At 37.8% G+C, this 111,410-nt stretch overlaps 6 protein-coding genes across 6 annotated transcripts; 2 read left to right on the plus strand and 4 right to left on the minus strand.

The window, feature by feature from the left end:
- Positions 1–26,415: 26,415 nt before the first annotated feature.
- Positions 26,416–71,490, minus strand: LOC114355604 (uncharacterized). The gene is made up of 8 exons (XM_028308543.1): positions 71,424–71,490; positions 70,867–70,952; positions 68,209–68,304; positions 59,976–60,038; positions 52,945–53,028; positions 45,054–45,198; positions 37,124–37,246; positions 26,416–26,495 (listed from the first exon to the last, which is right to left on the minus strand). The coding sequence occupies exons 1-8, from the start codon at positions 71,488–71,490 to the stop codon at positions 26,431–26,433; spliced, it is 729 nt and encodes a 242-aa protein (XP_028164344.1). The 3' UTR covers positions 26,416–26,430.
- Positions 71,491–84,453: 12,963 nt separating this feature from the next.
- On the minus strand, positions 84,454–85,471 carry LOC114355605 (UBX domain-containing protein 1-A-like). The gene is made up of 3 exons (XM_028308545.1): positions 85,258–85,471; positions 84,765–85,170; positions 84,454–84,678 (listed from the first exon to the last, which is right to left on the minus strand). Exons 1-3 carry the CDS (start codon positions 85,305–85,307, stop codon positions 84,454–84,456), a joined length of 681 nt encoding a protein of 226 aa, XP_028164346.1. The 5' UTR covers positions 85,308–85,471.
- Positions 85,472–85,832: 361 nt separating this feature from the next.
- Positions 85,833–91,560, plus strand: LOC114355606 (cGMP-dependent 3',5'-cyclic phosphodiesterase-like). The gene is made up of 10 exons (XM_028308546.1): positions 85,833–85,958; positions 86,347–86,463; positions 86,940–87,035; positions 87,398–87,534; positions 87,926–88,031; positions 88,256–88,387; positions 89,163–89,317; positions 89,645–89,870; positions 90,371–90,525; positions 91,398–91,560. The coding sequence occupies exons 1-10, from the start codon at positions 85,833–85,835 to the stop codon at positions 91,558–91,560; spliced, it is 1,413 nt and encodes a 470-aa protein (XP_028164347.1).
- Positions 91,561–92,405: 845 nt separating this feature from the next.
- On the minus strand, positions 92,406–93,372 carry LOC114355607 (UBX domain-containing protein 1-A-like). The gene is made up of 3 exons (XM_028308547.1): positions 93,213–93,372; positions 92,717–93,122; positions 92,406–92,630 (listed from the first exon to the last, which is right to left on the minus strand). The coding sequence occupies exons 1-3, from the start codon at positions 93,260–93,262 to the stop codon at positions 92,406–92,408; spliced, it is 681 nt and encodes a 226-aa protein (XP_028164348.1). The 5' UTR covers positions 93,263–93,372.
- A 206-nt stretch (positions 93,373–93,578) lies between these two features.
- On the plus strand, positions 93,579–104,738 carry LOC114355618 (cGMP-dependent 3',5'-cyclic phosphodiesterase). The gene is made up of 16 exons (XM_028308562.1): positions 93,579–93,897; positions 94,304–94,420; positions 94,921–95,016; positions 95,369–95,505; positions 95,942–96,047; positions 96,277–96,408; positions 97,096–97,250; positions 97,686–97,911; positions 98,660–98,814; positions 99,266–99,424; positions 99,704–99,792; positions 100,150–100,339; positions 100,795–100,936; positions 103,307–103,452; positions 104,101–104,197; positions 104,470–104,738. Exons 1-16 carry the CDS (start codon positions 93,772–93,774, stop codon positions 104,593–104,595), a joined length of 2,199 nt encoding a protein of 732 aa, XP_028164363.1. The 5' UTR covers positions 93,579–93,771; the 3' UTR covers positions 104,596–104,738.
- A 2,960-nt stretch (positions 104,739–107,698) lies between these two features.
- On the minus strand, positions 107,699–110,688 carry LOC114355608 (glucose 1,6-bisphosphate synthase). The gene is made up of 6 exons (XM_028308548.1): positions 110,661–110,688; positions 110,373–110,526; positions 109,931–109,941; positions 109,247–109,368; positions 108,268–108,444; positions 107,699–107,825 (listed from the first exon to the last, which is right to left on the minus strand). The coding sequence occupies exons 1-6, from the start codon at positions 110,686–110,688 to the stop codon at positions 107,718–107,720; spliced, it is 600 nt and encodes a 199-aa protein (XP_028164349.1). The 3' UTR covers positions 107,699–107,717.
- Positions 110,689–111,410: the final 722 nt, after the last annotated feature.

Below are 111,410 nucleotides of genomic sequence, written 5' to 3' on the forward strand. Positions count from 1 at the left end.
ATATCAGAGATCACATTAAATTTAGCTATTGGCCCCAAAATCACAGTAATTGGCTCCTAGAAGTACAGTTAGCCACCGAAAAAAAAAACCATAAAAATCAATGAAACTTCACGCTTTGTAATCCTAACTCATTTTGTCTTTCCGTAAGATTAGCTAAGAATTCGTCATCAGTATCACTCTTATCGATTTCTTCATCTATCTCATCATCGTCAGTACATTCAGTAACATTGTAACAATTGTGACAAAGATAACTGTCTCCTTCTTCTAACAAAGTAACTTAATCTATCTACATAAGCTACCATTTATCTCTTTACAAAAAAACAGTAAAATTACTATAACAAGCAAAAACAATTAAATTACGAACAATATTCATAAATATTTACCTTAAAATTTTGACAAGCATGCGGCTACTCGGACGACTCGTTGTCGAAAGAAAGCTTCTGCTGTTTAGAGTGCCATCTGTTCTTACTCTGACATACTACATTGGACAGCGTATTGCTCAGATAAAGTATTTGTGTCTCTTTTCCACTCTTAATAACGTACATATGCTTGTTTATTTTTATTTAAGCCAAGGTGGCCAATAACTATGTACAGGCCAATTACTATAGCAATCACCCTATTACTTTTATTTACCTCCGCTGGGGCGCCGCAGCTCGACGTCATCAACGCCGGGCTGGGCGTGCGGACAGGTCACACGGGTTCGTGCGGGATTCTGAGAGCAGCCGGCAGGAGGGTTGGGTCGAGGGGCGCGGCAACCATATAGGCGGAACGGCCGGGATGCGCAGGGGTAGTCGGCACTTCTTCGGTAGCAGCTTCGGGTTGCGCTAAAATAGGCACGTTAACAACAAGGGCAGATTTACCTTGTCACGCAAAGATAGGCGCGCCCGGAGAGCCCTGCGCGGAGTTACTACAATCAACGTAAATACGTAATAAAATAAATAACTAGAAATATAAAATGGATCGGCAAAATTGTTGAACTGGAAATAAATGGATCTAAAAGCTGTTAAATAATTGCAATTGTAATTATTACCAATGATATTTATTTATATACTCGCATGTCATTAGTTAATATAATATATAACTCGCGATCCCTTAACGATCCTTTCATAGGAAGATTGTGGGCAATTTTATAGACTAAAGCCCTCCATGAGAGCAAGATGGTGGTTGCTCCTCATGGTTGTTGTCATATGCCTTTTAATTTTTCAAATAAGTCCTTTACAAAGGCCGTAACATGTATTATTCCTGTTTCTACGCTCTCTCTTTCGTCTATTTGTTTAGCTAATTCTACCTCACTGTCACAGCAGTCCTCTATGTTTCCCTGCAAAGCCGAAAATTCAGCCGTTAATTCTTCACATTTAGCTAAATGCGCTGTTTAATTTCCCTTATTTTGACGGTAGTGAAGGTTTGAAATTCTACTTTCTCTAAAATATTTTTATATTGATTCAATTTGTTAACCTTCCCTTAATAGAACTCCGTTTTCTAACTAATTTATCAAATTCCCCCTACACCATTTAAAAGCTACGAATTTCTGAGGAATTTCCAAATTGTAAGAAAGGATGCTGTGATAATAATTAATAAATTAATATTTTTTGCAAATCAAAATCTAAAACAAAATATGGTTACGATGGTAACGTGACAAAATGGCGAAATGGAAACGAGCACTTCCCTCGCAGACGATGCGCTTCTCAGCGCGTGCCTCCATGCAATCCCTCAGACCAAGCCCTGGTGCCCCGCTTGGAATACTTCTACTTCGAAGTTGCAGTCTTCTTTTTTAGTCACGGTCGCCAACTGTTCGGGAGCCGGCTAACAATGAAATCGCTCTTGAAATAAATATAATAATGGAGTTTACTCCAGTTTGCAGAAATATTACAATTATAATTAATATGCTAAAATGGCTCCGCCTTGCGCGGAGTTACTTTGATGAGTGCGCCCTAAGCTGCGCGCGCACCCAGCACATTATGTCATGAGCCTGCGCGCGCACCCGGCGCTAGTGATGTCGGCGTGAACAGCTTCTATATTCCGAGTTCCGCTTGCAGCTCAAGCTCACGCTCTGTGGCTTCGGTAGATTTTAAATGCGCTTTTTCGCGCGCCGAACTGTAAACTGTAGCCGATGAACAAGATGATCCTGTAACAAAAGTCGCGTCGTCGGCCGCCGTGGAGGCGGTCGCGACTGGTGCGGGGTCGCGTGCGGCATCGTGAGGGGAGCTCCGTGTGGGCTATGCGTAGCCAAAATGTTGAGAATCGGGATAGAAAGGAATAAAACGATAACCCAGGCTCAGGGAAAGGAAAGCAATATAATAGGGAATAAAGGAATATAATTACAGGAAGATAGAAAGTGACATACTATCAACAAGAGGTCGTTCGTAACACCCGTTTTATCCCATTAGGGGTTGAATTTCGCAAATCTTTCCGTAAAAACTATCCTTGGTCTTCAACGAACATTTTAAAACAAGTATTGGTAAAATTGGTCCAGGCGTTGTTGAGGAGTTGTGCGCTTACCAACACATCTTGCGATTCATTTTTATATTATAGAAGAGTGAGTGAGAAATAGTTTAAGGAACGTGTGCATTATTTATATTGTATGAGATGTTAAAAGCTAGGTCATGTTTCCTTTTTCTATTTTTTTTGCGGTAGGTGCTGAAGCTGAATCTCGACCTGCCTGTATTCTGTTTTGGTTCCTTTGGCTTTTATCGTTCGGTTGCAGATGTCGGCTGTACACGTGCCGGGGATCTGCTCAGCACCATGGCTATTACACGTCAGGGAGAGTCGCAGTAAACGAACCCTCGAGAATTGGGCGCCGACTAGCTCGGCGATAAGTACGTGAATCGGGCAAAGAGAAATAACTAAAACCTAACTATGGACTATGGACAATGTACAAAAACTACTGGGTCGCGTGCGCCCGGCCTAACTTATCTTAATATACATGAAAACACAAGGCAATAAACATCGAAAACTAAAACATATGACACAAATAATATTTCGTGTGCGCCCGGCCTATTTTAACTGGCAACACAGGTTTGCACAAAATTGTGGAAAAATTAAGATGAACCTGCTACTGACTTCCAGCTTCAGGGCGGCCTTCAGGGGTTCTTCCAGGGGTCCAGTGGTCAGCTCTCCAGGACTCGGCTCCCCGGCTGCAGCGATCACCAGGTCAAGTTTGTATGGGGAACTTTGGGTGACGATTACTCCGTCGTCTGCAGCCGGAAAAATCCGAAACTCGGTATGAAGCAGGGTACTGATGCCAGGCACAGCTTGGCGGTTCAAAAACTGTAGGTCACCGCGACAAAACGCGCGGCGTTCACTCGCGAAGTTCACGGCTCGGAAGTGGAAACTGTTTTTGCTTATAACTTCGCTATAACTTGACCAATTTTCTCGCGGTTTTCACTGACAGTATTGGGGTGAATTTGCACAACTTTTAGTATGTCACTCACGTACCTTGGTGGTGGAAAAATCCGCACTTGGTTTGTATGAAAATCCTTAAAGTGTCCATATCTCGGCCGTTTACTGGCGGAAAAATCCGAAACTTGGTAGGAAGCAGGACACTGATGCTGGGCACAACTTAGCAGTTCCAAAACTGCAGGTCACCGCGACAAAACGCGCGGCGTTCACTCGCGAAGTTCAAAATCGGGAGAAAAGAATAGTTTTTCGCTCATAACTTCGCGAAAAATGCACTATTTCACACGCGGTTTTCTTTAACGGGTCCGTGGTAAAATCGCCGAACTTTTGGTACTGCACTCGGGTATTTTTGCGTCAAAAAACCCACCACTTTGAATTTTTGAAGCGGAGCGACGCGAAAACGTGGCCGGTCGGCTCGGGGGGCCATGCGCGAGGGTTGGTTAGGTTAGGTAAGGTTAGGTTGTTTTTCTTTTTTTTTTATTCGGCTCATTTCCCCTGATATTTTTTCAAGGATTTTTGTTCAAGGGGTATTCTTTTTTTATCTTTTTTACATGCATTTCTTATGCCTTATGGCTGAAAATAATTGTACGCCGATTTTTCTTTTATTTCTTCAATTTACAATATTTTCTTATTACTATTTTTATCATGTGACAGTTTTTTTTTTAATTTTTGTAAATTGAATGCTGGTCATGTTGGTCTGTAGTAACTTGTTTTATGGAATTATTAAAAATCTGAATAGCTTTTTTTGATAAAGATGTGCTTCTAAAATAGATGCGAATTTGTTGAAACTTTCTTTCATTTCAATCAGTGCTTTATTATAAGTGATAGGGAAAACGGTATCATTATCATGGGTGCATAATAATTTGATTGGGGACTTCTGATGTTCTCATATCTATGGAAGCATCGGAAACTTGAATGATGTTAGCGTTTGTTTTAACGATAGTGTCGTTATTCGACGAATAGGTACTGTATTTTGTGAGCTATTTTAGATATTGTGCTCTGCCTAAAAACCCAGGCCCTTAACATTTCGTTTAATATGTTAATTATTAGGCCTGAAATTATTACTGCAATTTCTTCACGCTATTGACGTAAGTTCCATCCTTGAATGTAGCCGGTCGATTATCGCGTTTAATTACTTTACTGTTTCCAGTAAATGCTCTTTTTTATATATATAGGTGCCTACACGATTCTCCTGTTTTAATTTTGGTATTTTTTGTTTTCCTTTCCCAATACGGTTTGCTCTTAGTGTACCTACAGTCAGCGTCAAATAAAAATATGTTGTGGGTATTAATTTCACTAAGTAAAAACCTAAGTGTGCCCCTCGTGTGTATGGGAATAGCTAATTTTAAAGAGAAAACACGAAACTTTACGAAACAACTGTGTATTCACTTTTTTATCTTATAAAAACTCAACAAGACGTATCAAAAAAAAAAAGAAACAGAAAAAAACTATAAAAAGTAAAAAATACAATATAAAAAAGGTTTGATGTCGCCAACATCGTTCGTGACACCAGTGACCAAAAAGTTGACAAAACGACCTTATTCCAATTGAAACAAAGACATGTAGTGAACTTTTTGGCTAATTGGGTGTCACGAACAATTTGACGCTGACTGTACCAGTAACGTATGTGTTTTTACACAATGTCCTTTTTCAACATTTTGAACAATACTATTTATTATTTATCAATATTATTTAATGTATAATTATTTAGTGGTTTCAAAGAAGTTGGTTACCTACCCCTATTTTTGTAGAAATCATACAATTACCAGAAACGAAAGGCTACAAGCTTGATTTACGTAAAAAATGGAGCAAGTTTTGTTCTGGGTAATCTGGGTGGATCTCTCTAAAACTTAATTTGAAAGAGTTATCATCGATTTAAAAATTCCATTGGTCCCGTGTCTTACGCTACACGCAAAAAAGTCATGGCATGGCAGCTCTGCCATCCGTAACAAATCGGTTAATATATTTAGCAACAGAAGACAATACAAGGTTCTATAGACATATTGTGATGATTTCGCAAGCAGTCGTCAAATCTTTTGGTCTAGTTGATTTTAAATCTTCAGGTGCAGATGTAGCCTACTTTGAATTTGAAATGTAATAGTCAGATGCATACGCTCTGTTCCTTAGTTTGCTTAGCTGCTCACCTGAAGATACGTAGTGCTCTGATTAGCCGTCGTTTTGCGGCTTAGAGTCGACAGACTGACACAATAAAGCCCCTCAGTTTCTGCCGGCTTACTGCTGCTTATAACTTGACACATCCTATTGTAGTCGGTATCGTATTTCGTCTTCTTGGATTCGTATTACAAAATATTGCCTACTCAAAGCTAGATTTAAAGTCAGGGCCTGTCTTGTAAATGTTCTAAACATTTAAATTCAGCCAATGAGAAATTGAATCCATATTTCATGACTAAAATGGTAAATTCAGCCCGATATACTCGTTGTAGTGATTGTCGGTAATAACAAGTAATAGTTTCTCTTCAAGGAAATGTATTGATATTTTCTGAAAGTTTTGATTGTAATTCAATCCTGAATCAGGATTTCGGATTGTGGAAAAAATTGGTTCACTTAGTGAAGTTAAATCATGTTCAAGTTTGAAATAGTTTTTAAGCGAAAACTTCTTTTTGTTCTTACGGGTATAATTTAACAAACTGTCCTAATACGGTTTGTCTTCATTTAAAATAAAAAATAAATAAACATATTGACACCTACCATTTTATTATTATTTATTTTTATTATAATTTTAGCGGACTTTTTCAAGAAAATGTCTAGTAATTATTTCAGAATTAATCAGTTACATTTGGCACTCTTTAATAAATTCGTCGACTTCGATAGAATACTGTGTGCGGAGTTTTGGTGATTGCTTTGTTTTGACTGTAAATACCTACATTGGCCTCTTGATAATTAAAAAACTCTAAGTAGTTTTAATAGGGTAGGTTTTTTCTGCCAACATCGTTATTTAATTTGCAATGCCACCCTTCCACAAAGTTGTTAGTACGGTGCCGTTTGCCAAAACAGCACCATACTTTTAAAAATTCCGGGCGAATCCATTGCGCCAAAATGCATTTTCTAATTTCAGTAGCAGTGTCGGCTTTGATCTGCAATGTAAAACCACCCTTTAATAATAAGGTTTTCGGGTAGCTACGGAAAAACTGCAGACATCGCAACGTGTCGCAACCGTGCGACGTAGAATTTTACATTTTGACATTTGGGTACTGTGCCCAACTATCTATAGCTATAGCTCTTTATCTAGTTTAAGTTAGTATTTATGGTTTTGTATTGATATGTTTTTCTATTTTTTGTCAATACTGTTGTCACGGAATTCTTACTCTGACAGTTTTTATTATCCATAAAATCCCAAGTTTCCCGTCCAAATCATAAGCTATCCTGCACAGATACATTAAATTCCATTCCATTCTCCAGGCTCCAATTGTAAACGGCGTTAACATCGACCTGGAGAGAAGTACAATCGTCCATTGCTTTGATTTTGGCAAAGAGCTTGAGGTCGTCTGCGTAAAGGAAACATTTTGCGTGCATTAGAAAGTTTGGGAGGTCATTTATCATTATTAGAAACAGCGAAGGCCCTAGTATTGATCCTTGACTAACTCCAGATCGGGTGTAGTAAGGTTGCGACTCATAAATTCCCAACTTTACAGATTGTTGTCGGTCCCTGAGATAGTCTGCAAAAAGCTCCAATAGCTTGGGTGCAAACCCCAAGAGACCTAGTTTGCCAAGGAGGATGTCGTTGTTGAGTCTATCGATAGCCTTGCGGTAGTCGAAATAGAGCACATCCACTTGCTTACCCTGATCCAATTTAGTTGAAATACTAATTGCCGTATATTCCGCATTGCTAAGAGCGACTCGTTGTTTAGTTACTAGCAATAAATGCTATGTCTGTACTCACCTATAGAAAAACCCTTATAATGAACAATAATAATAACTAGCTTTCCGCCCGCGGCTTCGCCCGCGTGGAATTTTGTCTGTCACGGAAAAACAATATCGCGCGCGTATTTGCTCACCGTTTAGACCTACCCTGGACCACGACAAACATTTTAAAACCAAAATCAGCTCAATCGGCCCAGCCGTTCTCGAGTTTTAATCAGACTAACGAACATCAATTCATTTTTATTTATATGTATAGAAGATAGATAATAAATACACTTTATTGCACACCAAAGATAAGAACAGAAAGAAAAGGAACACACAAGGTACAACAATATGTAGGTAAATACGTTACAGTCCGGCTTGTGACCGATAGAAGCGTGGCAAGTGTGATGATGGGGGGTGACGTGCCCCAACCGTCGACCAGTGCAAGGCAACGGGAGTCGCCTAATCGGCGTAGAGGTACTACCCGTACCCGTTTTGGTCCCCGCCGTTCATTTCCTATTCGTCGCTTAAATCTAACTCAGTCGGAACGGCAAGGCAAGCCTTTGACAGATCCGACAACGAATGGCGGGCTTTTCAACGGACGCAGAACGGGAAAGAGAAATAAAATTAGGGAATTAGAATCGAGATTGCAGGAACGATGGTTGGAGTTAGGGAATAAATTCAGTGAAATTTTAGACAAACTCAATGAAATCTATATTTTAATGATCAAGGGTAACTGGAACCTTAATAATGTATGTTACAGTCAAAACTCATAATCGGTCAAAACCACTTTTGACTGGAAAAATCAGTCAAAAGTGATATTGACCAAGGGCATCAGTCAAAACCTACCTACCTACCTATCTATTGTTTGTAAGTCTATTTTATTTATTTCACCAAACCTAATTACACAGAATTAAAAATAACAAAAAGGAAATTTCAACTTAAAAGAAACTATTCATTGTCGGCTTAGCCTTCTAGCCAGTTGGTCTCTTATTACTCTACCCATTAATAAGTCACTTGCACCTTTATTCTCAATCACAATCTCGTGCCGATCAAATATTTTCTGCAAAGAAGTACCTATGTAGTAAGTGTGTATTGTACAAATGTACAACCAACATAATTATTATGTTTTTCTGCTATATTTTATAGGCACGGTTTCCACTGGAATCCGGTTTAATGTCGTTCACGGGCCGAAGCCAAGTGAGCGACATTTTCTTGTGGCTTATTGGGCTTGAAGCTCTGAAGGAATTTGCGAACTATCCTACAAGTGTTTAAAATGGTGGCCTGAAGTTGAGAGTATGTATAGTCACGTAGGTCCAGTGTTCGGAGTGATTGTGTCAGTTGCGAGGGTACCTGTGGTTGAGAGGACGATCGGCACTATTGTTACTTTTCTCAGTTGCCTTTCTTGTCTTTGTCTTTGAGGTCCACATATTTGGATAGTTTTTCAGGTATGGTTTTTTGTACATTATGGGTGTTGGGTACGGCAATATCAATAAGCTGTGCAGTTTTGGTAATTTAATCTAATACTGTGATGTCAGGTCTATTAAAGTGAACAGTTCTATCGGTTAGGATGGCTCTATCAAAATAAATTTTGTGTGTACTGTTTTCGAGGACAGTTTCAGGTTTATATTTATAGTACGGCATTACAGGGTCTTTAATTAAGTTGAATTTGTGTGCAAGTAGTTGGTGGATGACATTAGCGACTTGATCGTGCCTGTGTTTATAATCTGACTGGGTTATGGCTTTACATGATTCTGTTATGTGTTGGATTGTCTCGGGGGCGCTGTTACATTTTCGGCAAATATCTGTAATGGGTAATTTCATTATAAATGTTTCCTATAGTTACGTGTTTCAATGAATTGATCTTGGATGGCCATGAGAAATCCTTCTGTTTCAGGGAATAGTTCACCTAGCTTTAACCATTCGTTAGATGCTTTAGTATCAACGTGGTTCTGGCTAAGGTCTTGATAGTGTCTTCCATGAAGTGATTTTCTTGACCATTCCAGCAGTTTCGTACATCTGCCTATTTGTGCATCTTGTATTTGGGGCATTTCACGCGAAGCGGACAGCGAAAATCAAGTCAGGTTTTGGATTTTGTTCATATTTGGATTAAATGTACTGCTATATGACCTGAATGGATGTGCATCATTATAATTTTTTTATGAAGCTTAGTTTATTTTTTATGAGCGTTCAAAAAATTGCTAAAATTTTAGGAAAAGATTTTTCAGAAGCTATTACTGCTATTATTACATTTGATTAAAAATAAACTAACTATTGGACTTTTGAGAATAAATAACTGTGTTTCTTACTGTTTACTACAAATTTGAAATTTCTTATTTGTTCACATAGAAAACCGGAAGTAAAGTTTTAAAATCGAATTTTACAAAACTTCGGTATTTTTTATTTTTATTTTAAAATATACCTAGTAGTCTATAAATAACATGTGTAAAGTTGTAGAATGGAGTCTGTATTGGTTTTTGATTTAGACGCAGTACAGTGCGAGCGCGCCGCAATGAGCGCCATACTGGCTATCGACATTTGGCTACTGTATAAAAATTATTTGTTCGAAAATAACTGAAACGTTAATATTGTTGCATGCATACTCTTAAACAATTATAATTTTGACTCGGCGAACTTTGTACCGCCTAAAAACAATGATTGTTGGCATTGAGATGGTATTACGTCGCAGACCACCCACAACTTATTGGATGATATTCTTAAAACATTACCCTTCTTTTTGGGTAGTCGGGATATGTTAGTCCAGGGTGCCAGCTATCTCTATGCCAAATATCATTAAAATCTGATCAGCCGTTCTTTGTTTTATACATAAAACAAAGTCGTGTTAGTTACACGATTTATAAGTCAAGAACGGCTGGGCAGATTTTGATGAAATTTGATATGGAGGTAGCTAGCCAACTACCTAAAAAAGAGGAATAATATTTTTAGTGTATTATTCAATAAGATGTGGATAGTCCGCGACGTAATACGCACCATCTCAATGCCAACAGTCATTGTCTGTTAGACGGTACGAAGTTCGCCGAGTCAAAATTATAATTGTTTAAGAGTATGCATGCAACAATATTAACGTTTCAGTTATTTTTGAACAAATAATTTTTATACAGTAGCCAAATGTCGATAGCCAGTATGGCGCTCATTGCGGCGCGCTCGCACTGTACTGCGTCTAAATCAAAAACCAATACAGACTCCATTCTACAACTTTACACATGTTATTTATAGACTACTAGGTATATTTTAAAATAAAAATAAAAAATTTAAAAAATACCGAAGTTTTGTAAAATTCGATTTTAAAACTTTACTTCCGGTTTTCTATGTGAACAAATAAGAAATTTCAAATTTGTAGTAAACAGTAAGAAACACAGTTATTTATTCTCAAAAGTCCAATAGTTAGTTTATTTTTAATCAAATGTAATAATAGCAGTAATAGCCTCTGAAAAATCTGTTCCTAAAATTTTAGCAATTTTTTGAACGCTCATAAAAAATAAACTAAGCTTCATAAAAAAATTATAATGATGCACATCCATTCAGGTCATATAGCAGTACATTTAATCCAAATATGAACAAAATCCAAAACCTGACTTGATTTTCGCTGTCCGCTTCGCGTGAAATGCCCCATTTGTTTAATTATTATTCCTTTATTCATTTTTCTTTCTTATTTTTAATTTTTTCTTTTTACAATGTAATTATCAAAAAATAAAAATACATTATAAAAACAAAAATCTTAAAAATAGTTAACCCGCTGGCAGCGGAGCAGGGCCCAAGCTACCGGTGGTCAGGGTCATTATTAAATATTATTATCATAAAACCGGCCAAATGCGATTCGGACTCGTGCACAAAGGGTTCCGTAGGTAATTTTTGTTGCTGTATGGGAGTCTTACTTAGTACCTACCTAATAGGGTCTCATTAAAATTTATTCTCGTTTAGTGTAGGATAAATTAAATTTTAAATTAAATTAAAATACCCTGGATTTCTTCTGAAAAAATAACAATTTTCTTCTGGATCCGAAAGATTATAAATTATAGGGATGTTATGTAATACACAACACGTTATAATAATTCGTGCACATTTCTCTGGCTGATAATGCAAAGTTCTATCTCTGTGCACACAACGCCAACGGTTCTTTACTTTCTTTAGTCGCCCAAAAGTATTTTCAATTACAACTCTTGCAGAAGAATACGCTGCATTGAAAGCTTCCTCAATAGAATTGTGGTTTGTGTTTAAATAGGGTGTGATCAACCATGGCCTTTGAGGATTACCAGAGTCGCCTGTAAAACCACATTTAAATAAATACATATTACCTATTTGTGATGAACATGTGTAATTATTTATACTTTGCAAATCGGTTCAGCAGTTTCGAAGCCTATTTAATACAAATAAACAAACAATCAAACCTTTCCTCTTTATAATACTTACTAGTATAGATGTAGAATAAAATATTTACTTAAAAGCCATACAACTTCATTTTGCCCATGCAATGATGGTATGTAATTGTCATAGGTCCATTGTCTATATTAATGCGACATAACTCGCTCCAGCAAACTTAGCATTTACGGATAAAATTGAGCAATTGTGGTCACATGTCTGGAATAATAATAATAAATGAAAAGAAACTGCTAAGTCACGAATATATTTACTTATACTTATTTTACTTATACATTTTAACATACCACTTGCACATTCAACGAATGATAGTGTTTCCTGCAGTAGTATAGGTGCTCTTCTTCTTTATGTGGGGTGAATATTTTAAAATGACTGCTGTTGATGCACCCTATTACACCCGGAATCTTGTACATGTTGTATAAACTAAAATATTAATAACTATTAGTTGTTGTACCAATATGTATTAAAAACTTTATCATTTCAGCCACAGGACGTCATCTGCTAAACATAGGCCTTACAAAATAATTTCCACATCGCCCGGTTATTAGCCTGCATCCAACGTCTCCCTGCTACCTTTATGAGGCATTGTTATGAGGTCGTTATGCAGTCTAAAAAACTCTAATTAAGTATCAATTTCATCTATGTTTTGATTGAAAACAAGCTTAATTATATAAACTAGGAGCTTAAAGAGTAGGAAGCGTAGTAAGCGTGAAAAAAGAACACAGAAGTCTGAAAAAATCTTTATTTCAACATCAACAAAGCAATTATTTATACAAAGCTAGGTAACTTAAATATGTAACAATCTACATGTAACTATTCAGGTGCATGATTATTTGTTGAACTGACGAAGCGGTTATTATCACACGTGTAGAGCTTTTGTGTGGTTGTAAAACAGGCGTTGATAATACGTTTAGAACTTTAATCAATTGCAGAAAGTTCATTAGAATATGATCGCGACTGACAAATTAGGGAATTGCCATAACGAGCAGCCCGCGAAAATGTTGCAACGCAAATACCCGCAGACGCTGCGGGTACTCTTGAATAAAAGTAGAGTCCGCAAAAATAGAAAAGAACTGGCAATTTTTCTAACTAAAGATAAATAAGAGTGACAACAAGCTCTCTATTGCTGGATTTCTTCAATCCTAATCCATGGATATTTGATCTAAAAAACAGTTTCAGATCCGGATTTGGACAAGGATTGAATATGGGAAACGGGCATCTAGTGATGTCAGTAAACTTCGGAATGTTAATTGATTACTAACATTAAAATATTAGTGAACGACAGAATGGCGGCCTAGTAAAAATAAGAATCTCTTCAAGGAAATGTATAGAGCTTTATCTGACATTTTTGATTGTGGAATAAATTGGGACATTTGGTGAAATTAAATCTTGTTCAAGTTGGAAATAGTTTTAAAATTTAGCGAAATCTTGTTTTTGTTCTTCTAATTTAACAACAGTAGGTCCAGAACAAGGTGCTAATAAAATAAGAATAATTTCTCTTCAAGGAAATGTATAAAGCTTTTTCTGACATTTTTGATTGTAATTCTATTCTAATTGTGGTAAAGATTTGGTCAGAACGAGGTACTAATAAAAATAATAATAGTTTCTCTTCAACGAAATGTATAGAGCTTTTCCTGACATTTTTTATAGTAATTCAATTCTGATTGTGGAAAAATTGGGTCATTCGGTGAAGTAAAATCCTGTTCAAGTTTGAAATAGTTTTGAAATATAGTGAAAACTTATTTTGTTCTTCTAATTTTACAATATAACCCCAAGTTAACCTACTTACTCCTGAATTAACATAGGTTAGGGCAGACAAGACTAACTACATGGAGTCGGTTTTGCAGCGATTCGTTTCTGTCACGTTAGTTTTGTAGCACAAAATATTGCCTGTTTTGGACCATTTCAATATAGACATCATGATTATGAGTAAGAAATTTATAAAAACAAATATTAGGATAAATCACATTTATGAATATTATAGTTATTTATTCGAATGATGATAATTATGAGTTTCGATCATTAGTATAGAAAATATGAAACATAATATGATCATATAACATATGAAAACAAATATTAGTATAAACCAAGTGTATGAATAGGGATATTATGAATTTCAATGAGTATGTTTTTAAATATGCAGTTTTTAAATTTTTTATGAAGAATGATCATTATGGTAACAAATGGTATGAGAAATATTTTCGGACCTCCAATGATAGGAATTGAAAAGTTATGTAAGAAAATGCGCACCCGCACCGAGCACATGCAGCCGCCGCCCCGAGAGACCGCGGGGACTGTCCGATAGCTCGCCCGCGTTATAATACCATTTTTCCGATTTCATGGATTTTTCCTAAATTAAAAATATATTTTTATAATTTTTTTTTTGGCATCAGTGTCGTGTATACTGCCACCCCTGAGTTGGGCGTTGTTTTACAAAACCACACCAGTATGTATTACGAAGGGTGAACCGATTTGTGGTTTCTAACTCATATTTAAAAAAGAATACACACAATCAATACTATACTATCTATACTAATATTATAAATGCGAGAGTAACTGTCTGTCTGTGTGGCTTTCACGCCTAAAACCCTAAACCTTTCGTTTTCGTTCACAAATAATAAGAAAATATATATTTAAGTTGATTTTTATCATACTTGCATAAGTGATTTACAGTTTCTATTGGCTCTAACTTTATGTAAGTATGTGTTTCTTCCAGCATTTTACGAGGTTTGGAAGTATGAAACCGCTCCGCGAGTTTTCTACTTAAACTGACATAATTATTTTGGTAAATACTTGAATATACTTTCATTACAAATAATTAATTCGATGAAATACAAAAGGGTGACTTCGCTATACGGAATCCGTTAGATAAGTTAGCACAGTACATAGAAAGGATTATTGTGCAATTGAGCTACAGACACTTCGAAATGTGGATTGGTTTATTGCCATTGAAATCGCATACACTCGTATAACAACTCTTTTATAAAATCTATGTTAAAAATTAACAACTACTTAAGTAAAACAAGTCTTATAAACTTAAGTTTTCTAAACATAGTTATGGTCAAAGTATGTAGTTTTTATACAGGTGTGAATAAAACGGAGCAATCCTTGAAAGAAGTTGTTCAATAATAATAATATTGTTAAAACCATTATTACCACTCAAATATTTCTAAAGGAAGTAGGTACCTGCTTTACTTTGTGTATTATGTATAAAGGTCTTTTTTAATTATCTTAAGTCCATTACTTAAAATTGAAACGAATTTTCAAGGACTGTCACTTTTAATATTAATTTAACAAAAAGCATTCGTAATTCTGAACACTGAAAATGCTTATTGGATGTTGCAATTAGTTAAAAGCTCATCAATGCGGTTTTAATAAATAAATCGTTAATCACTACGATCTTTACGGCAAAATTACTTAAATAGGATTGTTCTGAATAATCTTTGATTGTCATTGTCATCAATCGTTAACGTTTTCTTGGTTTTCTGACAACCACACTCATTTGCTGTTCTGATTGGCATTCAAAATTTTGCTGTTCTTCAAAATTTTCATTAATTAATGGACTGACACTCTGGTCTTGATCCATAGTTGATGACTCTTGATAGATGGATTGTGATTCTAAGTCTGCACACATTTCTTCAACGTCGTCAACAAAAAAGTTAAACAAGGAACTCTATTGCTTTTCTATTGGCTACATTGGGCCCAAAGTTTCAGTAAATCAACAAAACTTCACTTTTCGGTACCCACCTCTTATCAATACGTTTATTTTGATGTGGTCCCAGCCTCCCACACTAAAGTGGAACTAAATTATTACATATCGGTGAAATAAACTGGTCATCATAAAAATCGACCCACCCGCGACAAGCACTTTCAAACGTATGCATCCCCACTTCCCACCAATATTACTATACTATATTACCATTTAAAAACCTAGTTCTAAACTTCATTTCATTAAAGGAAAACTTTTTACCCCAAAAATGTGTCTGTAGAAGAATCCAGAGTCATTTCTTCGAAAAATAGGTAGTTACGCTTGAGCCAACTTTTATGGCTATACAAGCTGACCCGGCGAACTTTGTTCCGCCTTAATGGCAATAAATAAGCAGACTTTTTTTTTATTTCGAACGGGATAAAAAGTATCCTATGTCCTTCTCCTGGCTATAAACTACCTCCCTGACAATTTTCAGCTAAATCGGTTCAGCCGTTCTTGAGTTATAAGCGAAGTAACTAACACGACTTTCTTTTATATATATAGATTACTGTTAAGTTGGGATTAATCGCTATCTATCTGTTAAAGAGGACACGTGAGATCATTATTTGGTTTTATAACCATAAAAATTGGTCTAATTGATCCCAGAGGTGAGCCCAAAGTGAGGTCTTTTTTCAAGAGTTTCAAGTCACATTTATTGTATATGTTAATCGTTAATTAGGAAATTAAATGTGTTTTTCTTTAAGGATATTTATTGGGCTTTCAAATAACACCAATATTGTTGGGGCACCATGATTGTGTCAGTAGAAACGAGTTTTCCTGTAAAACGTAGGTGGGCCGATTTTTGTGATGACCATTGACCAGTGTATTAAAAACCGATTCACCACATTCACCTTGCGTAGATTAAAAAAATAACAGGTTTAAATACATTCGTTATTTAAAATAATGAATCTTTGTCTATAGATTTTTAGGTCCATCAGTTGATGCTACCTACTTTAACATAATAATGTTCCTTACATACTATTGAATTGATTCGTAACATCATTTTAACATAAAGACTGTAGGTATTATTAGATTGGGTAACAAACAAAGATACATTTAGTATTAGTATTTCGACTATAAAATTTAACTATTTATCTAATATACATTTATAATATGAAGGTTTTTTTAACAACCAGATAAACCCACTGACTATTTGTTCATTGATATAGTTATAGTAATATTCTGAATAAGTAGCTAATCTAATTTTTGATTTACATTTTACTAATAATCTTATTAATTTTCATCCGAGTGTTTCACATTATTACTACATTGGCACATAGAATACGTGTATACTGTATACGTACTTACCAAAAAGATATAGTGAACGTGTAGTGTTTAGTAGTAAACCACAGTCTAAACTAAACTTCTATTAGGTACATACATTAACCTTATTGTTCGTAATGTTGCAACACATACAGGGTGGAAACGTTAAGTGATCTCACTCGATTATTTCTAAACTATACAAGATATTGAAAAACTGGTTACTGATCCTGAAAGTGCTTCAAGAGCTCTTTCAAACGCTACCAATAATAGGTTACAGAATAAACTGGATCTATCTAAAAATTCAATGTTTCCAGCTTCCATACTAAATGTATGCCAGACACACAATATTAGAAGTGTATTTTTTTTTATTTAATAAAAAACTCTTAAAATAAACTCGTAAATTGTATTCTTATTTTAAATTATTCATGGAAAACATTAGTTTTAGGCTTTACTTGCTATAATATTGTCAAGAGATTAGAGATGAGTGTCATGAATGTGGTACCTAGTACAAAATGTATGGAAGAAGGAAACATTGAATTTTTGGATAGATCCAGTTTATTCTGTAACCTATTATTGATACCATTGGATAGAGCTTGTGAAGCACTTTTAGAATCAGTAATCAGTTTTACGATATCATGTGTCGTTTTTAAAATAATGTGATTTTACCAAATGTATGGAAGCTGGAAACAATGATTTTTCGGATAGATCCAGTTTATTCTGTAACCTATTATTAATACCGTTTAATAGAGCTCATGAAGCACTTTCAGGATCAGTAACTAGTTTATTGATATTTGGTATAGTTTAGAAATAATCGAGTGAGATCACTTATCGTTTCCACCCTGTATGTAGTTCTAGGTAGTTATAAATATTTTATAGAATACAATTTATCTACGGTGTGTCAAGTTTCAATTCCCATTAATTGCATTAATAAATTAGTACAATATATTGTTATCTTCTTTAACTAAAATTAGTCTAAAACTGTGAATGTATTTGTTTGCGTTAGTGGTTGGTAACTATACTTAAATGTTTTTATACCAATTTCCCAAAGTAACACTCATTTACCTAAGTAATTTCAGTGATAATAAATAACATCATGGGCATGTAAAGTGAAATACTTATTGCTATTGATTCAGCACAAAAATTCCCATTTTAAAAGATTCAAATAGGACACATGAAGTTCTCGTTACTGTAAATATATTTTACAAATTTGTAAGATATAAAATTGACTAGGTTTTGTGTGGGACTAGTTCGAGCAACATAGAGAACGTCTCGTTTAATCTAAAATAAAAAGAACATTAGTGTGATAAAATTTATATCAGACACCGAGTCCTTGATATCACTTATTACGAGCATATTTTTTCAGCAGTTCTAACTAGGTAATTATATATTCTATGATTTATTCATTACAATTGGAATTATGTCAATAATTGCAGTAGAATCTTTCAATTCGGTTGAAAAAGGAAAAATCGCGCGTTTTTCGTAAACTAAAGACAAACTACCAGTGATCCGAGTTCCAATACTAAAGTTACCGCCATACTTTTTTTTGTGTGGAACAAGCAGTCAAAGTTTGATATTCAAAGAGTCTGAGTACTTGTAGGCGTTAAAACTTAGATTTCCCTGTAGGTAGACATTATAATAAAAAAGAAATATGTGAAAGTATCTAGCGTAAGTAAGTAGTTAGCGGGAAAAAACATTTGTATGAAAAAATCTAAACCGCGTAAGAATGATGAAGGGGGTAAAACGGGATCCACGCGTACGAAGTCGCGAACGGCCGCTAGTTAAATATAATTAGGTTTTACTTTTATCTACATCCATGTTACTTCATTTGTTTTTATCGATGTTCATTTGTTTTTGTTTTTTTGGCAAAATTCAAGAAAAGCTAGTCCTCTTGGTCACGTGTACAATTTAAGTTGGTTGGGTTTTACGGCCAAGGGTACAGCGACAGCGCTTAAAATTTATTTTCCACTGTACCATCAAGGGAACAGCCAAGGGTACACAGGAAAATAAGGGTGTAAAATATGAATTTCGTATGAATAAATAAGTCGAAAAAAATTGTTGAATTTAACAAAAAGTGTAATGCCATTCCATTCTTTGAAGTGGTCTTATTAGTACCCTAGAGTTCCAGGAAATCAAAAAGAGCACGTTGTATAATGTATGGAAGCTAAAAACATTGAATTTTCGGATAGATCCTGTTTATTCATTATTGATACCTTCACAAAGAGCTCGTGAAGGCTTTAGAAATAATCGAGTGAGATCACTTATCGATTCCACCCTGATATGTATGTATATGTCCTTGATTATTCCGGGAGATTCTATTTTTTACACTAAGGGCTTCTTTTACGGTATCCGAAATCCGAATAAAGTTCTAAGTAGTTACTTCCTGAATAACACTATTTGGCAAGTAAAAGCAAGAAGTAGGTAATTTAGCGTCAAAGTCTTGTTAGTGTCATGGTTTCGTTGCTGCTCGTGGGTACTTGACACATGAGATGGTAAACAAGGTCCCTAATGTAGGTACCTGAAATATGCAAAGTGCAGAAAATTGACATTCAATGCGGATTTAGTGGCCTGCTGTGGACGTGTACTAATAAAAAGTATAATTTCTACACATCGAGTATAAGCAAGCATACCTAGCCCGCGCAAGGGGGTCCGCTTAAGGTTTTTCTATATGCAAACTGCTTTAATTACAATTTATACAGGGTGTTTCAAAAAAATCCCTAATAACTGAAGGGTATTTAATAAACGTCTATAAAGAGTCCCTTGTTAATTTCTTACAGTCATAGCGACATATTCTAATTTCGGGTAAATTTATGTAAAATAAAAATATCGATTATAAAAATTCCCATCACTAATTTGGGTTCATTGTCCTACCAGGAGTGACCAGGAGCAACTTTCTATGTTCACGCCCCCGGCCACGCCTCATTAAAACATTCTGTGCGCCTAGTATTTACTAGGTATTATTATTTAATACCTACGGAGAAAAAAATACACGCACGTCGTTACAAAACAACAAGCATTCAAAATTATGGTTAGGTAACAATGATTTTAGTACGCTAATTTTTATTTCGCAGGTAAAGGAATGTCGCAATGTCGTTTATGTACCTACTTTGTCTACCAAGTTACGTCTCATTTTAAAATAGAAGAAATGTTAATGAATTCTCAGATTTATTTTCATATCAACATTCTAAAGCGTCCCTTAATAATTTTCACTTTTACAAAAGCAGCCTAAGACTGATTTACACGTATTAAGTAGTTAAGTAGGTAACTAAATTTTAACTTAATTTTAAGTCTATGTCCAAATGTCTCATAATTAGTATGAAACTGCTTATCAAAAGGTGTCAAGTGATAAGCCCCATCCACCAACTTACCCGAAAAATGAAGGTAAAATTTAGTTATCTACTTAACTACATAATACGTGAAAATCATCCTTTAAGACTTAATTTTAAGTGATTAAATTGCATTTAAACGACTTGCAAATTCTAATTTAGTTACCTACTTATTACGTGTAAATCAGCCTTAAGGTACTCCTTTGTAAAACTTGATGTGAACGCCTCTGTAGCTACTAATATCTAACTATTCGAATTCCGAACCTTGATGATCTTGTGTGGGAATCGAACCCGCGTTTTCCGCAATCCTGGTGGCTAACCTTTGCGCTACCGAAGCCCCAATAATGGACCGAACTAATCTTTAACCTCCTTATTAATAATATGATAAAACATGCAGCGTTCCATTGTCACTTGATGGTGAGTGACGTAGACAACAACGGGACGCTGCACGTGCTGTCAGCAGTTACAGTCGGCAGCTCGGTTCTAAATAGTACCTTAATTTATTCATTTAAGAAAAACACTACAAATTACAATCATGAAAAGACATTGCATTGCAGACTTGTTAGACAGTATTGTACTAGATAATAATCCGAAACGTGTTTACACGGGAACAATAATTGCATATCTGTTAATAATAAACTTTCCTCCTAAACTTACTGCAACATCAGAAACATGACTGTTCTACAATTAATGTAAAACCAGAATCAGCTATCTTTTTAAATCTATGATCTGCATTCCGAAAACAGATGAGTATGCAATTCAAATAGTTGTGCTTAGACCAAGCTTAGACNGTCAGAAACATGACTGTTCTACAATTAATGTAAAACCAGAATCCGCTAGCCAAATATGCATTCCGAAAACAGATGAGTATGCAATTCAAATAGTTGTGCTTAGACGAAAGCTGATGCCAAGTTTGAATTACATAGATTGCGTTTTTCGTGTAAAGGTCAGATTTTTTGCTATTTTTGATTTATTTTGTTTGACAAAGAGATAATTACAAAACGATTAAATACATGCCATTAAGTAGGTAGTGGCTAAACTTAAATTTAACAAAACATTGAGTGAATGTGTTCAATAAATAATAGGTTCGGCGAGTTAAGGAACAAAGGTCACCTTCTCTTTGACTGAGCCTCAATGTTTACACGTTCTGATATCAGTGCAGTGTCAATAACGCGCACCTACTTAGTATTTCTCCCATACCTTTATTCAGCCGCCTTGTTTAGTTTAAGCATAATATTAAAGTAATGACATCCCGTGATTATGTTCTAGCATTACCTTTGTAATAAGTTTACGTTTACAGTAAGAGTTTGCTGAATTAGAATTACATACACAATCTTAAGAGTATTTGTACCACCAAAAGTTTAACATACAAAAGGCATAATGTTTAAAATGATTTGTGTATAAAAAATTATTGTTGGTCCGGAATTAGTACGCAATGCATATGTCGGCCCATTGTGTACCAGGCGCGCAGCGCTGCGCACGAGTTAGCCGTTAGGCCTCAGCCTCGAACTTAGCGGGCAGCGGGGCGGGAGCGGCGGCGGCGCGGCAGCGGCAGGATCTTTATGCGTGAAATCAAATAAACCGGTTCTCGAAAACAGCGGCGCGGCAGCGGCGCCGGAGCGGGCAACGAGCGGGCAGCGGCGAGGGAGCGGGTAACGAGCGGGCAGCGCACTCCTTCTTTTGCCCACAATAAATCGAGCGTTAGGAATAAATTTGAATCGAAATAAAATTGTCGCCGTTGTTCAGACATTTCGTTTGCAAATAAAAACAAATATCTCGACAATACAAACCCCGAACACAACACTTCGCTGCTAAAGCGCCGCGCGAGCTGCCCGCTGGTTTCGAGAACGGGTCTGCGTTGCCCGCCCCGCTCCCGCGCCGCCGCCGCCGCCGCCCCGCTGCCCGCTAAGTTCGAGGCTGAGGCCTTAGAGTGGGCGCCAGGGCGGGGGGTGGTGGGCTCCAGGGCGGGGGGTGGTGGGCTCCAGGGCGGGGGGTGGTGTTCCCTAGCCCACTCACTAATGAGGTTGCCAACATTTTCTTTGGGTATTATTTTAATTTTTCATTGATTTTTAAGATTTTAAGTTTAAAAGTACGAGACGATTTTGAAATTTATTAAAGAAAGGTTTACGAGTAAATAAAANGGTTTCGATAGATGAAGTTTTCACAAAATTTTTCAAATGTACGTACACATGTAAAGTGTCAGCCTTTTAAATAGGTACTATTTAAAATGTTTATTTAACGAACAAACATGCTTTGAACACATCGATAAAGGAAGTAGGCAAAAAATGNATTTAGTTTTATTTATTTATTTATTTAGTTTATTCAGAAACTCAACAGCTATATTACATTTTTATAGAATATTTTTCTTACAATGGTGGCACTTAAGCTAAAAAAGAGTTCCATGACATGCAATAATGTTCGTACATTATAATATCTATTGTTATTTTTTTATTCATTTATACATTTCTTTCTTTTTATCCCATCCCAACTAATATTATAAATGCGAAAGCAACTCTGTCTGTCTGTCTGTCTGTCTGTCCGTCTGTCTGTCTGTCTGTCTGTCTGTCTGTCTGTCTGTTACGCTTTCCCGCTTAAACCTCGCAACCGATTTTGATGAAATTTGGCATAGACATAGTTTGAGTCCCGGGAAAGAACATAGGATAGTTTTTATCCCGGTTTTTGAAACAGGGACGCGCGCGATAAAGTTTTTCTGTGATAGACAAAATTCCACGCGGGCGAAGCCGCGGGCGGAAAGCTAGTATACATTATACTTACGCAGGGTGAAACCGAAAGGCACCGCCAAGCTTTAGGAGCGACTAAGGATTAGTAACTTGTTGTTGTTATTATTATTATTTTAGAATTGTTTTAAATTCTCAGCATTTTTTTAAATGCCGCTCTTAATGTTGTTATTATTGGCAAATTATTACAAAATAATAATAATGGTACAGATGCGTTCACATCAACCTTTCCTTTTGCTGCTTAAATAAGACCCATTTTGCAAGGATTTTGTAAAATATGATGTGAACGCCTCTGTAGGTATCCAATGACTCAACAAATTGTTAAAATAAAAAAATGAAATAAAACTAAGGCCTCATTTACGGAGACGCCGGGCATCTTACGCTGTGCGACCAACTGAGTTCAAACATTGGCATTGTGTGTGCATGAGTGCTTTTACGGAAAAGCGATTTAAGACGCGTATTCTTGAAATCATTTACTTTTTTTTTCTTTCTTTTAATATTGTATTTTTTTATTTTGTTTTTTCTCTTTTGTTTGTTTTTTCTCTTTTGTTTGTTTTTGTGTATTGTCTCATGTTTGCCCAGCTCTCTCCAAAAATGGTCACCGCAGAATAACAGCGTCGTGTTCTGGGTTTTATCTACCACTCCAGAGCATGACACATGCTGAGCGGTGGCCAGATTTGGTTCTAACTTGTATCTGTTAATTGTTTTTTTGTTATCTGATTTTGTGTGCTATATTTTAAGTTGGAACCAAATAAATGTTTTTCTTTCTTTCTTTCTTTCAAATGGAACGTTATTTGCAGCCGAATCCTGCGGATGGCTTCGATGCGTCTCACACGGCGTTTATTGTTGCGGCATGCGTGGCAATACTCGCTGAAGGATTCACCGTGGGAAGAGAGGTTGGCACACCACTTCACCCGACTCGCATCAATATTTTTTGTGTTTATCATGCGCTGCGGCTCCGTAATTATGAGGCCTTATTGGTGCTTATGGTGAACTTACAAACGGGTTACTAAATGCTTATTTTTATACGGAACACAATTCAATCTTACTCCTGGTGGTACCAGGAAAGGTACTAGGAGTAAGCTAAAGATGGGCGGAAACTATTTAAAATGTTTATTTAACGAACAAACATGCTTTGAACACATCGATAAAGGAAGTAGGCAAAAAATGCGGCTAATTGACATTCTGAAAAATACAAAGTCTATGATTTGCGTTCGATGAACCCCGCTGCAGCTGATCGAAAGTGAGGGAATTCATATCGATATTTTTGGAAACTTTCGATGTACGTTATTTCCAAAACCGTTCAAGATATGACAATAGGAACAACGGCTTCTATTTCAGATTGTTTCAGTTTCTGTGCCCTTTCAGGCTTTAGGGGGTATTTTGAAACACCCTGTATTGAAAAATTTTACAAACTCAAATTCTCAAACTTTTTCATACGAGATCAAAGTAGGTAGGTAATGTGAGTATCCAAGCATAAAATATTTTTGGAGGTACTGCTTGAAATTGAGGCGTCTGTCTGTAAGTTTATTTTTGTTCATTCATGGGTAAATTACCCTCTACCACACTAGAGTTTTATCGAAGTAACATTATTTTACATACTGTATTATCTGATTCTGTACTTTAATATGTGTTTGAGTACCTACAACAGAGGTAATGTAATAGGAAAGCGAAATATTAAAATTAAAAATACATTGGATTGAAAACCACTCAGTTATAACATTGATATTGATAGCATAGTCTACGAGTAATAAGCTAATGCAAGTGCGGGCCAGTAGCATACAACCATCTATTATATTGACTATTGATTATTTTTGAATAGGCCGAAATTGTAAACAAGTTGCTGCTGTAAATCCCAAAAGCCACAGATTTTCTTACATCTGGGGGCACGGCAGTGCCCCCACCAAGTCGAGCAAAAAAGCGGCACGGCCGTACCATCCTTTTCTCGAAGCAATTCAGGCCATTTTCGACCGCCTGTAACTTCGTTGTGGATAAAACTAGAAGGCTGAATTTTCATTAGCTATGCAGGCATTGTAAAGACACGGTATATTTAAAATTTCATTCAATTTGAACCAGTAGTTTAAGAATTATAACGGGTCAAAGTTACTTAATTTTGTCACTCACTGACTCTCAATAGAACTGACACGATTATTTGAACTAAACCCTTTTTGAGTAATGTATAAATTCGTTTCGTCTACAATTTTCGAAACAATGTCATCGTTTATGAACTTGATAAAGAACTGAAATGGCTCCTCCAGGTCAGATATTTCTGTGGGCAGTTCCGAATCCCCTAAAAAAGCAATGCGATCATCGTCCCATGGTGGTAAATTTCTTTTTTTCCAAATCATCTCCCGGCTACGTGACCTCCAAGCTGCAATTCCTGGAATACCTGAACTTGATTGCGCAGATGAAGTAGGTACCCGCCACAGGTTCCGCTAAGGAAACACCATCTAATATGTGCTCCTCTTCATAGACTATGGGAGGGTCTTTGTTATGTTCCAAGGGTAGATTATGATCTATGGACTCATGCAATAAAACCCGTACGTTTGGGTAATAATCGATGTTATCATCATCTAAATTTTCATCATCATCTGAGACTGCACCATCATTTAAAGCAGCAAGAGCTGTCTTAATTTCCTTTTCAGATAGCGAGCCAAACATGCTGAAAAGAAAAGCCAAATAAGCAAATCATAGAACAATTAATATTGAACAATTTTATGGCATAAACGCATGGTGTAGACATTTGGCTACATACTGTAAATTTTCAAAAATATACTTTTTTTTCGTACGAAGATTTTTTTTATTTTTTTTCCCCCTATCTGTGACTAAAAATCTAATTGAAATATTTTTTTCATAACTAAATAAAAAATCATGCATTTAAGGGTTAAGGTGAACTTACAAACGGGTTACTAAATGCTTATTTTTATACGGAACACAATTCAATCTTACTTCTGGTGGTANCGTTTTACATAAATATATTGACTTGGCCATCGCATGAAAACACGAGTAAATTAAATTATTTAGTGCGATGGCCAAGTCAATAATTTATGTAAAACGTTAAAGATTTCCTGGCCTGGACTTGGTATTACATGGATCTCACAACTTTTTACGGTAGAACAACTGAGTTACGAAACTTAGTTTTTTTGACAAGTATTGTTTTTGATGGGTTTCATTTATCTGTCTACATATCGGCCAATACAAATCACCCGTTTTGATATTTTTATTAGTAATTGATTACTGTCAGTCACTTGATGTGAGTATTTGACTCCAAAACTCCAAAGACGACCTACCGCTGTTTTACTTAACGACCCTATCAATACAAAAATCTCCTACTTTTTGGCCCCTCAACGATCTTCTATTAAATGAGTGTCAAAGAAATCGCATATATGATATAGAAGGCTATCCATACATTCCGGTCCGTAGGTCCTTCCGCTCATGGGTCTTAGTCTGCGCTGAAAACGAAGAAGATGAGCACTAGAGTGCAGTCTTGAAGCTTAGAAATGTCCCCGTTCGCAGAAAAATGGATAGCCCCGCCATAATTCTGATGTTTGTTTACAATTTCAGCGTTACAACAGAGAGTTTAGAGGACCGAGTCCTTGATTTCGGCGTCGTCTGCGGGCGGTACCCCGGCGGCTGACATCTTGCGGCGCTCGTTGCGTGCGCGCGACACCGGCCGGTAGTACTGCTCGCTACGCCGCCGTCAGCGCTCCGGCGGCGGCGCCTCCGACTCCAGCTCCATCCACAGCGAGCTGATCACGCGGCCTTCTGTCAGACAAATTTTTACCAATTACCAACCATCCGAGAAGTACCTGAATGCGGGCAGCGCGGGACCTGTCGTTGTCGAAATCCTTTAGGGAGGCCTTCCAGCAGTGGACATCATTTTTCGATGACAAAGGCCCGCCTAAGGATTTCCGCAACGATCGGTTATTTAGTATATCAATGGGTCCATCACAGGGATTTTTCATTTGGGTCCACCTGTCCACTTTGTTGCATGGGGTATCCACCAACAAGGTGGACAGAAAACCTTATAATATTTGTAGTAAGGCGTTTAATGCAGGCCGACGCCAATCTAGAAATGCATATACAACGTGTCCCAAAATTCAAGGATAAGCCGGCGCCGCAGGATGGACATAGTCATGACTACTTTAGGAAAAATAAGAAAAGAAATCTATCTCAATAATTTTTTAAGTTACATAATAAATTATGGAATTCGTCGAAAATTGACACTCCTTATGATATTTTACATTACCACGACCACAATTTTTCAAATACTTCTATTTTTTCGTTTGTATCGGCAACTTAAGTAGTGCTGCTGTCCTCTCCAATTCTTAAAACCCTCAGAATCCTTGCAGTTTTTACACAAAAGTTAATCAAAATATGATATTTCCTTAAAATTTTGAACGATTTTTACTTTCACTCCACTTTGACTCGTCGTTTTGTAATAAAACAGTATGAACACTACTGCGGCAAGTTTTTTATAAAGTTGCCGCAACTATCCAAGATTCCAAAATGGTATAATACTCTAAGAAAACTAGTCGCAATAAAGATATGCGTACCATTTTTACAAGCATTTCGCTTGTTAGTTAGTATGGGATAAATCTTGCAATTAAATTTAAAACCAGTTCTCCTCAACCAATTGAGCTGAAATTTGGTATACTTATGTAAGTACGATGACATTGCAATATTATGGTATCATTGAGCTGGATGGAGTCTGGAGGTGGCCATAGGAACTTCTAAACGAAACGGCGGAATCGCATCTAATTTGGGTTCGTTGGATATCTTTTCGAGCACTTTAGTGCTAGATGATGTCCAGGGTCCTGATGATGAAGTCAAGAGGTGGCCAGGAGCTGGCCAAAGGAACTCCTAATCGAAATGGCGGAAGATTATCGAGTTTGGGTTCGTTGGATTTGACTTCCCGAGCACTTGGACCATGAGATTGAGAAACAACTAAAAAGTGTAAAATAAAGTTATAAAAAAAAAAAAACTTTTTTAAAAACAAGCATTAATGCGAAATTTTACGAAAGAATTTAACGATAAAAATAATTGTATGCAAGGTTCAAATAATTTCGAAAGTTTGTAGCGCAAACAGAAAAAAAGAGGAATAAATTCCATGCGCGATTATAACTTTATTTTAAACTTTTTAGTTGTTTCTCAATCTCATGGCCCAAGTGCCCGAGAAGACAAACCCAACGAACCCAAACTCGATAAGCTTCCACTATTTCGTTTAGGAGTTCCTATGGCCAGCTCCTGGCCACCTCTTGACTTCATCATCAGGATCCTGGACATCATCTAGCACCAAAGTGCTTGAAAAGACAAATCTAACGAACCTAAACTAGATGCAATTCCGCCGTTTCATTTAGAAGTTCCTATGGCCACCTCCAGACTCCATCCAGCTCAATGATACCATAATATTGCATTGTCATCGTACTTACATAAGTATACCAAATTTCAGCTCAATTGGTTGAGGAGAACTGGTTTTAAATTTAGTTGCAAGATTTATCCCATACTACTAACAAGCGAAGTGCTTGTAAAAATGGTACGCATATCTTTTTTGCGACTAGTTTTCTTAGAGTATTATACCATTTTGGAATCTTGGATAGTTGCGTCAACTTTATAATAAACTTGCCGCAGTAGTGTTCATACTGTTTTTTTACAAAACGACGAGTCAAAGTGGAGTGAAAGTAAAAATCGTTTAAAATTTTAAGGAAATATCATATTTTGATTAACTTTTGTGTAAAAACTGCAAGGATTCTGGGGGTTTTAAGAATTGGAGTGGACAGCAGCACTACTTAAGTTGCCAATACAAACAAAAAAACAGAAGTATTTGAAAAATTGTAGTCGTGGTAATGTAAAATATCATAAGGGGTGTCAATTTTCGACGAATTTCATAATTTATTGTGTAACTGAAAAAATTATCGAGATAGATGTTTTTTCTTATTTTTCCTGAATTAGTCATGACTATGTCCATCCTGCGGCGCCGGCTTATCCTTGAATTTTGGGACACGTTGTATATTTTCTAGTAATAATGATCTGCTCTCCCGTTTCGCAAATTGGAAACCAAGCTCGTGTATTTTATGGAGAGTTTTGAAATGTAGAGAGGCTGGAAGGTGTCTAGGTATATCTTTATGACATTAAACAAAGTTATGTCATCTATTTGTCAACATTCGATGTAGTATAATCGGCCGACGAAAAATACGAGTAGATGGTCTGCGTCTAGGCTTAAATTTAGGTGGTGCAACTCAGCCTAAGTATAGTCGTATTAAATATACATGACGCAAACGTGTCACGAAAAGTCAGTTTAGGAGCATTAGGGCTAATTCTCATTATTCCAGAGGGTTGCCAAAAACTAACAGAGATTATTGAAAATGACTCGTTATTACCATTGTTTGAAACGTTTTTAAAATACTTTTCATAACAGTGGTATCTAAGAATGAACCCTGCGCTTTTTAGTTGCTCTGGAAAACGCCACCGCACTACCAACGCTCTTGAGGGATGACACCATCGATTAAATGTAAAAATTCCGAAATGTCCAAATTAATTTTAATTTTTACACAAACTTCGAAAAGAAGCAAATCATTTTGACTGCAAAATAAAAAATAGCCATCTTCAACAAAAAAACGACTTAACAAACACATCAATATTGTCATGTTCATATATGCACATACGAGTAAAGACAGTAGGTACAAGTAGCCCCAGTGAGAAGTAGTCCAAGTGAGAAGTAGCCCAAGTGAGAAGTATCCCAAATAAGAAGTAGTCCATTAGCGAGTCGGTTGCCATAATGATAATTAGCCCTAATGCGCCTAATTGGAAAAGTCTGCTATCGCATTTTTTTTGTTTCACACAAAATCAAGTTCCTGAACTTTTCGAATATTGCAAGAACTGTGTATTTGTTCTCTTTTAAAGTTACAGGACTGAAGCGAAAAGCGCAAAATCAAGTCAAACTTAATCCAAAGACTTTACAAAAATTACTTACAATTTTCGTTCGGCACTTTATGTAGAGTGTAGATCATTATGCAGGTACACCTACCTAAACATTGATGTAAATTTTTAAATGCAGTATATTTCTTAAATTACCTACGTAGTTAAAACTATTTTAACTAAAAAAAATAATACTTTTGAGAAGTCAATCCAACGAGTATAAATTTCGTCTACAATTAAAGGAAACCTTTAATTAGCGGCGAAAAATCCAGACTTGATTCCTCTTTAACGTCAGCGGGTGTGTTTCATGTTGCTGTCGCATTAATTATGCTACCACCGAAGATTAATAAATTGTTCGCGCCAGTCACGTGAATTGACTACAAATTATTATACAAAATTAGTTCTTTTGAAATTGCCTGGGAAAGGTTGGGATCATCGGATGCGCGACTAAAGCCGTCAACAAAAACGTCACACGCAAGTATTATTTGATGAATTACACGGAAATTATATGGCATCTTTAATAACGTATCTTCTCCAGCTAATAGGTGCAAAAGGTGGGCTGATAACAATTAAAAATATTTTGCTGAATTGCTACTGAATCAAGATAAAACAAAATACTTATTGTGTTCGTAAAAAAAACATCTACGAGAAGTTACTAACATCCAAAACAAAACAGAATTACACTATATTATTGTTATCACTTCTATATTGAAATGTAAATTCCGACGTAATTACCATTAATTTAGCTTTTCAATTCCAATCGACGCGCGACTTAGATTTCGTTTAAGCTTCTTGTTGCTATACAATTTTCCACCATTGAAATGACTGCTTAAAAAATGAAGCTTTTCAATACAGTATTTCCCGTGTCAACAGATATTCAAATACAAAACGTTTATTGCATGTCACATTACAATTTAGTGATGTTTAAAAAAAATAGAGGTAGGTATACATATGACGCCCAGTAAGGGCACAGCAAAACATCATAGAGAGGGTTAATATCTACCTTCAAGTAATTTAAATTAAGATTTAGTTAGTCTTAAATGGTCAATATTTTTACCTTTTGAAGAGAATAAAAGCTTGAAAAATAACCTTAGGTAGGATCGTGTCGACCTGTTACATCCCTCTTTTACTTGTACGTGATCAAAGATGTCAATCGCAGCGATGCTGTGTAATACCGATATAATTTTAACATATCTTGTATCTATCTAGACTAGAAGCTTTGAAGTGATTGCATGACTGCACAAGGTTCTGTTTTCTAAAGCCTTTTCTTCCGCTAATCTGTGTGCCTTTGTTGATGACAAAGGCGTTGAAAAAATACGTTGTCAATAGCGGCCGTATCAAAATTGCACGTTATACTTAGGGTGTTTGTTGAAGAGTCTTCTAAAGTGCGTACAATTTAATAACTGTTTGGAGGCGGCCCGAGCGGAGCCGCCTTGTATGGCGTTTCGCGCCGAAATAATGCACTATTTACAGTATTTACAAACGTTTATTTACATAGCACGGACCCATACGAAACTATCGAAGAAGGAGAGGGAAAATATTTACAACGCAAGGAATATAAAAGACGCACTATAAATTCAACAGCTTAAGTATGTAAATATCGTCGAACCGTTCGCAGCACTTAATTTATAGTCTGTACAATTGTAGTTGCGTGGGTTACGGAGCGCCGACCGAGGAAAAACACACAAGTCGCTCCCGGTGTCGACCAGGAACTGTGTTCTTGAAGGTCGGTCGGTGACGAACAAGCGACCGCTTGAAGGTTGAGCCGCATCCACCGATGACCGCTGTTGCTGTTCTGATTCTGATCCGAAGTCGCAAGGGCGGTTGCAGTCTCTGGCCTTGTCCCCGAACCGATGATGGTGTCAACATAGCGGGTACCTCTTGTAGTTAGCCCGGGACCTCTGCTTAGGTCTGTTGGCTCTGGGGCGAGTTGACTTACCGGGTCGATTTATTGGTTGCGAGCCGTGGTCGACCGATTCGTGCATGTCCGACTCAAGCTCTCTTAACCGCGTCCGTATCTTAGCCACTGCTGCCGCCAAGCGAGTCAGTGCGTCTTGATACTCCATTTCCATTATTTGTGTTCTTCACGGGGTCACCAATTTGGAGGCGGCCCGAGCGGAGCCGCCTTGTATGGCGTGAGCTTGCGTGAGAAGAACGCTAGCGGCTGCCATGCGTCGTCCTTGAGCTGCTGCAATACTGCGCCAATCGCTTTGTCCGATGCGTCAGTCACTAAAGCGAGAGTTGCTGAGCAGTCAGGGTGTGCAAGTAAGGCCGCGTTGCATAAGCTCACCTTGCAAGCTTCGAAAGCTGTCAAAGCCTCTCCTCCCAACACGATCGGCTGATTTTTCTTGACGTCACCCGTCAACAAGGCATGCAGCGGAGCTTGGGTTTGAGCAGCTTGAGGAAGAAATCTCCTACAAAAGTTGAGCATGCCCAAGAACGCTCTCAGCTGACGTACGTTGGACGGTGTAGGAAACTCTTTGATGGCTTGCACCTTGGAGTCTAGGGGCCTGGTACCGGCTTCAGAGATGGTGTAACCTAGGAAAGTTACCTCCTTTGCTCCCAGAACGCACTTGGCAGTGTTAAGCAGCATGCCGTATTCCTTCAGCCTGGTGAAGATCTGGCGAAGGTGATCCTCGTACTGGACCTCATCCTGTGAAAACACCAGGAAATCGTCGAGGTAGGTATAGACGAAATCGAGCCCTCGAGTCATTTCATCGACAAACCGTTGAAAAGTCTGGCCCGCATTCCGAAGTCTGAATGTCATGTACGGAAACTCGAACAATCCGAACGGTGTGGTGATCGCAGTTTTTGGAATGTCCTCCGGACTGACAGGTATCTGATTGTAAGCTTTAACCTGGTCCAGGGTGCTGAACACCTTGCAGCCAGAGATATCATGGGCAAAGTCATGGATGTGCTTTATCGGGTACTGTGCGGGCATTCAGCATTCGATAGTCACCGCACGGACGCCAACCGTTGTCCTTCTTCGGGGCTAGATGAAGAGGCGAGGACCAGGGGCTCTCTGAAGGTCGAGCAGTTCCACTAGATAGCATGGACTGTAATTCTTGTTTGGCGATCTTCAGTTTGTCCGGTGCGAGTCGACGAGGGGCTGCGGCGACTGGAGGACCTGGGGTGGTGCGAATGTGATGAACGGTGTTGTGAGGTATGTGACGGTGCGTACCTGCAGGTCGAGTGATCTCGGGAAATTCACCTAGTACTTGGTGAAAGCGTCCCGTACCAGTCGTGACCCTAACGAATGAGATGGCGTTGTGAACGACAGGCTTGGCGATGGTTGATAATAACGTGACGTTGTCAATCAAACGTTTGTTGCGAGTTGCGACAGTCGACAATGAGGTTGTAATAATTCAAGAAGTCAACGCCAATGATTGGTTTGTCCACATCCGCTATGACAAAACGCCAAGGAAAGATCCAATTTAAATCAAAAGGTACAAAACCGTATGTAAATATTGTAAATAGTGCATTATTTCGGCGCGACACGCCATACAAGGCGGCTCCGCTCGCGCCGCCTCCAAAACTGCATCTTCGTTGCAGCTGGTGCAGCCTTTTGAATACTAATCCAGTGGTATAGAAGTGAGTGGAATCAAAACTAAATTGAGGACATTCTAACAATGTTTCTTGCACTTTCATCATCACTTTTAGGTTCTTGTTACTCTCGCTATCGCACACCTTATTCCAGACGGCTTTATTAAAATGTTGATAACATTCAGATAACGTTGGTGCAGAAGATGTGGAACGAGTCCTACATCGGGAACGTCGTGTCAGAGACCGGAGGACCTTCGCACAACTTCGCCCCGTATAGCAGTCACGGAAACTCACCTGAAGGGTCAATATCAAAATATTCTGGTCCAACTTTAAATTCGTTCTACTAGGTGTGAATTGTGGTGTCACCAAGATTATCTCGCACCAGCTGTCTTTGTCAACCGTTGCCTTCGCCGAATTCTCCAGAGTTGGAGATTTTTTGGAGTTAGCATTTTGTGGAATGATCGAACTACTTAAGGCAGTATCATCGATTGTTATTGAATCCGATAATACGATTTCGTTCGATCGTTTGAAGAGCAGGGATTTGATAATTCACTTCATTATCAAAAAAGGAACCCAAATAAGCATAGTGAATTAAACATGCTTCTGTGAGTATTTATACAGCTGAAATGGATTGGAATTGACTGGCTTCTTATTGAATTGAGTGTTCAATCTCATTAGGGACATACATGTCCCACTGATTATGTTAGCTCACGCGAGGAATAAGTAAGTATGTTGTGCGTTGTAAGGCGCTGGATTAAATTATCGTCAGGAACATAATTATCTTTTAATAAATTTTTCGCCACAATATAAATTAAATACATAAAGGTTGTTCAAAATCATATTATAAGTTATTCCCGTGATTAGGGTTGACTCATCATATTTGCCAAATAAACAGAAAATGTTGATTCTTTAATAAAAAAAATATGGTTGAAAATGAAGTCATAAAAATTACAAGCCACATAAATAATAAAGGGCTCTTAGTCCTTATTATTTGGAGTAATTCAAGGTTGGAAAACGGCGAACAAAAGATGTTTCATCCAGTCCTACTTCCTTGTCACGAAACAATAATATGAGATGTCACTTAGCATGGAAAGATGAAACTCGGCCGAAATATTCGAAACAAAAGGCGAAATAATATAGACATCCATTGAGAGAAATTAATTAATATCCTTTTTTTTCTAATAATAAGTAGGAACAAATAGAGTGACAGGACTTTTTGGCGGGAAGTAGAAAAGGGCGGTCTATTTGTTTTTATTATTTCGTATTTTATTGTTAGTTGTTAATTTTTAGAATAAAAAAATCTGTTGTAAATATAGTAACTTGGTGTGTTTAGTGTTTAAATTATATGGGGGTAAGTCCATTTGCCTATTTTATCGAGTATGGAGACGGAACCAGCTCCTGACCCTGATCCTCACTCAGCCACTCCACATAATCCTTTTCTGACTTTAATAAAAGCTGACAATTTCATCTCAAACCAACAGGTAAATGAATGAGTCATTTAAATTAGTAACCAACAGAAAGATTCAGAAAAAAATTAATAAATATTTATTGAAAAACAAATCTTCTCCCAAAATGAATATTAGTATTACCATTGTTTTTCAAGAGATATTAACTAAAGCTCCTCTAGCTCCGGTGAACCAACATTTTCTACAGAATAATCATACAGGGTGTTTGGCGGCTTCGTGGGTGTATAAGGTAAGGTCATTTTAAGAATACTAGTTCGCCCATTTAACCCTAAGTGAGCTACTTTTTTTTAATTGATATTTTTGTTTTTATTTGTTTTTTTTTTTTCAAAATTTGACATAAAAACTGCTTCACATTTTTTTCTCGCGTGTTTTCAACCGATTTTGTTATTACAAGCTTTTATTTAATACTAGCTGACCCGGCGAACTTCGTACCGCCTTAGCGTAGAGATTTTCTTAATATTTTTTTCCGTAAGAACCATCCTTGGACTTCCACAAACATTTAAAAAAAAGAATTATCGAAATCGGTTCAGCCGTTCACACGTGATGCCGTGACAACGCGAAACGGGTTTCATTTTTATATATATAGATTAATATCGAATATGTCTTTAGTCAAATAAAATCTTCAGAACCAGATAATAATTGGATAACTAGCTAGTTACGAGGGCGGCACTGAAAATTTCGGGAATCAAGGAAGTGAAACAACATTACTATTTAAAAATGTATTTATTGCTTTTTAAAGTATTCTCCGCGAAATTTGACACATTTTTCCATACACGAAACCAATCATTGAAGCAACCATTGCATTCGGAAGTTTGGNGGCACTTAATCCTGCATTGAATAAGACCAAATTCATATGTTTTGGACAAACCGTCAGGAAGAGGTGCAGCAACCGCAGTTAAGGAACGGCTGGGACAAACAAGGATAAGCGAATGAAACTCGTGAGCCTTGTTAGGGTTACACTGATTAAGGCGACCCTTTACAAGGCTTGGAAGCATGTGGGTATTTGGGTAACAAGCCATTGGACGTGGAGAGGGTCATTAATTATACGTATATTTTCTACTTTGCCGAACATTAGCTCGAGAACGGTTTGTCCAAAACATATGAATTTGGTCTTATTCAATGCAGGATTAAGTGCCCTTCAACCGTCATGAAGACCACTTTTTGATAGGGTAAGTCCTTTACGCGGTATAACCGGAAAACCGAAAAAATGCCTTTTACACCTAATTGTTGATGCAAGATTATTTGTATTTGACTCATGCCAATGTCTAAAGTTGTCTGAATTTCGCGGTATATCACATGTTGATTTTCTTCAATCAGCTTACGCACAGCATCAACGTTTTCTTAGGTGACTGCAGTTTTTGGACGACCTTGACGGGGATCATCACTGAGCTTGACACGTCCACGTTGAAATTCAGGAAACCAGCGATAAATTGTGGTTTTGGATGGGGCTTCATTACCAAATGCAGAAATCATCCGGTCACCACACTGTTTTTGTGTTAAACCACTTCAAAAGTCATAATAAATCATCGCTCTTGAATTTTCTTGAGTCAATTCCATTTTCTCAACGACTAAACAAGTTTGACAAGACCTTGTGATACGACCGAGAATCTTTTTTTAAATAAATAAATGGTATACGATTTTTAAGACCCTGGAGTTTGCAATTAAATAGATTTTTATATGACTGGAACAGTGGAAATATTCCATTCCCGATACTTTTAGTGCAGCCCTCGTATGAGCCGCCAAACTTTAACGAAAGTACAAACCACGATAAAAATTCAATTTAGAATTCGTTTAAAAAAAATAAAGGTGATAATGGATTGCCAATGATCTCAAAAACATATCTAGCTTCTTTCTTTCCAATGATATATCACATGTAGTAATTAGATATTGAAATTCGTCAAAAATTCAATGTTTATGGAAGAAAATTGAATAATAATACAAAAAGTATCAAGAAAATGGAATAATAACAATGACTAAATAAACGAAATAAAAAATTCCAACACACTTCTTCCCTTTTTCCAATTAATTTATACATTCATGTCCATTAAATAGACTTAACTACCTCGTTATGGTCTTGATGTTTTTCCAATATTGACATTCAAATTGATATCTAAAATAAAATAGTCCCCACTCCAAGTATCCACACTTGAGGTGAGGAGTTTAAGCCGAGTAAGCGGATGCCAAAGGTCAATAAGGATCAAAGTGCTTCGAGATCTTCCTTTATGAAATTGTGAAAACAAATTGGTGTCTGGATCTCTCACGACAATTCGTTGCCTTAGTTTCAAACGTAATGCATGTCGCTTGTTGATAAAATCCCTGATAGTCTGATAAGAATTTAATTTATCTTCATGAAGCGAAGCAATTTTGAAGTTACATTTATATGGTTTCGTTCGTATAGGGCACACAGCTACTTGAAACGTATTAAGAACCAGCAAAACTGGTGCTGAATGTTGTATTTTCACTCACCAGGCTTAGCTTCAATGTCCGTATGAGTCGGTGCCTCAGTCGCCTCCTCGATGCAGCTCTGTTCGTCAGGGAACTGCACGTGCTTCTTGATGCCCGAGCGGGAAGGCTTTGATAGCACTGACGCTGCAATCAAATTCTTCAGTTAATCAAGGCCCAGAAGATGGAATTAGTCCCAAGATGCGGAACTTCTGCACATTTGTCTAAGAATATAATTTCTCAGTTTGAAATGGAAGAGGATCTGGAGACGTTCTTAGAAACTACATATGACATTATTGTACATAAGACCGTAAATGACGATGAAACTATAACTTCGATAAAGAAAATCTTTGTGAAACATGAAACTCTTGATATTGCCAGAGTCAATTATTATGCATGATTGAGACTGAATTCGCACTTGAATTTAAAATGGGCAGCAGAGAAAATGACAGCACATTCATCTAAGAAAATCAAAAATATTGATGTTGGTGCTACTGTGTTAGTCGAAGTTCCTTAAAAATAGAATGTGGTCGTCAAAGTCATAGAGAAAAGGAATGAACTATACAAAGTTGGTTTTTCTGGAGTCATTATTGACTGGTTGCCTCAAAACGCTGTCCTTTCAACCCCAGGAGAAATTTTGAGAGGTTCGAATACAATTTTTACAATTTTATACCTTTTATTTTATACATGAATTCCATTTTATTAAGAGCTATATTTTTATATTTACAGGCTAAGTCACCATTAAAAAAATATCTGCGATGTTTTCTACATTTGGTGGGCAAGGAATGAAGCAATGCAACTGAAAAAAATATTCTAAGGGACAATGTTTTCCAACAAGTGCAATTGTAAAAAGCTAACATTTTGTGCAATTCGAGGTACCTAGGTGGCGAAGGTGCGAGGGCATCTAGGTATTAGTGGGATAGGTATCTAAATATCTGAGAACAGTCTCAGTCAGCAAACGATATGTTGGGATTATTTTATGAAATCATACAGAAATACCACCACACACGTAGATTACTCGACAAATCTCTCTAATATCGTTCCTGCCAACAATGGGTATCAGTAAAAAAATTTAGTCTGTATGGCGCACGTAAATAAAATGAGCAAATATGCAAATTGTCAAACATTTATCGTCCGCGTCTGTCCGGTGCCGGATACCTGTATCATGCCGGTAATACAAATCAGCCATATCCGGGCGTAACATTTATTGCTCAGACCAGATTTTTCGACAATAATTCTTATAACTTAAATGCGAATATAACAATCTGTTTGTTCCAATTTCACGATTAACCCGTTAATTAATTTTAATGTAATATAAAAAAAAATTGAGCTATCGATTTTGGTTTTGACTGAAAGAAATAAGAGTGGTATATTTGTATAGGAGATGGTAAGCGTAAAGTGAAACCCTTAATTACGGGAGGAATAAGAAGTTTTTGGTAAAAAAAAGAAGATTTTTTTACCAAATGACACGAGCGACGCGTGATTTACCTACTCTGATAGATCGAATCAAACGCAAGTAAAGCCGCGGTATGGAGCTAGATTAAACAAAAAATGCTATAGCTGTCAATATATTTGTTTACCCAACAGATTATGTATTGCTTAATAGATTATAATGTGTATGATACTGAACATTTGCTTTTGTTTACACTTGGCTGTCGATGTTACACGTTGTAAACTAGCGCCAATCGAAATCATCTGTTCCTCGCTCGCTACACTGCGCCATATTGTACCAAATTATATTCTTAGTACTGTGCTACAATATTTCTACATCTGGGCTGATAATTGTGCAGCTCAGCTTTAACTATGATGGTAAATAATGCAATGCAACATACAACTTATGAGTTGGCTACAACAAACCTTTCTTTTCAACCGACTTCAAAAAAAAGGAGGAGGTTCTCAATTCGACCCGTATGTTTTTTTTATGAATTTTTTACGGTTTTTTTATTTCTATTATTTTTAAACAGCTCTATGACATTATTATTGAAAAAAGTTAATACACGGTCAAATGTATAGATGAACTACATTGAACTACACTGAACTGTCCCATCAATCTCATTGACAGGGAGGCGCTACCATTCGTTCAACTATATACATAACTAGCGGCCGCCCGCGACTTCGTACGCGTGGATCCCGTTTTACCCCCTTTTCCCGAATTTTCTTCGCTATAAACCTCACGGAGCCCGAGACCTTTCTAACGAATGCAAAACCGTGGAATCCGGTTCGTGCGTTCTGGAGTTATAGCGTCAGGGAGGAAAACCCGACTTATTTTTATATAGTAGATTATACTCGTAGTTTCCAACACGGCAGAAATCGGAATCAGCGATCCGGTATTGACGGTGGCGCCCCCTGTCAATGTCACTGATCGGGTGATGAACGGGACGGTTCGTTGTAGTTGGACAATACCATGTTTCGTGATTTTCTTTTAAATATCTAATCTTACTGTACATAGAGGCACACACACACAGTGGTTAGAGTAGTAATAATGGGCTATTTAACAAAAGTACATCTGTACACCCATAATGTCTGTGGACTCGGTCATGCCAATATTGAACTCAAGATGAGGAAACAGAGAAATATATATGACTTTAAAAGATTTTAAGGATGTTGTTATGATATCAAGAGCCAATATACCTAAGACTACTGGAACTTTAAAAAAAAATACAGAGTGGCCAAAGAAAAAAGAACACCTCGTCCAAATGAGCCTTTGAAAGATTTCAATTTAGTAGCAGAAGTCAAGTTTTTTATAATAAGTCAAGTCAGATTAGAATAATTAAACATTGTAATACATTCTCGTTACAGAAATATATTCTAAACCCAGTCAATCTAATCTTGTGAAAGTTAGGATATTTATGTTACGAACGGCCTCTTTTGATAGTTTATGGTTTATACTTTTATATTTTACTATACAGTGTGAGTCACGATAAAGTGCACATATGAAAATATGTGAAACTAGACATATTTTTATCGACAAAAAAGAGGTCAAAAATTTTTTGAGATTTTTTTTATTTTTTTATAGATTTTTTTTTCTTCCAATTACTTCTCGTAAAGAAAACGTAATAACTTTTATACTAAGAGGTATATCCTGTTAAAATAAAAACAGTAATAATGCTAAATAACAGGCAATACTAAAAAAATACATAAAATACCCAGAAAATGCCAACAAATAATAAAAAAATATACTTTTAGAAAAAAATCTGCTTGTTTTTTCAACCGACTTCAAAAAAAGGAGGAGGTTCTCAATTCGACCCGTATGTTTTTTTTTTTTTTTTTTTTATGTTTGTTACGCGATAGCTCCGCCAATTATGAACCGATTTGAACAAATCTTTTTTCAGCGTATAGGTAATATCTCAAGGGTGGTCCCATTTAAATTTAATAATAAAAAAAATAACCCCCAAGGGTGGAAAATTGGGGATGAACTTTTTTATACTCAATATCTCCGCCGATTATAAACCAATTTGAACGATTATTTTTTTGTTGAATAGGTATTATCAAAAGGGTGGTTTCATGCGAATTTGAAGAAAATATTTCACCCCCAAGGGTGGAAAATTGGGGATGAACTTTTTTTTATACGCAATATCTCCGCCGATTATGAACCAATTTTTTTGGTCTCAGTGTACTGCCTACCTTCAGTGGTAACATCAAGGTAATAATTAGTTAACTAAAAAGCAAGAAATAAGTAAAATTTTATAAAAAAAAATAAAACCGACCCCAAAAAACCTACACTAAAACGTAGAAAAATAATTACTAATTACCTACTTATTTATTAGGACGAATTATTAATATTTATGTAGGTATAGCATGATTGATACTTTTGGAGTCGGTGCAGGCAAACTTTACATGTTTCATAATCTTGGCACCGACTCCAGAAGTATCTATCATGGTATACCTACATAAATATTAATAATTCGTCCTAATAAATAAGTAGGTAATTAGTAATTATTTTTCTACGTTTTAGTGTAGGTTTTTTGGAGTCGGTTTTTGGTTATTTGATCAATTTCTCCAAATAATGCCCCCAAAAGAGGTGGTTTTTATTACTTTGTATTATTCTCTATCGTATTACCTTTTAGAACGCAAAATCGCATGTCTCTATCCCTATCACAACGTTTGCAATGATATCTAATATAAAAAACGAGAGTTCTTGTTAAAACGCGTGATACGAATATTAGGTATCAAAACATTTATATCGGAATAGTTATACTCATTTTACATGTAAATACACAGTTGATGTAGATAAAACGTGCAAAAACTTTATTATTCCTTCATAGAACATATTTAGTTTTGCGATCGGGGTCAAACTATAATGACAACGAGGTTAATTAAAATAACAAGAAAGATGGTTCCGTTGGAAAACCTGTTTTGTTTTAAAGTCACAGTTCATTTTAATTATTGATTGTTTAAATAATACTCATAATATTTATGACTTTTGAACATTTGGGTACTAGCCACATTAATACTCGCTAGATACAAATATTTGTTCCGTGTAATAAGTTGGTCTAATTTATCTTACCAGAGTAAATGCTAACTCGGATGTTGGTCAAACAATCGTGATGAATTGCGATCTGTCCTTTCCGATAAGTGAGCTGTTTTATTTATGGTACGCACATATTGAATTTTATGCCGGTAACATAATATTTACCAGTACGAATTTTGATATTATACACCCATCCTATCTGGAATAGTACAGCAAATCAGTTTATCGAAATAGAATTATAAAAAAGCGGCTAAGTTTGAATTGAGTCATAACTGCTAATATCGACTATCAATAAACCGTTGCATGTTTAATAAAATAAATATCAACCTCTTCTTTATCTGGCCAACTGAAAACTTATTTATAAGTAGGTACTAACAATAGAACACCAATGGTTCATGCAATAAGTAATCAGGTTTTCAGTGGGAATAAAATCATCTATTACATAATTATGATCGCGTTCTAAATCAGAGCGACAATGAAAGCTGGTATATTTTCAATTTCAAAACTTTTAATATTAACGCATTTTTCCTCGAAACGGGAAGAAAAGCTATCGGAAACATGATTCTAAATTAATTGAACAGGCAGTAAATAAATATTTGCTTGCAAAATTTTAACTTCTACTTGATTAGGTAAACTAGGTTGGTAAAATCAAGGGGGTGGAAAATCAAGCTGGTCGAAAATATTTGTACATTATTATTGGGCCAATTTGTCATTATTTTTAGGCTGAGCGGATTAGGAAAAATATATTATTTGTGTTTCTCCCTAATAATATCCTAAGTTCGCTGCCTTAACAACACACTCATAAACGCGAAGCTCACTAAAAGTTTATTTCATTTGAAGAATTAGTCAAAGAGCAAATACATGTACGTCAAGAACTTTTACCACCACTGCAAACGGTATCACGGATTGTGTGTAACTAAAATAACATTGTTTAATTGTATTAAAAGGAGGGACGGATCTATTTGCATAAATATATGTATAAATGGCCTCGTTCTGTCTACTCCGTCTGTCTCGCTATCAATTAATTTGTCCAAAACAATTAAACGAGTAGAGAACCGGAGGTGTATTTCCAGAATCCGATCAGTCGTTTTACGGATTACTCCAACTAAATTAAACGTAGCACTGATATATGAAAGCTTTTACAAAGATTAGGTACCTACTTTATTACCTAATTTGGATACTTTTTGTTTGTGATAATTATCGAGTTTGTCTATCTATAACATGCCTAGACATCAGTATAAGCCACTTGAATATGCGAACATGCATTTTATTTATGGCGAATGTCAAGGCAATACCAACGCTGCTACTCGTCCATAACGCTTACTGCGAAGGGAGGATTCCAGGAAGAGGTGTTAGAAGATGAACATCCGACGATGATACAAACGGAAGTCAAAGAAGATTCTTCACGTTTTGTGCGTCAAATCGAACGCGGAACTGGCAGTAGAAAAAAAGTAAAGTGCATCGAATGAGAACATATTTCTCCTGCACCCTTTCCACAGGGAGTACAAAGTCTTCAGAGAGAGGAAAATGAGAGCGGACTCACAATTTTTTGAGCTTTGAGTCATCATACCGTAAAGCCTATTTAAACATTCACAATTTACACAACTGGGAACTTGAAAATCCTCATAACATGAGAGAGGATCGGTCCAGACAGTTCAACATATGGACTGGCATAATTCGGGCTAGTCCCCAACCACCCCGGTGGATCCAGGTGATCGGGCTTTATGAGCTACTAGCCAGCCACGCTCAATACAGGAATGGATAAAATTTTTTATAAAACAAATTAGGCGGTCTATAGGGCGATATTCCAGCCACGCTCAATACAGGAATGGATAATTTTTTTTATAAAACAAATTAGGCGGTCTATAGGGCGATATTCCCTTATCAATAAGGCGAGACATGTGGCTGCAGAATAAAAGGTGCCCGGCTCATTTCGCGACACGAGTGAGAGAACATTTGAATGAGAAATACCCAGAGACGTACATAGGCCGGCTTGGCTCTATTTTTTACCAACATAACCAACGCAAATCGTTGCGTGGGACGTCTACCCACAAGGTGGACCGACGACATCATAAAGATAGCAGGAAAGCGCTGGACGCAGGCCGCTACCAACCGGGCAACATGGAAAACATTGGGGGAGGCCTATGTACAGCAGTGGACGTCCTATGGATGAGATGATGATGATGAACCCGATTTAAGTCCTTTGGATGCAATTGAAACAATGAAAATACTTTCTAACTCCAAGTTTATTCATGCGGCCACATAATTTATCGTGAAAGACAGGATTGCTTCACTAAATATGGCGATAAATACTTTTTCACAAGGCATATGTTATCAAGAGCGAGTGTGTTATTTTTATTATAGAAAAATAGAACATATTTTAGAATATGTATGTATACAGAAGATTTAGGACACTATGTATGTGACAATGACTGACTAATATTTAAGCTCGATATAAATATTCTATGAATGAAATACAAGGTGTCTCAAAAGAAAGTTTATATTTAGTGGATCGATTAAAAAAAAAGAGCCGTGTATCGAAAAAATGTTTAGTAACTATTAAAGTACACATTTTGGGAATTTATTTCTTAAAAATAATATTGTCCAAATGTAGACCCTCGCGTTCGTAGCATTCATTTAATCTAACCGTATAATCACTGCTGACGGTTCAGGCAGGTAAACTCAGTGATGGCTGCCATTTCATGACGGATATTTTCTTTCAAATACGCCAGGGAAGTTGGTTTAGTGGCTTAAACTTTAGATTTAAGTTAATTCCATAGGATAAAGTCTCTAATTGGCTTCTTGGAGCTTGAACTCTTGAATCAATTGAATTTTGTAGGAGTGTAGCTTTAGGTCTTTGTGAAAAATGCGGTGTAATGATGATATATGCACATTTAAAGCACTAGTGCGCTTCCGAATTGAAAGATTCGGGTCGTCACGAGCGGACTGATTCACACTCTCCACGTTTTCTACCGTTTTTGATGACTATAGTCGCCCGGATTTTTACTATTCCAGCGTTGTACGGGTCTCTTAAAACTTTTTGGCCCATTTCTTAATAACAAGAATGCTTGGAGCATCATTGAAGTGGCGAAATCTACGCGCTACAGTCGCAGAATAACCATTTTTGTAAAATTCTCGCAAGGACAACAACGCGCGGTCTGCTCCCGAGAAATACTCCATAGCACCTAAATTCCCAAGAGCCAGGCTACTGATTGACATAACCCCCGCACACCTCGGATTTGTTGCGTTCACGCAGTAAGCTAATCAAATGTAAACTTTCTTTTGAGACACCTTGTATTTTGGCTGATTAAAATAAAAAGAAAAAAAAAATGGTTTTAATAGAAACACTTTTTATTTAGCACACAACATAAAATAACAAGAATAACTTATTATGAAAAGAAAATTAATGAACAAAAAGTGTGTCAAAAAAGTACTTAACTCCCGGCGTTGGTTTTCAGATGATCTAGCTAATAAAAAACTTACTGATAGTCTTGGTGGGTGCTTCAGAGAACTCTTCAGGGTCATGCCGGCTCGGCATGGGCTTCCCAGCGGAGCGTCGTCGTCCGCTGGGCGCCGAACTAGTCGTTGTTGTGTGCTGAGCAGTGGCGGTGTATTGCACGGCGGCCAACTACACAAGAAAGAATTAGCTCAAGCTCAAATGCTGATAGGTACCGGCAAGCCAGAAGAAATGTATTCTACAAATCAATCTAAAAATTGTGAGATCTTGTGTTATTTCGGTGTATCACCTAAAATGGCATCTATCAAGAAAGTCCCTAATGTATCCAATTCTCTATGCGAGTATCTATCATACTCAATGGTCGATTTTTTCATTAAAATTATAAATATATTATCTGAGTGTCTGATGTTGTTGTTTTATTAAGTTTGATGAGCGCAAACTTATCTGATCTCCCTGAAGTGTCAATAATAGTTTCTTATTTTTCTATTTCCAAAAATCATCTTTTCATTTATTTTAGGAAGGTGCTGGATGCAGGCTGTTACCAACCGGACGATGTGAAAATTATTGGTGGACGCCTACTCGTATGTTCAGCAGTGGACGTCCTGTGGCTGAAATGATGACGATGATTTATTTTATTATTCTCTCCAGGTTCTGAGGCCTTAGTGAAAGAAACTGAGAGGGAGCTAAGGTTCTATATGAAAGACGACTAATATCATAATGCTGAGCAGCAAATTTAAATAGTAGACAGACGATGATAGGCACGATATCACCAAGTATCGCTCTTGATATTGCAAACTGAAGTGTTTATCGGCGATCCCATGCGAATGCGGCGCGTGTAATTGGCACGAACGACTCGTCGACAATCGACTTACCTACATGTTCACATCATGGCGCCATTAGGCCCAATTATTGCCGCCACATCCGGAAGTGCAACGTAACTATTCAGTCTTGCGAGAGAGTGGAGGCGTAGTAAATAATACCTATTATGTAACCTTTATTTTTCATATAAAATGCAGGTCTGTCTGAAAGGTATCCCGTTATCTACAATTCACTATTTCTACCATAACGTGTATAGTGTAAATTAATAAATATTGAAATATTGTGGTGCCAGCTTCTTCCACGGAATTCTGAACTCTCACTGCCACTCCTTGGCTGTGGTTTTCAATTTTATTAGTCTTTGTATACGAGTTTCATCTTTTTGATTCTTAAACCTAAAGTGATTGGTTACCAGTTGCCAACTTACCAACATAGTGAACGTAACGTAGCTTAACTAAGTCTGCCGACTAACAATGATTGCTCTTGTGGACGGCTAGTGGAGCTAGCATTCAGTTGAAAAGCGGAAAACAAACTTTATGAGTTAGACAATAGGCAACTCCAACCTCGTTCACATTGTGATGAACTCGTCAATGTATTTATAAAGTTCACGTCCCCAAAGTTTTCAATACTCTGATGATGATAATGAATAAATTATCGATTTCTTTAAGAATTTGTCATTATAATCGATAATTTGACATTGGATTACCAATGTACCGTGTTACCAAGATAAATCCACGAAAATTGTTTGATCGTGATTCCATAGTGAGTTTCGTGTTCAGTGGTTTATTCGTCCAAGTATTCAATCAATTAACGCATAGTTTCATCATTTAACTAAACGGCTCAACTACTTCGCATTTAACAATGTGGCTGGGTGTCTTGTGCAATTAATTGTAGCCGGTATTTGCAGCGTTTATTATTATTGCCGGACTAGCCGATCAATTTATCTGGCTGATTTAACTACTCAGCTACGAAATTCACAAGCGGCACGTTGGAAATAATTGTTGCGCCCAGAAGATAAAGAGACGTTAAGAGTATTTATCTTAAGGGTAACATAATGCCAAATTTTAATAAAGCCTTATCTATTTTACTTCATTGTCGTTAATACTGGGACGTGTAAAAGTGCTTTTTGAAAGCCTATTTGCAAAAATAAATTTTAGTTTTATGAGTTTTATTCCAAGTAAAATAGATAAAGCTCTGTTGGTATACAAACAAGTTTTGCATTGAGATGTTAGAGAATGCCAGAAACAATACCCAGGCTTAACCTCATCTGCGTGTTTCGATTTCCGTTGTGAACTAGAACATCCTTCCTCTGCCGGGAAGTAAGGTGCGGAATTAGGGCATGTAATATCGGAAGGTTTTCAATTCCGATATTGGATTCCGATATTGGATCTCAATATCGGAATTCCGATATTAATATCGGAATTGAGTTCATGTGCTATAAAATTAATATTTGGTTATATTAGTAAGAATTCTGGATTGTTTACAACTAAATAATGATTTTAATTTCTTTAATTTGGTACAAAACAGCACTTCATAAAATTGAAGTATTTTTACGTTATGGGTATCCATACATCCAAAAAGTAATACCGTAATAATTATATGTGATATCAATATTTCTTCGATATATTTGCATGCTATTGTTGATGGCGTTCATATTTTGTTATTTTCGACCTTCTGTACACCCTATTCAAAGAAAAATAAATATTTCTATTTCTATTTCCATTGCATTTGGTTTTTTATGTGACAAGAGGCAAACGAGCAGACGGATCACCTGATAATGAATGGTTACTGATAATGAGCCTATATGGACTAGCAAATAATTAAAGTGTTTTGTAAAATGACAGGTATCAAACAAACTTTTACTCCTTCATTATATTACCCTGTTTTATGTTGGCGGAACGAATTTTAGAGTCATTCAAATCACGTGTTACAAAAGTGGTAGGAGGACTATCGCATTTGCACTCATCAAGATACTGTAGAGTAAGGTCCTGTCAATCGCCAGGGGTGCCAACTTTTCCTTTTTGATTATCGATTACTAACAAAACCACGAGCCATCATCATCATCATATCAGCCATAGGACGTCCACTGCTGAACACAGGCTCCGATGCAGATTTTCACAATGGCCGGTTGGTGGCGGACTGCATCCAGCGCCTTCCTGCTACCTTTATGAGGTCGTCAGTCCACCTTGTGGTTATGAGTCCTACGCTGCGCTTTCCGGTACGTGGCCTCCACTTCAGAACCTTGCTGCCTCATCGTCCGTCTGTTTTGCGTACTAAGGCAGAACCGTTGGAAGACCTTATCAGAATGCTCGAAGACCTTAATCGAGTTTCCCAACAGGTAGGCCTTCGGATGAATGTGGAAAAACGAAGCTTATGTCGAATGTCCGTGTTGCTCCTTACCCAGTTTCGGTTAGGAGCTCGATTCTCGAGATTGTTGACAAGTAAGTATGTCTATCTCGGACAAACGATCAGCTAGGTAGTTAGATGCAATTTCGAGAAAGATGTAAATCGTCGAATACGAAGACGAAAGTCTTTAATTAGTGTGTGTTACCAGTGATGATATACGGCTCGAAAACGTGGCCTTTGAATATAGGGCACAACGTGCTATGGAGTAGCTCTTCAAAGTCGTATCAAATTCCATCACTTGTATGCTTATCAAATTAAATTGTACATGTACAAGCGCATGCTCACTGTGGAAACTGTGAAAACAGTCCATCTGTTTTTGCTGTGTAAAAATCTGACCCAGTGAAGATTTTATGAATTGGACGTATCAATAATATTGTGCAAAACCTGAAACTACGAGTATAAATACGACCAGAAATTAATTATCACAATCCAAATGCTTACTGTTCCATGTACCATTAATACAAATGATCTGAAAGATTTTTTTACTAACTATGTTGTAGGTACCTTACATTATAATGATGCGTTATAAAGTGTTCTAACGTATTGAAAAGTACAAGAAGATGATGTAATATACGCAAGGCTCGTATTCGAGTCTGCTGAGAGTACTCTTTATAATCCAATAAGGACGCGCTTTTAAGCTATAAAAATAAGGTAACTCTATTGCTCCAAGTAAAGGCTTTGACCGTTTAGGTAAAGTATTTGCGATCATCCAAATTAATAAGGAGGTTTTGAAGTTTAATATTAGTTAATAACAATTCAAAACGTGTAATAGAGCGTCATAATTTTATCATATTATAATAATAATATCATACATGTGCGAAGAATATCTTCGTTCATTAAAAGCAGTTTCCAGTAACAACTATAGTTTTGACGCGTACAGTATAGTAGTAATAGTAGCAGTAAAAACTTACGAAAGATTAGCTGTGTGGTAAAAATAATATTTGCCTACACTAAAAGAAAATTATTCACATCATATGTATATGAGAAATCTGAACTGTTTAACAAGAAGATACCAATGAGATTATCGAGGAGATTCTCTGCCAATGCAATAAGTTCAGTCGGTGGATGTCTAACTTAGTTATGAGTGCGACGCTAAAGCCAATATTTAGTTAAACGCAAGGTATCTTCGATATTCCCTTGTCAATGAAATAGTTTACTCAGTGGATGTCTAACTTAGAAGATTACTACGAAGCTACAGCCTATAATCAATTAGACAGGCTATGTTGTTATTATACATTATAATCCATTATTATCTATATCTGCTAGCCTTTTGGGTACTTTTACGACGGTAGCGCTGGGGGTGACACATTTTTTATTTTGTGTAGACTTTTAATTTTAGTTATTTTTAAGTCAATATTCTACATTTATTTACCCATGTTGCCAATCATGATCGATACTTGGAAAAAATCTTTATTGGATAGTTAACAATTTAAAAAAAAAATCAAACTGTTTATTCAGTACATAGGCTTATACACGTCCCAAATATAGCTTGTCCTACCACATCAGAAAAATGAACAGTATTCGTCATATTTCGAATTTTCCAAAACCTATTTAATTTTATAGACTTTATTTTTTTGTGCGTGAGAAAAAGTTAATGCAAGCAATTTCGAGATTAATCGTCCGCGCTGGTAATGGATAGGGCTTTATTGAATTGCACTGATAATACTGCTCTCGGATAAATCTTTTAATATGGAAAGTTCAATGAATTCTAGGATATTGAAATATGGCTTTCAGCTTTTAATACGGTATTATGTTTTTAAGTATTAGGTGCCTACCTACTGTTTAAATAATAAGTAAAATTTTATAAAAAAAAAACCGACTTCAAAAAACCTACACTAAAACGTGGAAAAATAATTACTAATTACCTACTTATTTATTAGGACGAATTATTAATATTTATGTAGGTATACCATGATTGATACTTCTGGAGTCGGTGCCAAGATTATGAAACATGTAAAGTTTGCCTGCACCGACTCCAAAAGTATCAATCATGGTATACCTACATAAATATTAATAATTCGTCCTAATAAATAAGTAGGTAATTAGTAATTATTTTTCTACGTTTTAGTGCAGGTTTTTTGGAGTCGGTTTTTTTTTTTATAAAATTTTACTTATTTCTTGCTTTTTAGTTAACTAATTATTACCTTGACGTTACCACTGAAGGTAGGCAGTACACTGAGACCAAAAAAAATTGGTTCATAATCGGCGGAGATATTGCGTATAAAAAAGTTCATCCCCAATTTTCCACCCTTGGGGGTGAAATATTTTCTTCAAATTCGTATGAAACCACCCTTTTGATAATACCTATTCAACAAAAAAATAATCGTTCAAATTGGTTTATAATCGGCGGAGATATTGCGTATAAAAAAGTTCATCCTCAATTTTCCACCCTTGGGGGTTGTTTTTTTTATTATTAAATTTAAATGGGACCACCTTTGAGGTATTACCTATACGCCGAAAAAGATTTATTCAAATCGGTTCATAATTGGCGGAGTTATCGCGTAACAAACATAGAAAAAAAAACATACGGGTCGAATTGAGAACCTCCTCCTTTTTTGAAGTCGGTTGAAAAAGGAAGTTATTTGAACATGTCTACACAAAAATTCATATTGTATTTCCAGTTTTATCTTTGCGTTGGCAATAAATTTACTAAGTACATATTATTATGAAATTTTGAATTTTCTGTAATGGAGTTCAAACTCAAGCACGTTCTTAAGCCGCCAAATAAGAAACTAATAACTAAAAAAGCAACCAACCACATAAGGTTGATAACTACTAAGAGTATTTAGATTTCAGACTTATTAGAGGTTTCCGTTCTAAACTGTAGACTCATACTTGAGTCTTAAAAACTATACCCACTGTAGCAGACTTTCACTGGCCGCCGTTATTATGTTTTAATTAACGCGTTCGACTTAAGTGTTTATTCCTTTAATTTTTTGCTCGTTAATATCTCTTCTCGTAAACTTTTATTTTGTTTTAAATTCAATTAATGTACCTTTAGAATAAACGCAAAATTATGTTTACGTGTAAAAACATGGTCTTTCTTATTAAAGTATACATTATTTTACTAATAAGATTGATAAAAGCAGAAATTAGAGTTGTCATTATGCGAAGTTGACCAAATGCGAATTATTTTGTCATTGTGAGAAATAGACATTATGAGAAGTTGTCTTTTACCGAAGTTGACATTTTAAGAAGATGTCAATTCGAGAAGTGGACATTTTGCGTCCCGGTTGTCATTTTGAGCTGAAACGATACTAAAATATAAATTTAACTGGAGTCCATTTTGATCACCTAGGACCTAGGTGATCTTATCCATGGGTGATCAAAGGACAACAAAGTATTGCTTTCTAATCTAAGTGACATAGTGGAATAGACCAAAAATTAAAATATGAAGTCTCAAAATTGTGATAAAGATTTAGGTTGAGAAACACATGTCAGTGTTTTTTAATCGGCAGTGGGGAGTTGGGGACAGGACGAGCGCGGCAGCGTTGTCGTATATCGCATTTCAGTTTTATAAAGTAAACATTTTAATGATTAGATCACTTTAATAAGAATATTAATGGCTTTAGATTTCATATGTATGTGGTCAAATACCTGCCTTGTTATGCATAAAAAAAAATAGTTTAAACCTTCAGCTATGTTTTCAGCAGACTAAAAAGCGGCATTACTAGTAGTAGGACTAACAGGACAGTCCTACTAAGCGTTTAGAAATATCATCTGAGTGAGAATCAGCTAACAACTTACAATAAGTAGGTCGTCAACACTGCGGATAATTACAAGATTTTATTGAAATGGACCAACCTGGTCACATGCGATAATATGAAAAATATTTTTTTGAACAAATATATTGTCAGACTTACTACTAGTCCCGAAATTTCATAGATGCGTGAAAATTGTTTACCAAAAATAGTTTTGGTAAACATATGTATGCTTACATTATTTATGTAATACAGAATAGTCGTATAATATTTAGAATTAAATAAATTAATAGCCTTCATTTAGATTTACGGCAGAATTTTAGTGTATTTTGTTAAAGGTAAGACTAATTATAGCAACAGGGCAATCGCTCTGAACTAAGCGCTCTATAAACGTTGGAGGCTGAGAAAAAACATTATTCATCAACACAATCACGCTTGTAAAGAAAAAAGTTTTTATACTAATGCTAATGTTTAAGGGCAAAAAGAGAAGAAAGAAAGTTTAGAGACAAGTATTGAGTCCCTGTTGAGACAGGTGTAAAATCACTCTGTAGTTATACCTAACTAATTTGATTAAAGCATTTGCAGAATTAAATCAACTTGATTGTTCGAATAAGGATCGCGTCGTGTCGTCGTCCCTTCTCGTCTACTGTTCGACCAAACTTTTAAGGTCGACGCAAGTCTACCAAAGTTGTTCCTGTGATTTACGCCTTACTAAAACAAACTATCGTTACATTTCAGTTATGAAAGGATGATATGTGATTTTGTGTTAACCCACTACCCACCCAATAGAAGTTTCCACGTGGAAACCCTCAGTTACAATTAGTGATTCTGAACCGACACCAAACAAATCACTCATCAGTTTATTGAAGAGTTACGTTATTGATAAAATACAATTTCAAATGTTATTTAAAAACTTCAGTTTATTTAATTAAACACAGTATTGTGAGTGACTGAATGACGAACAATCTGCGAGAAAATGTAGTATTACTCTTACCCTGTCAGAATAATCGAAAGCAGCTGTGCCCCTTCCCTCCATATATTCTTGAAACTGTGAAATGACGCACACCATTGCGTATACCTGTAGACAACAAATATGCATTACGATTTAATAACATGTAGAAGTTTTGCAACGTAAGTAAAATTGTTCATAACGCAGTGGGTAGAAGTAATTATAAAAGAGATTGCTACCATGTACCTTATTTACGAGTCTCCTAATGTAACCATGAAATATATCATGAGACAGTGTTTTTAAGCGAAAATTCATAAGTTTAGTCACTTTGAGATGGAATAACAGAAAATACTATAGGAAAAATGCAAATTCACCGAAAACTAATAAATTACGTCACTGATAATAATGGCTGATAACGTCGAGGGCGGAGGACGCACCTGGTATAGGGAAAGGGGTGTGCATAGGTGGGACCCTCTTGTGGGGAAGGTTTTTTTAAACCAGAGTGCGGCTAGCCATTGGAATCTTGACTCCCGGAAACCTTCCTGATTCTAAGATTCCCCGCATTTCGGGTCTGGCTGTTAATCAGTATGAACATGTAACTATGGAACACGGAGGAAGAGCGCACATTATACCGATTTGGTATCGGCCGATTCCTCATACAAATTTTAAGCCGATCAAACTATCAGTCAACTAAAAGTTTGTAGTCTGCGGGGAGTCTTAGACTTAGGCCCCAACGCGACAACGCCAATACTTACAAATAGGGCAGGTGACCCGGTTTTGGCCATTTTAAGAATTTTTTAGACTTTGAGGCTATATCATTTTACAGTTTTTGTTATCACGGACTTATTTCTTGTAAAAAGTGATTAAATATATTTAGATCTAGCCTAAGGATACATTTTTTTTCATAATGATTCAATGGAAAAATAATCCTGTAGAAAAGAAAAAGAAATGGGAATTTGTGCCATTTTTGGCCAGCTTTACCCCGTTTCTGGCCACAGTCATGTGCCAGTTCTGGCCATCAAAATTCATTAAAAAAAAAACAAAAACTACTCGACGGATTTTAACGAAACTTGGTACAATTATTTTTCATACTCCTGGGCAGGTTATAGTATACTTAGGAATTCCCACGGGAACAGGAATTAGCGGGAAAATCCTTTTGTATGAAAAATCTAAACTGCTTAGATTAAGACGCTTGAAATTTGGCATGTAGGTACCTTAGTAAACTTAAAGCTTAGTTACAACAAGGAATTCCCGAAATTCCCACGGGAACGGGAATTCCCGAAATTCCCACGGGAACGGGAATTCCCGAAATTCCCACGGGAACGGGAATTAGCGGGAAAATCCTTTTGTATGAAAAATCTAAACTGCTTAAGTTAGACGCTTGAAATTTGGTATGTAGGTACCTTAGTAAACTTAGAGCTTAGTTACAAGGAATTCCCGAAATTCCCACGGGAACGGGAATTAGCGGGAAAATCCTTTTGTATGAAAAATCTAAACTGCTTAAGTTAGACGCTTGAAATTTGGTATGTAGGTACCTTAGTAAACTTAGAGCTTAGTTACAAAGAATTCCCGAAATTCCCACGGGAACGGGAATTAGCGGGAAAATCCTTTTGTATGAAAAATCTAAACCGCTTAAGTTAGACGCTTGAAATTTTGCATGCAGGTACCTTAGGAAACTTAAAGCTTAGTTACAACAGGATATTGCAAAATTCCCACGGGAACGGGAGTTAGCGGGAAAAAACATTTGTACGAAAAAATCTAAACCGCGTAAGATAGATGAAGGGGGTAAAACGGGATCCACGCGTACGAAGTCGTGGGCGGCCGCTAGTATGAAATATAATATCTCAGCTTGAATTGAAATCAACAGTATCCTATAGTATAAGCTTATGCGGTTAGTACTGGAACAATTTTCTGTTCACAAAACCGATTTTTTTAGTATTTGGTTTCGATGGAGGCATTATAATCGTAACTCTGAAAATGAATCGATTACTTATATCAAAATAGCTAAGTAATTAAATTGGAAAATCACGATAAAAACTAAATGGCCAAAAGTGGGGTTCTTCGTGCACCACTTTTGGCCATTCATGTGGCCAAAGATGGGAAAATTCATTAATTCTGGCTCCATTAGTGGCCACCTCTCATAAACCCCTTAATAAACAAATAGCGATAAAATATCATTAGTACCACTTAGACAGTGTATTCTTTATTAAGGATTAACATAAACATTTAAAAAAATAAGAGGGATTTAGAAAATAATGATTGTTTACTCACCCGCTCGCCTTAGCCTTTTTGCTAAGACTTAAAACAATTAACGCTGCTAAAAAAATAATGACTTGTTGGATTGAAGTGAAGCTTGACACATCAAAGCTGTTAACGCTATCAGTGTGGCTAATATTAGATATTTTTATTCCCGTAAACCATAGAGTAATATATTAGTCTTTGCCTTAGTTATAACGATTTGAAGTTCTAAATGGCCACAAAGGGGTCGGTGGCCACAACCGGGTCACTTGCCCTACTTACAATCATAAACAGCGCCATGAAGCTTATCACAAGGCCCTAACTTAATATATCGGTCTATGAAGTAAAATCACTAATATGTATATTTCCTCAAACTTCAAGAAACAATCTTCGAACCCTTATTATTGTTTTGATTCAATACCCTTTCTGTTTATTATTCTTTTGATACAATATTGTTTTCCAGTGAACAAACTTTCTAACAAACAATAAATAAACAAGTACACATTTTCTATGTTACTGAATTTATTTAGGTCTATAGTTATTTATTTAAGTTTTGAAATACAACGTCTTATTGTTATTATTCTGAATCAGGGTCCCTTCGTCGCTCCCTAGCGCAGCTGTGGTAGAGTTACACATTAATTATTGAGAAACCGGATGCCATTTAAAGGCATTAATGAACTCTTTTAGAAACTAGAGCCGAGATTTGAAAAAGTTTTTTAAGTTTTCGATCGAAATACTTAGAACAAGTCAGAACAAGTCAGATCTGTAATAGAATTAAACTTAGTATTGACGCAATTGGGTGAATATTTATAGTCCAGTNGTTCCACGGATTTCTCTCTACACCGTCGTTAAGGCAATCATTGACTGGACTATTAAGAAATTAATACGGGATATTTTACTTAATCTTCTGTTTTGAAACATGCTTTTCTATGTGTAACTGTAGCACAAACGGAAGGTTTTTGTGTGCCGTCATACAAATGATTACTGACTTACATACATTAGGACAATATTTTTTAATATATGATTAAAACATGGAGAGGAAATAAAAAAGCTCAATCAGCTGCACTTATTGTATCTATTATAAGGAAGGCTTTAATTCACAGATTTTGAATCTAACAAGGAATATATAAAGTATTGCTTTGATGTCCTGCTAAAGTTAAAAGCAAATCTACCGTCATTCGTTTAGATCAAACTAGGTATTTCAATTTTTTTTGTCCGTGAAAAATCACAAATGTCTCAGGCTGTGCAAAATATGCGTATCATATTATGAATGATTAAACTCAACCTTTGTTTCCATTTATTATTGCCTTCTCTTTTCCAACCTGTATGGCATTCCCTTTAAATGTCTCTACACCAGAGGCGTAGGCATGTAAATGCATCAACGATATTATCTTACAGTTTATGCAGCCGGGAGTATAAGAGCATCGCACATGTGGTGTACCTATCGGAACTAAACGTATTCAGGTGTACCAATATTAATTAATGAAGATGTGTGGTAGGACTAGAAGATCCTATATTAGACTAGAGGATTAGATGTTTTCTCTGCCGCAACTGAGGTATACTTAAAACTGTAGAAACCGAATCTGTCTGACTACTTTAACTATGAAGGGGTGAATAAAATATGTAAAGGGTCATCCAGTTTGAGGTTCCTATATTGGCAACGCTGTAATTTTGTTAGATGTTAGTAATGTGTTGCACGTCGGATGTTAGTCTGTAACCAGACAAAATTATTCGTTTTATCATTGCCCAACGCGTTAAAATTTTTGTTTTACAGAAATAACGATTCGTATCGACTTTTGCCAGAAGTTTATGATCAACTTCGGTGAGCGCTATAGGCAGATTTTTTAACCAAAATCGAAGATTTAAATGAGGAAGACACATGGATTCAGCAAGACGGCGCAACTTGCCACACAGCGCGTGTAACGTAAGATATTTCACGTCAACTTTCAGAGGTCGCATAGATCTAAAAAAGCAAATTGATCTATTTAATAATTTGATCAATATTTTTAGAAACCTAACATAAAGTACAATGACCCCATTTTCTTAGTCAGGTCGCAAGAGTTAAATGCAAAAATGTCACTGATTGCTTTATTAAGGTAGGTATGTCATAACAAAAGAATTTTTGATTGATTTGAAACCTGAGCAATCTGTACCGGCCTACAAATAGTCAACCAAAGCATAGTCATACGCCGGTAGCTAAAGAGTTTACAAATCACATATACCTCTATGAGGTAGCAATGTAACATTCTGAACATCTTGTACCTACTACCCTTTTTGTTGGAACTTATGTATCATTGCGAAGTGAATAAATGAATATGAATATGATTTAGATCCGAGTGGACAATGTAGAATTTTCACATTTGATTTAAAATCAATCAAACCTTTGTATTCGCGAAAAAAACCGCGATACTGAGAATAATAAACCCGGAGAATTTCCGTCATTAGTCCCTATAATAGGAAAAATAATGAAAAAATAATTTAAATTTTCTGAAAGATGAAGTTTATTATGAGGAGATAGAGAAAAATACTTCAAATTTGGGGCTTGACCCATTTCTCAAAAAATTACAAGGCTTTAAGTTTTAAATTTTTAGAATTCACCTCTTCCTTCGAAAACAAGTGATAGCGTGGGCACCTTAACACTAATAAGCAAATATTCACATTCACAATGAAAGAATCACACAACCTATTCTGAAATACACTTTTTATTACAATTTTACATTAAAAATTTTTTTTTACTATTTTTTTCACTTCACCATGATGTTCTAACATATTTTTACTAAACCTTCCTCGATTTTTATTGAAATTCAGGTTTAAGAATTTATTTCTCAATAGAAATTGTACATTTCACTTAAAATGAGAAACAAGGTATTTAAATTATTTATAAAATAAATGTAGGTAGATCTTAAACTAAGGGCGCACGGATTTAATTGTTCACCAAACACAAGACATTCGTCGGTAGACGTGAAAAAAAACAAGACACATTGACCTTATTAAGTATCACTTTTTGACTCAGGTGTAGAAGGCGATCACTTGCCATCAAGACCTTTATGCGGACCTTTGAGGATGTGGAACTTTAATATCTTTTTGAAAAACGGAAAAGACTGAATTTCTTTGATGTTTTTGGGTAGCTTATTATATTGCTGAGCTCCTTCATATAATATACTTTTTTTACCATAATTAGTTCTGGAAGGTTTCAAAAGAATATTGTTGTTTTGCCTAGTTAGAAATTGATTACTACATCCACATGACTACATTACTACATCCATTTTCTACATTAAATGACAAAAAAATAAATATTCAGTTAAAGAAAAAAATAGTTAAGATTCGCGTCCCTGTTTCAAAAACTGGGATAAAAACTATCCTATATCCTTTCCTGGGACTCTATGGATCTCTATGACAAATTTCATCAAAATCGGTTTAGTGGTTTAGGCGTGAAAGCGACACAGACAGACAGACAGTTACTTTCGCATTAATAATATTAGTAGGTAGATAGTATTGATTTTGTGTATTGTTTTTTAAATATGAGTTAGGAACCACAAATCGGATCACTCTTTGTAATAACCAGGTTTCTAAGCCGTAAACTACAGATACTATAATCATAATTTCAGTTAAATATAAACTTGTATCGATCGATGGAACAAAATGGCCGAATCATTCACAATCCCAACTAATATTATAAATGCGAAAGTAACTCTGTCTGTCTGTCTGTCTGTTACGCTTTCCCGCTTAAACCTCGCAACCGATTTTGTTGAAATTTGGCATAGAGATAGTTTGAGTCCCGGGAAGGAACATAGGATAGTTTTTATCCCGGTTTTTGAAACAGGGACGCGCGCGATAAAGTTTTTCTGTGACAGACAAAATTCCACGCGGGCGAAGCCGCGGGCGGAAAGGCTAGTATTTCATATATCCCTCTCCCTCCCGTTTTTTCTAATAGATATTCAATCTAACTTATTTTACTACAATAATATTAGGTTATATGCGTTATCGAAGCGTTAGCTTTCAATATCGCTACAAAAATACTTTAACCAAGTATGATATTTGATCTGAATAAGCTCTTTTCTCGTCCAGCCTTTATGGACAGGAAAAAATCAAATGCAATCGCGAGTTAAAATAGCACAGCGCCATCTATTGGGGGGGAGTGTTCAGGGATTTGAGGTGCTTTGTGAGTACGCGTTACGGACTTTCGGAAATATGTAAGAACAATTAATGTCTAATACAATTTTGAAAACAATTTACGGTCTACTTTTTTATTTATATTACAAACTAGCTTCAGCTTTGATTTCAAGGTTTTCGATCTACTCGTACCTTTTGTTAGCGATCTTGCGATCAAAACAATAAACGCTGCGGAAACCATTGATTAAAACATACTTTGATGCTATTTTAAACAACTAAGGGCAAATAATTTATAAAACATTACACTTTACGTATGCTTTCAAAATGCTTTTAAAAGTAAACAATACTCGTATTATTTGCGTTACGTATTATAGGAAAAACTATGAAATTACTATTTTTCACTTTTTGGAGTCGGCTTAAAATTTTGTAAAATGTTATTTAGTTAGTTTAGTATTTTATTTTAAATAAATAAATAATGTTTACAATTACTTGCTTTAAAGCAGTGGTTCTTAACCGGTGGTCCCTGGAGGCATTCCAAGTGGTCCACGATGTGCACTTGCACACCTTGGTCAAAACCACTTTTAACAGATTTTTGCAGTCAAACTGGTTTTGACCGATTATGAGGTGGTCCCTGACAAGACAGAAATTTGGTAAAATGTTCCCTCATGACTTAAAGGTTAAGAACCACTGCTTTAAAGTAATTAATTCATTTCTAAATTACTTACATTCAGCATGATAATGAAGAAATCCAGCGTGAACAGGAACGATGTGATTGGGTTGAAGTTTAACTGCAAATAATAAAAATTATTGAATTTTCGATTCTGTCTATATTGAAACATAGATAGGTACTTACTGTAATAAACGTAATGAAGTATATAAAATTTAATGCCGTTTTAAGTGGGCTTTAAGCGTACGAATGTTATTGGTTAAGTAACTATCAAAATGCTGTCACTAAATAGACAACACAACACAACAAGGACACAACATTCGAAAGGGTGATTCGCTCCGTTTCTCATTCCAAAAATATGATGGTTTTTAAAATAAGATAAAATCACAGCTACTATGTCAAAGCTTACACCAAAGTCAATGACAATAAAATGATTTCATCGTCTTTTTTGTTTTCCCATTCTACGAGTACATTGAAAATTGATAGGGCAAGGAGGACAATAATCCCGGAAACGTTATAGCACCCTCTCCGTAGCCTCGGGCCTGATACGGAACACTAAACGACGAATACCTCACCTCTTGAGTCTTGCTTGATCTATTTATTATTGGTATTATGTCTGATGTAAGTAACTTGATTCAAAGATTTAATTTATTCACTGAAATCTCCAATATAAACGAGTTGCGTAATACTAGTACTATCGCAATTATTTCGTAATAGAGTGTAATTAGAGTTAGTGTGGATTACCCTTTTACAATAATTTTATTTGGAATCATAGTATAAAAAAGTGACAAGTGTAAGCACGGCATAAGAGTCATGCCATCCGGATGCTTAAGTACCATAGCCGTACCGTAATGCCAAGTAAAATTCGTAGGTGAAAAATATTTTAACAAACTTTCGCCCATAAAAAGTTGTGTCAGATCAAATGTCTAGAAGAACGGTCCCAGACTCCAGCCATGTAATAATATGAATAACGGGTGCTCTTTTTTAGAGTTAGGTATACAATTTTAGGAATGAAATAAAATACGTAAAAATATATTTCATTGACATGTTATTTGTGTTATTTAAAAGATATTCTTATGCCTTTTATGCTTCAAAATAATTTCGGGCCTAAAGGTGCCACGGTTGGCTCAAATGTAGCGTAATTGGGATGTCGAATTTTCAAACACTTTTTCGAGCAACTGGGGCCATACATCGGCAATAATGCGACGAATGTTGGTATTGAAATCCGTAGTTTATCTGCGCAGTGTGACTTCACATATCCCCAGAGGAAATAATCCGTGTAAGATCACACGATTGTAGAGGTAAATTCACAGGTCCATTACGTGAAATTATGCGCTCATCGAACATTTCCCGCGATAAATTGAAGGTGTCGCGTGCTGGTTGGATGGTTACGCCATCTTGTTGAAATCATAGCTCTGCCACATCAATATCATTTAACTAAAGCATAAAAAGTTACGAAAATTACGTCGACCGTAGTATGCACGTTTGTATGGCGAACAGAATCATGATTTTCAAAATATTTTTTGCACAATTTGCAAGCATCGTTCTGAAGTAATTCTATTTTATTACCAAATGCCAAAACATACTGACCACAAATGTACCGCCATCTATCAAATTGACGATCACTAGAAACAGTGTAAGCAATTTAAAGTTGTATAGCTCTAAAACACCCTTTATTTCTCAAGATCTAAACTGAAATGCAATTGAAACAACCCTGTAGCACTGAGACCCCACCGCCGGAGACTGTTAGAAGACCTCCAGAGATAGGGGAGACCGGGTACAATAGTACCACGGGTCAATAGTACCATCGACGATATTTCTTTACACAAGCGACGTTTGGATGTGTGCGTAGCGTTAGAATATGCACTTTTTGTGTTTCGATCCGCTCACCAGTCGGCGGCGCTCGCGCTGGGAAACGGACGTGTGCAGGAGGGATTTTTGTTTTTTGCCCAGCCGCGGTAAGTTTTTACATCAAATATATTAGCCCATAAGTTGCCCAATATGCTATTTGTTACCAAGGTATTGTTGTCAATAGTTTATCCAGGCTCCAAACTTTGTATCGACAGCGAATTATTGGCATTCACTGTGAAAATGACTGAATTTTAGGTGAAGTTCTTTTGACTGCCTAATTGGAACAATTGTACCAGTCTCCATGGGGTCAATTGTAGCGGTACAATCAACCCCGTGGTACAATTAACCCCCGGAATCTTATTTTATACTTACTACATAATATTTTAAATGGATTTTAAAGTACCTATATAAAAGAAATAGTTATTATCAAACATTCACGTGGTTATTATTTTTACAATTATATGCATAAATTGTTCTCATTTGGCTTTGGCTCATTCACAGTTAAATAGATAATCTAAATAAAATAAATCTTTTGACGATTTCACACAGCGCCAGCAAGCCCTTGTGCTATGCTTGTGTTATGAGTGCTAGCTTAACGCATATACTACTTATATACTTTTTTTAAATACATACATAATAATACATAGTAACACCCAGACCGGTCACAGAAATTAAAATTCATCATTTCAATTTCTGCCCGGCCGGGAATCGAACCCGGGACCTCTCGGCATAGTAGTCCGTTCTGAACCACTACACCAAACGGCCGACAATAGTTGCATGCATTATGCATTTATGTTTTATTAAATAAGTAGGTATAGTCTGGTCGCCGAGCCCGATTGCTGTCGCACTCGCACTCTCACTGCTGCCGCCCGTCGCACAGTCGCGACAGCAATATAATTACGCGTGAGCGATAAGGATAGGTAGCTTGGGGTCATTGGACAAAAATCTACATGCTCGGCGACTAGACTTTAGATGCCGATAAAAAGGCAATATAAGTACCTACATGCCTACTTAAAATATTTTAACATAAGTTTCTAAATCCCTTCTGAATCTGTACATTTTAGCTTAATTCAATAAGTAACTTGAACGTTTTGTTTTAGATGCCTCGGCGTAGAGTCAAAACTACGGATCGCGGATCAAAAGATCTATTACTTTATGAACAGGCTTATGAAGAAATCCTTAAAGGGCGAAGCATTCGGGCCGCTGCTGAGATGTTTGATTTGTGCCATGTGTCGTTAATCAGATTTAAACGAAAAAAAGAATCAAATCCTGGTGAAACCGTGTCTATGGGATATAATCCAGCGACCAAAGTATTTTCTGCTGAACAAGAGCGGCAAATTTCAAAATATTTGATGACGACGGCCGACATCTACTTTGGTCTGACGCCTAAGCAAGTACGACGACTTGCTTTTGATTTGGTAATTAAATATGACTTAAAAAGACCGGAGACTTGGGACCAAAACGGAATGGCGGGATCTGATTGGTTTTCTGCTTTTATGAAAAGAAACCCAGAGCTCTCGATAAGATGCGCTGAAGCGACTAGCCTCGCTAGAGCTACAAGTTTCAATAGGACATACGTTAACGCCTTTTTCGATAATTTAAACAGAGTAATGGAACGTCATAATTTTGAAGCCAAAGACATTTATAATATGGACGAGACGGGCATAACAACTGTCCAAAAACCCGATCGCATTGTGACAAAAAAGGGAGCAAAGCAAGTAGGAGCCCTTACTTCTGCAGAACGGGGAACTTTAGTTACTGTGGCAATGGCGGCAAACGCGTTAGGAAATGCTCTACCACCATTATTCGTTTTCCCGCGGCAAAGATACCAAGAACATTTTGTACGAGATGGTCCGCCGGGCTGTATTGGAACTGGAAATGCGTCAGGTTGGATGGAAGCAACACAATTCATGAGATTTCTTGAACATTTCCAACACCAGACACGATCATCTGTTGAAAACAAAGTCCTGTTGCTTCTAGATAACCATCCATCACACATAACAATCCAAGCATTAGATTTCTGCAAAGCAAAAGGCATAGTTGTTCTGTCATTCCCACCTCACTGCTCCCATAAATTACAGCCTCTTGACCGTTCAGTTCATGGGCCACTGAAAAAGCACGTAAACAGCGCTTGTGATGCGTGGATGAGAAATAATCCAGGACAAACGATGACGATTTATCATATTCCGTCAATTGTTGCTGCTTCATTTTCACAGGCGTTTACACCTCGAAACATCCAAGCAGGATTCCGTTGCACTGGGATCTTTCCCTACAATCGTGAAATATTTGACGACACCGATTTTGGTCCCTCATATGTCACGGATCGTTCAAATCCTGTTGTAAATGAAGTTCAAGAATCTCTTGAGATAAGCACTCCACCTCCACCAATCGATTTGCAGTCACAAGAAGACGACGTGAACGCCGTGATGAGTACTTTTTCAGATTCAACGGTCGAAAATATTGAAGTACCTCCTTTGCTCGTTGACCCCTTGGCTATAGACGAGTCGCAAGAAAATGCATTACACGTAGAACCAAATATTACAAATCGAGAATTCTCTCCTGAAATCATACCTAGAAGACCTTTCAGTCCACTTTCCAATAACTTAAATAGAGAACCTCGAAACAGACCACTCCCTTGCACTTCGCCTTCACCAAGTACCAGTCACCAGCACTTTTCTCCAGAAGCGGTGCGTCCACTGCCTAAGGCGCCGCCTCGAAAAACGACCAATCGTGGAAGAAAGAAGAGGCAAACAGCTATACNACGTAATTGGCGCAGTCGGTAGGATACTCGCGGCCGATTCGCGGGAAGGTTTCTAAAATCGAAATTCGGTATCGCGGGTCGCCCGGGCGGCTATCAAGCTCCACGTCGAGTATCCTGAATCTACGAGCGCTGCAGCCACGGGAACACCAGTATCCGGCCATCGATACGACCACTACCAGAGACATGAGATTGTAAGTACACAGAATCTTTCTACTGTTGCTTTCCTTGTGTCCCTTTATCTTTAGTACTTCCTTTTATCCTTAATCATTTTCCGTCCCAGCACCTCGGGTCCCAGCGAGTCTGCGCTATTGCAGTCTCGTCGGCAACTTAATATAGATCGTACTAGAAATATTAATTTGTTAGATTCTTTTAGTGACCTAGATATAGATAACCTATTTAGTAACACGATGCCGTACGATCCTGACACCATTTACAAGGCCTTACGCCCGGTGCCCGATTTCGATGGCAATCCAAATGTATTGACCAGATTTATTAGCATCTGCGATCAAATAGTAGCAACTTATGTGAGCGCAGAGCCAGGCAGCGAACTACCTAACTTATGCCTGCTTAACGGAATATTAAATAAAATCACAGGTTCAGCCGCAACTATAATAAACTCAAATGGCATACCTGATAATTGGCTAGCTATTCGCGCTACGCTTATTAATAATTTTGCAGACCAGAGAGACGAGACCGCTCTCTATAACGACCTCTCTTTGGCCACACAAGGCAATCGATCCCCTCAGGAATTTTACGATCACTGTCAGACGTTATTTAGTACAATTATGACCTACATTAGCTTACATGAGTATATACTGACACACCGGAGAAGGACGCTATACAGAAAGAAGCAGAAGAAGCGGAAAAGAAGAAGAGGGCCAAACAAGTCAAAAAGGATTTAAGAAGCTTTGAACAGGGTAAAGGTAAAGGAAAGGGAAAAGGGAAAAGTAGTAAACCAAAAACTTTAAAAAAGAAAGTTGCAGAAAATGATCCTAAGAGTTCTGAAGACGAAGAAGAATGGTATTGTGTTTTATGCATGGAGCCATATAGTAGTAGTCGCCCTAACGAAATTTGGGTTCAGTGCTCGCAATGTGGGATGTGGGCACACGAAGAATGTACGCCACAGGAAACTAATTATATATGTCACAACTGTGAATCAGATTAATTTTTTTTTCTCATTATTTGTAGTAGGTATATTTTATAATCAGGGTCAATTGTACCAGGGGTCAATTGTACCTTCATACAAAATATTTTTTTTAATTTTTGATATTTCTATCATTGTTAATATGATTATTGTTGAATTAGAAGCAATATCCAAGCCAAATAGATGGCATATTATGTAGAAATTGTTGATTTTTTTCGTTTTTATGGGAGAAAACTTATTGTTTTGTTTTTAAACTTAAGTGTTGATTTGTCATACATGTTCCTAAATATTTTGATCTCAATTAATAAAGACTGATGATTGTAGGAGATAAGGAGTACAAAATACCAATAAAGGTGATGATTAGATAAACATAACGAGTTTTATTGCCTCATATAATAATGGTACAATCGACCCGTTCTAGGGGTCAATTGTAACATGAGACATCGTATAGTTCAAATTAGTTTTTCATTAAGTATTCGAAAGAATAGTTCAACTCTGCATGCTTAAATTTGTAGCTTAAGAGTCTAGTTTTTACAGCATCCTAACAGAATAACTTATATTTCATTAGATTTCTCAATATTAAACAATATCCAAAAAATGGTACTATTGTCCCCGGTCTACCCTACACATGGTAAGATATATACCACCCCCGCAGTTCTTGGCCTGGTGCTGTTCTGACTGTGCATCATACAAGGAGGATGAAGAGCTTCTTCAGAGGGCAGACCAAGTTAATTTTAAGTTTTAAAGACAGACAGTCTTTTTAATTTTGAAAATTCATGTGTTTTAAAGGAGTGACTTTACAGAGCTAATATAGTTACAAATCTCAATTCCTATACAAATAGATGTAAATTCATTTGTAAAAAAAACTCTTGTTTCAACCGTAATTCCCATATCCCGTGACGTAACAACTTTTTTGAGAGTCAAATAAACGAGAGTGTTTTGCATATGCGATAAATTGGATGGCCATATCCAATTTTCAGTGATTGTCTAATTATTTTAACAGCAGCAGCTTTATTCTTTCAAAGTATTAGAGTTATGTTTTTGTTTCATTTATATAATAGAACACGTTCATTTGTTTACTGTATTGCGTAAGTCGTCAATATTTATGAATATCGAATCCCTCGTTAGGGTGGATCCATTGTTGGACTTAACGCTTTGACGGCAATCGCATTAATCTAACGAGGCGAAAACCTTTCATGAGGCTTAAAATTACTTTTCTATTCTAAATAATGGGTTACGAGGTTTAAAAGCGTTTATGAGCCAGATGTGGTAAAATTATTTCAAATAAATTGAACATTTCGATGTGGTTATCTCTTGTTATGAATATGTTATTTAAAGCGTTTACCTTCTTTTGCACGAGCTGTAGAAAGTATAATTTAAGTAGGTAGGTAGGTATCAAGACTTGGTAAAAATAGAGCGATTTCTGTTTCTTTCCAAAAGGAAGATTTACACAGCCTCAACGAACATAACAATATGTACTGTAAACCACGATGTCAGTAGCTACCTACAAAACAATCTGCATACGTGACCAAAATAAAAACACAAAATTGGCCTGCCACTCAGATTTCCATAGCAAATAATGGACCATTCTCAATAAATTGTTTAAAACAAAATGTCAACTATACGAAACATTCTGTAAAGAATTTGAGTATTGTTTTTTTATCCTAATGACATGTTCGGTTAAAAGATTTTTTATTGCTTTTTAATTTTAATACATTTCCATGGCCTTAAATTCAGTTATGAATCTTCAGAAGTATCCTTCAGAAGTAATCAAACAGTTCAGTGGAATGACTTCAAGATGTCATGTCTGTGCAAACCTACATCATCTAACTTCCATTTCAACCAGCAGAGCTTATTGTCTGAAATGTGGCTATAAACAATCTTGGGATAGGACCAGTCTAGCGAGCTAACAGTACGATGATACCAAAATGGCTATTTTGAACATAGTGTGGCGCTCCCTTTCCAATCAAACATTCATCAATTTAAATGGGAAAATTTCAAACTATTTTGTCTGCCTGGAGTATCTGACTCATTACTTGTATAAGGTTCATTTATTTTCAACCATATTAGCCCAACCGCAGTACTCTTACAAACCAAACTATGATCCATCAGATATGTTAAATTGTTCAGTTCAGTACGTAAACGTACAAAATCTGCACACTGATTGAGACAATACTGTTTATGACTCTTCCACAATCATTACTACTTCAGGAGAAGATAATGTTGAATGGCTAGAACAAAGAGCGCCTCCTTTAGTATCTAAATTTTATTATAATTAAAATATAATTGATAATGTTTTCGCGAGTAAAATCAGGTTGTCAGTCTGATTTTAACTTCAATATTAAATTCACAATTTCCCTGATACGAGTACCTACATTGGAGAACTGATCCTTTTAGTTATTTCGGAATTTTGCATCGGGACTTCCGCCTCCGTCTGTATAAGAAGCAAATTACCCAGAACCATATGTATTTTTAAACAACTTTTTGCTACCCTATCTCAATGTTATAAGGTACTACAATTAAAGAAATACTCACAGTTTGTAAGTAGAAAAGATATATAACGTTGATTATCTCGACCAGCGTCTCAAGACCCATTGCCACAACCCACGGGAGCAACAAGTATTTCACATCCTGAAACCAAAAGACATACTGTAAAGAAATACATAAAAATGTAGAAAACGCCCATAAAGTTTGACGGCTCGGCAGTTTCCTAACAGATTGTATGATATTTGATTTCATGATTGATTTTAAAAAATAGGAGAACATCCAGCCTATAAGTAAATCAAAATTCAAACACTATATCTTATTACCAAAACATATGGTTCATCTTGGATTTTTTAAACAATATTCAGTTAAAAATGAGTACAGAATCACTTGCAACCTTCCACGCTCCTGGCACTTTTAGTTTTACTGAACATAAACCGTTGTCTACCGAGGGAGGCAACGACAATCTCATATCTTTTTCCAAGTGCATGATGACTCTTTTAAAAAATAAGTTGCTGTTCTACCCCAAGGATTGCCATTGTTTCGGCAAAGACAACTTAAAAAGCTCAACGTAGTTCTTGGGGAAAATGGTTTGCTTAGATTACTGAAGTAATCATTATGGCCATAAGGCTTCAAAGTAGGGCTTCCAATTGTTTGCTTGGCTTGGCTTCCGAGATCTCGGTATTCCGGGATCCCGCATTATTTTTTAGTCCCGCGTGCTGCGGGATTACGGGTGCGAGATCCCGCGGGATTTGCGGGACTGTAAAGAAACATGCGCACGACCATTCGCGACTGCGATCGGTCGGCTACTGAAAAACTCTTTATGAGTCCGGAGGGTCAATGGGGAAATATCTCACATTTACATATAATTCTTTAAAAGGAATACCACCGACTAGTGTGGAAGCCGTAAGAGCCTTCTCTGCTGCTGGCTATATTGCCTCTAAAATACGCTGCAGTTTGGCAGACGACACTTTAGACATGCTATGTTTTCTTCGCAAACATTTCCAATTGAATGATAAAAAAAAATATGAAAGAAACTACATAATTATTTATCATTCAGCTGAAACTGTTTTTTTCTATTGTACTTGATTGAAGTTGATTGTATTTTTATATTTGATCTCAGTAATTGAAGTGTAATTTGAGTGATCTCATTTAACGTTAATTAAAGTGAAATTACGTTGATTTAAATTGATTAAAGTATTGTTTTATTTGCCTCACATAATATTTTTCATAATTATATGCGGGATCCCGCCAATACCGGGATCCCGCGGGATTTGAATTCCAACTCCCGCCAATACCGGGATCGACCACGGGGTGCGGGATTGGAAGCCCTACTTCAAAGTTTGGAGAGCCCTGTCTTAGATGGAACTCAGTCTACTGATTGACCATGAGCACCGACGTCTTGCACACGGCAATAACGAGACTGTCGTTAAAGAACTTTTAAGGACTTTATTTTGGACCTTGAATTTAATATGCTCCGTTAGATCTATGGCACACAGCTGTCAGTTTGCCGTATTCAAGTACTAATTAAATAAAGGATTTAAAAAACAAGAACAAAACTCATCGTAACATCTCGATTAGAAATCATCAATTTTTTACTACAATTTTTTTTAACAACTAAGTAAGTCAGCAGTGGTAAATGATTGCGATTTCACTCCTATCCGCATTAATCACTCGCCGGGTTACTATCTAGTCAGTTGTACTAATATCGTCCATTTTATGATTGAGCGCCGATGATTGATCATAAACTGAGACCAGTCGCTCGCTGGGTTTGTTATGAAACAACGGACGGTAAAGCAAACTTAGATAATAAAGTCTGTTCAAATATTGTATTGAGTACATATTGGCTAGCTTGGCTTTATAGTACTCTGTGGTTTAGTGTGAACGTTTTAGTGGTAATACTATCAAACCATTCACTGGAAAACACAATCTTAAATCCTCTTTTCATGTTGGCGGATGAAAATAGTCTCATATCTAAGAACGAAATAGAAACCCACGCTGACCGATTACACGGATTACCCTGGCTTTATGCGGACGCGTAGTTTGTTATTTTTGTTAGTTATTGCTGAAACAACAATGTTTGTTAGCTGATAAAGGGCCTTGGGTTTTTTACTTCATCCTCTCCATGCCCTTCGCACATATTATTTTCTATTTTCCGCAACATTTTTAAAAAGCTATCACTACAAAAAAAAATGAATTGCGATTTAATCTGAGCCAAGAGGAAACAGAGCCTCGCAAATCCGCAATGCGTTTATTGTTGATTGTCTGAATGCAAACGGATATTCTGCTGCTTTTGCTTAAAATTTTATATTTAAACATAAAAAATGGACTTAAAAATATCCTGCTTGCATTGCTATTTATAGACCGTTTATAAACAAGTTTGAATTCCATTATTTAACAAACTGAAATGCTTGTTTTCTTTTTTCAGTCATGTTCACTTTCCGATTGTATTATTTTCAACAAAATGTAAGTCTTTGGATGCACACTTTTCTCGAAAGAAATTAAGTTTTTAAGAATCTAGCTCAATAGTTGGAACTGAAATCCTGATGTGTTCAACGGACTCAGTATAATGCATTGCTTTTTGCACATAAATACCGTTTTTACAATAGGGCTCGTCGAATACAATGCCATTTTGGCATACCTATTTCTGAAAGCCAACAAAGAGTTCGTATACCTTTTCATTCAAATAATCTTGAAACTATAACTCACCTTGTACACGCCAAAAATGAGGAGAACGCAGGCAATCAACCCCAGGGTGCTGCAAGCCAGTAGCGTGATGTTTAGCGATACCGTGACTGCAACAAAGTAAATCTTTATAGTTGACTGAATCTATTACAGCACCGTTATTCACTTAGCTCATGTTCAGTAAACCAGACTTTATTCTACCGTTAAGTCTTGAAGAGACACTTCGGAAAATAGGACGGTACGTTTATGGGATAATGGATTACAAACAGTTTGTTGAAAACAAGAATAGAAATAAAAGCGACGCAAATAAAAATGTGCCCTTATAAAATCTAACTTAAAAACACAATTTGACCTTTTTAAATGTTAAAGGGTTATAATAAGACATTTACGGTTCATATAGCAAAAATTGTTACAATATACATCAAGAAATGTTATTTTTAGTTTTTAATCGACTCAAAACAAAAGGGCATAAATTATACGTTGGTCACTATTTAAGTGTTGAGCCTACTATGAAAACAAAGTAGTTTATTACTTAAATGTTACATTGTGTTTTTTGGTATTCTCTTTCATGATTTAAGTACTTTTGAATGTGTCGGAATCACTTTTCATATCATTTTTTCCATTCAGCCCGAGGCACCTCCAAAGCATGGTTTTTAAGAGCATAGACTTAAACTTCTGTCCACTTAAATCTCTGTCCACGCATTTAATTTTAGTTTATGGGTGCCAAAAGAAGTGCTTAGATTCCAACTAAGACTTTTGTGGCTGCTGACCTGTTTATTTCATATTTTGAGTGTTCAAATAGTCAGTTGTTTGACAAGACGTGTGAAAGCTCACATTTTCGTCACGAATGACGATTCGACTGTGCTGGTCAGTTTCCCTTATTATACTGGAGACTTTTGGCAAAAAATTGGTTGTTAAATATTTAAAATTAACCATTCTAAATTTTTTTAGTGAAGTTTCTGCCACATAGTTAGATATTCCGGAAAAATAGGCGGCCGTAACTTTCAAAGTGCTCCGAGTGCATGGGACTTTTGTTGGAATTGTTTCATCTTAAAACACTTCCATAGTCGATTGCTGTTTTTTTTTTCAGGATCATACGCATATATCCTTGATTCGACAACTATCACAATTTTAAACGGCTTTTCAAGCTCTTTAAACGTATTTTGTTAACATTTCCAAGGACTAATGGACACAAGTATCCTTTTGAGCGTTTGAAAAATTTTGTGACATCCAACGAGAAAAAATCCTATTAATGATAATATGATCAGGCAATATTTTATTACTGCTAGTGGAATTAATGCCTAGAGTTGTCTCAATCTTATGATATATTACATGACAAGGTTTCTCTTCAATTTTACTTACAACATCAATGTTTTACGCCACAATTAGTCATTTTGTACGACTTTCACAAAGTTCGCTGGTGAGCCAATAACATACATTATTATGATTGTTAAACTAGCGTTTTACAATGGTAAAGAATAGTTCTTTATCACCAAAAGTGAAATTTAACTGACCGCTTCAGTTTCGTATTGATTATACACGTCGAAAGTCATAATACATTTTCGCGCGAAGATTTCCGCAAGTCAATTCCATGTTTTTGTGGTGAAGATATTTTTCAATTCAATATTAATAATAGAAAACGTGCTCAATCGATAAAAAGTTTTGAACAAGGTTATAGTCAAAAATGACAAACTTTTCATTAAAAGTAACAAATATCGTCTAACAACACGTAAGTTGTCAAGGCTCACAACTTAAATAGTGCCCTATGTGTCTATAAATAAAAGTAAATGTATTTTTAAAAAACAAGTTAAAAATTAAATGTAGTTTTAAAAAATAAAAAAATATAACGACGGGATTGCAAAGATTTAAAACGATTTTACAAATCAAGCATCCATGTTTGAAAGAAGACGACCATTGAAGACATTGTTGAAGACGATCCAAATTTTTCTAAAGAGGTTTGACGAAGTAGAAAGACTATGAGAAGAGGTAGGCAAAATTAGTTCAAAGATGCTGAAGGCGCAGCAGTTACAGCTGGACGATTAAACACGATGAACACATTTTGCTACTCTGAAATGTTGGTGCCTAAATTCGGCGGGCAGGATAAAACTATTTCCATAACACGGTGGATAAGTGACGTTGAAGAAAACACGGAAATATTTGGTTGGACACCACTACAACAATTGATCGTGGGAAGACGGTCTCTAGTTGGGACAGCAGCGTTATGGCTACGGTCAGAAAAACCGTTCAGATCATGGGAGAACCTAAAAGCTGCCCTGCTGAAGGAATTTCCCGAAGGTAAAATTGAATTTTTAAAAAAAGATGGAATGTTTTTGTTCGGCATCCTTGCAGTGTAACATATTAAAAAAGGCTTTGAAATTTCATTTAAACTTCTAATAATATTTTACAATACATACTACAAAATTCTTATGAATCAATTTGGCACCTTCTTCTTTGTTATAATCATTATGTGGCGGCTGGAAATTTTGCTAATTGGACATTCTGCGCCTTAACGATTTAGAAGATCAAAAAATAAAATTAACAAACCATCGACAAGGGGTAAAGTTGGTAGTTCAGTCAATAAAATGTATCGATTTCCAATGGATACCTATGAATATCCGTTTTTGTAAACAGTATGAATAAAACAAAACCGACCTCAATCGTTTGAAGTAATCAGTACTATGGCAGGTGTCATAAAAATGTTTGTAACGTGTGAAAGGATTTATAAAACCTGGAATTTTTATTTTCGATCAATAATAGATTAACGCTTATGTCTAAAACAGTAAGATCGAGAATAACTTTTCTGTATAGGTGGCGAGCCGAACAACGGCTGACAATCCCCTGTCATCGTTCCATAATCTATTCCGCGTATTGTTTACGCGAGCACCCGCGCTGTGGCCTGTTGACCACGCCTACCTAAATTGATGAATGTAGCATGAAACGCACTAACAAAACATTTGAAAATGTATAAATAGAATATAATATTCGATATGTAAATGTCATGTTATATAAATTCTTCGTATTCTTCTTCCGAACATTTTGGCGTCCCCGGGTGGGCACGAATCATCTCTTTCCGTAAAAAACCGGTCGAGTCACGTCCACGCCACGCGATCTGTCATATATGCATATGTCTTTGGATGGTAGACTATCCACACTCCGAGTAAGAGTACTCGCAACTTGCTGAATAGCAATCACTAAATGCTGCAGGAGTTGATTTTGCTCACGCGTCACATCCATTCTCAATGCGAAGCCGTTCCATCTCAGCCTTATGTTGGTGTTTTTCACGAAGCTCTTCCAGATAGAGCCTCCACCTCTCGACCGCAGCAAATTCATGCAAATTTATTTGCTACTCTATCGAATGTGGTTAGCCTACGGTTCTGGAACCTGCTATTTTGCAAACGGCGCATTGGTTGACCGGTAGTCATCGATGGTAGCATATTCGCAACTTATGGCATCACTGGCAGCGACGGCGATCGCGTACTTGAATCTAGAGTACGAACTCAGTGAGGGCCTTCTGCGAGGCGGTCATGTCCTCAAAGGAGGAAGCCGAGAGAGCCAGAGAGGAGGATCCCCTCGTACATAATTCATTAAGGAGTAGGCTTGGTGGGCGCCAGCCGTTGGGCCCTTTACACCCTTCGGCTGGCGTTGTTTGTAAACTATCTTACAATTATCTTATAATATCTAATTACATACGTCAAGCAAGCCAATTATGCTTATGCAGAATTTCATCATTTCGGCTGCTTAGCGATGACCTCAAATCACGCGCCTGCACACGCCACCGAGTCAGCATATTNACACACTTTTAGGCTACAAGCAGCGTCCTCCACGGCCTCAAGCGCACAGTGCCAGATGAAACTCTTGCATATCCTCGGCAGGAAAGCGTTCACACTCTTGCAGAGACAGAGGTTTGATGACAAGGAGGAAATGCGAAGAGATCAGCAGTTTAGAAAGGAGAAACAATTCATACGAAATGAAGAGAAATTAAAATTTATGAAATATCATCAAAATAATATGTTGAAATTATAAAATATGTAAAATTGAAATTTGAAATATGAAATTTGAAAATGAAATCCCGCATCTGAAACGAAAAATATGAGAGTCAGCATCACATGTGGAACGTGGCATTAGGTTATGAAAATACCCGCAATGGGAAACAAATACTTACGAAAACTGTTCGCTAATTTGAGCTTCACTCGCAGTTTTCAGCATCCCTGCCCTCGTTCAACATAACGTTTAGGAAATTTCTGAAAGAAACGATCACATGAAATCCCACGTACTGGAATACGAAAAATATCAATCACGAAAAATAAATAAATTCTCCGACGGGAACTTACCTCATGTGTGAATATTTTTAAATTATATTAATAAATTATCGTGGATGCATTCCGCATCACACGAATTGAAACATGGGGGATTACATCCCCGAAAATAATAAAACTGCGGCCGCGCAAGATCGACCAAAATTCCAAAGTGATTTGACAGCTCAACTGACAGCCGCGATGTCAATCGCGAGACGTTTCGTTTCGCCGCTTAAAAAAGCAAATACTAATAAAAACCATGATGAAAACAATTTCCAGAACACTGAAAATATTGAAAATATTCTATCAAAATAAAAACATTAGGAAATGTTTCATTAAAATATATTTGAATTGACCGAGCAAAAAGCGCCATCTATTGCAAATCAATTCTAAATCACGCCAATAGATGTCGCTAGTAGTATCCTAAATCCAAATATCGAGAAGAAATATCAATTTGTGAAAACAGCCAAAACTGCAACGCTACAAGCTAAACGTATACTTTATCGCAAACTTACCTTGCAAGCATTTGTTCGAGGCCTACACGAGCCCCTTGGTTCACGTATTAGATGCATGAGACCCAGCAGTTTAGAAAAAGCTTTAGAATTTGTCCAAGAAGAGCTAAATATTATGTACTTGCAACAGCGTAATGACACAGTAGCAAAACCTTTTTTTTTTTTTTTTTTTTTTTCGTCAGGAAATGCATGAAATTGCATACCCACTGGCCCGGGGGAACCAGTGGGTTATGTGAGGCTCTCCCTGCCAGATGGGCAGGGCCTACTCACTAAAACCTGACGGTGTCCTCCCGAAGTCTTTGGGACGGAGCTGCGAGTTATTGTCCGAGCTAGACGGCCTAGACATTCTTTCGCGGCTCCGCCCCATACTGTGGCTCGCTCTGTTGGTCTGAGCAAGCGACGACTGGCTTCAGGGGAGTAGTACCTCCCCTGTTCTTCACTAACGGTGCGCGTGAANCGGCAACTTAATATAGATCGTACTAGAAATATTAATTTGTTAGATTCTTTTAGTGACCTAGATATAGATAACCTATTTAGTAACACGATGCCGTACGATCCTGACACCATTTACAAGGCCTTACGCCCGGTGCCCGATTTCGATGGCAATCCAAATGTATTGACCAGATTTATTAGCATCTGCGATCAAATAGTAGCAACTTATGTGAGCGCAGAGCCAGGCAGCGAACTACCTAACTTATGCCTGCTTAACGGAATATTAAATAAAATCACAGGTTCAGCCGCAACTATAATAAACTCAAATGGCATACCTGATAATTGGCTAGCTATTCGCGCTACGCTTATTAATAATTTTGCAGACCAGAGAGACGAGACCGCTCTCTATAACGACCTCTCTTTGGCCACACAAGGCAATCGATCCCCTCAGGAATTTTACGATCACTGTCAGACGTTATTTAGTACAATTATGACCTACATTAGCTTACATGAGTCCGTTCCCACCACCATAGAAGCTAAACGTGTACTTTATCGTAAACTTACCTTGCAAGCATTTGTTCGAGGCTTACACGAGCCCCTTGGTTCACGTATTAGATGCATGAGACCCAGCAGTTTAGAAAAGGCTTTAGAATTTGTCCAAGAAGAGCTAAACATTATGTACTTACAACAGCGTAATGACACAGTAGCAAAACCTTCACAGGCCCCTAGACTACAATCTATGCCTGTTCACATTCCAAAGTCTCTAGCGACACCTTTTGTGCCCATACCACAAATGCAGAGGCCATTGCCACCACCACCTCAGCCATTTAGATTCATGCAACAGCCACCTCACCAAGGTTTCAAATCGAGCCCCATTCAAGCTCACCAGCATCCACAGCCACGTGCTGGCCCCTCTCGAACCCAACAAATGTTTGGTGCTAGGCCACCTAACTATAATCCCCAGAGCAATATGTTCCGCCTTCAGCCCAGGAACCAGCCCATTCATTCTTTCACTCCCAAGCCTATGAGCGGCATCCAACATTTCACACCTAAGCCGTTACCCCCATCTGGAGGTATACGTGGTCATGATTGGCGTATTCATGGCAATCCACCGCCTACAAATTATTTTAAATCACGCGAAATGAATATGAATGAGTGCTATGACACGAGTTCTTATTACAACGACCTTTGTAATTACTATGACTCCGATTACACTGATTATCCACAGTATAGTGACAATGCAGTAGGTTACGTTTGCACAGACTACCCCGAATATGACTACCAAATTGAGACTTTACCTCACTACGAGACTCCCTATGGTCCCGCCAACATTTCTGAAGTCGAAGATCATCAGCCTGAAGATGCCAACCAGGATTTTCAGAAGGCATCGACATCAAAAAAGCCAAAATAGAAATTAATTTACAGACTCAGAGGCAACTGCCTTACATCCAGATTCATAACCCTCCTCTTAAACTCTTAATTGATACTGGCGCTAACCAGTCATTTATGAGCCCTCAAGCTGTTCAGAAATATTATTCTAATATTCCTCTTGATTATGATCCATTCGAGGTAACCAACGTTCATGCCACAACCAGGAATGACTACTCTATTACTTTGCCCTGTTTTCCTGAGTTCAACGAGAACGATAATATTCGATTCTTTGTCTATAACTTCCATGACTACTTCGATGGACTTATAGGACTGGACCTACTGACTAAATGGGAAGCTAAGATCGACTTAAAGGAACGTACATTGACTACTTCATCTATGGTTAATGAAATAAAAATGTATAACTCCCGAAATGTTAATTTATACGAGGATATTGTCCCAGCACATAGCTCAAAATTAGTCAAACTACCTATTAACGCCCCGGACGGCGATGTGTACATTCCAGAACAAATTACATGTAATTGTGTTATATCTGAATGCGTTACCACCGTTGTTAATAGCCGTGCTTTTGTAGAAGTTCAAAATTCAACAGACAATGACGCAATACTATCGCTAGACTTCTTCGTAAACGCAGAAATGTTTAATGTTGAGTGCTCACGCACCGAACAACTATCACGTACGCAAGACGTTATATCGCGGTTGCGCACAGATCATTTAAACGAAGAAGAAAAGGCTAATCTAATAGCACTTTGCTCGCGTTATTCAGATGTTTTTTACATTGAGAACGAGCCATTGACTTTTACCAATAAAGTCAAACATCGTATTAACACCACAGATGAAATCCCGGTTTATTCAAAGAATTATAGGTATCCTTTTATCCATCGCCAAGAAGTTAAAGATCAGATTGAAAAGATGCTCTCTCAAGGTATCATACGTCCATCAGAGTCTGCTTGGAGCTCACCTATCTGGGTGGTCCCTAAAAAGACTGACGCCTCAGGCAAACAAAAATGGCGAATAGTAATTGACTTTCGGAAGTTAAACGAAAAAACTATAGACGACAAATACCCTATTCCTAACATCACCGACGTCTTAGACAAACTTGGCAAGTGTCAGTATTTCACAACTCTTGACTTAGCCAGTGGTTTTCATCAGGTCGAGATGGACCCTCAAGATATTCAGAAAACTGCTTTCAATGTCGAACATGGGCACTTCGAATTTCTTCGTATGCCCATGGGTTTAAAGAATTCTCCATCCACGTTTCAGCGTGTGATGGACAACGTCCTTAAAGGCTTACAAAATGAGATCTGCTTAGTATATCTTGATGATATAATAGTTTTCAGTACCAGTCTCCAGGAAATGATGATAAATCTCGAGAAAGTCTTCCAGAGACTTCGAGAATCCAATTTTAAGATCCAAATGGACAAATCAGAGTTTCTTAAGCTGGAAACAGCCTATCTCGGACATGTCATCAGCAGTGAAGGTGTAAAGCCTAATCCCGACAAGATTTCCTCTATTGAGAAGTATCCCTTGCCTAAGACCCCCAAAGAAATTAAACAGTTTCTTGGACTATTAGGCTACTACAGAAAATTTATCCCTGACTTTGCTAGAATAACGAAACCCATGACTCAGTGCCTGAAAAAGAACAAGAAGGTAATACTTAACGACGAATACATTGACTGCTTTGAAAAATGTAAAAAACTACTTACCAATGACCCTATACTTCAGTACCCTGACTTCACTCGAGAGTTTATACTTACAACTGACGCATCCAACTTCGCAATTGGAGCCATTCTTTCCCAAGGCCCCATAGGAAATGACAAACCAATATCCTATGCATCTCGTACACTCAACGAGAGTGAGATTAACTACAGTACGATTGAGAAGGAGTTGCTTGCCATAGTCTGGGCAACAAAGTATTTCCGACCGTATCTCTTTGGAAGGAAATTTAAGATCTTGACTGACCATAAACCACTCCAGTGGATTATGAGCCTCAAAGAGCCTAACTCTAGACTTACCAGGTGGAGACTTAAACTAAGTGAATACGATTTCACAGTCATTTACAAAAAAGGCAAAAGCAATACCAACGCTGACGCCTTATCTAGAATTGAGATCCACAACGAAGAAATAAGCTCAATAGTAGCTAATCCCTCTGAAATACCACTAACTATTGATAATTCTGCCACCAGTACAGCCCACACAAGTCATGAACATCCCATTCTAGAAGTTCCTATCACTGACGAGCCCATCAATAAATTTCACAGACAATTATTTATGACTATCGTAGGAGATATTAAACGACGACCTGTGACTAAACCGTTTGAAACTCACACTCGTGTAAATGTACAAGTGACAGAATCAGACTTAGAAAATGACGTAGTGAATGCCGTGAAAGAGTACGTTAATCCTAAAGTCAAGACAGCCTTATTAATAAACCCACCTCTGGCTATGTACCAAATCATTCCTATAATCCAAGAAAAGTTCAAGAGCTCTTCAATGAATATCGTGCTGTGTAAAACAGAGTTAGAGAATGTTAAAGAGTACCTTAAACAGCAGGAAATAATCAGGCATTATCATGACGGTAAAACGAATCACAGAGGCATTAATGAATGCTATCTTTCACTTTCTCGTAGATACTATTGGCCAAAAATGAAAGATCATATTACAAAGTTCATTAACGAATGTACTACAGTCGAGGTCAACTAATTAGGGACAGATAGAATACTAAGCAATACTAAGTGTTCATATCCTATTATTGTGAGCTTCATTCAATATTACTGGCTGTTACTTTGTAAACATATTATGGACTATCAAGTACTCTATTTAACAGAATACAATAACAACAAAAAAACTTACTAACTTAATAAAAAATCTTAATCAAATCACATGAATCGGTAATTATGGTACGGACGGTCTGGTCACCTAATTAGGGACGCTTAAGTTTTTCCTTCTAAATAAAAAAAAAAAAAAGTAATAACTTTTATTCTGTTCATTTGTAATTTTGGCGTCAATTTGAAAAGCGATATTCTTATCTTGCGAGTTAAAAACTCATCAAATTATTAAAGGTAATGGGCTGAAAGAAAAAAAACAACGCGCTAAGTTATAATCAATCTTTATCAGTGTGGATGGCCATACCGGTAAATTGCAGATCATCTGAAATGTTCCAAAAACATGAATCCACGATGCAGTGGCTTATTTCAAAATCATGAAACCACAGAAAGAATGCCTAGAAGGAAGAGGCCAATAAAAACAACCCCACAAGATGATCGCAGAATGGTCACTCTCGCAAAGAGAGACCCCATTAAGGGCTTCGTTCTGATCAAGAGCGAGATTTTTGGACCAGAACCGACTGCTGGAGTATCTGCGAGGGTTCTATATTCGCNTAAAAGCAATACCAACGCTGACGCCTTATCTAGAATTGAGATCCACAACGAAGAAATAAGCTCAATAGTAGCTAATCCCTCTGAAATACCATTAACTATTGATAATTCTGCCACCAGTACAGCCCACACAAGTCATGAACATCCCATATTAGAAGTTCCTATCACTGATGAGCCCATCAATAAATTTCACAGGCAATTATCTATGACTATCGTAGGAGACATTAAACGACGACCTGTTGTGACTAAACCGTTTGAAACTCACACTCGTGTAAATGTACAAGTGACAGAATCAGACTTAGAAAATGACGTAGTGAATGCCGTGAAAGAGTACGTTAATCCTAAAGTCAAGACAGCCTTATTAATAAACCCACCTCTGGCTATGTACCAAATCATTCCTATAATCCAAGAGAAGTTCAAGAGCTCTTCAATGAATCTCGTGCTGTGTAAAACAGAGTTAGAGAACGTTAAAGAGTACCTTAAACAGCAGGAAATAATCAGGCATTATCATGACGGTAAAACGAATCACAGAGGCATTAATGAATGCTATCTTTCACTTTCTCGTAGATACTATTGGCCAAAAATGAAAGATCATATTACAAAGTTCATTAACGAATGTACTATATGTGGCCAGAGTAAGTACGATCGAAACCCAATAAAACAGCAATTCAATATAGTGCCCCCAGCATCCAAACCATTAGAGATACTACATGCCGATCTTTTCACAGTACAGTCTGAAAAATATATAACTTTCATTGACGTCTTCTCCAAATACGGACAAGCCTATCATCTCAAAGATGGTACTGCAATCAGCATCCTGCAAGCCCTTTTAACTTTCTGTACTCATCATGGCCTTCCTCTGACAATAGTGACTGACAACGGTACCGAATTTACGAACCAACTCTTCGCTGAATTTCTCAGACTCCACAAGATAACACATCATAAGATCTTACCTCATTCTCCGAATGACAACGGCAACATTGAACGTTTCCATTCTACGTTATTAGAGCATTTACGCATCTTAAAATTACAGCGAAAGGACGAGCCTATAGTGAACCTTATGCCCTACGCATTAATCGCATATAATAGTTCGATCCATAGTTTTACTAAGTGTAGACCATACGACATACTTAGAGGACATTTTGACCCACGGGATCCTATTGACATTGACTTGACAGAACGTTTACTTCAACAATATGTTGAAACTCATCGAGAACAAATGAAAGCCGTCTATGACCTAATTAACGAATCTTCATTAGCCAACCGAACAGCCCTCATAGAAAATAGAAACAAATCTAGGGAACCTGAAGCTGAATATGAACCCCAGCAGCAGGTATTCATAAAAAATCCGTTTGCTAGTCGCCAGAAAGTAGCTCCTCGTTACACACAGGACAAAGTCCTTGCTGATCTCCCAATCCACATTTATACGTCGAAGAAACGTGGTCCTGTAGCTAAATCACGGTTAAAACGAACACCCAAGAACGTAAAATTGTTACAGGATACTTCTGTTGCTGTCTGCCCTCCTGGCTCGAGCTCAGGAGATAAAGCTTGACAACCTGGATGATGGACCTGGCCTGTTACCCTTTAAACTCGGACCTACTCGATTAACCACCCATTATCACACCTTTCTACAGTACATAGAACTAGACAAAATTGAAAATCAGATTTCGACCCTCAAAGATCAATTACATGACTATAAAAATAGACTGACAAATGATACATTCATCTTATATGAACTTCAGATAGATTACTTATCTACTAAGATAGACAGAATCTTAGATCACCTTAACTCCCTGGAGCCTAGTAGGACAAAAAGAGGTCTACTTGATGGTTTAGGATCAATCGTTAAGAGTATTACAGGAAACCTGGATTATCAGGACGCCATTAAGTATAACGACGCTCTTAAAATACTTAAAAATAATCAGAACAAGATAGTCGCGGAGTTAAATAATAAGATTAGCTTAAATAATGAGTGGATGTCAGAGCACAGTAATGTAATTAATCAGCTTATAGAAAATCAGAGTAAAATCAATAGCACATTACAGTTAATTTTAGATAAAAATGCATATTACGATAATAGCCTTATTAAATATGGTAAATTTGCACAGTTATTAGCTATTATTTCAGAAAACACAGATGACTTATTAAACGAACTTATTAGAATAGAAAATATCTTAGCTTTTTCACGTACTACAACCACTCATCATTCAATGTTAAGTTTAAGTGTACTTAAGATTATGTTAGAAAGATTACGTGCGATCTATAGCAGTGAGCAAGTAATAAACTTAGAATTAAGAGACTATTATAATATTATAAGATCTGGTTCATATTTTGTTGGGAAGCAAATAGTTATAGTCTTTAGATTTCCCATAGTTTCACCTAGCATATTCGATCTATATAGGTTGTCTGTAGCCCCGAATAAATTCCACCAAGTCCTCATTCCACCCTTTCCTCTCATAGCAACTGATAGAAAAGAGTATGTGTACATTGAGGCTGAATGCCCGAAGTATGAAGGTCAACATCTCTGTGAGGAGAGCCCGCATCAGAAACTTCGCACCGAACCAGACTGCGTTACACAAATCATACTTCATCAGACCATCAGCTCAACATGCAACTTAACAACTGTTCATCTGTCAAGAGAAGCAATGGAACGACTCGACGACAGAAGTTATATCGTAACGTTCCCCAGACCTACTAAAGTTCAACTGCACTGTGGCACCGAAGACTACAATTTGCTGAATGGCAGTTTCCTCGCAACGATACCTATTCATTGCACACTGCGTACTACAGAATTCACGATAGCGAACACCGATGACATCACGCAAGGCCAGCCGCTTAAAATTATGAAGATCACATTCCCAGATGACACCAAGATCGCTTCTTCACACCTCAGTCTTAACTCTATAGACCTGAGAACACTTCATAAGATCCAAGATAAAATCATGGTGCAGCCTCCGTTGGAATTGACGACACCACCTGAAACACTTTACCACACGACTATACCATTCTATATCGTGTTATTCGGTGCAGCCGCACTAACAGCCATCATNAACAATTACATATTTGTCCGTCAGACAGATAATTAGAAAATATTAGACTCATATTTTTTATTTTCTTTCATGGTTAAATAATAACAGTGCCTACATCGAGTTGAAATTGCGCGTTACGTCACGCTTGAGTAGATTTTTAATTCAAAAGTGACGTCACGCGACATTTCAACTCAATATAATACTGTAATTATTCGATTATGAAAAAAATTTAAAAATATGTGTCCGAAATTCTTTTATTCTGACGGACTAAATAGAATTTAGTTTTCATTACCCAGTCATCATCCCTATTGTGTAAAACGTATGTTTGAACCAAATAAACTATTTTTCTTTCTTTCTTTCAATAGCTCTGTCACTTAACACTGACCTCTATACACACTGGACTGGTTGCTGTCATATTTTTGTGCCTATATGATTTTGGCGCTGTATGCCATACTGTAGGCAGACATGAGTGTCCATGGAACTAATGGTGGTTTTCTTTGTGCAAATACTTGTACTGATAACTTAGTACAATAAAATGAATTTGGTTTTGAATAGGCAGATAGTTTTTAGACTAATCTTAAAGCACCATAAAGCTAAAATATTTAAATAATACAAACTTTCTCGCTTGTTTATCAGCCTCAATTTGTGCCCGTACTCTTTCCCTTGCTTTCTGATCCTCAATTTTCTCTCTTCTGCGCTGCTCCACCAATTTAGTCATCTCCTGCTCCTGTAGCCTTAAACGGGCATCTTGTAAATCTTTACCAGACTTTATACGGAGGCGTTCCCTTTCCAATGCCTCAGCCTGGAATTACATGAATGAGATTTTGAATTAGTAGTGAAATAAGAAAGCAATAAGTATCAATGATTTTAACTGAATGAGTTATGTACCTTTTCCCTATCTTCCCTTTCCTTCCGCTTCTGTTTCATTCGCTCTTCTAGCAACGCCAGCTGAGCTTTCTTCTCTTCTTCAGTCAAAGGCTTTTTCTCTTCCGTGGACTCCGAGAAGCTGCTATGATTCGTCTTGGCCGCATGAAATTCCATTTCGTCCTGATTCTTAAGCAATTTACCACATTCATCGCATTTGAATGACTTGGCTTCAGCTTGTGACGAACTTTCGGCAGTCGATTCGGCCGGCACGGGGGGCGTTTCGGCGGTTTCCGCTACATTCGATGACGAACTCGATCCAAGCATTTGCCCGCCAGTAGTGTCCATGGCTGGGTCATCAGCGTGTGCCAATAACCATTCCATAGCCGGCTCAACCCCTTTGTAATTCGTTACAGCTAGTGCTTTCTCTCTAAAACCAAGAAAATATTTATCGTAACACATAATCTAACCTCTACATAAAAACTGGACTTTCGGAATTTTTGTATTTAGTACTTACGCTCGCTCTTTGGAGAATCCCATTTCTATTAGAGTTTGTATTTCAGCCATTGTAATTATACCTAAATCACGATTTTAAATTTCACAAATTGCAATTTTGATGCCTCAAGCATTCATCAGCTGTTTTGACTTTTTTTCATATTTTTTTTCTAATTATGTTTTATTACGGCTTTGGGTACACAATGTTTTGCGCCAATCGTCGTTCATTAAAAAAAGTCGAGCGTTTCGTTCCGAGAAAAAATTCAATATGCATTGTAACTATTGTAAGTAGTTTAACTAAAAATACACTGTAATAGTGGTAATAGTGAGTATAAAATATTAGTTGAGCTTTCCTTATTCCGCAGTGATCGTGTTATTAAAGAGAAATGATCTGCGTCCACTGAAACCAACTTGACAGTCAGTTTCCGTTTCCCAGCCAATGAACAGCCAGCATTAAATGAAACTGACTTGACAGTTTATGAAATTTAATTTAATGGCGGTAAAATTAAAACGTTTTCATCAATTTACACTTCAACATTGTACAATACACAAAATATTAGTAAACAGTTTAATTTGATCAAACTAAACTAGCTAAATATGTCAACTCAACGGAAGGGAAGGCGAAAAAGTATCCAGAACAGTGATCCAGGCAAAATTTTAGATTTGGTGATGAGTCTCAATGATGAAGCCTGTGCTCAGTTGCAAATCAAAATAAATACTTATGTAAGTGTGCTTCTGCTTCCATTATGTAAGGTTTGGGCCGATTTTTGACCAATATTATAGTCTAATATGCAAAAGACTGAACAAAGGTACTGCTGTCCAGTATGCGCTCTCGAAATGACTATCTACCCACACAGTACCTATCTTCTCATTGGCTCTATATTAAAAAATCAGATAGCAGAGCGGTAATATGTTTTATGAAACGGATCCATGGATGTCCACCCACAAGGTGGACCGACGACCTTAAAAAGTTAGCAGGAAGGCGCTTGATGCAGGCCGCTAGCAACCACGCAATATCATAAGGAAATCATTGGGGAAGGCCTATGTTCAGCAGTGGACTTCCTGTGGCTGACATGATAATGATGATGATCCATGGATCGTTTTTTTCTAGCTTGCTGATGAATGTGAAGCTGACCTGGTACTGCTAGTGGTGGTGAACGCGGAGCGCATGGAGGCGTCTATTGATGCAGTCGGATCGGCTGCATTGCAACGGAAACATAAAATATGTGTAAGGCATTTTTATCTGGTTGCTTATTCAGTTTTCGTTCGTTTCAGCCAAATGTCGACAGTTGGACAAAGGCCTTCCAAGGATTTCTACAACTACAGGCTCTGCGCTGCCCGCATCTAGACACCTCAGTCATCATATTTTAAACTCATGTTTTAAATCACCTTAATTTCAAATTACCGACCTATAGCCGTATACAGAAAGAAAGCTGGAAACTCATAAGCGCTTACCAGCGCTTGTCCGTTCGTTCACAAAGGAAGCAGGTTGAATGCCTTTTTATATGGCAGCGTCCAGCGCTGACCAGCGCGTGTTGAAACTTGTCGGCGCCGTTCAGCGCTTATCGGCGCGCGTTCATATATCTTCCTGCGCGGGTTACTAGCGCTGCAGCGCTGGTAAGCGCTTATAACTTTCCAGCTTTCTTTCTGTATGCGGCCTAAGAAATCATTTGCCATTTGACCCACTCTCGTGTTTGTTTGTAGATGTCGCTGAAATTAGGGGATGTGCTGAAATCTCTTCAGGAACAAACTGAATTGTTGAGTAATTTTCCACCCGACTTCCAAGCCATACTCGCTCCTGTAAGTTTATTTTATAACATTTCTTTCACAACCATCAGGTAAGTAAGTACCCGCCTTACCAAAAGAACCTTTATACTTCTGCTACTAAATTTGATGCGTTTAGATCGGAAATAATAGAATCTAGATTTTTTTCATCCACAACGAGAAAGCTTTGGCCTGTATCTCACTCACCTGATGGTAAGTGACGATCAGGCCGAAGGTGGAAGCGAGCTTCACCCGGATACCTCAACCACGGAGGAACTGGCTATCTTACCTCTAACTGCCGGAACACAATAATGCTGTTAAAATTGTTGTTATGGCGACAGACTTAGGTAAGAATCTGATGGTGGTTAGATTCCTAATATATTTTGTTCTGATGGCAGTACGTCCCGAAAGATACCCAGAAGAGGCGTATGGTGATGTATCCCATCTCGGACCGGCCATTCTCGGTGATCGTATGCATTTTGGCGCCCAAAGTGCAAGAGGATCACGTCGCCATACTCATCCATGAATGCTTTCTGTTAGTTTACCTTCATTTTTGAGTTACCTTAGTTTATGATGCCGTATTACTTTTTTTTCGAAGAAGCAGGAACCAGTACCTACTACTAATTCTTGAATAACTTAGTAGATATGAAATAGTTTCGATAGAGGAGATCCAAAAACGAACTAAAGTCGCTGACGTAGCCCGACGGATTAGCAGGCTGAAGTGGCAACGGGCAGGGCAAACAGTAAACATAACCATTCTCAAGGTGGACCGACGACCTCATAAAGTTAGCAGGAAGGCGCTAGATGTGGCCGCAAATCAACTAGTCATTATGGAAATCATTGAGGGAGGACTATGTTCAGCAGCAAGTTGACTTCTTATGGCTGAAATGATGATGATGATGATGATGATAACACCTATGTTTCAGGTTCACTTGGCCTACCTTGAAGAAGACCATTCGTTTCGAATACGAATGCACCCTAAAACAGAAATGCCAACAACTCCTGCGCGTAGCTAAACGACTCTTCACTCAAGTAAGTGTTGTCATTGCATTCCATGTTACATTAGGACCTTCAAAATAATATGGGAGTACATTATGGATATTATGTAAATTAAGACTTTAATATTATCATCCCTGGAGCATTTATCACAGTGTAAGGTAAATAGGAAGAGTTGGGTGCTAGTATTATAGACCTGATTCCAACTAAGAACAGCGCAATTTGCGTCACTATTCCTAAAGCCGCAAGGCGCATTACAGGTGGCATCCCTGGACACGCTTCTGCAGATCGCAATGGACCAGGCGAAGCAGTTGACCAAGGCCGAGTACTGTTCAGTGATGCTGGTTGACGTGGAGCGAATGGAACTCATCGACTCCAGCGCCCACTGGAAGGTCAGGCAGAACCCAGCCATGAATGGATCCCAATGAGGGTTTTCGCGTATGAAAAATCCACCAGTGATGGCAATACGTAGACGCGAGGTCCAAATGCTGCATGATTGGTTATTTTTGACATGACATTGACAGATATGTCAAAATCCACCAATCACGCAGCAGTCAGACCCCACATCCACGTCCCGCCATCTAGCGGATACGCGAAAACCCTCATTGATATCCTCGTTCGTTCGTTTCACCCAAATGACGTCCACTGCTGGATAAAGACCTCCCCCAAGGATTTCCATAACTACCGGTCCTGCGCTGGCCGCATCCAGGCTCTTCCTGCGACCTTCACCGGATCGTCTGTCTACCTAGTGGGAGGCCTGCCCACGCTACGTCTTCTGGCCCGTCGTTGCCACTCGTATTTCGATACGTCACAGATAATATAATACTGATACGTCGTATCCTCACAATTAATGAAAAAAATATCTCCAAATCCCAAAAAGATCCAATTTCCTATAGTTTGACCCATCAGAAGCGCCAGAAGTTAATTCCGTCCATATCAGACGCCTATAACGGGTCTTTTTTGGTTGTGATCTCAGTAGAATAAAACCTACAGTCCCATACTGTTGTAGAATAAACTCATAATTATTCAAACGTAGGTAAATTTTAACTAGTTACATAATAATATGCTAGTCTAAAGATGGGCAGCGCAGGACCGCAGGCCTTTGTCCAGCAGTGGACGTCATTTGGCTGAAAAGAAAGAAGAAAGAAAAGATGTGTATAACTGTAGAATCACTCTGAGGACGAAAAAGAACGCAGATTTCCGCTAAACAAAGGAATCGCTGGTTACGTTATACAAACTGGTCAGCTGGTGAATGCGAAGTCTGCTAAAGACCATGGTTCTTTCGACGCCGACATAGATGGGGGTCCTGGTATAGACTGCAAGTAAGTACCTACCTTCCCAATTTTTCCAGTTGTCTTTCCGGGTGAATTTTATTTAAGATCTGTAGAGGAGATAGCCTATCTTAGAGCATTTGACTATATCCAACTACTATAATATTGTCTTCACGTTAAAGGTTCTCATGGTTTCAAAACGGCAGAGATGCATACCCCCACCATAGACTGTTAGGTTCTTTCATTGGCCGAAAATTTTGGGAGAAGATTCAAGCCCTTCTCCCAAAATTTTCGGTTTGTAAAACGAGTCCATCAGGTGATTGAAATGTTGGAAATTATGTGACAAAAAGTGCTACTGATTTAATTGTCTTTTCTCAGGACAATCTTGTGCTTCCCCATCCGAGAACAGACCGGGATCATTGGGGTGGGTCAGCTGATCAACAAGATTGGGGACCCCTACTTCGATGCCATGGACGAAGAGATGGCTCTGGCCTTCAGCATCTACTGTGGGGTGTGCATCATACATTCGGTGGTCTACCAGAAGATACAAGAGGCGCATATTCGGAACACGCTGGCTAATGAGCTGGTCATGTACCATATGAAGGTATGGGAATAACGGCTACGTTAGTACTAAATAATGGTCTAGGTAGGTCAACTCTCTGCGCGTGAGTTGAATGCTGGGCGCCATAATTGAATGTCCCAAAAAAAAAGTCTGCCTTCAACTCGCGCGTGAACATAATGCTAAAAATCGAAGAAGTGGGAAGAAGCTGTTAAAAATTATACTGGGGGCAGTTTCATAGATTTCTGAAAGTGGTTTAGATTAAACTTTTTTTTATTAAAAGAGAGCAACCACCATAGCTATCGTCTCTGTCATCCCTGAGACAGGCATAGCCAGGTACCCTAAAATGGGACTCCGGCTTTAGCCATGTATTATATTTAACCTTACTTACATTATCATTAAAAACTAAAGGTACTTGTACTTGTGACTGTTTGTCAGATATCTCTATCTGGGACTAAGTTGCAGGTTTTCTGATAGAGAGGTTCTTATTAGGCTATCAGGGAATCATCAATGGTGAATGGTGATTTTCATTAACTCGTAAACAGGTGGGTGATGCGGAAGTGGCTCGGATGCTGGAGTGCTCGGGTTTCCACAACCACCCGCATCTATCCAGCCTGCACTTCAACCCGCGCGCGCTGCCGCTGCGGGAGCTACCCTGCTATGCGCTCAAGATGTTCTCCGATTTGGGATTGGACAAAAAGTAATGTGGCGATCATAATTTATTGGTATACTCGTAATCGGTTTCTAAATTGTCAACCTTTACTTTTATCAACATTGTTTTGGTGTAATTATTTATAATATCTGTTTAATAAGCACTAACTTACATAATAAGTATGGATACCTACAACACAGGCAAACATTTTTGCTTAGTTTAGGTAAGTATACTACCATAATTAACATATTGTTACTAACCAAATAATTTCATAGTCCCATTTAAGTTTCTTGTATTTAGGCTAAGTTTTTATTCAATAAATTTATCTTATCTCTTATCTATCTATATATATAAAAATGAAACCCGTTTCGCGTTGTCACGGCATCACGTGTGAACGGCTGAACCGATTTCGACAATTCTTTTTTTTAAATGTTTGTGGAAGTCCAAGGATGGTTCTTACGGAAAAAAATATTGAGAAAATCTCTACGCTAAGGCGGTACGAAGTTCGCCGGGTCAGCTAGTCTTAAATAGAATTGTTGGACGGGTATCTATTCCCGTAACCGTAAGACCACGGAAGACCTGGGCATGTTCTTGTTCTATCTTGTCGTGACTAGTTCTGACAATGCACACGAGCCACGAAGCCACGATAGCCGAACGGTAAAGAGGTCGTCGGACTGGCCGACTCGTGATCCGGGGAACGCGGGTTCGGTCCCCGCCGCCGCTCGACTATTGTGATGAGCTCACTCGTGACACAAGCATATTTAGCTTAGTACGAGGGGCTAACGGGAGTATTAGTAATTTTTGCAATAACAAATTACTAATAATCTTTTAAAAAAAGCAAAACTATTTTGCGAGACGTAGCGAAATGATCATGATAACATTAGGTCGAATTTAATTTATTTTCACATCATCTGCTATAGGTTTAACATAAAAACCCCAAAACTAGCCCGGTTCATCCTATACGTGAAAAAGGGCTACCGCGACGTGCCGTACCACAGCTGGCTGCACGCGTTCAACGTCGGCCAGTGGGCTTATGCCGCGATTGTCAACTACAAACTCGTCTCGCAGGGGTATTTCAGGTAAGAGTAATATACACTCGCGAGCAAAACTATGGAATCACTTATATGAAGTTGTTTCCACGCGATCTTGTGTACTAACGAATTTGTAAGTAACAAAAAAAGTGGCACCATTTTAAAGATTAAACTTTTACCTTTAAATTGATATCAAATTCATTTAAATCACACCGGTATTTAAAAAGATATCCCGGCTGATGTGAAGAAGTAAGGAAAAAGACATGTATCAACTGTTTTATACGTCGCGAGTTGCGGCCTACTTACCCCCTACAAAAACACGAGTTTTCGGATTTTTGCTTTCACACGTTGATCCATACACATCTCCGCTTTTTTGACACTTTACCTGGGATTCTACACCTTCAGAAGCAGCACAAATCGTTGCACTATTGCAAGAAGGGCTCAGCCAGCNAACTAAATATAACTTTATTGTTGTTATTTTATCGCATTCTTTTCAAATGGACACGTGTGCCTGTGTACCGTCCTATTTGTCAGACTTACTCAGTTTATAGTTTTCAATTGCGAAGGAATTTGTTATTGCTGCGTACCCCTATAAGAGAGAAACGCTACCCATGTACCTGCATTAGCGAGAAACTCGGGTTAGTGAGAAACCTCTATAAGCGAGAATGAGATTGTGCTCCCTTGAACTCTCGCTTATCCAGGTTTGACTGTACACACTGGACTGGTTGCTGTCATATTTTTGTGCCTATATGATTTTGGCGCTGTATGCCATACTGTAGGCAGACATGAGTGTCCATGGAACTAATGGTGGTTTTCTTTGTGCAAATGCTTGTACTGATAACTTAGTACAATAAAATGAATTTGGTTTTGAATAGGCAGATAGTTTTTAGACTAATCTTAAAGCACCATAAAGCTAAAATATTTAAATAATACAAACTTTCTCGCTTGTTTATCAGCCTCAATTTGTGCCCGTACTCTTTCCCTTGCTTTCTGATCCTCAATTTTCTCTCTTCTGCGCTGCTCTACCAATTTAGTCATCTCCTGCTCCTGTAGCCTTAAACGGGCATCTTGTAAATCTTTACCAGACTTGATACGGAGGCGTTCCCTTTCCAATGCCTCAGCCTAAAATTACATGAACGAGATTTTGAATTAGTAGTGAAATAAGAAAGCAATAAGTATCAATGATTTTAACTGAATGAGTTATGTACCTTTTCCCTATCTTCCCTTTCCTTCCGCTTCTGTTTCATTCGCTCTTCTAGCAACGCCAGCTGAGCTTTCTTCTCTTCTTCAGTCAAAGGCTTTTTCTCTTCCGTGGACTCCGAGAAGCTGCTATGATTTGTCTTAGCCGCATGAAATTCCATTTCGTCCTGATTCTTAAGCAATTTACCACATTCATCGCATTTAAATGACTTGGCTTCAGCTTGTGACGAACTTTCGGCAGTCGATTCGGCCGGCACGGGGGGCGTTTCGGCGGTTTCGGCTACATTCGATGACGAACCGGATCCCAGCATTTGCCCGCCAGTAGTGTCCATGGCTGGGTCATCAGCGTGTGCCAATAACCATTCCATTGCCGGTTCAACACCCTTGTAATTCGTTACAGCTAGTGCTTTCTCTCTAAAACCAAAAAATAATAATTTATCTTATTCACTTTTCTAACCTCCACGTAAAAACTGGACTTTCGGATTTTTAGGATTTAGTACTTACGCTCGCTCTTTGGAGAATCCCATTTCTATTAGAGTTTGTATTTCAGCCATTGTAATTATATACCTAAATCACGATTTAAAATTTCACAAATTGCAATTTTGATGCCTCAAGCATTCATCAGCTGTTTTGACTTTTTTTCATATTTTTTTTTCTAATGATGTTTTATTACGGCTTTGGGTGCAAGCTTTTGCGCCAATCGAGCATCTACGTTTCGTTCCGAGAAAAAAATAAATTTGTATTGTAACTATTGTAAGCTTAGATTTATTAATCTAAGATTGTAAGTAATTTTGTATAAGTATTAAATATTAGCATAACAATTGTTATAGTTGAGCTTTCCTCATTAATATAGAGAAGTGATTGCGTCCACTGAAACCAACTTGACACTCAATTTCCGTTTCCCAGCCAATGAACAGCCAGCATTGAAACTGACTTGACAGTTTATGAAATTTAATTTAATGGCGGTAAAATTAAAACGTTTACATCAATTTACACTTCAACATTGATCAATACACAAAATATTAGTAAACAGTTTAATTTGATCTAACTAAACTAGCTAAATATGTCAACTCAACGGAAGGGAAGGCGAAAAAGTATTCAGAACAGTGATCCAGGCAAAATTTTAGATTTGGTGATGAGTCTCAACGATGAAGCCTGTGCTCAGTTGCAAATCAAAATAAATACTTATGTAAGTGTGCTTCTGCTTTCATTAAGTAAGGTTTGGGCCCACTTTTGACCAGTACTATAGTCTGATGTGCAAAAGACTGAAGGTCTACTGTCCAGTACGCGCTCTCGAAATGACTCTATCTACCCACACACACAGTACCTACTTACCTAAGTTAAGTAAGATAATTTATAATAAGAAGATAGGTAATCTTCTCGTTGGCTCTATATTAAAAAATCTGATAGCAGAGCGAAAATATGTTTTATGAAACGGATCCATGGATGTCCACCCACAAGGTGGACCGCTTGATGCAGGCCGCTAGCAAACATGCAATATCATAAGGAAATCATTGGGGAAGGCCTATGTTCAGCAGTGGACTTCCTGTGGCTGACATGATAATGATGATGATCCATGGATGGTTTTTTTCTAGCTTGCTGATGAATGTGAAGCTGACCTGGTACTGCTAGTGGTGGTGAACGCGGAGCGCATGGAGGCGTCTATTGATGCAGTCGGATCGGCTGCATTGCAACGGAAACACAAAATATGTGTAAGGCATTTTTATCTGGTTGCTTATTCAGTTTTCGTTCGTTTCAGCCAAATGTCGACAGCTGGACAAAGGCCTCCCCCAAGGATTTCCACAACTACAGGCTCTGCGCTGCCCGCATCTAGACACCTCAGTCATCTTCTTTTAAACTCATGTTTTATATCACCTTAATTTCAAATTACCGACCTAAGTATAGCCGTACCTATACAGAAAGAAAGCTGGAAACTTATAACCGCTTACCAGCGCTTGTCAGCGCTGGTCCGTTCGTTCACAAAGGAAGCAGGTTGAATGGCATTTTATATGGCAGCGTCCAGCGCTGACCAGCGCGTGTTGAAACTTGTCGGCGCCGTTCAGCGCTTATCGGCGCGCGTTCATATCTATATCTTCCTGCGCGGGTTACCAGCGCTGCAGCGCTGGTAAGCGCTTATAAGTTTCCAGCTTTCTTTCTGTATGCGGCCTAAGAAATCATTTGCCATTTGACCCACTCTCGTGTTTGTTTGTAGATGTCGCTGAAACTAGGGGATGTGCTGAAATCTCTCCAGGAACAAACTGAATTGTTGAGTAATTTTCCACCTGACTTCCAAGCCATACTAGCTCCTGTGAGTTTATTTTATTTCATTTCTTTCACAACCATCAGGTAAGTAAGTACCCGCCTTACCAAAGGAACCTTTATACTTCTGCTACTAAATTTGATGCGTTTAGATCTGAAATAATAGAATCTAGATTTTTTTTATCCACAACGAGAAAGCTTTGGCCTGTATCTCACCTGATGGTAAGTGACGATCAGGCCGAAGGTGGAAGCGAGCTTCACCCGAAATTCTCAACCACGGAGGAACTGGCTATCTTACCTCTAACTACCGGAACACAATAATGCTGTTAACATTGTTGTTATGGCGACAGACTTAGGTAAGATGGTGGTTAGATTCCTAATATATTTTGTTCTGATGGCAGTACGTCCCGAAAGATACCCAGAAGAGGCGTATGGTGATGTACCCCATCTCGGACCGGCCATTCTCGGTGATCGTATGCATTTTGGCGCCCAAAGTGCAAGAGGACCACGTCGCCATACTCATCCATGAATGCTTTCTGTTAGTTTACCTTCATTTTTCAGTTACCTTAGTTTATGATGCAGCATTACTTTTTTTTCGAAGCAGCAGGAAACAGTACTACTAATTCTTGGATAACTTAGTAGATATGGAATAGTTTCGATAGAGAACATCCAAAAACGAACTAAAGTCGCTGACATAGCCCGACGGATTAGCAAGCTGAAGTGGCAATGGGCAGGGCATACAGTAAACATAACTGTCGGCCTGCTTCTGGAGTGGAGACCACGTACCGGAAAACGCAGTGTAAGACGCCCACTCTCAAGGTGGACCGACGACCTCGTAAAGTTAGCAGGAAGGCGCTAGATGCGGCCGCAATCAACTAGTCATTATGGAAATCATTGAGGGAGGACTATGTTCAGCAGCAAGTTGACTTCCTATGGTTGAAATGATGATGATGATGATAAGACCTATGTTTCAGGTTCACTTGGCCTACCTTGAAGAAGACTATTCGTTTCGAATACGAATGCACCCTAAAACAGAAATGTCAACAACTCCTGCGCGTAGCTAAACGACTCTTTACTCAAGTAAGTGTTGTCATCTTCAAAATAATATTGGACATTATGGATATGTGAATATGACTTCAGTTTTATTTTTGTAGTACCCATTTTCATTAAGGCGGTAATATTATAATCCCTGGAGCATTTATCACAGTGTAAGGTAAATAGGAAGAGTTGGGTAGTATTATAGACCTGATACCAACTAAGAACAGCGCAATTTGCGTCACTATTCCTAAAGCCGCAAGGCGCATTACAGGTGGCATCGCTGGACACGCTGCTGCAGATTGCAATGGACCAGGCGAAGCAGCTGACCAAGGCCGAGTACTGTTCAGTGATGCTGGTCGACGTGGAGCGAATGGAACTCATCGACTCCAGCGCCCACTGGAAGGTCAGGCAGAATGAATGGATCCCAATGACGGCTATCGTTTTTATAGGTACTTAACAGTTGGCACCCCTGGCGATTGACAGGACCTTACTCTACAGTGGCGCCATCTTGATGAGTGCAAATGCGATAGTCCTCCTACCACTTTCGCGCTCACCAGTTGGTGCCACTGTCTTCGCTACTAGCAAGTGACAATACCTTACTCTACAGTGGCGCTAACTGGTGAGCGCTAAAACGATAGCCCTCATTGATATCCTCGTTCGTTCATTTCACCCAAATGACGTCCACTGCTGGACAAAGACCTCCCCCAAGGATTTCCATAACTACCGGTCCTGCGCTGCCCGCATCCAGGCTCTTCCCGCGACCTTCACCAGATCGTCGGTCTACCTAGTGGGAGGCCTGCCTACGCTACGTCTTCTGGCCCGTTGCCACTCGTATTTCGATACTTATCCTCACAATTAATGAAAAAAATATCTCCAAATCCCAAAAAGATCCGATTTCCTATAGTTTGACCCATCAGAAACGCCAGAAGTTAAATCCGTTCATATCAGACGCATATAGCGGGTCTTTTTCTGGTTGTGATCTCAGTAGAATAAAACCTACAGTCCCATACTGTTGTAGAATAAATTCATAATTATTCAAACGTAGGTAATTTTAACTGTGCTAGTCTAAAGATGTTTTGTGTAACTGTAGAATCACTCTGAGGACGAAAAAGAACGCAGATTTCCGCTGAACAAAGGAATCGCTGGTTACGTGATACAAACTGGCCAGCTGGTGAATGCGAAGTCTGCTAAGGACCATGGTTCTTTCGACGCTGACATAGATGGGGGTCCCGGTATAGACTGCAAGTAAGTACTTACCTTCCCAATTTTTTTTCCAGATGGCTTTCTGGGTGAAAATCAGGGCAACACATAAGCAGATAGAACTTTAGAATATATCCAGTCCAGCTGTTACTATAAGTTGTCTTCAAGTTCAAGGTTCCCATGGTCCCAAAACGGCAGAGATCCATTCCACCACCATAGACTGTTAGGTCCTATTCGTTGGCAATCCGTTAGATTCAATCAAGCCCTTCTTGCTTGTTTTTTTACCATCAATCCCTATTTTTTAAGTGAACCCTATGGTACTAAGTACTTATACGGAATTTTGTTTTAAAAGGGGCCACTTTAAAAATTAGGGATCGATGGTGAAAACTGGCATGTCTCCCAAAATGTCCAGTTAGTAACACAAGTCCATCAGGTGATTGAAATGTCGGAAATTATGTGACAAAAAGTGTATTTTCTTAGGACAATATTGTGCTTCCCCATCCGAGAACAAACCGGGATCATTGGGGTGGGTCAGCTGATCAACAAGATTGGGGACCCCTACTTCGATGCCATGGATGAAGAGATGGCTCTGGCCTTCAGCATCTACTGTGGGGTGTGCATCATACACTCGGTTGTCTACCAGAAGATACAGGAGGCGCATATTCGGAACACGCTAGCTAATGAGCTGGTCATGTATCATATGAAGGTATGGGAATTACGGCTACGTTAGTAAATAATGGTCTAGGTAGGCCAACGCGTGAGTTGAATGCTGGGCGCCATAATTAAATGTCCCAAAAAAAAGTCTGCCTTCAACTCGCGCGTGAACATAATGCTAAATTTTATCGAAATCAACGCTACCGACGCGACGCCGTGAGAAGAAGCTGTTAAAAATTATACTGAAACTAGCTTTCCGCCCGCGGCTTCGCCCGCGTGGAATTTTGTCTGTCACAGAAAAACTTTATCGCGCGCGTCCCTGTTTCAAAAACCGGGATAAAAACTATCCTATGTTCTTTCCCGGGACTCAAACTATCTCTATGCCAAATTTCATCAAAATCGGTTGCAAGGTTTAAGCGGGAAAGCGTAACAGACAGACAGACAGACAGACAGACAGACAGAGTTACTTTCGCATTTATAATATTAGTTGGAATGAAACTGCTCCCTACAGTTTCATTGATTTCTGAAAGTAGTTTAGATTAAATTTATTAAAAGAGAGCATCCACCATAGCCATCGTCTCTGTCATCCCTGAGAGAGGCATAGCCAGGTACCCTAAAAAAATGGGTCCGGCTTTAGCCATGTATTATATCTAACCTACATTATAATCAAGAACTAAAGGCACTGGTGACTGTCCGATATATATACAAAAATTGCAGGTTTTTTGATAGAGAGGTTCTTATTAGGGTATCAGGGACTCATGATTGGTGAATGGTGCTTTTCATCCTTAACTCGTAAACAGGTGGGTGATGCGGAAGTGGCTCGGATGCTGGAGTGCTCGGGTTTCCACAACCACCCGCATCTATCCAGCCTGCACTTCAACCCGCGCGCGCTGCCGCTGCGGGAACTGCCCTGCTATGCGCTCAAGATGTTCTCCGATTTGGGATTGGACAAAAAGTAATGTGACGTTTGTATCATAATTTATTTGTATAATATGGCCAGCGAGCGATGCTTGATGGTTTCTAAATAGAATTGTTGGACGGGTATCTATTCCCGTAACCGTAAGACCACGGAAGACTTCGAATCTTGTCGTGACTAGTTCTTGCAATGCACATGAGCCACGAAGCCACGATAGCCGAACGGTGAAGGGGTCGTACTGGCCGACTCGTGATCCGGGGAACGCGGGTTCAGTGCCCGCCGCCGCTCGACTATTGTGGTGAGCTCACTCGTGACACAAGCATATTTAGCTTAGTACGAGGGGCTAACGGGAGTATTAGTAATTTGGGCAATTACAAATTACTAATAATCTTTTTAAAAAAGCAAAAAATAAACTATTTTGCGAGACGTAGCGAAATGATCATGATAACATTAGGTCGAATTTAATTTATTTTCACATCATATGCTATAGGTTTAACATAAAGACCCCAAAGCTAGCCCGATTCATCCTATACGTGAAGAAGGGCTACCGCGACGTGCCGTACCACAGCTGGCTACACGCGTTCAACGTCGGCCAGTGGGCTTATGCCGCGATCGTCAACTACAAACTCGTCTCGCAAGGGTATTTCAGGTAAGAATTATTTATTTATTTAGGTAGTTCTTAGTAGTTGTTGTTATAGCAATTAAAAAAAAAACGAGTAGTGGACCGAAAATGCACCCTTGAGAGACCCATAAATTGTTATGGATTACGTCAAAAATTTGGTTGGTAATTGGTATGCTCTCAAGTGGTTCCTCAAGCTAGATTAAATTATTTATTACTGGTTCTAATTAGAATCAAAATTAAATACTTCTTTATAAACAGAGTCAAAAGCCTATGATAGAACAATGCGAACAACTTTTTTTGTTCTAGTGATTTGCAGGCGTTGATGTATGTGATAGCGGGCCTGGTACACGATTTGGATCACCGTGGGACAACTAACAGTTTTCACATACACGGACGTAAGTTGACTTTCCAAAACTTCGATTAATTTATTTGTTATTGAGTAGGATTAGTACTATACTTAATAAAACTACTGTATATTTTATGAATACGAGGGACTTTTATGATGAGATTTTTTTCAAACTAGCAACCCCGCGCACTAGGCAGCCTGGCTGTGGTAGCCAATCTGTTATATGAACACTTGGCTGCCTAGTGCATGTGCACGGGCTGCCATACACCGTCATTATAATTATGTTTCATTAGCTGTCGCAGCCAGGTCGCCTAATGCATGGGAGGCCTTATGTACCTTCTTTTATGTATTACTTTGGTCTGGTGTGCAATAAATAGTACCTATCTATCTTTAACTCCGTAACCAGAAACGACTCTGGCGGCCCTGTATTCCAGCGAGGGAAGCGTGATGGAGCGCCACCACCTTGCGCAGGCCATGTGCATCCTCAACACGGAGGGATGCGATATACTGGAGACTCTGCCGAGACGGGACTACGATAGGGCCATCATGCTGCTAAGGGACTACATCCTGGCTTCGGACTTGGCTAATTACTTCAAGTTTGTTTTTCAGAATACTATGACTATTTTTAGGAAGTCTTCGTCCATTTCTTCAAAAGATGTAAACTTTATTGGAGAATTTGAGATAGGCATTTAGTCGTGTTGTTTGTAACAAAGCTCTTTCATTATTAGAGTACCGAACATTTTGCTTATAAATGGATTCTTTTTGTTAGAAATGGTTGGAATTTTATACCTACTCATTTAAGCACTGGACATGACGTCTCTACAGTTTCTGCGACAGTGAAGCGGTTTTATTACGTCGTACCTAAGCAACCTTGAGATAATTATGTACACCATGCATGATAACTCTACGTACTGCGCTACGTCACAATTGTCACAAATGATCTTTTTGGCATCGTCAGCGTTCTACTGCAGCAGGAATCTATTTATTTATTAGCTATGCCTGTAGTTCTTTATATTATGAATCATTGAATGATATTGAAAACAACTTGCAGAAACCTCAACGACTTCAAGGCTATATCGATGGATTACCAGAAAGGCAACCGGGTGCACGCCACTGCTCTGCAGTCGCTGCTTATGAACGCGGCGGATCTCAGCGACCAGCTCAAAGACTGGACCAGCGTCAAGAAGACTGCCGTGAGTAAATGAGTAGGAGTATTATTGGACATAAATGCGGTAGCTCATTAATTATTCGTATTCAGGACGTTTATTTCAATAAAGGTTCAATCAATGTATTTAAGTATGATCGCCATCGCTGCACGCAGGCTGATCGCGTGTGATCGTGTTGGTTTGGCTAAACCTTAATGNTGTATTTATTTAGCTAAGTAGGTTTTTTTTTAAATAATTGTGGTTCAATGTTAGTTTATGACAATAAAATGTAAATAATGTGGTGGACTGAAAATGCACCCTTGAGGGTCCTCTTTTATATTACATTATCACACGATATCTCACATGAAAATGCTTAAAAGTGGTTTCTCAAGCTTTATTATAATATTTTAGTTTACCATTTACCACTAAAAGTAGTCTTTATCACTGAAAACTATATGATAAACGAAATCAAACGCCTATGACAGATCGATGCAAACAATCATTTTTTTATTCCAGTGATTTGCAGGCGTTGATGTATGTGATAGCGGGTCTGGTACACGATTTGGATCACCGCGGGACAACCAACAGTTTCCACATACACGGACGTAAGTTTGCTCAAACTTTTTATAACTTATTAATAATTTTGCAGAATATTTCCTAACTGTGTCTTTCTATCAGAATCATATGAACTCTATCAGTATCACATCCAATTCTCTTCCTTTCCTGCACATAATTTATAAAGATCAGTACTTGACAATATTGACGAGGAAACTAAAACATGGTAAACAGAGACGACCCTGGCGGGTAGTAATAATTTTTGGGCAAATAGGCTTTTACAAGTCCCAGTTTAACTTCAAAAATAAAACATAAATCCCCGTAAACCAGAGTTGACGCAGCCCTTTACTCAAGCACGGATTCAGCACATAATTTATTTACTTTCTGCAAATAGGCTTTCATAAAGCGCTTTTTACGTCTCAGTTTAGCTTCAAAAATGAACCTTATGTCCACGTAAACAGAAACGACTCTGGCGGCCCTGTACTCCAGTGAGGGAAGCGTGATGGAGCGCCACCACCTCGCACAGGCCATGTGCATCCTTAACACCGAGGGATGCGATATACTGGAGACTCTGCCGCGACGAGACTACGATAGGGCCATCATGCTGCTAAGGGACTACATCCTGGCTTCGGACTTGGCTAATTACTTCAAGTTAGTTTTCAAGTTCAGAACAGGCTTCTTAAGGAAGTCTTCGTCCATTTCTTAAAAAGATGTAACCTCTATTGGCGAAGTCATTTAGTCATGTTGTTTGTAACATCGAGCTCTTTCATTATACCGAACCGAACTATACTTCTGAGATATAGTTGGAATTTTATAGCTTCTCAAACCTAAGCAAGCTTGAGATAATATGTACACCATGCATGATAACTCTGCTACGTCACACATTATATTTTTCGCACTGTCAGCGTTCTACTACCCGCAGGAATCTACTTATTTATTAGCTATGCCTGTAGTTCTTTAAATTACGTAGCATTAAAATATGATATTGCAAACGACTTGCAGAAATCTCAATGACTTCAAGGCTATATCGATGGATTACCAGAAAGGCAACCGGGTGCACGCCACTGCTCTGCAGTCGCTGCTTATGAACGCGGCGGATCTCAGCGACCAGCTGAAAGACTGGACCAGCGTCAAGAAGACTGCCGTGAGTAAATGAGTAGGACTATTATTGGACATAAATGCGATAGCTCATTAATTATTCGTATTCAGGACGTTAATTTCAATAAAGGTTCAATCAATGCATTTAAGTCTGATCGCCATCGTTGCACGCGGGCTGATCGCGTGTGATCGTGTTGGTTTGGCTGAACCTTAATGCATGATGCATGCTTAACGGATGCATGAAGCTACTGCGCACTTAATACGGTTTTTTAAATGAAAACCTTCTGCATAGTAGTGTTAAATTCATGATCATTATTTATTTAGCCTACACTTCCAACGCTGGCCAGATGGGTTGGAGGGAGGGGTCTGATGTTCGCATATTACTCCCTTAAGCTTCAACTACATCAAACGCCTGCAGATCGCCATCGCCGGCGCGATCAAAGGTCAATGACAAGTCGCGCGACCGGCGCCGGCGGTTGGTGTGGTTGAAGCTTTATAGATGACCCACGCTGAACTGTCCCGCCAAACTCAATGACAGGGGGGCGCTACCATCGTTCAACTATATGGTTTCCAACATGGCAAAAATCGGAACCAGCGATCCGGTATTGACGGTGGCGCCCCGCTGTCAATGTCATGTATAGGACAGTTCAGTATTTTGGAACTATAGTTACAATCGACACATTTCGGTACGACATCATAGGTATATTCTGCTTCGGCTCAATATAAATTATACAAATACAACAAATGGATTTCAACACCTCCCAGGCAGCAGTGCTGACGGAATTCTTCCGCCAAGGAGACGTGGAGAAGAGCCGCGGCGATCTGCCGCCCATCATCATGGACCGAGAGAAGTGCTTCATCCCCGACCTCGAGATACAGTTTCTGCAGACCACGTGCATCCCGCTTTTTGAGTAAGTGCATTTTTCCTGTGATGCGGGTTTCGGACCAAATCCGCATCATAGGAAAATATCATTAACCGCTTACTGATAATCTGAACTAATAGACCAATGGGGGGTATCCACTGACCTGGATGCTGTCATAATATTTTTGTGCCTATTTGAGTTTCGCCATTTTGGCGCTGTAGGCCATTATACTGTAGGCAGATACGATTGTCCATGGAACTAAAATTAGTGATTTTCTTTCTCGCTTATTGCTATGGTTACTCCATACAATGTACGTCAAAATTAGTCTCGGGACAGTCGTAGTGGCGCTTTAAATTAGCACACAAAATTAGCTGTAATTCATGCATATGGGACAGCCTAGTAGTCTAGTTTGTATAGAGATCAGTGGGGGTATCGTATTTGCGCTCAACAGTTGGCGCCACTATCAAGTGACAAGACATTACTATTACTACAGTGGTGCCACATTAGTGAACGCAATTAGGCCTCTTACCGCTTCGGCGTTCACCAGTTACGTTACTGTCTTAGCCGAATACTGAATTAGCGAATGACAGAACCTTACAATGGCGCCAACTGGTAAGCGCAAACTCGATAGCTTTCATTAAATCCAAAATGTTCATAATTGAAGTAAATTGCTTCAATAACATATCTTTTTCACAGCACTTTAGCAAGAATCATACCCAAAGCGGGAACATGTGTCAAGATTATTGAGAATCACATCGAAAGGTGGGAGGCGGCGAAACCTATATTTAGCGAGGTTAGTGCAGTGTTGCCATAATAGTAGTTATTAACGCCCGTATTCACAAACATTACTATGAGGTCTCACAGTGCGCGTGGACGCACAGGGTGACACACGAACCAATCACAGAGCTCTATTCGACGCTGTGCGTTCGATTTGCTGCTTCACTTAAGCAAGCATCGTTTGTGAATACGGGCGTAAGACACTGTCATTGTTAGAAGTAACTAAAAATATTTTAGCAATTTAAATAAAAATTGCCGGATATTGAACATTATTTCTATTATTTTAAGGTGCCGACTACAGCGGGACTATCAGTACTTTTGAGTCCAGAATTAGATAATCTGATTGAGCTTAATATGAAAGAGAAAGAGAGATTGCGTTTGGAGGCAGAGGCCGAAGGAAATGCCGAAAACTAAATTAAATTATTTATACATTTTATTTTAGGCGGTACTAAAAAAATTCTAGTTTGGTTTTTTATATTTTGAAGTCACTTTAAAAATAAAACCGTTTTAAGGCTGTCCTAGTTTATGACGTTACGATATTTCTGTCATCTTTTACTTTATTATTAGGGTTTTGTTAAAGTATCAAAATTATTTTAATTTTAATAAACTTATGTAGAGAGTGAAAAAAACTGGGTTTGATTTACTCATTTATTTTTTTACATTCATTAGTGATATGATAAAAGTACAGTTAGTAATATACAAATTTAATAATCACAATCTAAAAATAAGGAATATTTATAAACATCAAAGTTTGGTCTTTTATAAATGCCAAAAAAGTCTCTACGTGCACAATAAGGAAGAAAAACGTTTACTTTGGAATTGATATTACTAAATGTAGTTTTTTAGAACTAATTAGACATAATCTAATTAAGTAATGAAATTCTTTCCCGTCTCTCTCTATTCTACACTTATTAAAATCACGTTTCCAATCACTTTTTACTCTATCACAGAATAATCGGTTCCTTTGCAAACTCTTTGGCACCACAATCCATCACAATTCGAAGTTGTCATTCAATTTTGCTATTTATTCTAAGTACGCTATGGTATATAAATACATTATAGAAACATCTATACAAGTATTAGTAGAATAATATGGTGCTAATCTCTGAAATAAATTCAATAAAATGAATTTAAATGTACAGTCGCGGAATGAAAAGGTTCGTCACCTTAGTGTCGGGTTTCGCTTGCACTAATAGGTACTGTGAGAGTCAAACCTGCCAACATAACAGTGCAAGAAACAGTGCTGCTAACATTTAAATAAATATGACGTTTGCTAACGAATAAGGTTTTGCTTGTTTATTTTTCTATCCCATCAGTGCAATGCAATGATGACATTGACCAATTGACAATAGTTTTTTTTATTTAAAAGAAATAATAATGGCAGTTTGAACCAACAAGAAGGTTTTAGTTTATCAATCATAATAATCTTCTTGACAAGATAAATCGTCAAACAACTTTGATCTGAATAATTTTGAACTTTATTTTTATTTTATTTATTTGGTTCACCAACAGTTAATTACACCAATACAATTGTATAAATTAACTGATATAACTTTACTGACGAACAGTTAAAGATTATTTTCTCTAACTCGAGATTATTCTTTAACATAGTTTCAAAAGGTAATATGTGCTCGCGATTCGTTGAAGGAATAAATTTGAAAACTGACGAACCTTTTCATTCCGTGACTGTACAAGAACAACCACTATTATGAATTTTATTAATGTAAGTAGGTAATAATAAATGTCTCTCGCCACGTTTGTATGCATTATCGTAATCTGGTAATCTCAATAGGGTTTGAATTAGTTCAAATTAAATACTTTATGAGTAAGTAACCTTAACATCACTTACCATCAAGTGAATAAAATATTTTTGGTTTTGATTTGAGTGTGATTGAGGTCAAACATAAACGCGGTCTGACATAAAAAGTACATATTAATCCTTTTTCAGGGAATTAAGCTAAACCTCACGAAAAAAGTTTATGGAATAATTTCAAAGCACAAAGCCGGAGTGGTCCGCTAATTTACCTAATATTTATTAAGTAATGGATGCACTTAAGCACTTTATAACAAAGCGAAGGAATATTGCAAATGCAACGTAAAATTTACCGGTGCGTTTACGCTATGAGCCCATTCTCCTTAGGCTGAAGAAGCTCCTCCACGAATTCTTGAACGATGTGCTGAAGTTTGAGCTTCACTTGCTCCCGTTCACTGCAATGGGAAACAGTGATAGTTATTTTCATTGGACATTGGAAAATATTTGGTGCCTTTTATGTAGACAATATAACATAATTTGTTAATGGCACAATAGTGTGTCAGTGTCACTGTGACACTGTGTGACGCCATTATAGTGAGCGTGTCACTGATATGAGTCATGATACATTTTATCTTTACTGCTTATGCAAAAATGTTAAAAGAAGTCCTACACTCAATTGTCTCACCCATGACATTGATAGGGGGCGCCACCGTCAATATCTGATCGCTGGTTCAGATTTTTGCCACGTTGGACAACCATATAATATGACATTACTTGAGGGCGCTGATATCAATATTGGGTTTAGTTTTAGATTTTTGCCACTTGATGTTTTAAAATCGTTGGACTATTATGACACAGCTCATCATGTGACTGTTGTCACTGTCATACGATTCGCCCCGTAGTGTCTGTAGTGTGCAATGCAGGGAGTGTCACTGATAACACTGTGATACGCAGGCCTGGTCGACTTTGTAGGCAGCACCGTGGCACGGTAATACTATCTATACAGTATTCCAACTCAGCCATATTTTTGAAATAAATGTCAACAGCCCCGCGGTACGTCACGGTATGACAACATGCGATAGGGCTGCTCACCTATAGTACCCATTCAAATTACATCTGTCTACTTAGAATTTCTATCTAGTTTTGTGATTGTAATTTTTTTTTTATTAGACAAACAAAATACTTTGTGAATGGAATAGGATAAAAATGCGTGTTGTTTTGTGATTAGTAGATTTAATTAAAAAAAATATGCTAAAATAATTTTGAATCTACTAATTATAATGAGTACTTAATGACCTGTTACTTTAATTTCAGGCTGGCGAAGTCGTGGGCCAAAGCTGGTTTTATACAATATAATTTTCATTTCAAACCAAACTGACTGAAAATGTCAATTTCTGACAGTTAATGACTAGTTTTTGACAAATTTGATCGTTTAAGACGGTCAGTCCTCGCACTTGGCCGGTTTCAACTAAAATGAACCAGTGATATTGACAGGGGGACTCCACCGTCAAATCCGGATCGCTGGTTCCGATTTTTGCCATGTTGGAAACTATCTAGTTGAACGATGGTGGCGCCTCCCTGTCAATGAGTTTGGTAGGACAGTTCAGTGTAGTTCATCTATACCAGTTCAAAAGTCTGCCCAACGAATGCGCCACGACGACGTGACAAAGGTAAGTTATTTTTGGGACAAGTGGCATTTTTATGCCACATACGACCACAGAACGCTGCGAATAATTTTAAATTCCATAAGATTATCGATAAAAAAGATGGAGGAGCTGTGGTGCTAGTACTTACTCAAGTGTTGTTCGCCCACGACAGTTTCAGGGATCTTGACGCCAGCCGTGAAATCCCTGATGTAGGTGATTTCACACGAGCCAACTTTCTTTGGGTACTGCAAGATAATAACAAAAACATTTATGGCATATCACTAGAAAATAACTTCTGATAGATGCTGTCTATGACGCATTCCAGTTGCTAGAGACGTGATAGCCCTTAAGGATGGTATACACAGACCGCTTTAAGGTCATAGCAAACTTATCAACCCAGAAAGCGATCAACGCCGTATTGTCTCACAAGGTGTTTACGTTACAGTGCAAATAAGACCAAGTGTGCGTTGCAACAGTTTCATACAAAGAATACTGACCGCCTCAAGTTGATACGGTTCCGACCCGTTTCCGGGTTGATAAGTGTGCTTCGTCCTTTAGCGTTCTTCGTCAACTGTTATAGTAGTATTGTCAAATATAATTTAAATCTTTTAAACGACGCGAATTTTGCTTGCATACACCGACATTTCGTCTTTATTTTTAGTCTAGTCATACAATAGTCAACCATACCTGCCCATGCCCATGGTAGTTCCTGATTCTGCGGAATATGTTCTGCATGACGCTAGATTCGTGGCAGATAAAATACGCGTTGTGCGTCACGTGGTACCCGTACTGGGAATACAGGGTGTTCAGTTGTTTCAGTAGAGACGAACCGCTGGAGTATAGGTGCGACGCTAGCGACGCCACCTGCGGAAAGTTATAGTATTTTGATAAATGGCAACACTTAAACATTTACTAAAATCGTTTGCCAAGATTATTGTGAAAAAACGCCAGAAGGGGTTCAGTTGTTTTAATTAAAACGGGGAAGGGGATGGCTTGAATGTTTGTAATACAAAGAGAAAAGGGGAAGCTCGGCTATAGTATTTTGATAAATGGCAACACTTAAACATTTACTAAAACTGTGTGATTAATGCCCGTTTGCCAAGATTATTGTGAAAAAACGCCAGAAGGGGGTGGTTCAGTTGTTTTAATTAAAACGGGGAAGGGGATGACTGGAATATTTGTAATACAAAGAGAAAAAGGGAAGCTCTGCTGTTTGAAGTAAAAAGGGAATGGAGGTGGCTAGGTAGGTTAAAATAAAAATGTGGACTTAAATGAAACAATAAGGCTGGGTTGCACCACCCAACTTTGACCGTAACTTTGACGATAACCGGTGTTTTTGTATGGATTTTGACAGATTTTTGACGTTTGTCAAAGTTAAAGTAAGATGGTGCAACCCAGCCTAAGAGTGCCTCGGTTATTTCAAACAAAAAAGGCTATGACTATATCTATATATATAAAAGAAAGTCGTGTTAGTTACTCCACTTATAACTTAAGAACGGCTGAACCAATTTAGCTGAAAATTGTCAGGGAGGTAGTTTAGAGCCAGGAAAAGGACATAGGATACTTTTTATCCCGTTCGAAATAAAAAAAAAGTCTGCTTATTTATTGCCATTAAGGCGGAACAAAGTTCGCCGGGTCAGCTAGTTATCTATAAACTAAACCTCACCTGTACAGCGGCCGATACGCCGTCCTTATCGGGCACACGATGGTTGCACATGTAGCCGATGGCCTCCTCGAACGCAAACAGCGGCAACTTGCCTTGCTGCGCCAAGAGGAGTGTGGTGTTGCCTGCAACAATACAAATAATTTATCTTGGAAAACAGCTGGGCTAGAATACAGGCCGTGGTAAAAACGCCTCTGTGGTTTAGTGGTAAGACCACCTGCTTCAGACGCAGAGGTCCCGGGTTCGATTCCCAGTGGGGGCAGATTTTTCTGTTCGGTTTGGTTGGTGGTAGGGCTTGTTTTAAGTCCGCCTGGTTGCTACCACCATCTTACCTAAGTCTGTCGCCATAACAACTAATGTTAACAGCATTATTGTGTTCCGGCAATTAGAGGTAGATAGCCAGTTCGTGGTTGAGGATTCCGGGTGAAGCTCGCTTCCACCTTCAGCCTGATCGNCACAATACTGTATGATATTATTACCGTGACCGTGGATTTTATTAGGTGGGCTGTTCAATGTGTTCCCCGATCCAAAAAACAACTAATAATGACTTTTCTCAAAGGACAACACTTATGTCATTTGTCAGTTTGTCGGTGAATAATTTGTCACAACCAAAGTCACAACTTTCAAAATAAAAAAACGGCTCGGTCAAAGATTTTCGTGATAATCTTTATCTATTGTGATAATAACGTTTTATCATCCTGTTGGAGATATTGTCTAGTGTGATTGTGAGATACAGACTCAGTAGTGCTCTAGCATTAAGTTTGGAGACTTAACTTAATAAAGAGAATAATGTGTTTCTAATTGTTTGAGTATCATTTTCTAGATCATATTGACGGGCTTAGTTACCTCTGAAAAGTTTATGCATTGATTAAAAATAATGGTAGAACATAAAATCAATGACATAATAATAATTATGTCATTGATTTTATGTCATGATAATATCATAATATCTAGCTTAAAATACGTAGCCTTATGCACAGATTAAATACCGACTTAGTGCCAAAGTCGCCCACTAGATGGCGTTAAGTGTAAAAGAAAAATCCATTTTTTTTTCTATGGAGTCGCCGTTCTTCTCGTCAGAGTAAATATATTCTTTGGTGATACGCCACACCCCTACGTGACCCCTTACCTGTCAGTGTCAGCATCGCAGACGAGCTCGGAGTAGTATTTAAGCTTTGGTTCGGTGCCGCTGGTGCGCACAGTAACCGACAGTCCGTTGTGGCAGCGGAACATCACCATTTCGCCGCTCGTGTAGTCTTGGTCCAAGCCAGTGCCTAGGACGTCTGAAAAAAATGTAGCTAATATAAGTTTTTAGGGTTCCGTAGCCAAAATGGCAAAAACGGAACCCTTATAGTTTCGTCATGTCCGTCTGTCCGTCTGTCCGTCTGTCCGTCTGTCCGTCTGTCCGTCTGTNTACAGTCAACTACAGTCTGCAAATCAGACATATTGCTATGATGCAGTTCGGTAAAATTCTTTGACAATTTTGAAAATTCGGTCAGATCAAACGCTACGCGGAAAATGTCTGATATTGGTATTTTCGAGTTCAGGATAATCGTATCTATCGATTTGATGCGGTTTTGGCCGTATTGCTATGAGACAAAAATTTTGGTCGCGGGCTCTCGTACTATAACAATATAACTCAAAGGTAACTGACTGACTGACATAGTGATCTATCAACGCATAGCCCAAACCACTGGACGGATCAAGCTGAAATTTCGCATGCAGGTAGATGTTATGACGTAGCCATCCGCTAAGAAAGGATTTCACGAAAATCCACCCCTAAGGGGGTAAAACGGCTTACGAAAAATCCACGCGTACGACGGCGGCAGCTGCTTGTATAATATAACAATAGTGCGCCAGCGTTACTAATGTCATTGTGACACGCCTCAAATCCAGTACATGTATAGTGCCGTTTCACTGATGTCACATAATATGAATCATGACATATTTCATATTCTGTAGGCGAAAATGTTACTATAGTTCCAAAATACTGAACTGTCCTATGCATGACATTGACAGTGGGGCGCCACCGTCAATACCGGATCGCTGGTTCCGATTTTTGCCATGTTGGAAACCATATAGTTGAACGATGGTGTAGGCGATGTAGGTCGATGGGTGAACGATGAGATGAATAAAAGAAATGAAAGTCCAGTTTGTAAGTGAAAAT

This window comes from Ostrinia furnacalis, unplaced genomic scaffold (genome assembly GCF_004193835.3).
Source record: "Ostrinia furnacalis isolate ACB-3 unplaced genomic scaffold, ASM419383v2 OfSCF2432, whole genome shotgun sequence".
Classification (NCBI taxonomy): Eukaryota; Metazoa; Arthropoda; class Insecta; order Lepidoptera; family Crambidae; genus Ostrinia; species Ostrinia furnacalis.

Excerpts from the sequence above, each read along its gene's own strand:
- LOC114355608 (XM_028308548.1), bottom strand. The coding sequence starts at position 110,688 with ATGTCTGATTTGCAGACTGTAGTTGACT. Across the intron at positions 108,445-109,246 it reads GCGTATCGGCCGCTGTACAG|GTGGCGTCGCTAGCGTCGCA; the intron begins GTGAGGTTTAGT and ends AACTTTCCGCAG. Across the intron at positions 107,826-108,267 it reads ACTACCATGGGCATGGGCAG|TACCCAAAGAAAGTTGGCTC; the intron begins GTATGGTTGACT and ends ATTATCTTGCAG.
- LOC114355604 (XM_028308543.1), bottom strand. The coding sequence starts at position 71,490 with ATGCTTTGGAGGTGCCTCGGGCTGAATGGAAAAAATGATATGAAAAGT. Across the intron at positions 53,029-59,975 it reads TCTTCATTATCATGCTGAAT|GTATACGCAATGGTGTGCGT; the intron begins GTAAGTAATTTA and ends TGTTGTCTACAG. Across the intron at positions 26,496-37,123 it reads GGACATTGAAGCTAAGCCTG|AAGGCCGCGTGATCAGCTCG; the intron begins GTGAGTGAAAAT and ends TTTGTCTGACAG.
- LOC114355605 (XM_028308545.1), bottom strand. The coding sequence starts at position 85,307 with ATGGCTGAAATACAAACTCTAATAGAAATGGGATTCTCCAAAGAGCGA. Across the intron at positions 85,171-85,257 it reads GGATTCTCCAAAGAGCGAGC|AGAGAAAGCACTAGCTGTAA; the intron begins GTAAGTACTAAA and ends TCTTGGTTTTAG. Across the intron at positions 84,679-84,764 it reads AAAGGGAAGATAGGGAAAAG|GCTGAGGCATTGGAAAGGGA; the intron begins GTACATAACTCA and ends ATGTAATTCCAG.
- LOC114355618 (XM_028308562.1), top strand. The coding sequence starts at position 93,772 with ATGTCAACTCAACGGAAGGGAAGGCGAAAAAGTATTCAGAACAGTGAT. Across the intron at positions 96,048-96,276 it reads CTAAACGACTCTTTACTCAA|GTGGCATCGCTGGACACGCT; the intron begins GTAAGTGTTGTC and ends GGCGCATTACAG. Across the intron at positions 99,425-99,703 it reads GTCTCGCAAGGGTATTTCAG|TGATTTGCAGGCGTTGATGT; the intron begins GTAAGAATTATT and ends TTTTTGTTCTAG.
- LOC114355606 (XM_028308546.1), top strand. The coding sequence starts at position 85,833 with ATGTCAACTCAACGGAAGGGAAGGCGAAAAAGTATCCAGAACAGTGAT. Across the intron at positions 86,464-86,939 it reads AACGGAAACATAAAATATGT|ATGTCGCTGAAATTAGGGGA; the intron begins GTAAGGCATTTT and ends GTTTGTTTGTAG. Across the intron at positions 88,388-89,162 it reads ACTCCAGCGCCCACTGGAAG|AATCACTCTGAGGACGAAAA; the intron begins GTCAGGCAGAAC and ends GTATAACTGTAG.
- LOC114355607 (XM_028308547.1), bottom strand. The coding sequence starts at position 93,262 with ATGGCTGAAATACAAACTCTAATAGAAATGGGATTCTCCAAAGAGCGA. Across the intron at positions 93,123-93,212 it reads GGATTCTCCAAAGAGCGAGC|AGAGAAAGCACTAGCTGTAA; the intron begins GTAAGTACTAAA and ends TTTTGGTTTTAG. Across the intron at positions 92,631-92,716 it reads AAAGGGAAGATAGGGAAAAG|GCTGAGGCATTGGAAAGGGA; the intron begins GTACATAACTCA and ends ATGTAATTTTAG.